Source organism: Alligator mississippiensis, chromosome 14, assembly GCF_030867095.1.
Source record: "Alligator mississippiensis isolate rAllMis1 chromosome 14, rAllMis1, whole genome shotgun sequence".
In the NCBI taxonomy this organism is placed as follows: domain Eukaryota; kingdom Metazoa; phylum Chordata; order Crocodylia; family Alligatoridae; genus Alligator; species Alligator mississippiensis.
In genome coordinates, this window is record NC_081837.1 from 34,552,759 (window position 1) to 34,692,742 (window position 139,984).

The 139,984-nt window shown below is 50.0% G+C and overlaps 4 protein-coding genes and 1 long non-coding RNA gene across 11 annotated transcripts in view; 4 read left to right on the forward strand and 1 right to left on the reverse strand.

Moving 5' to 3' along the window:
• CSF1 (colony stimulating factor 1) overlaps positions 1–3,140 on the forward strand; it is a 14,909-nt gene extending 11,769 nt beyond the window's left edge. Inside the window, exon 9 of the mRNA XM_014605465.3 lies at positions 1–3,140. This exon is cut by the window's left edge and continues 300 nt beyond it. The gene's annotated coding sequence lies outside the window, so the exon portion shown is untranslated.
• Positions 3,141–24,707: 21,567 nt separating this feature from the next.
• Positions 24,708–65,769, forward strand: AHCYL1 (adenosylhomocysteinase like 1). 5 transcript variants are annotated; one of them, XM_006259323.4, is made up of 17 exons: positions 24,709–24,958; positions 47,934–48,045; positions 49,608–49,739; positions 50,374–50,474; positions 50,826–50,928; positions 51,628–51,722; positions 53,186–53,292; positions 53,591–53,707; positions 53,962–54,025; positions 55,562–55,650; positions 56,761–56,831; positions 57,864–57,958; positions 58,158–58,256; positions 59,939–60,007; positions 61,198–61,276; positions 62,770–62,890; positions 63,254–65,769. In XM_006259323.4, exons 1-17 carry the CDS (start codon positions 24,851–24,853, stop codon positions 63,258–63,260), a joined length of 1,569 nt encoding a protein of 522 aa, XP_006259385.2. In that variant the 5' UTR covers positions 24,709–24,850; the 3' UTR covers positions 63,261–65,769. The 5 variants fall into 5 exon arrangements, with proteins under 5 accessions (XP_059573310.1, XP_006259385.2, XP_014460953.1 ...); XM_014605467.3 differs by having other exon boundaries at positions 47,937–48,045; positions 49,593–49,739; XM_019492512.2 differs by having other exon boundaries at positions 24,710–24,958; positions 49,593–49,739.
• A 3,326-nt stretch (positions 65,770–69,095) lies between these two features.
• Positions 69,096–86,543, forward strand: STRIP1 (striatin interacting protein 1). Of its 2 annotated transcripts, none has more exons than XM_059717326.1 (21): positions 69,096–69,336; positions 70,393–70,462; positions 71,078–71,152; positions 72,083–72,217; positions 74,123–74,243; positions 75,482–75,550; positions 76,648–76,754; positions 77,315–77,442; positions 79,097–79,279; positions 79,650–79,867; positions 80,415–80,480; positions 80,600–80,711; positions 81,264–81,335; positions 81,680–81,754; positions 82,213–82,310; positions 82,853–82,979; positions 83,091–83,191; positions 83,671–83,737; positions 84,185–84,289; positions 84,478–84,682; positions 85,322–86,543. In XM_059717326.1, the coding sequence occupies exons 1-21, from the start codon at positions 69,130–69,132 to the stop codon at positions 85,567–85,569; spliced, it is 2,589 nt and encodes an 862-aa protein (XP_059573309.1). In that variant the 5' UTR covers positions 69,096–69,129; the 3' UTR covers positions 85,570–86,543. The 2 variants fall into 2 exon arrangements, with proteins under 2 accessions (XP_059573309.1, XP_019348072.2); XM_019492527.2 differs by having other exon boundaries at positions 80,648–80,711.
• An 11,897-nt stretch (positions 86,544–98,440) lies between these two features.
• ALX3 (ALX homeobox 3) lies at positions 98,441–115,083 on the reverse strand. 2 transcript variants are annotated; one of them, XM_059717005.1, is made up of 4 exons: positions 114,833–115,083; positions 109,787–110,100; positions 106,377–106,439; positions 98,441–102,802 (listed from the first exon to the last, which is right to left on the reverse strand). In XM_059717005.1, the coding sequence occupies exons 1-4, from the start codon at positions 115,041–115,043 to the stop codon at positions 102,485–102,487; spliced, it is 906 nt and encodes a 301-aa protein (XP_059572988.1). In that variant the 5' UTR covers positions 115,044–115,083; the 3' UTR covers positions 98,441–102,484. The 2 variants fall into 2 exon arrangements, with proteins under 2 accessions (XP_059572988.1, XP_014460913.1); XM_014605427.3 differs by having other exon boundaries at positions 106,311–106,439.
• Positions 115,069–128,637, forward strand: LOC109284357 (uncharacterized). The gene is made up of 2 exons (XR_002091788.2): positions 115,069–115,671; positions 123,806–128,637. It is a non-coding gene; the product is annotated as an uncharacterized LOC109284357 (long non-coding RNA).
• The last annotated feature ends 11,347 nt before the right edge of the window (positions 128,638–139,984 follow it).

Genomic DNA, 139,984 nt, shown 5'->3' on the forward strand with positions numbered 1-139,984 from the left:
GGAGACATGGCCCCCGCAGACCTGCTTTGGGAAGGACAGTGGCTTGCTTCTGATGGGGCAGGCCTGGAATTGTGGTGCCGGCGCTCTCCACGGCACAGAGGGTCTGCTGACTCCAGAGGGACTTTCTCACCACGTAGGATAGCCTAGCAGTCGCTGGCTCGGTCCAGGCTTGGCGGTGCCATGGAAGGCTCTGTGATGAGGCATGCCCGGGCAGAAAGGGAGGACTGCACTGCGTCTGCCTGCTCCCAGTCTGCTCCTTGCCAGTGACTCTGGATCCCAGGCGGATGCTGCAGATGGGAGGGACCAGAGGGCAGTAATCTGGGGTCTCCTTGTCCTTCCTAGATTGGCTCCCTGGTGTGGGTGAGGAGGGGGATTAGCTGCTTCTTGCTAGGGCTGCTCCTGCCCTGCCACCTGTCTATGAGCTAAGCCTGTCTGTCTCCTGACCCTTTGCTCTTGCTGCCCCAGCGTGCTGCAATTTGGGATGATCTCCCCCCCCCACCTTCGGATGACCATCAACTGCCTGTTGGCCAGATCACCCCCTTCAGGATGCCATTAGCTACATGCACCGGCCAGTACATCCCCACCTGCTTGTCCCCTTTTTGCCCCAGAGCTGCCACACCTGGGAGCTTGGCTCTAGCTGTGACAGGCAGTGTTTGCCTCATTCCTTCCTTCACGCCCTGGGCTGGAGGCCTTAGGGGGCAGCATGGTGTGTTTGGCTTCCTACTTGCTGAGGCTCCCATGCATGGGGCTGGAACGCAGCAGTGTGGTGCATTGCACCCCTTCCTTCATCTGCCCTGACCCCCACGTTGGGGGCCTGGCAGAGAGGAGAGGGGACCTGCACCCCATGGTCCTTGCTTCCACTTCCCTCTTCCATTCCCAAGAGGTGCTGGAGACCTGGCACTGGGAGAGCAAACTGGCTGATTGAGCTTCCAGTTCCCAACCCCAAGGAGAAGCCAAACCTCTGCACTGTGAATACGCACTGCTTTGCCTGTGTTTCTGCCCTGTGGGCACGTGTGCAGGACATGCCAGAGGTAAGCAACTGCAGGTGGCCTGGCTCAGTGCCCCTGTCCCGTGCACTGGGCCCCTCCCTCTTCCTTCTGGATCCTGTGCCTCTAATTCCATCCTTCTGCCTGTCCCTGGCCAAGGGAAACCTGTTCCTGGTACTCTGCAGCCAGTTAGTTAAGGACCCCGAGCTGGCCTCGGGCTGGGAGAACTGCCTTAATCACGTTTATGCTTTAATGTATTGGATAAATTTTATCCTGTAAAGTATTTTATTGGAGGGCGCAAGCGTGGCCAGCCATGGGTGCGGCGGGTCAGGCCCTGCGTGTGGAGCTATAGGCATGAGCTGGTCTCATGTCATGGACCGGATTTTCATGACTGTGCTTTAATGTACTGAATATGTCTTTATTTTCTAAAGGACTTTTTATCCAGTAACGTGGGTGCAGCAGGCACAGCCCCAGGCTGGCATTTGAGCTCGCGTGTGTATCTCACTAGGGTCACGTGGGACTTGTACGCTGCCAGGGTATCAATGCACCTTGTGGATGTGGCAAACCTGTGGTATGTGATAGTGATCTGTGCAGCTCGGGATGCAAGCAGATGTCATCCTGATCTGAGCCAGGCTTTATTCCTGTGTATAGCCCCCTCCCAGCTCTGCTGTTCTGATGATCAGGAGCTTTTCTAGTGGCTGGGGGTCTCTGCCATCTCCATTGCATAGCTGGAAGAGGTTAAGGCACCTGGCCCACATTGCACAGTAAATCAATAAGTCAGAACCAGGATTGGATCCCAGGACTCCTTTCTGCTAGACCAAGTGCAGTAGGCCACTGGTCTCCCATTGCACTGTTGAAATATCCCCATCCCTAAATCCTGGTTATTCAGTCTGTGGAGGCTGCTTCTGTCAATGATGCTCCCAAGAGTGGGATTCTGGTGTCCTACCTGCACTGATTTCTGGTCCCCCTCTCCACTCCATTCAGAGCCCTCTCATGGCCTCTCCAAGTAGGAGGGCTGCCCCTGCTGGACTTTGCAAGCTGGCCACCTTCATGCCAACCTCATCTCTTCTTCAGCACCCTCCACCAATCCATGTCGACTTGTAGAAAGGGCCAGGGCCTCAGGGGGTGCAAATCAGCCTAACTGCAGAACTGTGCTGATTTACTCCACTGAAGATCTGGCCCCAAATCGGAAGCTGGGGCCATGTGTCATAGCCCGTGTGTTTTATGCTACTCAAAGATGGAAGGGTATCTTATTTAAGCCAACTTTTTATTATTCATAGTATTAGTATTTTAAGCATATTTATTAACTCCAAAGGTACAAGCCATTCCAAAAGAGCAATGTGGCACGTGACTGGAATGAGATACACACGCAGCTCAGGTATCCATGGCACATAGGGTGTTTTTATGTGTGCTGCGGGGGCGGGGGGCGTTTTAATTAGAGTGGCTCAGAGAGCACCTGCAGCATCTCACATACCAGCGTCCCGCACTTCAAAATGGTGATGGGGGTGCTTTAAAGTTTGTTAAACGAGCTCTCTTTAAAGTGCCCCCAGCACCATTTTGAAGCGCAGAGATGCTGATACATGAGATGCGGAGGCTGGCATGCTAATTAACACGCTTCAGCAGACTCGATTAAACGAGTTTGCTCCGAAGTGCTGTAATTACAGGGCATCGGAGCAGCCTCGCGGCACGTCTACAAGCAGCCACAAGAGTCTAATCTTACATGCTCAGGTTAATTCAGAGATCAATCCACTGACCTCAGTGGAGCAATACTGTTGTAAGCAAGATGAGACTTGCACCAGTTAATACCGCTTTCTCACTGGTGGGCTGGATCCTCACGAGGCCTAAGTCAATGGATGTGGCAGTAGATGGCTCACGCCAGCTGAGAATCAGGCCCAAGCTGCCTAAGCTGTGGCTGCTGCACTGAAGCTAGGCACCCCGTCATGTTTTCACTCATGTATTAGCCGATCAGAGAGTAGCTTCTGATTTTGGGGGAGTTACTGTTTGGTTCAAACTGTTGTTCTTTTTTTTTTTTTTTTTATACATTGAAATGGTGAATTATTTTATATGAAGTCATTAAAAAATAATGTTTATTTAAAAATAGAGAATGGCTTGTATATTTAATAATAATAAACACAGATGTGTAGCACTTTTTAACCTCTGCGTGGAGACTTGTGTTTTTTCCCATTGCTAAGGGCCCGCTTGGCTCGGTAGACAAGGAACACGGGTTATGTTGTGAATGGGACCAGCTGAGGTGCATTTACATCAGGAGTTCCCTGGGGCAGGGACTGTCCTGTTCTAATGCCGTGGCTTTCAACCTTTTTAGACTCAAAGTATCTCTTAATAGGCTTGAGGCCCCCCTCGGAAAATGCCAGCTCTTCGTTTTCACTCATTTTTTGGCTACAGAAAAGTACCGGTAATGGTTTTAATGCTATAGATTCCTTTTTGTGATCTCTGGGTTTATCATGTGAACTGTGTTTGCACACCTAACAGTACTAAAGTGCATCCTATGGCACCCTTGAAAGGATCTCAAGGCACCCCAGGGTGCTATAACCTTCTGGCCTCATGCAACAGACTGCTGGTGCATGGCCAGGCTCTTGACTACCCCAGTGCAAACAGTGATCATAACTGACGTGGTCAAGGCATTTGTTCATCAGGGCATAAGACAGTCTCTACCTATTCCCGGTCTGGTTGAACTGAAACGAAGGCAGATTATCTGGGGAGGGGCTTCTTCTGAAGCATCTGTGCTGATGACTCTCCAAAATAGGAGACTGGATAGAAAATCATTGGGGCTGATCTGGTATATCAACTTCTGTGGTCCTAAAGGGGCTTAGATGCCTGGATGACAGACGAATACAGACAGAGGAGTGTGGTGGTGGTGGGGGGAGCTGACCAAAGAACATAGTGCACGGAGGGACTGATTAGACAGAGCCTGCTAGAAGATGCCAGAGAGGTAGACAGATGTACAGAGATATGGAGACAAGGCTGGCACAATACCTGCTTCCTAGATAGTTCAGTACAGGGAGCCCTGGAAGCCCCTCTGCAGGCACTGGCCTTACCTCCCATGCAGCCTGTCCCCTTTCCCCTTGGCCTTTCCAGCACGGGCAGACATCAGAACTGTCCTAACGGCTTGAGCTCCAGGAACCAGCCTGCTCCCACCCAGGGTAATCCATGTAGAAATGAAAAACAGCAGGCCAGACCAGAGTGGTGGATCTGAGGCCAGACTGACTGACCCAGGCAGGCACTGCAGTGGCAGCTACATGGGACACCAGAGCTTCTGCCTTTGATTAAGTGCTTTAACAGCCCCATTAGGAGTGGGGCCAGTGGGTCTCTGCTGACTTTGACCTCTTCCTGTTGACATGTCCCCATGCTCAACAAACCACGGATGGGAGTTAAGATTAGCATCCTCCATTCAGGCCACTGGGTTATCGAGTCCTGTTTCCTTCTGCTGACAGAGGCCTGCATGTGATGTTGCAGGGAAGATGAGCCTTGAACCTCCCATCCTGCCTCTGGGGGGCTTGATCCTGCACCCACAGTATTCAAAGAGAGCTGGACTGGGCTTGCAGATTATCTGGGCAAAGCTGTGCAAAGGGAGGTATGGGGATGACACCACTCCTGAATTCGGCAGGCAATTCTTGTGCGTGGGCCTGGGGTCCCCTGGGGTACCTCAGCATCCAGAACTACTGGGCACATTCTGAAAGAGTCAGGAACAAGCCTCTTAAACCAAAAGTAAAAATATTCACTCACAGTAATTGCCTTAATGACTTCCTGTAACCACAAGTTCAAGCACAATGTGAAGAGCTGTTTCCTTATATCAGGACTAAAATTTGCAAGGACTGAATTCTGCCGTGTAATCGCTTGTTCCCCATATGTGGGATAAAGCAAAAGGGAGCCACTTAGCTACCATCGTTTTTCATACTTAGGATAAAGTTTCCTTTGTGACAGGCGAGTTGGGAAGAGAGAGATTTTTATCCTGCCTTGAAGCCTTAGAGTTTGAATCCAGATCAGCACTCCCAGAGCTCAAGGGTGTTATGAACTGGGGCTTTGGTTTGTAGCTCTCTGTGATGGAGCACTATTTAGAAAGCAAAGGGTTAACCTCAGCTCAGTTTTCACCTACATTTGCACAGGATTTTGGGGAAGAACTATGTAGGATCCTTTTCAACGGTTTGTGAACCCTCCAGGAATGCTCACAATGCTGTGCATCTGTCTGGCTCCTTCCCTGCTTTTGCTGGCTTATTCTGATAAACAGGATCCCTTGAGGATCATCTGCTGAGTCATCTGTGCTTCCTTCCCACTTCTAAGAGTCAGAGCGTTGAAGACCGTGATCCTCACAGATATTTATATGGGTCTGGATCCATTCACTGCCTTTTCAGGAGCTGGGACCCAGTCCTTATGTGGCTAGTCTTCCATAGAGGTTGCAACATAATTGTGGGGTAGAACTGAAATTTTAATGTTAGACTTGAAACTGGGATTATGTTCTTCAAGCCAGAGCCTGAGCATAACTGAAGCAGAGACATCTGCCTGAATATACAGACAACCTGAGACAAAAGCCCCGTGCTTGTAGGGAGGCAGTTAGACGGGCCAAAGCTACCATGGAGCTGAGGATGGCACCCCAAGTAAAGGATAACAAGAAATTGTTTTTTAGATATATAGGGAGTAAAAGGAAGGCCCAGGGAGGAATAGGACCCCTGCTAAATGGACAGAAGCAATTGGTGACGGACAGGGGGGACAAGGCTGAACTCCTCGATGAGTTCTTTATCTCTGTGTTCCTAAGCGAGGGGCACGACAAGTCTCTCACTGGGGTTGTAGAGAGGCAGCAGCAGGGTGCCAGACTACCATGTTTAGACCCTGAGGTGGTGCAGAGTCACTTGGAAGAACTGGATGCCTTTAAGTCAGCAGGCCCGGATGAGCTCCATCCGAGGGTGCTGAAGGCACTGGCCGACGTCATTGCAGAGCCACTGGCGGGAATATTTGAAAGCTCGTGGCGCACGGGCCAAGTCCCGGAGGACTGGAAAAGGGCCAATGTGGTCCCCATTTTCAAGAAGGGGAGGAAGGAGGACCCAGGCAACTATAGGCCAGTCAGTCTCACCTCTATTCTTGGCAAAGTCTTTGAAAAAATTATCAAGGCTTACATTTGCGAGAGCCCAGCAGGACAAATAATGCTGAGGGGAAACCAGCACAGGTTCGTAGCAGGCAGATCGTGCCTGACTAATCTAGTCCCTTTTTATGACCAGGTTACGAAACGCCTGGACACAGGAGGAGGGGTGGATGTTGTATACTTAGACTTCAGGAAAGCCTTCGATACGGTATCCCACCCCATACTGGTGAACAAGTTAAGAGGCTGTGACTTGGATGACTACACAGTCCGGTGGGTGGCGAATTGGCTAGAGGGTCGCACCCAGAGAGTCGTGGTGGATGGGTCGGCTTCGACCTGGAAGGGTGTGGGCAGTGGGGTCCTGCAGGGCTCGGTCCCTGGCCCGATACTCTTTAATGTCTTCATCAGCGACTTGGACGAGGGAGTGAAGTGTACTCTGTCCAAGTTTGCGGAAGACACAAAACTGTGGGGAGAAGTGGACACGCCGGAGGGCAGGGAACAGCTGCAGGCAGACCTGGATAGGTTGGACAAGTGGGCAGAAAACAACAGGATGCAGTTCAACAAGGAGAAATGCAAAGTGCTGCACCTAGGGAGGAAAAATGTCCAGCATACCTACTGCCTAGGGAATGACCTGCTGAGTGGCACAGAAGTGGAAAGGGATCTTGGAGTCCTAGTGGACAAAGCCGTCAGAAAAGCTAATGGCACTTTATCGTGCATCAGCAGATGCATGACGAACAGATCCAAGGAGGTGATACTTCCCCTCTATCGGGCGCTGGTCAGACCGCAGTTGGAGTACTGCGTGCAATTCTGGGCACCACACTTCAAGAGGGATGAGGATAACCTGGAGAGGGTCCAGAGAAGGGCCACTCATATGGTTAAGGGCTCGCAGGCCAAGCCCTATGAGGAGAGACTAGAGAACCTGGACCTTTTCAGCCTCCACAAGAGAAGGTTGAGAGGTGACCTTGTGGCTGCCTATAAGTTCATCACAGGGGCTCAGAAGGGAATTGGTGAGGTTTTATTCACGAAGGCACCCCTGGGGGTTATAAGAAATAATGGCCACAAGCTAGCAGAGAGCAGATTTAGACTGGACATTAGGAAGAACTTCTTCACAGTTCGAGTGGCCAAGGTCTGGTGGTGGTGGGAGGTGGTGCTCTCCCCTACCCTGGGGGTCTTCAAGAGGAGGTTGGATATGCATCTAGCTGGGGTCATCTAGACCCAGCACTCTTTTCTGCCTATGCAGGGGGTCAGACTCGATGATCTATTGAGGTCCCTTCATACCTTAACATCTATGAATCTATGACTCTATGAATCTGTGAATTGTGGCTTCCCATTCATTATAATAATAAAATGTTGCCCCTGAAAACTAACCCAAGCATTAACTATTCACCTATGAATGCTTTAGTGGAAATACTAAGTTAAGATGCTGCCATGGATTGTGGAAGATGTTGAAGCAGGATACTGTGAGCAGCACCCTGATGTCACGGCTACTTGGGTGGTATGTGTGAAAGCTGAAGAACACCAATCCCCATCTGGTCCCAGATGAAAGTCACCCCCATACCATTCTCAGTGATAAACAGGAGATGAGTCCCCAACCAAGGTACGCAATTAGAAACCTTAGTGCTTCCTGGTAACTGAAACCACTTCCCCAAGTGCTCTTTGGCTGCAAAAATCTTGTCTATCTCACATACAGCTGGAAGGACTTACATGTTTCCTCCACCTTGACCTTCTCCTTTGACCTAACTTCAAGGAACAGTAGAAAAAAAATCAGTGGGACATTGAAAACTTGTGGATAGAGTGGTGGAAACCAGTCTATCTCCACTGAAGAAATGCAGCTTCAGAGACATTCAGTGCTAGAAGAACCCCAGTCTGGTCTGACCTTTTACAGAGTGTGGGCAGAGCATTTCAGCCAGTGATTCCTGATTTACAGCAGCTGAAGAACTGCCTCTTTGTATCTCACAACGAGTTAAAGCAATGTCGCAAAAGGTACTGGATGGAGAAGACTGAAGGGAGTGGGGAGGTTGACGAGACAGTTTTGCACAGTTGCCTGGTACCTTCCAGGACTTTGGGTACTGTAGATTCCTATGCTAGAAGGAGCTGTTGTGACCATTTAGCCTGAGCTGTGTGCAACACACTCCAGAGAACCTCACCCAGTGATGTCTGCATCAAGTCCATAACTTCTGGCTGAATTAGAGCAGATTTTTTGGAGAAAGGCAGCCAGGCTCAGGTGATAGATTCCAGATAACAGTGAGCCCTGCACATCCCATTGGCAAGTTGATCCAAGATCAATTACCCTCCCCCCCCCCAACTATTTCATGAAAGAGCATTTTCTGTCTTAGGCAGGTCACTGAGTTAAGGATCCACAGAGAAAGTCTCCCTGCGGATGGTAGGCAGTGCTATACGTAGAGAGGTTAGCTGCCTACTGCATTGCACAAGCTTGTGACCAACTGGCTCATCAGGTTTTTCAGTATGAATTCCCAGAATTTGCTTTCACTGATCATTTTTGGGAAATGATACTAAGTGCATCTTATTTTCCCGGAGGGCTGGGATGTGTGGGGACCAGAGCTCTAATAGGACAATATCCAGCTGTCTGGTTCTTGGAGAAGCTGGTATGAGAGCCTGATCCAGACCCACTGAGTCAGTAAGGAACCACCTCCTGACTGTCTGGTTTTGGACCATAAGTTGACTAAGGTTAATGGTGTCTGGGTTTCGGGTTGGGACAAAAATCATTCCTTCCTGGTAATATAAATAGGTGCTTACTGTTGGCCAGTCCTTCATTAACTTTATTAATTAAGCTGTAAACTTAGATCAAAGGATGACATTTAAAGGGAACGTGAGCCTCAAGCTTCAGGTCATTTGTGATTCATCATAATTGCTTCCATAATGGAAACAGCCCTTTACATTTCCAGAGGGCTTTACCCATTTGGAAGTGCCATTCGAAGGCAATGATGCCAGACTAGGCAGAGCTCTGATTTAGTCCAGGGCAGCCATTCTTTGAAAAGGGAAGAGCAGGGATACAATGGGAAAGACAATGTCCTCTACCCTTGGTAGGACTGCCTTAGAGGAGAGTGATGGGGGGAAAAAAATCCTCGCTGATGTTACACACTCTCTATACACATTTTTAGTGAGCTGCCAAGTCTGTTTGGAAGGTGCTCCTTCTTTGTCTTCTTTGATGCTGACATCTGTCTCTGCAGGACAGGAGTGAGGTGGGTTAGTAGCACTGAGCCAAGCCAACACAGTGTGCTTGACCTAAGCGCTCTATCACTGACATGGAATTGTTCCCAACAAAAGGCTGGTCCCTACTCAAGCAAACTGGTTGATCAGGAAAGTGGTCATCTAGCAGTGAGGTGCCTGGGCAGAGAGGCCTGGATCATCACCTGTTGCAGCTGAGCAGGAGGTCTCATGGCACAGAGGATTGAGAGGTTACAGGAAGGTGGGAGCTCCTCCACTCAGAGAAGCCAAGATAAGGAGAACAGTTCTGGGGGCCTGATGACATGGGAATCCCTTTCCTGAGCAATGACGTGGGAACCCCCGTTTTCCTGAGCGTGCACGGGCCCTAAAGGAAGGGCCAGGGAGAGGGACAGGACTTATGCTTGGAATATTTGTTGTGTGCTACGTGCTAGATTTGCTTGTAGTGGGGCAGGCTTGGCCTCTGCTCAGGCTGCAGCCTCACTTGGGAACTGAGACAGCGAGCAGAAAGTACTTGGCTGTCTCCGTAGCGAAGACAGCAAGGGCTACTGCTGAGGCCAGGCTGAGAGCTCAGTTCACTGCAATGGCCCTACACTCAAATTAAACAGAGAGGGAAAATCCAGCCCTAAGCAGCAGCCTCCAGAGCGACTCTAGCCCTGCTTGACAGCTACACCAGTGGGCCCAGATAGAGCTTGCACTTGGGATGTTTGCTGGAGTGAATACTTTTGCACAGGGAGAGCAGGTGAAGGGGAGGTCAGGGGTGAAATTTCCCCAGTACCTGGGAACCCAGCAAAAAAAAGAGAACAGCTAGAGCTTCAGGCACTGGGTGTGGAGAGAGCAGAGCCAGCTCTTGAGCATTAAAAGGGAAGGCTACAATAAAGAGATGGAAGTTGACAATTGCCTGTGATTACAGGGGAAGGGTGGAGAGCAATTAACACTAATCTTTGGTTGTTGGAAACACCTTAAAGGAAGCCTCAAATCAAGGGAGCTGCTGTATTCAGGGCTGTGGCTGCTATGACCTATACTGCGGAGGTTTCTGTGAGACAGGAGCACGGGCCTTACAGAGACAGCAGAGATGTAACTATAGAAAACCTTGCTGTCTTCTGCAAGGTTTGGCCGCAGCAGTGTAAGGATGGTTGATGTGAGGTGCCAGTGAAGGCTGAAGCCGTGCCCACAGAGCTTGGGAATCTCGGCTTCCTCCCAAAATCAGATGGAGTCTGGACTTGTCTGTGGAGTGTCTGCACCTGAAGCTGACTAGCTGGCATTCCCCTGCATTGTGCTGCTATTTGTTCTAATTTTCTTTGAATGCAGGTAGGGGGGTAATTGCAGACTTGCTTAGAAGAGAGGTCCCTTGTCTCAACGAAAGGCCTAGTGCAGCGGTTCCCAAATGGTGGGCTGTGCGTGACCCCAAATGAGGTTGCAACACCAGTGGGTGGGGGAGTGAGGGGCCATGCTGAGGAAATGAGGCTATAAATGGAGTCACGCTGAGTAAAAGTTTGGATAGCACTAGCCTAGTGTCCCTGAATCTGAAACCCCAGCTCTGTAGCCCCACAACCCTCCAGGCTCTGCTGCTCCCATGGCATGCTTGTGAAATCAAAAGCCAGCAAGTGCCCTGGGGTGGAGGGGGAGTCACTTGGTTGGGCTGGATTCCCTTCTCTCACCTGGAGGTGAACTTACAAGCACTTCAGCTGAGCCTGATCATCTACTCACTCTCCCCAGAATAAAGCCACTGGGCCTGACTCCTCTTTCAACCACCCAGGTGTAAATTAGGTTGTAAATCAGGAGTGGTTCAATTGGGCATGAGTTCCCTCCCACTTACCCAGGTGTAATTCGGGATCGGCTGAGCCTGACTGCCCTGTGTATAAATCAGAAGCGTCTCCATCAAAGTTGGTAGCTCTATGCTATTCTGAGTCCAAGGTAAGGCAACAGGCAGGATCTGCCATGTGGAGTCAGACCTGGGATCTGATGTTTTGTGGGGAGTGTTGTGGTCTGGGTTTTCTATTGTGAGGCAGAAGAGGAAGGGAAGTGTATGGGACAGGCTGGAGGGAGATGGGATGCAGAAGGAATGAAAGGAACGGGAAAAAAGAGTGGGAGGAAGAGACGGGAACAGAGAGGGGGTGGGAGAAGAAGGCAGTGGAAGGGATCTGCAACAGGCGCTGCCCTGACACCAGTGGAATTCAGCTCTGCCCCCATCCCCTCCTACGGGCGGATTCTCCTCTTTCCCACCGGCTGCTTGTTAGAGGATGTCCTTGTGCAGCTGCATGCTGGCTTAGGACTGGGGAGGGCTGGGGCTGTCCCCACGAGGTCTGATTGTAATTAGGCCTGGCGGACAAAGGCAGCTGACCTCTGGTTTTCCATTTCCTCTGCGTGCAGCCTGCCGCTCTTGGGCCTGATGGCTGCTGGAGAGACAAACCTCCTTGCATGGGACAGGTCAGAGGGTGAAGCTTGCAGACACAACAGTGCTTCAAGCATGGTGAAAGAGGGGATTGGGTGACTTGGAGCCTGCTGGGGGGACTAGAAGCTGCCGCATATTTGGTGAGCTCTCTAGGAGGTGCACCTCTACCTTACCTTCTGTCTAACAAACTGGTGCCTCTCGATCTAGTGCCTAAGGGTTGGGCTTGCCTGGCATGAGACAAGGAAGCTGTATGCTACTCTTCTGAGCCAGCAAAGAGCAGAAGCAGCAGCATCCTTCCTCGGACTACAGATAGAGATGGCATGTTTCTAGCCCCATTCCTGGCTGTGTTCAGCCCAACCTCTGCATTGTGGACATGTGAGCACATGTGTATAGACTGACAATGCATGGCCAGCTATCCACTAACCAAGTCTGTATGCAGCTACTCAAGTGTGTACCTGAACAAGCATGAGTCCAAAAGAAAGCTGGTATGGAGGGGAGGAGAACCTCAGCAGCTGGCTGGTTGGGACACTTCTCTAGGAAGTAGGAGACCTGGGTTAGAGCCCCCTTTACCCAGAACAGGGTAGTGTAACAAGTAGCAGGGGCTTCCTGATAGTGCTGCCCATGATGCAGAGCCTGTTGACAGCTTTCAGGCCTCTGACCCAACAGCTCTGTGTCTGTCTAGCACAATCCTCTGACCACTACGTTGCAAGGTTAGATTCTGGAGGGGGAAGCTGCACAGATGAGAAGCACTGGTGAGGCCACAGCTGGAGTACTGTGTCCAGTTCTGGGCACCGCACTTCAGAAAGGATGTGGATAAGCTTGAGAGAGTACAAAGAAGGGCCACCCTTTCTTTAAAAATGATTAGGAGCCTGGAGGATAGGCCCTATGAAGAGAGACTCCAGGACCTGGGTCTGTTCAGTCTGAGTAAGAGAAGACTGAGAGGTGACTTGATAGCTACCTACAGGTACATAAGGGGTGAGCATCAAGATCTAGGGGAGCAACTCTTCAGGGAGGCACCTCAAGGCACAAGCTAATAGAGGGGAAAATTTAGGCTGGACATAAGAAAAAACTTTTTTCTGTAAGGGTTACCAGAATCTGGAACACGTTCCCAGCAGAGGTGGTACAGTTGCCATCCTTGGAGGTGTTCAAGATGAGGCTGCATAAGAACCTTATTGAGCTTGTTTGAGCCCAATAACTTCCTGCCCATGGCAGGGGACCAGACTTTATCTTGCAGGTCCCTTCCGGTCCTATGATTCTGCCCCAGTGGGATCAAGTAGGCAGACTAGAAGCCAGGCCCTACAACTGCCAGGGTTGAGGCCAGCTCCCTGGGCCACAGTCCCTCCAGCATGTTCCTTCCAACCTGATCTCATATATTCTCCCTCTCTAAGTCATTTGGGGACTGGCTCAGTAGGAAAGCTGGTGAGGGCAGCTGGGTAATGTGGCCTGGTGATGAAAGCCCCGTGCCAGGAAGTTGGAGAACTGTAGATTCAAAGATGCTCTAGGGGTGGTGGTGGTGGTGGTGGGGGGGGGGGGCTAGAACCTGATGAAGCTGAAGGCAGACAGAAGTGACCACTTGCACCTGATCTGGCTCCTGAAACTGCTTTATAGCTATGAGCAAACAGAAGTACATGGCTGCAGAGCACTTTAAAAGGGCCCAAACCCATGAAAATCTGAAGCTGCCCTCAGTAATTTGTGTGCACCACCTCCCAGCCCTAGTGCTGTTTTCAGAATGGGGGGAAGGGAGCGGAGGAAGCTCCATCTGGGTTTTTTTTCAGTCTGTATGGGAGGGTGGATGGGAGCCCCCCTCTCATTCTGAAAACAGCCCCAGGACTGGGAGGGTCATTGCTAAGGGAGACTGGTTGCAGGCGCAGTGGCCAGCAGCTGGATTCCCCAACCCTTGAGGACCCAACAGCAAATGTCTGGTGGGTCCAAGAGATCACTGTAACTCATAGCACTTCCTGTAAAGCGCCATGAGTTACAACAGGAAGCTGTTCTTCTATTTGTACCTTGTGTTTCTTGCTTCCTGGATGCTCTAACCCAGTGGTTTTCAACCTTTCTTTTTTTTTTTTTTTTTTTTGTTTGTGGACCCCCCGGGGAAACTTCAAATGGAGGTGCAGACCCCTTTGAACTGTAAGTGTGGGTATTCACATAATTTTGATCACAATCATCTTTTGTGGACCCCTTGGACATAATCTGTAGACCCCAGGGGTCTGCCGGCCACAGGCTGAAAACCACTGCCCTAGCCACTCAGTTACTGGGGCTACAGCATGAGAACCTCCCTGCCTCCTTTGGTGTCTATTGCCCAGTGGTCAAGGGTTTCTGTTGAGCTGCATGCTCAGCCTGAACACAAGCTTGTGGGTTCACAATACAGGGGTAAGAGAATCACAACCTGTATATGTGCCAAAAAGGCCTCTTGTATGGTATTTAGATACACAAAGGTGTGTAGGATTCCATCCTATGCGACTGCCCCAAAGCCACATGGTGTCAATAGTAAAGATGGGAATCAAACCCAGCCCCCCTGAGTCCTGTGGAGTTCTTCACCCACAAATCAAGACATTCCTATTTGTAGCATGCAGACCTATGGATGCCTAGCAGGTGTGTGCAATGCATTTCAGTAGTACTTGGCCATGTCTTTGGACTGGGAAGCCCACTCCACAGAGCAGGTGCTTCTCCTTGAACTGAAACAGAAAAGCTCCTTGTGAGCAAAACAGCTCAGATGAGCTGCTGCAAGGGGTCTGGACAAGACCGCTACCTAAGACACAGCTGCAAAAATTGTGAGTGCAATGGGAAGATTGAGTTAGTAAGGGCTATGTCTAGTGTAGTAATTGGAGATGGTTGGGGTATTTGCACATGTAATGAAGAGAAGGAGCTGATGCTGGCAAGCCACAGTCAAAGAGTGTCTTTGGGACTTGGAGAGTACTAAAGGAGCACTTCTAGGGGTGAGGGGGGCTTTGGAGAGATCTCCCACCTCTGGCTCAGCTCTGCTCTGGTCGGGTGCCTGTTCCTGTGGACCCTGCTTGCATTCCCTAACCAAGAGGTTTGGACCTCCCAGGATGAAGGACCCTTCCTGCTGATATGGCCGTGAGAGCAGATTGAGTTAAAACCCCAGCTCCTTATAAAGGACCCACTTCACTGCGTTCCCCACGGAGTGGGAAATGGAGCTCAGATTAGACAGACCCGGTTTATCCTGGGAAACCTCTGCTCTAAGCTCTTCTATAAACACACCACAAACCCAGCCAAAATGCTGATGGGGCAAAATCCTCCCGGAAAAGGTCCAGGAGTGGATATTTTTTCACTAACCAGAGACTTATACTTTCTCACTTCTGTTCCAGCACTGTTGGTTCAGATCTGGCCAAGATCATCAGTGGCTCTTTGGAGGCCCGTGTGAAATGATTTGGTGGTTTGAGGCCAGGTTTTGACTGGTCACAAGCTGGCATCATAACCTACTGAAGAAGCGATGCTATCTGGGAATTAGAATCAAGGGTCAAGGTAGCAGAGTTGGCCAAACTTGTTTTTCTGAATGAAAACTGGGCTGTTTGAACATGCTGCAGACTTTAATCCTGGACGAGAAGTTTAGCTGTTTAAATAAAAAAGGGACTTTGTCAGGACACATTTCTCTGCCTCCCTGCCCCCCTCCCCCCCAACACACACTTTTTTTGGTTAAAAAAAAAAAAAATTCCTTGAAAATAAATATTATTTAATGTTTCAGTGTGTTTCTTTAAACAATTAAAAAATAGTAATGGGAAATTTTAAGAAGAAAAGCTCTGAAATTTCCTGTGGAAGGATAATTGGTATTTTTCAAGCCAGCCCATTTTCCCTGGATGGCACTGACTCCAGTGTGTTAGTATGTCACCATTTCCTGGCATGTGAGATGATCTCCCTGCTTTTACCTGTGGCAGGCTAGGGTGTTTGTCTTTCAGTTGTCATGGTTGACTGTAGTTTTGCTAATAGGCTAGGTAAGGGATTTGTGTAGGATGGTTTGGATAGGGGTGATCCTGTGTCTGGCAGGGGGTTGGACTAGATAACCTCTGGAGGTGCTTTCTGGTTGACTTCTCTGATTCTGTGGTGGTCTGGGTGGATGATGGCATGAGCTGCACCTATGAGGGAGGATACAGCCCTGCAGACCCTCTACTGATCCTAGCCAGGAGGCCGATGCTTCAGCAGCCCCCTCTCTTACCCTGATCTGAGGTGCGACCTTGGCATCTCCTGTTCTTTTGCTCTAGTGTTGGAAGTCCGGCTCCTCCCAGCTGCCCAGCTCTGAAGGAAGGCCTGCCTCCAGCTCAGACTCCACTCCCATCCAGCAGCCAGGTACTCACGCAGCCCTATTAGTAGTGGATCCAGGAATGGGGTAATGAAGGGATGTGGCTCACCCGTGCTGGTTGTGCCACCTGAGTGTAGTGAGCTCTGAGCCCAGTACCTGGTCAGGGCGGGCTCTGAGTTCCCCAGGAGCTCTCCAGCTCACCAGGGTGGGGTCTGGCTGGAGCCCCTGCTTTTGCATGGCTCTAGGGTGAACATGTGCTGTTCATCCTTCCCTCTGCCGGGGAGGGGAAGGAGGGGAGGAGCAGCACTTACCCCCTAGGCTCCAAAGCTGTATGAAAGCAAAGGCTCTGGGCAGACCCAGTGTTGCCAACTCTCATGATTTTTAGTGCTGTTCTTAAAGTTTGTGCTTCAGAAATGTGAAAAAACTTAGCTCTCTCTCTTGAAAGTTTTTCACATTCCTGAAGCACAGACTTTAAGAACAATGTCAAAAAATCATGAGAGTTGGCAATACTGTGAGACCCATGGCATTGGGCCAACGGATACTAGGAACTGGCTGCATTTCCTCATCGACCCCAGGTGAAATATGGCTTTGGCTTAGCAGCACACCTGCTGCTAAGGGCAGGACTGAGAGGCAGGGCTCGGTGCAGGGTTCTTGCAGCTTTTTTCTGGCTGCCTCCTTACCTTGGCTGTCCTGGCTGAAGATTCCCGATCAAAGGCCCTTTTGAGCAGAAGGGGCCCTGTCGTGTCTGCCACTAACCAGAACAAACACAGCCTGCACCATCCTTCCTTCTGTGTGTTGCTGAAGAACAATAACCAGTTGCAGCAGCAGTATCCCTGCCTGCTGGAAGCCTTATCAGCCTCCCTGGAGAGCTGTGGCATTAATAACTCCTAGGAGATTATTAACTAGGGCATTCCTGGCTGTAATCTCAGGGCATTCACATCTCTGCAAAGAGAGCTGAACACTTCCCAGCAGCATTCTGCTCTTGCCAGTAGGCTGATTCGCCACCTTTATGGTTCAAATGATCCTGTCACAATGGCATGCCCCCTAATGTGACACAGAGCACAGTGCCACTGTCATGCTGCAGCATGTGACATCAAGTCTTGATGTGACATCATCACATTGCAATGCAGTGATGTCACGACAAAGTATTACATCCCCATGATGCAGGATGGGAGGTGGTCACATGACAACTCACCATCACAACACGGCTGTGAAACGAAACAAAACACAACATCTCCAGGTCAAGAGAACAACTTTATGAACCCTATTAAAATAACCATACCCTTCAGACTTGCCTAGCTTTGATATTTGTACAGGCTTGGAAAGCAATTATGCCATAGCATGAGGGCCAGAGGTGTTGTTATACATTGCTGGATTGATCATTAGCTAGATTCTACAGCACGAAACAAACTACTGTTTTTAATCTATTTGGTTATTGAATCTGGATGTATCTGATATAATTTAACAGCCACCAAACAGGACACAGTGACTTGCTAGCACTTCCTCCCTCAAAGGTGGTTAGCAGTTCGCAATGATTGCTACATCAGAACTGCAGTTTGCGGATAGGCACAACTCTCAGTGCAGGGTGTAAGGCTGAATTGTCAGAAGAGCTCAGTATAAGGGGTTCACATTGGCTACTGAACACTAAAGGAAAGTTGCCTCTTCAGGTGCTTTATATACAGTTTTTGTCCCAGTATAACCACAGATCTGGGCAGATGCAATGCTGACACTAGTGTAATTGCACTGGGGTTGCAACATCCTGAACTTTGCTTAATCTGCTGGAGAATTAGCTCTGAAAGATTCAGGGGTAAAGGCATTACTGGGTTAAGTCACACTTGTAGGTGTTGTCTGTCTATATTCCTCCTGCAGTAGCTGCAAAAGTAGTGGTTCAGTGGAAGGGTTATGGGGTAGAACGGTGTCCAAGGGAGCAATCGGAGAAGGCTGGTGGGCTAAAGGCATAAACCTGCTCCCATGTTGCCTATCTTTGAAGTTCAATAATAGCTACAAGCTACTGGGATAGTAGCATATCTGTCCATTCCTGTTGCTGAGACAACTTGTGTTATTATACAAAACCTGTGCCATATACACAGTTGTCTGCATACGTCTGTCTGTACCCTGTGTCATTTAAGGATACGTTGTGGTTAATTTTTTGGATCGTGCTGGTACAAGTGCTAGTGTGAGTACAGTCAGAGTCCTAGAATCATTGAAAACTCGGGCTGAAAGGGACCTCTGCAGGCCATCTAGTCCAGCCCTCTACTCGAGGTAGGATCATCTCTATCCAAACCACAGTAGGCAAGTGTTTGTCTAACTGTTCTTCTAAACTTTGCAAACGCCCCTTTCTAACACCTACCAGCCACAGTGCCCCAAAACACCAGCTATACCCTAATGGGCCACAGATAAAGCAAAGGGCATTAAAGTGCAATGACCTTCCAGTGGGAAGCAAGCTCTTTAACATCCTGCTGCATCCCTGGCCTCACACATCTGCCTGGGAGCTCTTTCATCTTCTGTTCTGCATGAGGTCAAGTGTGATGAATGTGACAGTCCCTTAAGAAAATGCAGGCGTGTCAAACTCCCTTAGTCCCCGAGGCTGGATCCAGACAGAGGAGTTCCTTGCAGGCTGGATCTGGAAAGTGAGGTGCCTTGTGGTATGGATCTGGATCTACCTCCAGGGTGGAGTGAGCAATGATGATGTTAATCACCAAGGATTCCTAGATCACATCCACCATTCTCCCCTCTGCTGCCAGTATGCATCCCCAGTGGGACTTTGGACTCTGGGATTTGGTTACTACCCCCACCCCCAAATTCCTGGTTGTTCCAAGAGCCCTGTGGGCTGGATGACATGGCTCTGTGAGCTAGATCCAGCCCACAGGCTGTATCTGACATCCCTAAGGTATAGCCATGGTTTTCAACCTTTTTTCATTTGCAGACCCCTAAACATTTTTGAGTGGAGGTACAGCCCACTTTGGAAATTTCAAATGGAGGTGCAGACCCCTGTGAATTGTAAGTGTGGGTAGTCGCATACTTTTCATTGATCCTAGTCATCTTATGCAGACCTCTTAGACACAATCTATGGCCCCCCAGGGGTCCGTGAACACAAGTTGAAAACCGCTGGTATAGCGAGTCATCAAAGGTGGTCATACAAGGAAGCTCACAGCTCAGGCACCAAGCCATTTCCATAGCTGAGGAAGAAATGGTTTGTAAGGAACAATTTTCCCACTTCTAGCCTGATTTTCTCTTTGCTTCTCTAATGCTGGGTGGACTCTGCAGGGGTTAAACACCTTACCATCTTCCTTTGCTTCCCTTACCGGCCTTGCAGGGTTGGGATCCTTGTCCTTGGTTGAGCTCCTCCTAAATTTGCCTTTCTGTTGTATCCAGACTGCAGTCAAGCTCAGGCTCTACCAGCGGCGCTCTCACTTTCCTTTCACTGGCTCTAGTGTTCTTGTATGGGTGCTGTAGTTTCACCCTGCTCTGTTCAGACCTTCAAGTCAAGCATATTGGTGAATGGTGGTAAAATGCTATAAGGAGGCCAGCTCAGGTGCTAGAAATAATGCCTGACAGGGGGCTAGGAGAGGGATGGGGGTGGATCAGGAGGGTCTGACCAAGGAATATCTGGCATGACGTTGCCATATGGGACAAAAGTACCGTGCAATAGGAGTCTGGCCTGCCCAGCATCCTGTTTTGGACTCTGCTCCATGTCCTTGTATGTCTCCCGTGGTGCCTCCTGCAGGGAGAGGCAGCAGGGAGTCCCTGTGAGTACCTACCCCAGTTCCTGTACTGGGAGGCATGGGACAGTATGGTGGATCCTCTGGGTGCTCCTGCAGCCCAGGCTTTTGCATGGGAATTTCCTATCTTGGCTGGGCCTGTGGATGCATAACAAAGCCAGGGACACTTGGAAGGACTGTGTGATACATCTGGGGTGAGAGCACAGCTTCTGTGGTTTGTGCTTGAGCCAATCGTATGGAGGTTATATAACGTCAAGTCCTGCTCCATGACATGCCTTGGAAGGGACGCAGCCACCAGCCCTTTGGCTGTCGGGCATGGGGTTGGGATCAGTAGCTAGAGCTGGGGGAGCTCAGTCTGGGTGTCCAGCTGGGCCTGCCCAGTGACACTTATCTTAAAACGGGAGCTTCTCCCACTGTGAGTCTGACCTGCCCCTGTGATGTGCAGGCACTCTGCCCCAAAGCAGTTCCAGTTTTTTGTGCAGCAAGAGCTCTGGCCCCTGCAAACGTAAAGGGCATGCGTGCATGGTGGGTGCAGGGGACCAGGCTTTGGAGCTGAGGTAGGGAAGCCTCTGTAAAGCAACTGCCACTGCTCAGCCAGCTGCCCCTTCCCCACAGCCTGCTCACTCCCATCCAGTCTCTTTTCAGAATCCCACCCACCTGCTCAGCCCCGTTGTCCCGTCCCCCCACAAGGGCTCCAGCCACGGGAAGAGCTGCACAACAACACCTAAGAGGTGCCTGGGATTTGAGGAGGGTCTGGCTGCCTGTCACTCCCCCAGCTGGGGTAGATCCAGCTCCCCGGCTGGATTTGCAGCACTTCTGTGCCTGCCGAAAGCAGGACTGTACCTCCTGGTTTCTCGACTCAGCCACTCTTTGCCAGGAATATTTGGAAGACCTCGGCAGCCCCTCCCAGCTCCAGCCAACAAAAGGGATTCAGGCAGCTGCACTTCTGCCAGTTCCCTGCTGGTGCCTCGCAACCAGGGTGTGAACCAGGCCTGATGGCATTAACCCCATTTGTCATGGCAGCTCTCACGCCCGTGGCATGGCTGAAGCCGGTGTGCCCTGACCCTCATGGTTATTGCTCTGTGCCTTTTCCCATCGCCCCCAGAGTTTTGATGTTCTCCCTCTCTCCAGTTCACCTGCTTGCTCTCTCTCTGCTTCCCCCCCACCCCTTCTCCAGACCACTCCGTCTTGCTTTCACTCCTGAAAAAGGGAGAAAGAGAAGTGGGCTAAGGGATGGCAGCACCTGTAAAGGCAGGGATCACTTTACTGTGCACCACTTGTAGGGGCCCTGTGCATCCCTTTCCATTACCTCTTGGGCTGGGCTCTAGAGGTAGCTCTGTTGGCTTTAGTAGGGAGTCGGGAAATAGCTTCCACTGCTGGTTACTCCACCAACTGACTGCCAAGGGGGGTTCTTGCCCCTTCATCTGAAGCAGCAGCCACTTGAAGGAGGAGGGAGAGTTAGATGGACCACAGCTCTGGTGACTCCTGTGCACTTACATTTGGTAGAGTGCTGCTCTCTCTCCCCCCAAGAAGAGACCAGGAGAGAGGCCTTTTGTTTCAGCTGCAAAAGGGACTTTCCATTGAGCAGTGTTTCCAGCTGCAAATGTGCACCAGTGGTGAGTCAGCCTTCCTCTCCCCTTCCCCCTCTAAACAAACAGAAAATCATGGGATTGGCTGAAAATTCACGACGGTTTTAAACAAGAGACTGGGGACTCTTTTCATGGGTTTTCTGATTTCTGAGCATTGAGGGTCCTATTGTGCGACCCTTCTCTGCAAGCAAAAAGCGAGTAAGTTCCTAAAAAACAATAAAATATCATCCCATGACTCCAGGAGCTGGAGCTTTAATGAAAACTCCAGAGAGTGTGTCACTCATCAGAGTTGGCTATACCAATATTGTGAGGATCCTGTAAGACCCTGGAGATGCAGGGGAACAGGGCAGGCTGGGCAGAAAGCCTGATGCAAAGGATAACCCAGAAGAGAGGGAGCTGTCTGTGACGAGCTGTACGCGCCTTCCTGCCAAAGTTCCTGCGATAGCTATCTAGGTAGTCTGTGGTGCACTGGTTCTGAGAACAGAGCTCAGCAAACTTCCTTTGAAGTACCCCTGCGGCTTCACACAGGCTTATGTAGATGGAGATAAGAAGACAGGTGGTTTTTAAAGGAGGGTGGTATAGACACACAATGATTATTGGAAAGAGTACAGGGAGCCTGTGTGTGTGAGGGGTGGAGATGTGGTGTGCATGCGCCCATGCATGACTGGGATTGGGTCTGCTAGAGGTGTCCATGTAACACAGCTCACCAACACTTAACTGCAGACTTATTGATGGATGATGAAGGACTGAGCATGCTCCTGGCACTCACTTCCTTTATTTGCCCTGCATGTGTGCTTGCACATATGATAATGCGCGTGTGTGTATCTATGTAGAGTAAGTGTGTTTGATGACACATGTATTTGCAGTGTCTATTGCATGTGTGCACGTCAGTGGGCACTTAGGGCACATGTGGGGAGGCTGTAGTTGTGCAAGATGCATTTGTGTGTGTATGTGGGGGAGGGTTTGGATGTGTAAAGGGTTTTGTGCATGTGTATGCACAAGATGCGTGCCAGTGTTTGTCCCTGTCTGCAGTGCATGTGGGGAGGCATGTGTGTGCGTATGTGTATATGCACAAGATTTTTGTGAGGATGTGTAATATGTGGAGGGTGGGTTGTGTGTGGGGTGTGCATGTGTCCATGTACAAGACGCATCTGGGCACTTGTGTCTGTTACATTCCTACTTCTTCTGGGAGATCTGCATGCTCGTTTGCAGGCATTAACCCTCACACCTTTCTCTGGGGGGACCGTCCAGCTCTTTACCCCTGCTGCACAGGTGATGAAGCAGACTTATCATAACAGCCCTCTCATTCCACCACCCAAAGCAAAAACAACTCCTTTACAGAAAGTTCTGCATCTCTGGGGCCCCAAGTGAGTATCCAAGAAGACACTGCTCCCTCTACTAAGGGTCCTACTTACGTGTGTCTGGGTGGAGCGGCTTGGGAGGAAGAGCTTAGCGAGGGTGGTGGGGGAACTCAAGGCAAAATGGAGTGGAATTAAAAGGGAAGATGGAGTTTACCAAACCAGATCAGCCCCATCATATGCATTGACTGGTTTTTCTTTCCTCTGGAGCTGTTCATCAGCCTCAAATCCTTCCAGAATCCTGCTTTCAGTGACGAGCCAGCCCCAATCTCCCCTAGTGACCTGGTGAATTGCAGGCTACATTTCCTACTGCCCTAAAGAGCCCAGCAGCGCCAGCCTATTCTTCTCTGCAGCCTCGGGCCTCTCTCCCCCTGCAACACCCAGAGGTTTGGCTTCTGCTTGAAGCCCTTTAGGTCCCCTATCGCCCAGCACTGAAGACCTTTCACACTGCACCGTAGGAGCTCTGAGTAGTGTTTTTGCTTTTGCAGAACTGAAACCTGACTGATGAAGTTTTTCCAAAACCACCCCCAACCCCAGCACCTGACCCAGGTCCCAGAGCAACGCTGAGGGCTGCTGCAACTGAGGGGTAGCAACAGCAGCACTGCAAGGGAAGCTGAGGGCCAAAGGGACTGTGAATCTCAGCAGCCTGCCGTAGGTCTGGAGGAGGAGAGCCACTGACACCGGGCTGAGCGCTCAGCTCAGAAGCAAGATCACATGGATGCAAGACCCTGGGGGGAGAAGCCCACATCCCAGCACAAGGATGGCCAGGGCTGGGGCTGCCCTTGTCCCCAGGCTGCAGCACAGGGGTGTCTGAGCTGCAGCCGACCTGAGCACCCAGGTCTAACCCTGGGGGCCGCGCTCCCCCTGGTGCCTGGCTGGCACTGCATGACAGCTGGACAGCGAGGAGTGACAGTGCCACCTGGGGGCTGCTTGGGAAGTGCGCCCTTGCCAGCACTGGCATCGCACCCACCCACCACGCCTTATCCCAAGCTGGATGCCATGGGGGCAGGCCTGTTAATCACATAGGGATGGCGAGTGCAAGCCCTTTGTAAACTATACGCCCTCTCAGTCAAAGGGAGGCCACAAGGCCTGATCACTGGGGACAACACGTGGAATTGCTGGGCTGGGAGCGAAGACCAAAGGTGGATCCCAATGGGGACGCAGAGCAGAGGCACGGCCCAGCACCCAGTGCCCCGAACAAGTCCAAGGAGCCTGCAGATGCCACCCATCTTTTAAAAAATTAATATATATATATATATATATATACACACACACACACACACACACACACACATTTAGGTATGTATACACATCCTCTATCATAGACTTCCACTGCACCTTTTCTTTTTAAAACTACCTTAAGAAACCCATGCACCTGTTACAAAAACTACACCCGCTTCCCTGTGCACCCACCCTCTGCCCTGCCCTAACCCAAGCACAGTCCCTTAGTCCCGGCCCCGATTTGGGGTTCCCTTTCTCAGTTCATTTCCCATCCTTGTCACTGTTAATGTCGCTTCTACTGCTGCTGATCCTGTTGTTGTCCTCCTCGCCTTCTTTAGGTCCAATTGCATCGCTGTCCCCTTCGTTCTTCCTGTCCACTAACTTTCCCAGGGGGGACTTTGAACAGCCGGTGCCATGTGTCCCTTTTCCAGATGGAGTTGGATGCATCCTCTCCGTCCTCTCCCACCGCTTTCCTGCAGATGCCACCCTGAAGCGGGGCGGGAGGATGCTGGGCACGGGCCTTTGCTGGGTTTATCTGCAACCTGCACATCTAGACTGGCATCTCTGGGGGCACGGGGACCATCCCACGCCACGAAGGTACACCACGCTCCTGGCACATAGTTGCCCAGTCTGACACACTCAGCAGTGTGGGCTCCCAGCCCCAGCATGCCCCTGAATGTCCAGTGCCCACCAGCGCTGCCCCTTCTGCACACAGTTTGCTGCACGCCCCACTCCTCCCCTCCAGGGGTCGCACCCAGCCAGCCGGGCTCCGCACCACCTCCCCTTGCCAGCACTTCCCCCTCGCGTCCCTTGCCCGGCCCATGCGTGCCAACGCTAAGCCGGCCCGTGCGTGCTGACGTATGCCCGCCTAGCCCCGCCCCCTCCCGCGGCGTGCGGCGGCCGCAGTCCGCCTGCAGAGGTCCGGCCGGGTGGGCACGAGTTCTGCGCTGCCCCCCCCCACCCAGCCCCGCGACTCCGCGGGTTCGAGTCCCCGCGCCCGGCTCCGCTCGGCTCGGCTCGGCCCGGCTTGCAGCACCAGGATGTCGATGCCGGACGCGGCAGGCGGGGACGAAATGAAGCAGGCCAAGGAGATCGAGGACGCCGAGAAGTTCAACTTCATGGCCACGGTCACCAAGGCGCCCAAAAAGGTACCCCTGTGGGGGGGTGGTCTGCCCTCCCCTCCCCTCCCCTCCCCTGTGTGGGGCTATCCCGGGATTAACCCCTGCTGCCCTCTCCTCCCCCACCAAGGGGGCAGCAAGGGTTTACTCCAGGATAGAGGTGTGGGTGTCTGCCCACCTTGCCCCGGGACGGCGTGGGTTATCCCGGGATAACGGCTCGGTCTGTTTGCAACAGGGGGGCAGCTGGTTAAGCCAGCGCCCGCGGGGTTGGGGTTGACTTGGGGGGACCGGGGCTGTGCCAGCCTCGTGCTTCGCCCGCTCGCCTTTCGGGCGTCTCCCGGCGCCCGGGGCGCTTGCTTAACCTGCCTCCGGTTGCTGGGGATTGAGGAGCCGGGGGCTCCCCCAGCGCGGGCGGCGTTGGCTCGGGCCTGGGCGAAGGAGCCCTGCCTGCCGTTCCAGAGGTGCAGCCACAGCTGGAGCGCGGGAGCCAGACTCCTTCCAGCTGTTCCAGTTTCACCGGAGAGCTGTGAAACCAATGGGAAACCGATGTCGGCACTGCCCGAGGGATACCTGGCGCTTAGCATCCCCCGGCAGGTGGTGGTAGCGTGGAGAAGGCTCTTTAGACCCGTGCTGGGGATGCTCCTCCGTCAGGCCGAGGGGTCGGTGAGCCCGTAGAGGTATTCGCTTGACGTTGCGGGTGTAGGTAGAGGCTGTTTTGCAGCCCAGGCAGGGGGTTGGACTCGATGATCTGTCGAGGGCTCTTCTGACCCTCGCATCTATGAATCTGTGCTTGGGTCGTGCTGCTGACTTGATCTCGCTGTAATACTGCCCCGAGCATTGGAGGGCATGCAATGAGATGAGCTTTGAGGCTGATAACGTAACGAGCGCCAGCCCTGAAGGATGAATGCTCCAGGCCCATCTGGCGATTGTGAAGAGCAGAGGCACTGGCAACCTCGAAAGCAGCGGTTCTCAACCTTTTCTGTACCAGGACCCGTTTGTAAACCTCGATGGCCAGTCCCAAACCACTGCCCCCAGCCCCTCAGTGTGTGGGGCAGTGGGTGGGTGTGAGGCAAGGGGGTCCCAAGCAGCCCCTCGCAGGCTGGACCTCTGCCAGCCTGCAAGGGAAAAGCCACAGTTGCCCATGTTTTTCTCCTTTCTTTTCAAAGTGTGTTGATCCATTTTTAAAGTTTGTTCGCGACCCTTTCGTATATTCTTGTGACTCACTTTTGGGTCGCGACTCACCGGTTGAGAAACGCTGCTCTGAAGCATCCAGTGCTGAGGGTCTGCGGCTTGTCTCGGAGCTCGAGGCATCTTCAGATTGCTTTGTATCAAAATCATAATCGGAAAAAGGCCTTATTACTTTTTGCGACCCTTCTTTATTTTTAATGCAAGGCAGAGTGTCTTGTGCGTCTCCTTTGTGAGCTTCGAAGCTCATCGCCTTTATCTAGAAATTCCAGGAAAATAGCTGAGAGCTTCCTGCTATGGTTTCATCAGAGGAGTGAGGTCCCTAGCAGGTATGGTATTAAAAATGCTGAAATAAACCAAACTTGGCAGGGAAGTTATCAAATCCTTGCCCTGATTGACATCCTCTGGGCAAATGATTCTTTAAGGGGCAGGGTGCATTGAAGATCAGATGGGGGAAGCTGGGAATATCCCCGGGGCATTGGTATGGGTGCTTTCTCTTTTGTACTAACTCTTACTGAATAGCTTTTCAAAGGGGAGGCTTATGCTTATGCTTGCTGTGAGCACCAGTGTGCAGTGAAAGTGCTGATAGGAGTGAACATCCCTCCATGTTCATGCAGACAGGTTGCTAGTGTGTTCAGTTTCCCAGGCAAAGCGCCCAAAGGTGGGGACCATTAATGAGGAGGTTCTCGGACAGGAGCTAGACTGAGAGAAGAGCTGGTCATGGAAGAAGCAAGCATGCTCCTCGAAACAACCAACTGTGGCAGCCTGAGCGATCCAGCTGGTAGGATCTATATTAGTTCTGCAAACCAGCCTTGAGGATCTCCTGATATATTTTTTTTCTTCTTGTCTTTAACTTGGAAAAAGGTTAAAAAGGGAAACAGCAGGAAGTAAGCGATTAAAAGCTTAAACATGGTAGACTCTGCCTTTAAGTAGAAGCCGGAGAAGCTGAGGTGAAGCGAGATTTTGGCCCTCCATAGCAGTGCGTGGTTGTCTTTGAGACGGGGAAGGGGGCTTAGCTGAGATGCCTGCTTCACTGCAACCTAGCGGAAATCTTGTCTTGTTGAGCCGAAGGACACCAGTTTTCTTCCCAGTGAAACTGCCACGTTGCAACGTGCAGCTGCATTGTCCAGTTGTCCCTACTGCTATCCTTGGATGTTACGTTGGGTGCTTTAGAAACACGGGTGGATCTCCCTACAGCCGTGAAATAGTGAGGAATCCACATGTCCAGGGCAACTGTTCCTGTGACGGCTCAGGAATCGTCCTGTGTTCTCAAAGGACTGAAATAATCCTCCCTCCCCATCCTATACCCAACAGGGTGTTTGGTGTCGGTGGTTTGAGCTATTTTCCTTGGGGAATACCAGTGTCCTCATGTCTTAATTGCCCTTTTTACATTCAGTGAACAGGGCTCTTGGGTGCTTTTGTTTATGGAAGATTTTGGTAATGGAGCCATTTTATTTTGAGGTGAGGGTGGTACCTGCTCTTTGATCTGAGTGGGGAAGCGCTCTAAGTGGAGAAGATAAAATGCCCTGAGATGATAAAGTTGGCCAAGGAAGACTTCTTGCTTGGAGAGCCCGTGTGATCCCTAACTGCAATGCATACTATATCCTTAGAGTTTCTGGAGTTGATTGTAACAGCAGCATACTACTGCAGTGTCCGCCGATACCACCACCATGATGCTTCATGGCCCCCTTGATCTACCTGGTCAGGTGGGGACTACTTTTTTCATCAGGCCAACCAGCAGCTGTTTATTCTTATTCATGCAACAGAGTGGAGGTGCGAGATGGGCTAAATTCTGTCTCGTGCTTGCTGTTTCAGCCGGCGACTGGAGCTTTGTAGCACATGCCCAAGGTTTTTACTTCCTTGGTTTGAGCGGCAGATAAATGCGATGTTCCCTCCCCCCCTTCCCATGGATTCAGCTGCACTGGCTCTGTGGGCTTTGTTGCTTGTGAACCTGCGTAAGATGGCATCAGTGGAATCCCACTGAGGCTGTGTGCTGGAGGTGCCAAGGAGAATACTAATGCACTGCTGCAGCTTTGCTGTGGTACAGAGTCAAAGCTACTGTGTATATGACAGGGGGAGAATGCAGAGAGAGGAAAATGTGGGTGGGGGGTGGGCAAGGGGACACTGGCAGGAATGAAGTTGGAAGGGGTGAGGACTGGCTTAGGATCCGGTTCTCATATGAAGTGGATTGCACTAGAGCAGTGGTTTTTAACCTCTTTTCATTCGCTGGACCCCTTTGGAAATTTCAAATGGAGGTGCTGACTGTAAGTGTGGGTATTCGCATACTTTTGATTAATCATAGTCCATTTTTCATTGACCCCTTCGATGTAGCCTGAGGACCTCCAGGTGTCCACAGACCACAGGTTGAAAACCGCTGCTCTAGACTGTACTCCATGCCGTCCCCAGAGCCTGGTGTCTGCTTCTGATTTTTGAGGTCACTCTCACGAGCTGCTGTCATGCTTCCATGGCGCTGGCTGTAGCCTTGGTGTTGAGTCTGCTCACTCCCAGTGTGTTAGGTCTCCAGTGGAAGGAGCTTAGTTATGTGCCCTTCTTAGGACAGGCTTGCCACATGCTACACAGTCGTTTTACCCAAGCGCAAGAGGACTGCATGCAGTGGTTCTCAGTGGTTCCAGTGACTCAGGATTATTCCCTCCAGTATTGGATAAAAACCCTAAAACATGTGCCAGTCTCAATATGAATGTGCCGAGTAATGGGGTTTCAGCCATTGTCCCGTTAGGCTGTCACAATCTATCCTACTAGGCCATCTTATCAAAGAGCTTGTCTGAACTCATTCCGACTTCCCTTTCTTAGTGTGTTCCCAATTCAATCTCCTGGCATCCCCCGTAAATCCTCCCTTGCTTTTGCATACTTGGAGATGATTACCGTGTCTCCCACCTCCTCACTTCCTCACTCCCTGCTCAGCCAAATCCTGTGCCTTTAACTGTCATTTTCCTTCCTTATGTAATTCTCTGCAGCCTCCTGGCTCTCTCTGCTGACCTCTCTGGCTCTTGTTTGCCTGGTGACAAGGAGCCTGGGACTCAATGCTGAATTTTAGATGCTCTCTCCCCTTATAGCCAAAGAGGGGAGACTTTATCACCTTCATGTCTGTCCTGAGATGCTTCTCTTGTACAAGGCCAGGAATTACGCTGGCCTTTCTTACTGGTACCTTGCACGGCAGATTCACGTTTTGTTGCCATCCACCCTTAAGTCTCTTTTGCTGTTGTGGCTTTCCAGGTTTCTATATTTATTGTAGTTCTGTATTTTTGGATTATGTTTTACCATGTGCATTAACTGCACTCTTCTAAATTAAATCTCATTCTCTTAACTTCCTTCTATGTTTGACCTCACAAGGACTCTCTGTTCCTACCAACCGGTATTCACCATCCTTTGGGGTTTAGTATTGCCTAAATGTCATTAAACCTCTTCTTCCAAGTTACCAACAAATAAATCTAAATTGGTCAGGATCTCACTGGTCTCCCGGTACTCCACTCTCAGCTCTGTTTGTTCCCAGGATGCTGTGCAGAGCCTTCTACCTATCTTGAGGGGGTGTACAGTTACGTGGGCATGGTAACAGCCTTTGATCCTTTGTAAGGGAGACTTATCCCTGTGCTCTAGTAAGAATACAAGAGGAAGAAGTGATGTCGTCAGCCTGTCTGGTCTGCAAAGATCATGAGAGTACTCTCTAGCTGTGGGTGAGAGGGCTCTTGGCCAACGTGGAGAACCAGAATGATGAGGACCTCCGGCATCTGAGTGACACGTGTTCTTTGGAGTGAGAGGCCATGTATTAAAACCACCGATTGTGTCTGCACGGACTCCTGTGGTCAGAGTTTCCAGCTTGAGGGTGCCTCACCTTCAGGTCCTTGAAGGGCGTTAAAATTCTCCATCGGCTTCCTGGTTCCTAGGACCTGCTCTTGCAGACTTCGTTGGAGTTGTGTTTTTTCACAGCCAGTTCCAGATGAGTAGGATCCTGCAGTTACAATGCCTCTGAAAGGTGCAGGTGTGCCTGTCTGTCCCATCCTTGTTACCTGCAAGGCCCCTTAGAGGCTCCTAGGCTGTTCCTGATGGGAAACTGGTTTAAAAGAAGGTTAAAGAAACACATGTGGTGTTTGTTCCCAAGTATAGGAGATCCACTGATAGCAAGGTTGGTTTATTTAAGAAGGCTGTGTTGCAGAATGGAGCAGGCTAGAACAATTTCTTCATGATCCTGACAGTTCTCTCTTCCCCCATTGCACACGCTGGAGTCCAGTGGCTGAGTCTACTGTTTCCAAACTGCTCGCAGTTGTTCCTCAATGTGTCATTTGGAATCTGCTGTCCAGAGCCAGATGCGATCTGACTACTTCAGACAAGCTGTTGAAGTTTATAGATGTGCATTGTCTGTATGTTCTTGCAGATAGCGGATCCTGGTTGATGCAGCCCCCCTCAATGGATTTATGAATCATTTTTGTTAAGCAAAGGTGAGCAGAACTATGTATGGCCTGATTGCAAGTCTCAGAACATTTAATAAAGGACTTGTAAATGGCTCACGATGTAATAGTATATTTACAAAGTTTTCTGTGCATAAGATGTTACGCTTTTACGTTAGGGTTGTTGAGCTTCTTTTAAGCTCTTTGATCAGTTGAGCATCTGTAGAGTCAAAGATGCAATGGCCTGAAGAGAGCAGAGGAGATCATCTAGAAATGCATGATTGTTGCTTTCTAAACCAGGGGTCTAGGGGTAGCATGGGCAACCTGCCAGCAGACCGGGGAGGGCACTGGCAGTACAGCAGCAGATATGGCAGGAAGCAGAAAGAGCAGCAAATTGAGCAGGGAGCAGAAGGCACAGCAGCAGATCAGACAGAGGAAGGTGACTGGAGTGGCACTTGAGGCGTATGCGGAGCTAATTGGCTGCCAGAAAGGCTGGCCTTCCTGGTCTAAACTGTCCCAGCTAGATGTCTCTCTAACTTGCCCTTAACATTTTCCAGTGCTAGAGGTTTTGCAGCCTCTGGGGCGTCTGTTCCAGTGCTTCCCAGCTGCATTGTTAGTTCTTCCTAATGTCTAACCTGCATCTCTCTTGCTGCACTTCAAGCCTATTACTACTTGTCCTGTCCCCTATAGATGCGCAAGGAGAAATTGTTAGAAAACAGGACAGCGATCAACACTTCTTGTATTCAAAGAGTACTCCATGATGGAGCGCAGAAAACCCTTAAAAACCTGTCCCAGAGCAGAGGGGTGACCCTGAGTAATTTGGATGGTGAGAAAGTATTAGCTTCATATTTGAAGCTAGTACTTCAAATACCAGCATTGGGCTGGTCTGAACTATGCTAACATTATAGGTTCAGTGGCTCCTCTCAGTCTGTAAACTGTACCCTCATAAGCAAGGCTGTGCTTCATGGAGGTTTGCCTATTATCAGCCCATATTTAGTGAAACTTTGGTTAAATGTTGTGAGAGGTGCCCTTTTCCTAAATGTAGCCCAGTATGCCAGAGCTCAGCATTGCTGCTGCGCTGGCGTTGGCGTGTGCTAGTTGAGGAAGTTGAAAGCGCTGCGAGGAACCCAAGCCAAACAGAAAAGTGATTTGGGACCTGTCAGGCCGTGGGTGGGGGATTGGAGCAGGACTTGGACTGTCATCACAAATTCCCCTTGAAATGAAGGATGCTTGTGCGCCGGGAACGCAGCTTCTGCCGCTCTGGAGTCTGGTGGGAATTGGCTTGGAGAAAGCAGGACACGGATGTTGCAGCTATTCACGCCGCTCGGGGGCCACCCAGCAGCCCCGTCACATCAGGTCAGTTGAACTGTGCATTTTAATTACCCTTTCTGATCAATACTGTGGCCTTGGTAACGGGCTCATTGCTGCTGCAGAATCTGTTTACTTCAGGTTGGTAACAGCGAGGACTTAGCTGGCCAAGGACACAATGTTCTGATTAGTCAAATAGGCAGTATTGTAAGGCAGGCCGAGTCCTGCGGCTGCCGGGGAGGTGGACAGTGCCCGAGCGCTGCCTGCCAGTCACCTCAAACAACCAGGCAGGTCTCACGGCCCTCCTGGCTTGTAGCAAGGTGATTGTTTAATTCATAAATGCCGGAGGAAGGCTGCAGCTGCGCAGGTCCCTGCCTGTGAATACGGGGGATTTGGCGCTCTCCCAGCCTTTTGGGATGGGGGAAATGATTAGGCTGCCTGAGGGCGTCCTCTACAGCATCTCAAAGCTGACATTAGCTTTTTCCTTTTCTCAAGAGACTAGGACCTGGGTGCTGTGGAAGTGGTGCTACCTGCGTCTGCTTTGAGCAGTTTCCAGCAACGCCCCCCCCACATCAAAACTCAGGATCAAAGCAGCGCACATTCTTCTCCGGCACCACAGGGAGAGGATTAATTCCAGGCCGGGCATGTCTGGAATGAGAGCATCTTGCCAGTTCCTATTGGACTTGGAGCTGGTGCCTGTATACATAAAGCGTGGCCTCAGCGTGGCCTCCTCTTGGTGCACTTATAGGGCCGATGTCTTTTGTCCTACCAGCAATGGGGAGAGGATAAAATGGACACCTGACAACTCCTTCCTCTCCTATTGAAGGGGCCTAACTGACTGAATCATCCCAGCTTGCTGTTTCCAGCAGGTGGGAAATTGCAACACATGGCTGACAGTATGCGGAGGCAAGTCGCTGTATAGGCAGGTTTAGAAGGAGGTGACGTGATGCTCTGTAAGTCTGTAATGGTGTCTTAGTAATAGTCCTAGTCAAATGGCAGCGAACAGACTGGTGGTACTAGAGCTGCTTAAATGAACTACCGGACATCATGACTAATGGCATATGCCTCAAAGGTCTAGCTGCTGACGTGGTTGGACAAATAACTTGATGGCCTGCTACAAGTAGCCTTATGCGTGACTCATAAACTGAGATTGAGTTGCACATAAAGCTCCTCCCCATCCTGAGCAGTTGTGGTTGGAAGAGCGTGTATCAAAAGAAGTCTGCCCAGCACTAAAAGCAGCTCTAGACCAGTTACAGGGACCTAATTATTTGTGACGTGGTGCCCTTCCACGTACCAGGTTGAATGTTAATGGCCACAAGTGCCAGCCTACACCCTTTCAATCAGGATGGCCATTTCAGATGACTCGGAGAACAGCTGCACATGGCAACATAGGGTGCCCACTGTTTTTTACTTTTGATGTTCTGAACACACTAAGGAGTCAAAACTAATGGCAGAGGTGATGTCTTTTATTAAACCAACTAGATGTCTGCAGAAAAGTTTATCTGCAAGCTTATGGACACAGGCACCCTTCATTAGGCATAGGAGATTGCAAAGATTGTAAAAATTTTCCTAGGTGGCAATGAAAATTCATATTTCACGTTTCGATTTTCATTTCTACCTGGGAGAACTTTTACAATCTTTGCAATCTCTTATGCCTGATGAAGGGTGCCTGTGCCTGAAAGCGTGCAAATAAAGACTTTTTTTTTTTTTTTTGCAAATATCTGGTTGGTCTAATAACTCGTGGCAGAGGTGATTTTTTTTTGATTCCCTTTGCCTCTAGACCAGTATGGCTACAACCTGGATACCTGAACATGCTAAGACATTTGATAGCAATGTGTGGGAGGTCTCAGAAACCACTTGTTCTTCCTTGAGCTCTCAATGTTCAAAGTGCTGTCCCAAAGTTTAAGGCACTGATGTAGGAGCAGTGTTTTGGGCAGGATGTGAGGGTCCTGAACTCCATCTAGGACCAAGACTTACTCTGGACTTTTTTCACTGGTTTGTTTCTTAAAGGCTCTTCTCTAATAGCTCAGGTATCCTTCCCGTGGTGTTGATGTAGTGTCAGTTGATTTGACCACAGGGGTTGGTTGGTTCCATTACTCAGTTCACCCCAATGAAGCCATAAAGGGAGCAAATTCAATTTGATCCGCAGTTGGGCTTGTTTTCACTTGGTGATAGGGGAAAGGCTCTGGCTGCTATTCAAAGACATGGTGACACTTCTGGAAATTGCCCTGGGTGGATTACATGGTTACCCCACTGGAAACTGGTATAGATGGTGTACAGTACAGTATTTCCTTGAAAGCAGAATCCAGACCAGAACAAGTAGCTGCTTTATATGGCCAGTTTATGTCTGTGGCACCAAGGAGCATTGTCCTTGCTGAAATTCCCTCTTGTCTAGTATAACCCACTGATCGACTTAGAGGCACAAGAGCAGGTGTGATGAATCACTGGACACTTGCTGCTCTGAATTAAATGGGTAAATATATTGATTTGTTCCTATAAAATGTGGTTGCTGCTTTGAGAGGGAAAGCCTAGGCTTTGTTCCAGATTCAGCAGCCTGAATGCTGGGGAAACCCACACCAGATCCCAAGGACTAAGCAAGACGGACTCAAATCCCCCTCGGGAGAAAAACAGGTTTGACTTCATGGTTGGTATTGGATGGTGGAGGGAGTGTCTAGGAAGCTAGTGTTCCTGCCATAATGCAGCCATGGTTTGAAGTTGTCTGGGGTAGCTCTGCAGAGTCGGTCAGGCGCACGCATCTGGAATTAAATGCCACCCTCTCGCCCTGTGAAGCTTATGGTTGGATGAGTACTGTGCACTGGAGAAGAGCCTTTGCTTGAACTTTGTGCTGATGGCCTACCAGCTGGGGAGCAGCCTCAGCTTTCACCAGAGCAGCACTAAGCGTCTTAGGGCGAAGTGGCTCTTCTCTTTGGGGACCACTTTGGCTGAGGCTTTGAGCTTATTGTGCTGTGACAGGCTTCTGTGAAAGATGCTTTGCATATGAATGAATAGTGCCTTGATACTAGTACCATTGGGCGCTTATACACATGCTCCAAGAGCCACTCTAATTAAAGCGCCCATAGCGTCTCGTGTATCGGCGACCCTGCACTGAACGTGGCGGTAGCAGCACTTTAAAGCTCATCAAACGAGCTTTAAAGTGCCCCACCACCATTTTTCAGCACGGGAACGCTAATACACATGATGCTGGAGCCTGCTGGAGTGCGGTAATTACCACAATAACTCAATTAATTGAGTTTGCTCTGAAATGCTGCAATTATAGTACAGGTGTGCATTAAGAGGTAAATACCTAAAGCCAAGTCAGTTGTGTGTAGGGCCTTTGTCTTGTTTCCCTTTCAGGTGCAGATCTTTGTTCTCTTGTTGATCATGGGATAGGAGATAATACTGGAGTATTATTGCAAGTATCCGCTTATTGATCCCCCTGCCATTTAGGTCCTACAGGATAAGTGCTCATTTCAGGCTGTCACAAAGGTTTTTTTGTGGGTTTTTTTTTTGGTAGTGCTCTGTCTCTCAGAGGTGATTTCTGCTTTGTAATGTATGAGAAAATGATTTCAGGTGAGGACTTCTTCTTAGTTCTCCTGTGTTTGTACAGCACCTAGCGCAATTAAGTCATGGTCCATAACTGCAATTTCTGGGACTACTGCAGTGCAAATAATAAGCCTGAAAAGTTAAAGCATAATTTTCTACGCATGTCTTCCATTTAAGTTTTTTTTTTCCCCCTCATAAGACTTTATATGATCTACTTTAGAGAGGAAATGACTTTTATTCACGGTATTCCTGTCTAAGTTCTGGTGCCTAGTATCACTTGGGAGAAAAGTTCTTTGTGTTAAAGATTCAGTCGCCCAGGCATTTCCATTAAACCTTCAACCATATCTCTGATTCTTTTAAGGGGAATCCTTCAACATAACCAGGGAAGCCCAGACTCAATATGCTAAATCTCCAAGCAGAAAAAAGCTTTGAAAACCAACCGAAAAATGGTAACCTGGTAGCCAGAAAGGACCTCGACTAATTTTTAATCTCCTCTAGCAGTGACCTTTAAGGACACTCCCTACTTAGGTGCTGATCTGCAGTATTCTGGGCTCCTTCCAAACTGCCATCACCATCCAGCCTGAATAAAAATCATAGTAAACGTGGTGCAGCGGGTTTGGCAGCCTTAGGCAAATGATCGTCAAAGCTGTCCTAAATGAAATACTTAAAATTGCATTAATGCTACTTTCATAAAATTTGCTGCCCAGAGGTCAGCGTTCAGTAACTGTTGCAACAGCTAACCTAACTCAGTCTCTTTTGAGTAACTGCAGGGCTGTGTATTGAGGCAAGGGGCTGGGATTTGGGAGTCCTGACTAGCGGTGTGACTTTGAGTAAGTCTCTTAAGCTTGTTGCAACTGTTTCCCTAATCTGGAAGGTGCGCTGATGCAACCCAATACATGCGTGGTGCAGTGGAAATGGCTGGGGAAAATACCTCCCTTTGGTAGAGAGCAAGCATGACCTCTCCAGCTCGGATACAAAAAGACCTCAGCCCCCCATCACTAATGCTTGGAGCACACTTTCTTGGCCCCCTCTGTCTTGGAAGTAGCTCTGAAGCATAAAATCAGTGGGGAACAGGAATAAAACTTCTGTGGCTTGTTTGGCATCAGAGCAGCAACTTAAATCCTTTAAGTCCCTTACTTGACATTATTTTACTATCAGCATTAGTGCATAATAGCCGATACTTTCGAATGTGGGTTTCTAAAGAAAGGCACCTAAATAGTTCACATGTGTTGGGGTGCTGAAATCGCTTCTTCCCCTGGTTTCAGTGGTACATGTTTCTTTGAGAGCAGGCTGTTTTGGTTAGGCCTGGGATCTTGAAAAGATCCAAAGGGAGTAAAGTGTTCAACTCCCACTGAAATCCAACTCCCTCCGGCCTTTGACTATGGACTCGTGTACCTTAGTGGAAAATCCAGCTTAGTTAAAGAGAATGCACTCAGAGCCTGTCTTAAATCAGATGAGGAATAGCCCCAGGCTTGCGCTTATTTAACTAAACCACTTTAAAGGATTGCTGTTAGCTAACCCCTTTCTTTGAATGTAGACAGGGGCTTAGTCTCCTGTGAATATCTCAGCCTGGGAGTCTAACTTTGGGGGCCCAAGCCTTAAAAATATTAGGTGCCTCTACCTGCTAGAAGGTGCAGTCTCCTGCTTTAAAATCTGGCCCGCAGGCCAGAGGCTGGGTGTGTGCTCTCGCCAAAGCTTTGCCCTTGTGCTCCTTGGGAGGGAGTTGCCACCTTTGACCCCATGGTATTTATGTGGCTGTAGTTATTGTTCCCAGTTACTATTTAACAGCCAGACCCATAACATTGCATTTATTTTATTTAATGTTGTGTTCTGTTTGTTTTTCCCTTAACCAGCACTTCATGGGATCCTTGCACAACAACTACTAACCAGAGGCTTTTTCTATCCCATTAACCTTTGTCACCTGCCTGCTCCTTTCAAAAGGCTGCTGCTTTGCTGCATTCAGTTTCTTGTGAATGTCCTTGCCCTCATTGTGAAGCCAGCAAGGACTTTCATGCTTTTACCAGTTCCCTCTTACCTTGAGGAATCCAGATACGCTTTAGCATTTGATCAGGTTTGTTATCAGGATATTAAAGCCTTTTATTTCCTGGTTGGGAATTGTATTAAGATCTCAGCGAAGTTCTAACAACGTGCCTGAATTCCTGCCCTGGATCCAGTGCCCCGTGTCTTGCAGACAGTAATGAAGGTCTTCGTTTTGGCTACAACAATAATTAGTAGCCTCAAAGAAAGGAGACCTTGAGCTAAACATCTGGATCTCACAAATAGCTGCAATAGCACTTGCACCTTGGGGCTAGCACTTCTGCTGCTCTTGTGTAGGGCAACTAGACCCTTGATTGCAAACCCTGCTGCCCAAAGTCGTTGACTTTGGCTACAACGCTTGTGTTTGAGCAGAGCATTCCCAGACACCGAAAAAGACTGGCCAGCTTCTCCCTTTCGGAAAACGGGAGCAACTAACCCCACCAGCAGAAGTAGGGCAGAGTTGGTCTCAGGTCACACGCAAGCAGCCTAAAGCTTTCTAACAAACTGGAGCCCTCCTGAGAGATTTGGAGGGGAGGGAAAGGGGGACAGTGAAGCAGTACTGGAGACAGGGTTGGTAAGGAACAGCCCTGGCACAGCAAAGCAAAGCAACATCTCATGTACTTGCTGTTCTTTCACTAAACCACCTTTGGATGCTAAATAGAGTTGCCATCCATTCACATCTCCCACCAGCAGGGACAAAAGGAGGGTCAGCTGGAGTTCCTGTTCCTGATGCCAGTTGTCCTTCTGGAAGAGCTTGAAGTTGAACTTAAATTGGTGCCATGGCAGGCACCAATGTTGAGGCATTGGTTTAGGATGTTGCAGCTGTGCAAAGTTACTGGTCCCTTTTGTGGCCTGTACGTGATGAGTTATAATAGGCAGATACTTATGAGGACTGGGAAAGATGCAGGGGGGTCACCTGTTTCCCTCTGCTTTGCAGTGGGCCCTGTTCTTTAATGAATTGCTTTGGACATGAGAGTGGTTCTCTGGCATGGGTAGGCCTTAGCGAGGAACAGCTATAGCCTGAGCTGCTGAGTCTTGCCTGGCATAGAGGAGGACATGCCAGGACTTTCATAAAGTGCCAGTTTAAATGGGCCATCGTTAGACATGGAGTTAGGGTGGTTTCAGATCTGCAGTTTGACTAATAGTCACTCTGGTGTACAGGCAGTCCTTGCCTTACAACGTTTCGAGTTGCAACGTTTTGCACTTAACAACGTTTATAAATTGACACCGGTTTCGACTTTCTGACATCAGTTCCAACTTGACAGCGCTTGGTCCGATGCTACGCCATGCCAGCGAACAAGTTTGCTGCATTGCCCATCTCCCTGGAGAACATCTGTCCAAATTTTCTTGGACACTTTCTTTAAGAAAGCAGACAAGACTCCAGAAAAACCTGCAGCCAAGACTCCTGAGAAGACTCCAGCCAAGAACCCTTCAAAAAGTCCAGCAAAGTCACCTCAAAGAAGTCCTTCCAAATCAATATGATTGCTATTTACAATATAAATACATTAATGTAGCTATATTACTCATCTATAATTGATCGAGTACAAAATGCTGGGGTATTTTTGGTGAAAATAGGGTATCAGACCTTGGTTCAGGAGCTAATCCCCCATTTATAACATTGTTTCTTATGAGAAAATTGGTTCCTAGCTACAGCATTTCGACTTAAGACAGGGTTTTCAGGAACTGATTGTGTTGGAAGTCCGAGGACTGCCTGTATTGACCCATCTCCCTGGGTGGAGGGAACTGGCCGTGAATTAACCTGCTAGGCAGCTCCTGATTTTGACCTAGAAAAAAGCTGCCCGCTGATCTCAGCCTGTCAGAGAAATCTTCAGGAGCCTGAATGTTTCTTCCATCCCTGCTTGCAGCTACGTTTAATAAACACGATGACTGGCTTCCAAAAATAAGTGAATTAAAACAACTGTGGTTTAAAAATGCCTGAGCTCACAAGCGTGGCGGGAGCCGGCTGCTTACGAGAAAACAATTCCAGCCTCCCAGGAGGAAGTCCTGCTGGGGAAGCTGTCTTTTTTTGGTGGAATAATTGATCACTGACGGTAGCAGTAGTTTTTCATGACTGATTCTCCAGGCCTGCGAGAATCGGTGCTCATAAATATGAATTGCAGCATCGCACCTGCATTTTTCTAATCTCATGGCTGGACTTGGTGTCACCAAAGAAGACAAATGCAGTTTTGGGTTTTTTTTAGTCTGTCACAAGTCCCGTTTTGGAGTGAGAAAGCACCAAGTTTTAAAGGAACAGGTTGCATCTTTGAAGGAGAAGGGTAGTCACTATGGATGTGACCAGAAGAGCAGAGTGTTACCGAGAGCCCCTAGAGCCATAGAGTTATTGTAAGGGAGAGGAGACTAAATGAAGGGAACAGGTTGCTCGGAGCAGGTCTAATTTCCCCTCTGCCTGGTTTCTGCCATCTCTAGAGGATCAGGCTTGCACTCTTGGTTACTTCTTTTTCCTCTGTTGGGACAGGAGGTCATGGAGTTGTATGTTCAAAAGGTTGCGTTGCTTCCTCGCAGTGAAGTGCCTGGTTTTCAGATGGTGAGAGAGCTCTCTTGGGAAGGTGTGCTCCGTTTTTGGTGGGGACGCTGGAAATCTTCCTGCTCTCAGTATACAGCGCGCTCCTGTTGTAACTACAGTCTGACAAGTGGTTCGGTAAGGCATCTTTGAAGTTCCACGTTTGCATGTGAATCGCATGAGCTCTGTTCCCAAGTCGAAAAGGAGTTGTGTCTAGTTCTTATTCCAGGATCTAACCGCTAAATTGGTCTGTGTAGAATTGCCACTGACAAAGATTTTAGTTGCCAGATTCGGTCCATAAACTTTGCCCTCATCAGGAAGCATAAAGCTTTTATTACATGGTAAAATCCCTTGGCTTTTTAGTTTTTTTCGTGTTAACATTTTGAAGGAAACCTTTCTTTCCCAGTTGGTGCTTATCTGGGTCACCCAGCGTGCAACCAAAAAAAAAAAATCTTCTTGTGCATTGTGGGGTGGTACTCCATATTGGTTGTTTAAAAAGCATCTTTTTGTGGTATGGCTGCACACTGGCTAATGGAGGGCAGGGCACTATTTAAAATGTTGAAGATTAGATAGCCATTTTGAAAGCATGCGAGTCAAACGAATCCAAGGCCCTGGAGGGCTAATGAGTGAGAAGCAGGGGACTTTTTCTTGCTGCATTGAGCAGGAACACCTCACCACCCCAGGGCAAAGCTTGAGTAGGGAGGCATTAGTTTTACACTTCCTGCTTTCATCTGTTGTGGGTTTGAGCCTGCTGGGATTGCTGTTCTGGTTTGTTAACTGCAAAGGAGCTGGGTTGGTTGGGGAGCGCATGGAAGAAATGCACTCCAGACTGCATGGCAGTAGTTTTTTGTTCAGCTACTAATACAGCCCAGCATGATGCAGTTTGTTTTGTGCATAGGAAGTAGGTATTAAAGGATGTTCCCTGCTCAAAGACTAGCCCCGTCATCCCCTCTTGCACCCCCCCCCCCCATTTCCTGCCAACTCTCCTCTTAGAAATTTCCAAAAGTACTTGCTAACATGGTGCTGGACACAGGCCAGGTGTTTTCCCCTACAATGAGGTCATCCAGCAATTTGTCTCCCTTATGAACTGAAACCGCTGGTTATTAGGCACTAAGAACTGAAGACTGGTTTTTGCTTAAATTGGTGCTTTCAAGGACATGTTTGGATTTTTTCTCAAGTTCCAGTGTATTCGGGGGCCATGGGCAACCCGGGTGCCCCCTGCCATTCCTAAGCACTACAAACAGCAGCTCAAGTGAGGGCCATCTCTTTCCTGAATCCCCTTAATATCCTTCATATCCTCAGGGAAATGTCAAACCCAGCTGTGAACTGGGAACAAAATCCAGATGCCTTTGTATCCCATGCAAGCTTTTACTCTAGATCAGTGGTTCTTAGCCTGTGGGTCACAGCCCAAAAGTGGGTTGCAAGAATATTTTAAAGGGTCATGAGCAAGTGCCAGAAAAATGTGTGAAAGTTTGGGTTCCCCCTTGCTGGCTGGAAAGGTTGTGGGAGCAGCCCCAGCAATTGGATAAAGGTAAGTGTATGGGGGGCAGAGGTTGGAGGGTCAGGGCTTGGGGGCTGTCAGGGTGCTGGGAGTAGTGTGTGTGTGTGTGTGTGTGTGTGTGTGTGTGTGTGTGTGTGTGTGTGTGTGTGTGTGTGTGTGTGTGTAGGGGATGGGGGACGGGACAGGTGCCTGCTGGCACTGGGGGAGGGTGACCGGATGACCGGGCACTGAGCCTGCAGCAGGGCAGGGGCAGGGCACTGTGGGTTGGGCACTGGCCATTGATCTTTGCAAATGGGTCCTGGTACGAAAAAGGTTGAGAACCGCTGCTCTAGATTGTGTTGCTGGAAGAATGGGTTCTGTATGTGGCATGAGTCACTGTTCAATTAGTGCAGTCATGTGAAACTGCTAGGGGAGCTTACCAGTCCAGGTATAGAAGTTACTTGCATTGCCTTTGCCATATTAATTAAAGACTAATGACATATTACTCACTATGGGTGTGTTACCGATTGCAGTGCTGGGTGAGTGACCCCCAGGCTGTGGGCCATCCATGCAGGGGAAGCTATGTATTCAGTGTGCTTTTGAGCTGGCTCTATATGAGACCTAGAGCACAGCTGAATTGGATTTTCTTTAATGGCTGGGTGGGTCATCCTGACATTGCAGTCCTTCTTAGGATACAGTTCTGCATCAGCAGAGGTCACAGTGTCTTTGACTTCTCTCCTACCACTGCATGAGCAAGCTAAATGCCACACACGTTGTTTGACTTACAAGTAGGTAGCTGTTACTGGGAAGCAGTGGGACTGCTTGAAATTACAGTGGGGTCACACTAATTCTCTCGGAGATTATGTCCCATTCATTTGACAAGCATAACTGAAGTGAAAGGCCCGCTTCTGCATTTGAATCTGCCTGTGGTGGTTGTGGGCCCAGGAACGCTGGACTCCTGAATGCCTCGTGGGAACCAGGGTTAGTACAGCACAAAGTCCTAAGTACACCTTGTTTCAACTTCACCCATTCCTAACACCACCAGAAATAATGACCCAGTGAGGGTATTACCCAGTGGGCTACACAACTGGACTGTAATTGGAAGTGTAGGTGCTAGTTCTGATTCTGCCACTGACTCGTTGAGGAACTTCTCCTCTCCCTGCCTCAGTTTCTCTCTTGTAATGTGAAGGCAACCCAAACCTTCTTTTGTCAAGAGCTGTCTGGGCCCTCCTTGTAGGAAGGTCTGTGCAAAAGCGAGGTATTGTGCTTCTTTGCCTACTTATGCATCGAAGCGCTGGGATCAAAAATATTTTTCTTTGCTATGAAATGATATGCTCCACCCAAGTGGAAAAGCCACTTCCAGCAGGGTGAAGTTTTTAGCTCCCAGTAAAACATGACTTTTTAATGATTGCTTTTGGCCTTGGATTTTCAGCGCTGCTCACCTAGTGATAAGATGAATGGCTCTTGTTCCCAACCTTTCCTGGAAAAAGCTAGACTAGCTGGCTGTGAGCTGTATTAGTTAACCTAGCCCATCCAAGGGAAACTGTCTGGGTGGTTGCATTCCACAGCCGTGCAGGGCAGGGAGGGACCCTGCAGTCAGTATGTAATTGGAGTTTGAGGGATTACAACAAGGATTTTCCCCTTAATGCCAGCTAGAGAGCCCAGCACATCAACAAAGTTGAATGGATGGTATTAAGTGGAGGACATCACTGAGCATGCAGTTAGATTGGTCCCTTGCCCTGGTTTGGGTAAACTGTTTTTCCCCTCCCTTCTTAGCTAGTCTAGATATCCTGTTAGTTTGTTGCAGGCTGGGTTTGAAGGAGGTTTAATGCTGGAATCATTCATTTGATTAGTAAGCTGCTTGCAGGGTTTGATAATATTTTTAGACAGGGCAGATTTTGCTAAGCTGCAGAGTTCAGATGAGCTGCGTTAAAGCTGGCGCGGGGATTACTGTGGTTAATTCAGCACTTGGTTTCTTTAGCAACCAATTTTGCCTGGATCCAAACTCCCCTTTATAGAACTGAAAAAATTCTTGATGCAAGTGTCACATTTATTCTCCAAGGGGTTTGTGTCTTGGCATTTGCTCAGGACTCAGCTGAAAGAGCTGCCGGTGAGGGCAGTGCAAAGAATGACCAGAGGGTCATCATCACCCAGGTAATGGTGGCATTGAGAAGGATTTGGGTGAGTTAGTGAGAGTCCATCTCCTGCCACCAGTTGAGTCCAGAGCAAGTTTTTCTCAAGAGACCGTTCGTTCAGAAGAAGGTTTGATTTAAGATAGTCTTGGAGTAGGAGGTTTTGCCCTGGCTGCGTGTGTTCCCATGCTGGAGTTCAGTGAGCTCAGAGGATATTTGGGCAAACACTTTGGGACACCATGATCGAGGACCAGCTAGGTCTTAACCAGTGAAATAAAGCAGTTGCCTATCCTTTCCACAGAGTTCATGTTTTTAGTTTCGCCTCCATGTTTCCAGCCCTGAAAGCCTCCCCCACCTTTAACTTGCTCTAAGATAATTCCTAAGCTAACATTTGAAATTTGTTTTAATAGCAGAGGCTGTTTTTTTGGGTGCCATGCACACACCCTCTTCCTTTGAACATGGGAGGAAGTGGGGGTCTGGAATTTCTAAAGCCGCTAATCTCTTCTCGAGAAGATATGTCAACAGTACTTTACGTGAATACCACTCCGGTCACCTGCCAATCTTCCTTGAAGAAAGCGTGGGGTTTTCTTGAGGTGATTGGAGGAAGATTGTTACAGGCAACGGGCCATGAACAGAGTCCAGAAATTGTTCTTGGGCTGGAGATTGAGTGTATGCATCAACATCTGATTGTCAGTGTGCCAGCGGGCCTGACCTGGACCCGGAGTAAACTGATTCTGCCTGCTCGTTATCTTTCAGTAACCATATACTACAGGACTTTGTAGTTTGCCATAGCCTCTTGATGGTTTTTCCACCTAAAACAGTGTAAAACGGTTGCAAAACCATACCTGTGAATTGTATGTAACCACTCGAGTAAACCAGATTCATCTTGCTGCAATACAAATCACATGGTGTACCGGGAAATCTATTCTGGAAACCAGATACCAAGCTGTAACAAAGCTGATAAGAGCAGACAGAAGAGAAAGCTACTTCTGCAACCACAGCTTTAAAGCAGGCTCAGTTGGATGGTTGGCCCTGGCACTTCAAGTAGACATGTACTTCACGTGAACATAAGCCCTGTCCACCAACACTGAAGCTGGGACTATGTTAGGAAAAACAATTACTGTGCTTAATATGCTTGTGTTTGTCACAGCTCCTGAGTGCATGTGTGCAGTGTAGGTTAAAAACTTGCAGGGACATCTGTAAACCTGATGATTAGGGGGGTGGCAGAAGTGGCAGATCAGATGTGCTAATTTTTTCTGCACGACTGACCTTGGAGATTGATCTAGATTAAGGCACTTATGTGGTTACCCTTAGTATAATGTATGTAAACTTACTGGTACTTGGTCTTTTGTGTCTTTTTCTTGTTTTTAAATTGGGGGCGGTAGCACATCCCAGTTGCACATGGGTTGTGGGACAAACTGATTGAAAACTGGTGTTTATACACTGTGGTCATGGGAACCAGGGATGGTGCACACTTCTGACCTGTGTTCATGACAGGTAAGGAAGGGCATTATCAGTGCTGTACAGATAAGGGCTTTGAGACAAGGCTGAAGGTCCCATCTCAAGGTCATTCAAGTGACAGAGACCAGAGACATAGGCCAGGTTTCCCAAGTTTCAGGTTAGTCCATAACTGCTGGAAACATCTTCCTTCTCTTGGACAGTAGGTTCCAGCTTTCAAATTGCCTTTAGGGGCAATGGAGAGGATTAGTCACAAATGACCTAGAGAGTATTTCAGCCATTTGGATCACATTGGGGTTCTCAGCAGCCCTTGATACCACCCAGCGATGGGTCATTGCTTCAGTGAATGAGGCATGTTGTTAATGTCTGTGGAAAACCTCCAGTCATGCCTGCAGTACAGGAGCTGGTTGGCTTGAAACAGTTGTCGTCACTGAGGGATTTGAAACTCAACCTCCCTCAGAGGGCAATTCTGTCTTGCTGGAGATATGAGGCCTCTTAAAGCCGTTCTCTCTTGAGTGTCAGCGATATGTGCCAGGTGCTTTGTTGCCAGCTTTGTGGACCTCAGCAACTTTGGTCTTTTGTTTCAAGAGCCAGCTTGGGTGGTATTACCAGCAAATGTATCAGAAGATCTGGATCTGCCTTTCTCTGAAGCTGGGAAGAACAAACCTTGGTGGGGGATTTCATCCTCACTATGGTAGTCCTACTTGTAAAAGGGACCCACATGGCCACGATGCCCCTGGAGCCCCTTCAGTCCTTGTCAACTTCACTTTTTGGGGCAATCCCCCGTCTTCTTGCCTGCCATGCCTTGATGTATTTATCATTTAGAAAAAGGGAGTCTGCCCCAAACCTGATCGCTCACTCCTGAGCTCAGGTGCCTCCACTCTCTGCCTTAAGAGCTAATTGTGTGGGTTCCATCCTCCTCAGTCTCCACACCCATGCCCTGCAGATGTCACACATACTAATCAACTCATAACTACAGCAATGGACTCCAGGCTCTGTTCCTCCTATACCAGCTCCTCTCTGGGCTATGGGCACTCTGGCCCCCTTGGTCGTTAGCAGTGGCCCTCCTGGCCTTCAGTCCTTAGACCCTGGACCCACACCTAGGCCAGCTGAGGCTCTTGGGCTCTCCAGCCCCACCAGTCTCCGGCTGTGGCCCTTCTTGGCCTTTGGCCCTTCCTGAGCTCTAGCTCCACTCTTAGGCCAGTGAGACCTATGTGCACCCTGGCCCTACCTGTTCCTTGGGCCCTCTGTTCTCTCTCTGGGCCTTCTGGCCCCTTGCTCCCTGGGCCAGTTGGGACCTCTTTACCTCCCCTTAGTCCCTTCCGCAAACCACGAGAGTTGCTTACCACAGCTCACATGTTAATCAGGAGCCCTGCTGAATCACTTATCCACAAACCTTTCAACAGCAGCATGCACCATTGCTGCTATCGTCAGTAGTTTCTGGGCTCTTGATATTCTTATGCCATGCACATCATGGGGATATCTGAAGTCTTGAGATGTCTTTCTGCCATCCCAGGCTAAGATGGTTGTAAACTCAGTTTAGCAGTATTTCCTGGGAATTTTTCCACTGATGGCAGCAACGCAGCTGCCCACTAGCCTGGACAGCCATGATAGCATAATAGCCATCCAGCATGGGGACTCAGTGGTACACAGAGTTGTTTTGGGTTGAGTCACCTTGGATGAAGTACTCCTTCAACTTTTGATTTCTTCAGGACTCTCTCCTGACTGGACTCTGCCCTGGGTTGCTGGGCTCACATTTTAACTCTTAGTACTGGGGATCTTAAATGGCGCGACTAAATCCTGTGCTGCAAAGATGAAAACAAAACCAGAGCAGCTCTTTGCTGGTCGGGTGCTTTATCTTTTATGTGCAACTGCTTTGTAACATGTAGAAGCGGAAAATTGGCTTTAAAGTTGCAGTAAATACTAGCTTTATTTTCCGTTTTAAGATGGTTTTCAAACGCTTCCCCAAAGCTGCATTGGTTTCCATTTCACGCCTCTCGTGCTCTTTACACAGAGATGATAAGGGTGTTCTCCAGCTGATTATGCAGTAGGTCCATAAGAATGAAAAAGTTTGGGACTCTACCCCTGACGTTTCTCCCTTCAGCCTTACCCCTTGGATTTATAAAACTCCAGTGGTAAGCAATAGAGTCCTGAGCTGCATCTTGCTGCTAGGTGCAGTGGAAAGAGAGACTGGAGGAGAGAGCTTGTGTTACAGGTGAAACAGCTGCAGTAGCAGAAGGGACTGAAAACGAGCACAGCAGCAACCGCGTTTTGATGAGACACTTTGTTTTCCACCTCCTGCTTTCATGACAAGGTCCTCCCTAGAAATAATTTTTAGCTCCCAGGGGACTTCGCTGCTGGGGTGAAGGCTTTTCTGAGGCATGAACGATACTATTCCACGTGGTGTTGTCTTTTCACCTGCATCTGGTTTGCTTTCACACCTTCACTTGTTACCCAACCAAGGCAAATCAGCTCACAGGGTGAAGTTTGTTTCCATGACCAGCTTCCTTGAGTGTCACTCCTGCTGCCTTTGTCACCATGTGGCTTGGCTTTAGGGGTGATTGCCCAGAGTCCCATGTTTTAAGGGTTGCTCCAAGATTCCTCCTGAGAACAGCTGGGGAGGTGGGGTAGGATTAAAGATGTTGCATGGGAGCAGGCTGAGGGCTTGTTCACCACTTGCCATCCCATGTTAAACCTGCATTCATCTTATTGAAGAAATAACCAAAGGGAAAAGAATCATTGAGCAAAGGAGCAGGGGGTGGAATTGTAACTCTGGCTCCTTGTGAAGCCTGGTGGTAAGTCCCATTAACCAACTAGCAGGGGACTGGTCAGTAATGTAACTCCCGGTACTACAGCAGGGGCCCGTGATGGAGCAGAAGGGGTGATGGTGTTTCCAGTGAATCTGTGCCGGTAACTCTTCTTGCTTTGTATCTTTCAGCAGATCCAGTTTGCAGATGACATGCAGGAATTCACCAAGTTCCCAACCAAGTCTGGCCGCAGGTCCCTGTCCCGCTCCATCTCTCAGTCTTCCACAGACAGCTACAGCTCTGGTACGGGTGGTGGGGCTCCTCTCCTCCGAATCCCTACTTGGTCTCTTGTTAATCATTTGTGAATTGTTCCTCTGATTAATCAGTTTCTCAGCTGATGGGAAGATAGAGGTTTTACTTGATTTCTTCTTCATCACCCTTAAATACACCCTGGGGAATTATGTAGAAAAAAATTCAAAATTACGCACAGAAAAATTCAAAATTATGGAAAATTAATTACTTTTATTATTATCATTATTATTATTATTATTATTATTATTATTATTTTTACCTTTAGTCTTATAGCCTTAATATCTGTGCGAAAAAACCCATCTGGGTGGGTGTGGGGTTTGTGGGTGGGTGTGTGTCCCCTCGCCACACATCCGTCCATCCGTCCCCCATGGTACACAGCCCCCACTGCTGGTGTCAGCAGCATCAGGCAGTGTCTCTTAGGATACTCATGGCTGCAGCAGGCAGAGCTCCCCCGGCAGTGCGTGGCTGTGGCCGAGTCCCAGGAGTTGCATGTGGAGGCATGGAGCCGGCCTGGGATAACCTGTTGGCGCGTACCTTCAAACCAGACTGGGCTGGCTCCATGCCAGCCCATGAGGCTCCTGGCACTGTAGGAGGGAGCCATACGCCATCAGGTGAGGCAGGCTGCATGCCTCCACATGTGGCTTCCCACTGGAGTGCTGGAAGCTCCATGTGGAGGCATGGAGCTGGCTGGCCCAGCCCGATGGCACATGACTCCTGCCTGTAGTGCCGTGAGCCCCATGTGCTGGCACAGAGTCAGTCCAGTTCAGCTCGAAGGCCTGTGTCAGTGGGCTGGGCCAGGCAGGTTTCATGCACCATGTGCAGCCTCTGGGACTCAGCTGGAGTCACCTGCTGCTGCTGCTGGCAGTGGGAGCAGGGTCTGTGCACCATGGGGGGTGGGGGGAGATGGTGTGGCAGGGGGGCCCCGACACACCCCACCCACAAAACCCATGCCCATCCTCACCTCCTGCAGGCAGGAGCTCCCCTCCCCACTCACCAGCCGTCCAGTTGTGCGCCACGCACTCGGTGCCTCCACATGGGACTCCTGGCTGGAGTGCTGGGAGCCCTGCGGAGGTGGAGGTGTAAAGCCTGCTCGGGTTAAAGTATGCAGAATTATGCGTGGTCATACATTTTATGTGCAAAATTGCACAGGCACATAATTGCATAATTCCTCGGGGTATACTTAAATACCTCCTCCAACATTACTATGACCAACTGCAGATATATGTGACATTTCTAGCTAAAAGCCTTCACTTCCAGAGGAATTTATGATGTGATGAAACCTAAACTGCCTTGGCCATGCTGGCATTTATTTGAATTTTGTAAAGTTATCTGTTGACTTGTTTTTTAATTGCTAACTTGTTAACTCAAGTTTAACAATATCTCTGGATATTGGCTTTCCCTTGCACATTTTCACTTTAAACTGTCCAGCCCCATGCCGGGTAGAAAGTAAAACAAACTAGAAATACAGCTGCAAAGAGGCAATTGATCTGTTGGTCCTTTGAGGCCCTCATGCCTTTTGCCTGCTATTTCTCATTTAGCTGCATCTTACACAGACAGCTCTGATGATGAAGAAGGCACCCCACGGGAGAAGCATCAGACCAACTCCAAGGGCAGCAGCAACTTCTGCGTGAAGAACATCAAGCAAGCGGAGTTTGGACGCCGGGAGATTGAGATTGCTGAGCAAGGTAAAGGAAGGAAGGGTCTGCTGAGTCATCCAGGCCTCCTGGGTGGAGTGTGTTCCCTTGTGGTACCATAAACCTAACAAGGTCACTTTCTGGTCAGCAAATACCTTGGAAATCCTTTTCAGGAATCAGGAAGGACCAAACTCCAGCAGACAGTATGGTAATGGTGCACGGTGCGTGGCTTTAGGGATCTGGCCACAGCTACTATGAAGCCCTTAATGTTTTAACAGACTTCCCTACGAATGTTCAGTACTTGAAGCTTTTAGAACAGTATTTGGAGCGTAGCCCCGGCAACTCCCTTTTATTTAGAGCTTATAAAATCTGTGGCATTCATTTTAAATTGAGATTTGTTGGGGATTGGCTGGTAAAGGACTCTGCCTTCAGATTCCACCCACGCGCTAACCAAGCCATGGAGGATGGAGCCGATCTAGCAGGGTCTCTGCAGGGCACACACCACAGTGAACTCTTTGCTTTGAAATGCCATTCCCGGGTGTATGTTGTGCAGGGAGTTGGTGCAGTGCAAATGCAGCGGAGCAAGGAGCTGACTGACTGTTCCCTGGCAAGGAGACCTTTGTGGGGCATACCACCAGGTGGGTGGCATACAGACATTGTTAAAATCCCTCTGTTCCTTTCACAGACATGTCTGCTCTGATTTCACTCAGGAAACGGGCCCAGGGGGAGAAGCCTTTGGCAGGAGCTAAAATAGTGGGCTGTACACACATTACAGCACAGACTGCGGTGAGTACTCCCTGACTCAGGGCTCTGTGGGGCAGGGGAAGAGACTTTTCCTTCTCGCCATTATTTGCAGTCACCTCAGGAACTTTCTCAGCAGTGGGGAATAAGAGGATGTGCCTCCATACATAATTACTCCACATCAGATTATCCCCATTCATTCTTGCATTTCCTAGCTTGGTTTTCTGCATGTGTTCTTCCCGGTGTGACTGCTCCCAGATTCATGTCAGTGGGTGTGTCCATTGCAGATTTGCCTATGACTGAGTCACTGTGAGTTACCTTTCTGTGCTGGAAATCCCTGCACTCAGATTGCCATTACTGCTTCCTCCTGGCTGACTGCCTTTTCTCTGTCCTTAGGTGTTAATTGAGACACTGTGTGCACTGGGAGCTCAGTGCCGCTGGTCTGCTTGTAACATCTACTCCACTCAGAATGAGGTGGCTGCCGCCTTGGCTGAGGCTGGTGAGTAATGTGTAGCCCCCCAGAAACCCAGCAGGAGGAGTGGGGAGATGGTAAACAACAGGCGGCCTCCTAGGGAGTCTGAACACGCTGTTCTCACCCATGCCCATCTGCTGCTTCCCAGCCACTTCTGCAGGAACGTTTCAGGAAGTCTCAGTCCCTCCAGGCCAGCATCAGTGATACCTGATTACCTTTAAATGAACTATGAGCTTCAGTAACTTAGCTCCTGAATACTCCGCAGCAGGGGAGAGCTAGCAAGGCAGCTGAAGACAGCTGTGGCAACTTCATGCTACAGTCATGCAGCACCTTTAGAAGGACTTCAAACCCCTCTGCAGAGTCAGCATCCACCAAACCACTCATAGAGTCCGTATCCACCACATCCCTATGCTCCGTTCTAGGAGAGGTGCCTGTGGCATTCAAGACCACACTGTAGCAGGAGTTGGAGAGGGGCTGATCATAACTATTATGGCATGTAGGGAACCATCCTGGTAGCCCAGAGGAGACCCATTCCAAGCCTGGAGCACAGGCTCCTGGAAACAAAGCTCTGGTTCAGCAGCGGGTGATTGCCATGGTGGGCCCAAAGGGATTGGGGAACAGTTGTGGATCTGTATTAAGTCCAGGCCTCATTTCCTGCTGGGAGTGTGCTGTTGGCCTTCAGGTCCCTCTGATCAGAGCAGTAGCTAGGTTTTTCTTCCTCCCTAGGTGTTGCCGTGTTTTCCTGGAAGGGAGAGTCGGAGGATGACTTCTGGTGGTGTATTGACCGTTGTGTTAATATGGATGGCTGGCAGCCCAACATGGTAATGGAGCCATTTCCATGCCTCTCCTCCCATGCGCAGCAGTTCTTTTTTCTGTTCCTAGTGCCACTTGGGTCTCCTAGAATTGTTAGTAAATGGAAAACCTCTTGGGTTATACTGTGGCTCTTGTTCGCAGTTGGGTTGTCCTCTTGTACAACAAGGCTTTTTCTGGAGGTTATCCTTCTGCTCTGAATGGAGCTGAATGGCAATTGTGAGCTGTGTAGTTCTTGTGCTGCGTTTAGTCTCTGAGACAAGACAGCTAGTCTCTCTGGGACACCAGCCTCTCACACCTGGATTGGCTTCAGTAGAGAACTCCTTCACCAGTAGTTCTGTTTCTAACCAAAACTGTGTGTCTAAGCCAACCCTCATTACCTCTGGGTTGTTTTTCCTTCTGATCTTGGCACAGGCTTCTTGACTGTCAGTAGCAGTTGGATGCTGACGCTTTTAGTAGCGTTTCTCTGGCAGAAAATTTGAAGCAGTAGACAAACAGCCCCCCTTGTCATCACCATAAAGTAGAAGAAGTATCATCCCTGTTTTATAGAAGGGGAAAGTGAGTCACAAGTTGGGTACCTCACCAGTCTGCCTAGGGAAGTGTGGACTCTCCATCACTGGAGGTGTTCAAGAGGTTGGACAACCACTGGTCTAGGATGATCTGGGCATAGCTATGCCTATGTTCTACTCTGGGTAATTCCTATGCTTCTGGGCTTTATTGGTTGTCCCCTTCCTCTACTTACTGCTACGCATCAAGGGTGTTTTTAAACCTTCCTCAGAGGCGCATTGGGTGTCGGCTGCAGCTAAGCCTGGGGATTTTGTCTGAGGTGCGCCAGTGCTCCTACTGGGATTTATAGCTGGAGGTTCTTGCCTTAGAGGTCTTGCCTCTCTGCTCAGGGTCAGACTGATCACCAGATTTGGGGTCAAGAAGAAATTTTACCCCATGGTCAGATTGGTATGGACTGTAGGGTTTTTACCTTCCTCTGTGGGGAGGGGGCGCAGCCTTTTACTTGGCATCTCTTGCGTGTATAACAATCTTTTATAGAAGCAGGACATTGGCTGCCATGATTTCCCTGCTTTACCTGTGGCAGTTTAGGTGTTATGACTTGTGATGCATCAGGGCGGGCGGTAATTTTGCAAAGAGTTTAGATTATGGATTGGATAGGGATGATCCTGTCTCAGGCAGGAGGTTGGACTAGATAACCTCTGGAGATCCCTTCCAGCCTAATCTCTCTATGATTCTATGAACCACTGTATAATGGACAGCTAGGCTTAGAATCCAGAAGTCCCTATGCAAGTACAAACTGCTCCCATGTGAATAAGAAGCCAAACAGTGGAAGAATCCCTCTGATCACTTTCTTTTTAATGGAAGATTACTACAATTAGCTGTGACCAAGTTTTCTGGCAGTGGAAAGGAGACTGACTGCTTTCCCCCCCTCCCCCTCCCCCCCTTTTCTTCTCTTCGTGTTCTCTAGATCCTGGATGATGGTGGAGATTTGACCCATTGGGTTTATAAGAAGTACCCCAATGTGTTCAAGAAGATCAGAGGTATCGTAGAGGAGAGCGTGACTGGCGTGCACAGGTAATGAATCCAGGAGCTGCTGTAGCTCTAGTCTCTTTAGGGCAGTCAGCTTCTGCTGTTGGTTTCCCATTGTCTCTTGCATGGAGTCCAGAAGAGACTGCCCATCAGTATGCTTTGTTTTGGTATGTAAGGATGGTCCATTCAGATTCCCCTAGACTCACTGGTGCTCAGCCAGGGGGTCTGGTGGTCCTGTCTTATTCGTTGGCTTTTTTTAACCATGTTTGCTTTGTTGCCTGCAGATCTCTCTTTAGTTTGTCCAAAGGAGATGGTGGCTGAGACCTCTTTTCTTTCCCTGCAGGTTGTACCAGCTCTCCAAGGCTGGGAAGTTGTGTGTCCCAGCCATGAATGTCAACGACTCAGTCACCAAACAGAAATTTGATAACCTGTACTGTTGCCGAGAATCCATCTTGGATGGGTGAGCCTGACCTCTCAGGACACTGTGGGTCTTGTTCGTGGGACATATGGCTGTTGAGAGATGGATCCTTAATGCTGTGGATGTTGCACACCTCCTCTAGCTTTCACTAATAGATCCGTGTGTACTTTGTCATCATTGAATGTTGCAGTCTCTGGGCACGTGATCTGTCATGTTGGAGCATTGTCCTATGCAGGCAGCTCTGTCCAGAACACTTTGTGACTGATCCCAACACAGGTTTCTTTTCTATCCTGTAGCTTAAAGAGGACCACGGATGTGATGTTTGGAGGGAAGCAGGTGGTGGTGTGCGGCTATGGTGAGGTAAGGTAGATGGATGTGTGTGGCAGCAGAGCTGGGATTCAGCATCTCTGAGGCAGAAGGAAGGCCTGTGCCTTCCCTTCAAGCTGTTCATTTACCACCTATTAGCAGTAGCCACTTGTCCTTGCTAATAAGGGAACATGAAGAAATAAAACATAACAAGGAAGTGCTGGATCTCTAGACAGTGTCCCATATGGGGGTTGGACTCGATGATCTATTGAGGTCCCTTCCGACCCTAACATCTATGAATCTATGAAAATCTATGAATATGTGACTGGCTAGATAGCTGAGCTGGGAGGGAGTTGAGTCTTCAAAGCATGAGAAGATGGACCCTTTCCACTGTGTGCTATTGCAGTAAAACTTTGCCAGAACTTAGTGAGATGCTACCTACAGCATCTCTTTCCCAGCTGGCCAGCAGGTTTGCTTTAGGAATTGCCATTCAGCTCAGGTGTTGCTGCTCTGGATTGCCATATGGGGTCCTACATGGGCAGGGGCAGTGAGACTGGAGACTTATCAGTGCTGAATGTAGGCTGATTGCATCCGGCACTGCTTTCTGAAGGAGGCCAGTTAACGGAGGACTCTCAAGTCCTTTGGAGCTCTCTATTTAACAGACCCCCTGGATTATGCTGGGTGGGGTTGTGGGGAATGGGGATTTGTGCATCTTTCTTCTGAGTCATTGGAGAAGAGATACCACAAAAGAGGCAGCTGACACCTTGCCCTGAACATGTGATATCTGTGTGTGTGTTTGTTTTAAAGGCTGTGTCCAGCACAGTTGGGGCACTAGCAGTAGCCGTCGGTGCTCTTCTCCCCTGGAATATGCTTGTTAGTTTGTTTTTGCATCAAAGGAGCCCAAACTTTGCCTAACCAAGAAACCACGCTGGCAATCTGGCGACAGCCCACACGTTGCCTGTAATTTGTCTGTCTGCTCAGAACAAGCTGCCACATTGCATGCTGGGATCTGTAGTCTCATCAGCCTGTTTTTCCATATTAAACATGAGATACCAGAGGCTGGAGAGTGGAGTCATCCTGTCCACCCCATGTTCGTGCTGGAGAGTTGCAATTCACCGCTGCTATTTTATTTTATTTTATTTTATTTTTTAAGAAAGAACATTTGGAGGTTCACACAGATCCCGGTCTGAACGTATTTACTTTCAAAATAAAAGTGAGATGGGATCCCTGTGGCTTTAATGTCTGTTTTGACAGCTTAATGTGTTCCTTCTGGAACCCTTCTGTCTGGTGGATGTTATGCCAAAGGCAGGAACTCCAAGCAGGTGGTCTTGGAAAGACATTTAGATGAGGGGAAGATCTGGGTTCTAAAGAGCAAGTGCCTATTGGCAAGTATGTTGTAAAGCTGTTGTAGCATGTCTCTGCTCCTGAGCTGGAGTTTGAGCTGGTTCTTGGCAATTGGCAGGTATCTGATTAGAATCTTGCTCAGAGCACAGACACCTATAATTATAACACGAGTGTGTGTGTGGCCTGTCAGTGGGCATCTCGTAGTTCTTGTGTTTTGAGGCTTTTTCACTGTGGTTTGTGTTGCAGGTTGGAAAGGGTTGCTGTGCAGCTCTGAAGGCCCTAGGAGCCATAGTCTACATCACTGAGATTGACCCTATCTGTGCTCTCCAAGCCTGGTAAGAGGTGAAGTGTTAAATGCTGCTGAGTGAGAATCTCTCACTGTTTGTCTGGCCTCTTAGGCTTTGTCTCCACTTCTTAAAGTTGAACCTGAAATCCATTTTCTTAGCCCAAGATGCACGAGGTGCCTCTGCATTACCTCATAGGGAGATCACTGCAAAACCACAGGAGGAGGGCAGACTCAGAGGGAACAATAGTGAGCACACTGATTCTTAGAAGGACTGTACACAAGGAAGCTTCCTCTTCCTCAAATTAAGCTTTTCTGAGAATCAGTTGGCTGATTGCGTGTTTCAGCTTTTGTGCTTGGCTCTAATTACAGGCATTTGAGAGAGCCAGCAGTGTACACGGGGCTGGAAGACGGGTACAGGGAGTTGTGGGATCACTGCTGACAGCTTTCCTCAGCCTTGCCCTGTACTGCTTGGGCAGATTCTGAACACACTGCGTGGGTGGAGCAGACCAGGGGAAGCTTGACCTTGGGCTCTGATGCTCAGGATTGCATCTGGGGGTGAGCTAAAGGGGCTTTTAATGTGGGTTTGGTCTCAAGAGATCAGTCTTAAGTGCAAGACTGGGTAGTCACTGAGACCTCCTTAGAGCTTGATCAAAGGGCTGAAGTGAAGCTAGCTTGCTCAGGAAGATTCCTTCTCCACCCAGAGCCTCATAACCCATGGGTTAGTCTTCTAGGAGGGTGTAAATCTTGTGGTAGACTTCCGTAGCCTTTGAGTTCCTGTATCCTTGGCTCAGATTAATCAGCAGGGTCTAGATAAAATGATTGCTAGGTGCCTTCAAGCTGGCCAAGTGAGAAGGATGGCTTGAGAATCCATTGCTTTCCGATATTCCAACCTGGATGTGAACATCACAGACTTCTTTAGTTGCTCCATGACATCTGTAACTGTGGGTTTTACAAAGGATCCTTTCTACAGAGTTCACCATGCAATAATGTACTCTGGTTATGTTCTTGCCTTCCCAAAAGGGCATGGATGGAAAGCCTGCAACAGTTGTGTAACCGGAGCAGACTTTGCAATGCTGTTTTGTTCCTTCTTGGCTTCAGCTTTCCAGGGAAGTGGAGAGCATCATTTTTTCTTCTCACTCTGCCCCTTTCCTTTTGCCAGCATGGACGGCTTCCGGGTGGTGAAACTCAATGAAGTCATCCGTCAGATGGATGTTGTTATAACCTGCACAGGTAGGACATGTGGGAGGAAAGGTGGTGGCTGATGCTTGCTTCAGGTAAAAGAAACTTCTGAGGATTTGTTTTGCATCCATGTACAAGGTGATGATTATCTCTACTAGTATCTGGAAGGATCCCCATGTGCTCATTCTTCTGATGTGTTACAAATGCAGCCTTCCTTTCTTTTTCATATCCTAGCAACAAGGTATTTAGCAGAATTTGCAGATCCATTGGCACTTGATAGGCCAGGCCATGAATGCTTCTGCTGTGGCCTTGAACTTGTGACCTCTGGGCTGTCAACCATGCGTGTTAGCACCTGTTCCACCTCAGCTCTCATATGCAGCCTGAGGAGTAGCAATTGTGACTCCCCAAATCACCTGCCTCTGGGTGCTGAGCTGCAGAACCAGCTTCACTAGTTTAGCTGCTAGCAGGAGCTCACCAAACTAGTCCAGGTCTCCCATGGCAGTTAGTACAAGGCAGGGTGAGGGAAAAGTTGGGTCCATTGCTGTGTCCTGGTGTAAAAAATGTGAGCTATGTTTGCTATGGGGCAGGGTGCATCAGGGGGACTCTTGGGTTCACTGGGAAGAAACAGAGGTCATCCCTGAGCATATGTATTTCGCCTGTTGTTTGGGGGTCATTATTGCCTGGGGAACTTTACCATCCAGAGCCACCAGTGTGAATTTATCCCTAAAAAAAATCTCTCAGTGCCACAGCCAGCTAAGTTGGCAGAGGTCACACCTATGCTTACGTTAATCAGCAGGAAGTAACCCCAAGATCAGTCTTCATCTGGGGCTGCTGCTGCTGCTCCTCCCTCTCCCCCTTGTTTCTTTCCCTTCCCATTTTTCTAGTGGCATGTGTCAGCCAGCCTGCCCTGCTAGACTGTTAGGATGATCACCCTGGCCAGACTGTTCACTTGTTCTGTTTGAGGCTTGCAATGTTCGTGAGACTTGAGGCTGCAATCTTCAGCCTATCAAATGGAGGGAGGTGTTGGTAGATGTCCTTGTAGTCACTTTGGGTTTACATTAGCTGCTGCTTTTTTCCCTGCAGGAAACAAGAATGTGGTGACCAGGGAACATCTGGATCGAATGAAGAACAGCTGCATTGTGTGTAACATGGGCCATTCCAACACAGAAATTGATGTGGTGAGTAGCTGCAGCACCTGTCTCGGTTGGTCCTTGAGCCACAGCTTCATTGCTGAGTTCAGACCAACCCATTGGTGATGATCCCCTGCCTTCCTACCTCCTCACTTCAGGGAGCTGGCTTCTGTCCCTTTCCACAGTGATCCAAGGAAGGCAGTCAATAAGTGATAACTCTGGCTTGTTTCTCTCTCTTCCTGTGCAGACTAGTCTCCGTACCCCAGAGCTGACTTGGGAGCGTGTACGCTCACAGGTGGATCACATCATCTGGCCAGATGGCAAGCGGGTGGTGCTGCTGGCTGAGGTATGTCCTTGAAGACGGGCTATGGATGCTGCAGCAATGTCAGTGCTGAAGCATTGCATTGTATGGAGACCCTGTATGTCCTGTCAGGCAGGAGAAAGTTGTAGGCAGATTTGGAGTTGGAAATTGGTTAGATACCAAGCTATGGTATAATAACCAAGACCAATATCTGTGGCTGGAAGTGTCTTCGCTTGTGAGGCAGAAGATTATGGCCATAGAACTAGTGTAGTCACAAGGTTTCTTGGCTTGAGTTTTCTCGAAGGGGTAGGCAGGACCTGCGTTTCACCTATGGTGTCTTGCTAGCCAGTTACCTGCAGGCTCATTCTTAACAGCCAGGGTTTATGCCTACCAATTAAATCAATGCAGACTAGATCTTGATTTAGGAAGGACCAATAAGCTATCAAATGGGTCATGTTTTTCCTTTCTGTTCAATCAATCACTCTTAATTCTCTGGGCCTAGCACAGGTTTGCTGCTGGAATTGTAGGCACCAAGTTTTATTTTTGCTGGGGGAGGTGCGGGGGGGGGGAAGGGGGAGCTAAGATGATGGACCTGTGGCCCCAGCTCCCCAGTGTGTGGGCAAGGGCATTGTGGGCACAGGTAACGCATGGGGGGTAGGAGGGGGGCACAGGCGATCCTGGGGGTGGGGGAGCACTTGCCCCCCAAGATTCTTGCTCCCACAGTGGGGTGTGGGGCTGCGGCTGGGCTGGATCAGCTTTGGGCAGGAGCCATGGCCCAGCGGGCAGGACCCAGCATGGGAGGGAGCACCGCCCTGCACTGCCATGGCCACCAAAATGAGATACCCCCTGCCTGCACAGCAACAGCAGGGGCACAACTCCATGTTGCCACACCTCATTTTGGTGGCTGTGATGGCATGCTGCTCTTGCCTATGCCAGGTCCCACCAGGTGAGCTGTGGAGGTGGCTGCTGCCCAGATCTGATCTGGCCTGGCTGCAGCTCTGCACCCCTCTGTGGGTGCAGAAATCTTACACCCACCCCCAGCCCCCGCTGCCCAACGTGTCGCCTGTGCCCCTTTCCCTCCTCCTTAGATTTACTTGGAGGGAGCTGCTCTCCGCTGCTGCTTGACTGCCACATGCTTGTGCACACACTTGTGCATGCACACATGCACCGATCCAGGTGCTGCCCCCCTGCCTCCAGTCACCCTTCCCACTCCCCCCAGCCCCAGGCAGCCCCCTTGCAGGGTGAAACTCTGCTGGTCTGCAAGGGGAAAACTGCAGTTTCCTGCATTTTTGTCCGTTAAAGGAGAAAATCCACATTTTTCCACAGTGAATGGAAAACTCAGATCCCTGGCCTTAGTCATTTTTCTTAAGACATATTACTTGTTTTTTCTCAGGTTTGGGCCCCAAAAACCCTCTTCCCAAGGGAAGCACCTATGGCCAGAGTGATTGTCCCTTCATGACAATGATTTGTCTCTGTCTTTAAGCGAAGAGCAGGAGTTTGGGTGGGATCTGGGCCGCTAGGCTAGTAGCCTGCCATCCCTACTCAACTGGGACAACAGGACCTGCCTTCAAGGAAGGAATCCAAATGGGGAACGTGAGCGAGTCTGGGCTGATTGATGCCACGGACTGGCAGCTTTAATAAGAGTGAAGAATTGTGGCTGAGAGGGCAGTGGGGATTCTGAGCTTCCAGTGCACTGAAGTTGGCCTTCATCCTGTTGTCCTTTTCAGGGTCGTCTTCTCAACCTGAGCTGTTCGACGGTTCCCACCTTTGTTTTGTCCATCACCGCTACCACTCAGGTTTGTTCAAGAAACATTTCATCGCCTGCCATGCCCAGGGCTCCCTTTCCACATGGGGGAGTTAGCAGTCCATGGCCTCCTGTGGTCTTGGGGTTGAGAGAGAGCCCTTGGGCAGCAAGCGCTTTCACTGACTTGCAAGGTTTCAGCTGTTTGTGTTTTTTAGAACTATTACTTGGAACTGGGCTTGGATGAAATAGTGTTCAAGTGGCTTTTGGCTTTGAGAGCAGCAGTGTCACCTCAGATGGGTGCCCATCACCGTGGCCACTTGTATTTTTCATTATGGGTCCAACTTTATAAGCTCCACTCTTGCCAATTTGATGGAGAGCTGACTGTACTTGGCCTTGTGCAACAGGCAGCCAAGATTATCTCAACCCTGGTGTAAGCCAGAGAAACGGGCACAATGGGAAATCCAGTTGTAGCAAATGGACAAACTTCATCTAAAGTAAAGCTCACTGAGCACAGCAGAAGGGAGTTGTAGGGGAATTGTTATGTGAATTGCTGTTTCTGACAGCCGTAGAATTTTTAAGAGAATGTTATCATTGGTTTACTTCTCTACCATATCTGCAGTTCACTTATACCAAGCAAACAGGTTGAACCAGTGGTGCTCAACCTTTCAGCACTATGGGCCAAATGAGGAGTATGGGACTGACCAAGCTGGATAAAACTCTGTGCCAGGATTGGGCCCTGCACTGCCCCTGTCCATTAGGATTGGGCTCCAAGGGCCCCATGCTGTCCCCATTCAATCCTGTGTGTGGGGACCAGGCTCTAGTGGCCCCATGCCACCCCACATGCCCAACCTGGCGTGCAGGGTCATGCCCTGCAAGCCTCCCTATGGACTCATAAGGAGTCCTGCAGGCTGGGTGACACAGTGACAGGGGCTGGGGATTGAGCAGCCCTGGTTTGGACAATTAAAAGGGGCTGCTCACTTTCCCTCTCCAGTTCTAAAGCAGCAGCACTTGAAATGCAGGTCCAAGGAAAGAAATCTTTCCCATCAATCGGAACCATTTAATTGCTGATGGGTTTTGTCGGAGGCAGAACTGTGGACCAAAATTGATTTCACACTGTCCTTCTAAATCACAGCTGATGAATCGTTCTTGTGTCTGCATGGCAGAAACCATGGGTAGCTCTTCTTTAGTTAATGCCGTTGCACTCCGTTTCCATGACTGACCGACTCTGTATGATCCCTGTAGGCTCTGGCTTTGATCGAGCTCTACAATGCTCCTGAGGGACGTTACAAACAAGATGTGTATCTGCTGCCTAAGAAAATGGGTGAGTAAAGGGAACTGCTTGATCTTGAATGGCATTAAAGGGGGTCTGTAGAGTCCTGTAGACTTTGATCAGAACCCTGCTAGGTTGTTAGCAGTCACAATCTTGTCATGCTTTTCAGTGCTGTCTGGTCCATTTCTTGCTCCTTATAGGAGAGGGAACCTGTCGTCCAAAGGGACAGCACAAGATTGTTCAGCAGAGGTTGCCAAAGCGTATGGGGGTTGAGGGGGCCTTGCTGTTTGTGGTGACAATGTGTGTGTACCTTTAGTGAGCCGGCACTCGCTGCCGACCAGCTGGGTTGGATTTGTCTTTGTTCTCCAATGCTTCCTCTGCCTTCCCAAAGAGGGAAAGGGGCTTATTCTGCCTGACAGGGCTCTAAGCCACAGTTTTCTTCCCTGTCCAGTTTGCATCAGTTTGCTCTTCTCTCTATGCTGGGAGATCAGGAAGATTATTTTAAATATTAAGACTAAGGTTTGAAGCGGAAATATGTAGCTGGTTTGAAGGCCAAGTTACCATTAGTGGTAGCTTTTGTGGCGGCTAAGAGGAGTGGCAGCTCAGCTTCAAATACAGTATGTTGGGAGCTGTAGCCTAACTTAGTTTGAGTGAGTGCAGTCAGTCAACATCAGCGTTAACCATGTTTACATGAAATCTAGGAAAGTGGGTTGAAAGCAGTTATCTTTTGCAGCAGGCCTCTGCACACTGCTGCTTGTTGCATTGGTGCTTTTTGATCTTAACAGGGGGTGCTTCTCACACAATGGAAAGCCTAGAGGTGACTCTTGATAAAGCACCGCACCTCTGAGCATGTAGCCTTACCTTGCACTTTACACATCTGAACTTTGGCCAATCTCATTGCTTATCTAACAACAGCCTGGAAGCGCCCCGATCAACCGTCTAAATATCTGCTTATGCCATTAGCACATACTAATGCTGGGTGGTGACAAGGCTTTTTAGAGCTGTTAACATGCAGCACTTCAAGCACATAGGGCTTGCTCTTTTGGAACACACCGATCAATCTGCTTTGACACATCGGAGAAAGATGAGTCCTATAACTGCAAGGCCATCCCATGGGTTGGTTTCTTCCTGACTTTACACTGGCAATCCTTCTGCCCTGAAACATGAAGCTTGGGCATCTTTGTAACTCCCAGCTCATTCAGCCTGTAAGCTTGTATCCCTTTTCAGTGCCCTTCCTCCACCTAATCTATGCAGTTTTTCCTAGCCCGAGACCTACAATGGAAAATGTTCTTCTGTGGTAAATTGGATCCAGTCTATCAATTTCTCAACACACAACTTTTTATTGGGTTTATCTGGAACTCTGATCCTATCCACTGTATTCTGAATAAGTTCATCTACTGCACTTATCCAAAAAGTGTGGGTGCCATAGAGTAGTATGTTAGCACGAGTCTGCCATTCATCACACTGTCAGTCCTGTAGAGTGTGCTTAGAAGGGTAAGTCCACCTAACGTAATTTCCTCTGGTTTCATCTTTACTCTGCCCAGATGAATATGTTGCCAGCTTGCACCTGCCTTCTTTTGATGCTCATCTGACGGAGCTAACAGACGATCAAGCAAAATATATGGGACTCAACAAAAATGGGCCTTTCAAACCCAACTATTACAGGTAACTTTGTGTTTGGGGGGATTAAGGAATCTGTCTGATATCTTCTGATGCCCCTTTTCAGTGGTAGGATCATGGATTGAGCCTCTCTTGTGAGCCAACAAGGGTTGGGTTATTTTCTCTTAGTGCTGTCTAGCTGACCGGGCATGGACCAGCATCCTCCTAGCTCTGGAGAGATTTGGAGAATTAGCTAAGATGAAGGTGTGGAGCTGATGCTTGGGTGGGTTGGGAAATTGCATTGGAGGGGACAAGAACTCTGACACATGGAGGGGAAACAGTTCTTCGCAGTTGCAAGGTTTTGCTTTGATGTTGGTCCCCAGACAGTACTCAATGCCTGACTGGTCTCCCCCTTTCCTTCCATTACAGATACTGATGGACCATAATGGTGAAGGACCAGACCACACGAGACAATTTAGAGATTATTTTTAAAGATCATTTTATTTTGTTTTACTCCTTTTCTTTTCTTTTTTTAAGCTGTTTTTATTTTTCTTTTATCAGCGTGATTTTAATGTCACTTTTTTGTTTGACTTTTTCATGTGATCGCATCTTTCTCTGTCTGATCCTGGCAGAAAACCTGGGATTTGCTTTACTGCTCCATGGCCAAAACCAGCATGGTTTCAGGCTTTCACTCATGGAAAGATTTCCTTTCCTGATCATGAAGAGTGATTAATTCCTGCAGTGGTTTTTACCTTTTCCAGTGCACCTTAGCTGGGATACCTGAAAATACTGATATACTGTACTATATGTTTTTTTTTTTCTGTGCAGGATTATCTGCAACTTCTAAATTGCCTTAATGAGCCCAGTTTTTAGCTGCTAGTTCAGTGCATTGGAGCAGAGCGGCACCTAATGGCCAGCTAGGGAATTGGTGAATAACCCCAGACCAAATTTCCTACGTGGAGGTGGTTTGGAGCCTGGTAAGGGTAAGCCTCAGTGGGTGTTATCTATTCTGTTTCAGGGTGCTAATCTGAATTTGAATGGGGATTGGTAACCAGCATAATCCTCATTTTCCTAGGTATTTTTTTTTTTAGCCAAATTGCACCTTATTTGAGTTTTAAAAAATCATTTTTTTTCCTTTTATTTTTGAGCCTAAAAAGTTTTAATGGAGGTGTTTCCGAGTGGAAACACTGTGGGTCTGTCGGGGGCAGCTAAGAACATGCTGCCGCCCGTCCAGCTAAGGGCAGTTCTTGTTGGAGGGCTCCAGTGTGCGTTGGAGCCTCCTGTGAACTCCCTGGGCTTCTAAGCAGAAGTGAGTTTAGACACAGAGATGGCCCTTCCTGCTCCTGTCCCCTGCTTAACATGGGAGACATTTGATGATGTAGCACCTTTTTCTGTCAGCTTTTCTAGCAGCGTAGCTCTCATGCTGAAGTCTAAATCCTGCGGGTGATGGACCGTTCTGCAAAGCACTTAGCTCCATCTTCAGGCTCTGTTCATAGCAACTGAACGTTGGAGGCAGAATCTTTGGCCAACTGCTCTGCTGTCTTCTAAAGCCTTTCAGCTGCTTTAATCAGCTCTTCCCTCCCTAGCCCCTTAGGTGGCAGGTTGTCCTATTTTACTTGGTTCAACATATTCCAGCTCCGTGCAGAAGGGCCAAAATGCCTCTGTGGTTTTTCAGCCCTTGGCTCCAAACTTAATGTGACAAAAATCACAGCACAAAATGTACAGCCTTGATTTCAATTCATTGCTCAGTGAATGTACAAATGAAAGAGCTCCAGGGACCCAGCTCACAAAGGGATTTCTGCTGAGCATGTGGCATTGGTCCAGGTACTTCCAATTCTGCTAGAATCTGCTGGTACAAAGACAATCAAGGTGCTACAGTGGACCGCAGCCATCGCCTCTTGTGCTCCCTTGCTATCAGAGGTCACTTTCTGGCCAATCTTGCCCACATATGGAGGATACATTCCTAGTGCTCTCTTTAAGAAACCTACTTCTGCTTGTTTGTGGGTGATGCTGGCTGCTTGCTCTGTCTAGGAGATAAAAGCTCTTAGTTGATCAGAACAGAGGCTAAGTTAAGATTAAAAGGGGTAGCTCACCTTCCCAAAACCATGCAGTGTCTCCAGTGGCTAGTCTCTTATTTCCCCACTCTCTTCTTTACAGTCCAGCACAGCTCCTTGGTCATCTTTTCTGCCCCTTCTCTGAGATGCACATAGCTTCTTTGCTGACTCATTGCTGCCTTTGGCTGCCTCTGACTGCCAGACCCGCTTCCAAAGGACCATGCCTTGAGTGTAAGGATTGCTGTAGTCTGCCCTTGTACCCCTTCCTCTGCAGCCTGGATTTCCACTGAACCAACAAGTCTGTGATCTCTTATGGGCGGGGGGCTGGAGGTCTTGGTCTCCTTGTCTCTCGCCCAGTGAAGAGGATATGGCTGGGAACATGGGGAAGCTCTCTTAATTGTTGATGCAATCCAGAGGGTTTGCCATGCACCAGGACTCTGGCTTGCGCTTTCCCTTCTCGCTTTGTACGTGCATAGGAAGCTCTTGTAATTGCAGCCCTGGATCTCAGAGCAGACTTGGTCTCCCACTCAACCAAGCAGAGCCCACATATGTTCCTAAATGTTTGCCCTTGTGACTGTTGGGGGGGTGGGATCCTGGGCAGTTCCAGAGTCCAGACCCCCTCTGTTCCATTTGTCTGTCTCAGTGTTAGTGTCAAAAGGAATCTTAGCTTAAGGGCTTCATCTCTGTATAAGCCATGTAACAAAAGGACACAATGGAACAAATGGTCCCACGTCTAGGGAAACCTTGATTCTGTCAGAGGGAGCATGTCCTCATCGACCTGGGAGGGATAGGTTTATTTTGTATATGAATGATTTTTAATGAATGCAATATTAATCCTTGCAGATGAGCAATAAATCATTAAAGTCTAATTAAAAACGATTAGAAAAACGACATCTCTTGCGCGGGAAACTTCTTTTAAAGACATAGCCTGGCACCTTCTCATCAGCAGGTCAGCTGTTGCCATTTTGGGCATGGGAACAGAGCTGTTGTTTGCCCCTTTTAATCAGGACCTGCTCAGACAAACACATGGTGGCGCACACTTCATCCTCAGCAGCTTAACAGTGGGTGGTGGGGAGAGGGGCGTACAAAAGTAGCCGTTGCCGCAGTGGAGGTTGATCATGCCAACAGTGTGCGACTGCTCTAGGTATAGAGTTGCACTGCTATCCCTCTGTTCATCCTCCTGATGAGGTGGTCAGACCTTTAATTGATGGGCTGTGTAACCTGGTAGGCTTCTTATGGATACAAAGCAATGACCTGGAGACACAAGTCTTTCTTCTGCATTTACTAGATTCATTCAGACACTGGAATCCTTCTGTACAGCCCCCTGACAAGGGCTCTGCTACTGAGCTGTGTTATACTGGCGTAGGATACCGATGCATCAGGCTCCTGTTATGACCAGCAAATTCTGAAGCAAATTGCTAAAGGAATCTGCTCTCTATCTGCCTGTTGATACAGATGTCACCTAGTGTTTGTGTTTGTTTAACTAGTGTCCCTTCAAGGTCCCTTTACAAGCCTGCTGATGTTCAACACAGTCCTGTGGATGAAGTTTTAGAGCGGCAGTTCCCAACCTTTTTAGACAGTGGACCGGGAAACTGTGGGCCAGTATACTGCAGTCTGGAAGTGACGGGCATACTGCAGACCGGCAGCCAACCCTTTTTTATATACTCAGTATAAAAAAGGGTTGGCTGCCAGTCTGCGGTATGCCCATCACTTCTGGTCCAGCAGCCAAGCCTTCGTGGACATGGCCCCGGGGATGGGATCCTCTGTTTTGGAGGATGGAAACTGTTTGTCAATAAAACACTTGATGACCACCTACTCTGATTTTTTTTTTCCCCCTTCAGTCCTTGCTGCTCCCTGGAGGTGCAGTGCAGATATATTTGATGACAAGGTGCTTAGCCCCACATGGGGGCTCCCTGAAGAAATCAGGTTTAAAATTGAACACCCTTCCTCTTAGGCCTAGGATGTCTAAAATGGTTCAAATTCCAATGTAACCAGTTTGCCAGCCTCATTACTACTGACTTAGCATGTCCAGGGCTAGCGTCTGCCAGGGGTTCACTGAGTGGGGAAATCCAGAGATGTGGATCCTATTTGTGGCTTCAATTTCTTCACGTAAATGCTAGTGCTGATCTTTGGGTGAAGCACCGATGCCTCTGAGTGAAAAGCACCAGGGAAGCAAGAAGATGAAACTTAACCAGACTTGGACGGAAGTTCCTTCCCTTAGTTATTTTTTTACATTTTTCTTTATCACTGAGCTCTGCTGAGGTGCATGACTGCAGTTTGAAGTCAGCTGAGCAACCCTTATAGAGCTTTGTTGCAGACAAGCGCCGGCGCCATGTTTCCCTGCCATCTGCCCGCTCTATTTTGCGTTTCCGGGGTTGGTAACAAAATCCTGCTCAGTCAGTAGTGTGGGGAGGAGGAACTTTGCCAGTGCCGACATGCCTACTTCTCTGAGCAAAGCTGCTTGGGGCCACCGTGGCCTTTTGGAGCCTGTGTACTGGGAGCTGTTAGGACTCCAGGGTCTCTTATTAGCTTGGTTGCTGGTATTTTAATAACCACTTTATAGCAAGAGAATGGGAACACCTTAAGCCACTTTTAAAACAGGGCAGTGGGCATAGACCCTCGGAGGTAGCCTCACTTGAGCTTGGACCCTCATAATGAAGCTAAACAGGAGCTGGTCACATTTGAGCAACCTCCTACCGCCCATCTGCTCTAGAGCCTGCTGTGAGCTGCCTGCCACCTTATGCAAAAGCTGCTTGCATGGATGAGCGTGCATGCCCTGAGCAAGCAATGCAAAGACGGGCGTGTTGCCATTTCTGCCCCCGGCACCCCCAGGACTTCCACCTGTCGGCTTGCAGCTTACAAGGCTACCCGGCTCCAAGCAGGCATTGTGGCACTTGCCGTACTACCAGGCCAAACCCTGGTGCTGTCCCATCCCCTTCTTTTCAGAGCCCGGCTGAAAACACCAAACGGGTGACTGGGCTCTTCCCATGAAGCTGCACGTAGCCCATGCTCCAGAGAGCCAAGCAAATAGCAGAGACCACTGCTGCTGCCGGACTCGGGATAGGTTTGTGCTTTTTTTGGAAAATTTTTCATGTCCCAAGTCAAATTGGCCAAATCCATTCCGAATTTGTGAGTCTTTCAAGAACCAGATGTGGCCCTGCTACCGGCAAGCATCCTCCACCCCACATGGGGCTTCAGAGGTTTGCGATGTCTTTGGTGGGCATCCTACGTGCAGGCCCAAGCCCAGAGGCTTGGGGTTCGGATGCCCCCGAGTTTTGCTTGCCCTCGGCCATATGGCCGCAAGAGCAAGCTAGGGAGGAGTCCCCTATTTCCATAAAGTTGGCGTGTATCTGAGATCTTCCCACTGGAAGTGAAAGTGGGAGGCCAGTGGGAAAGCCACTTCATAGTCATGGTGTTTCCCCTGCTGAGACAGGTCCTTAATGCTACCAGAGCCCCTCGCGAATACAAGAATACAGACCTGTTGGTTCAGAAATGATACCTTTTATTAGCCCAACTAAGAAACCGCAAAAAAAATTCTCTTTTTTCTGCAAGTGTTCGGGCTCAAAGGCCTGTCCCCATCTTGAATTTGCCCAGAGCCTGATGAGATGTTTGCATTTCTTTTTGTCTCAGACCATTACGACTACCAAATACGTTCCTGAACCATTAATACAGGGGCTTTTTTTTTCCCCCTGGTGGAAGCAATTGCAGGGGCTAGAGGTACCCTGGGGAAGCTGTTTGGAGGCTTTGGCACTAGCTGGGGCCTGGGGACAAAAGGGGTGCTTTCCTCTGCCACTTGTTTCCTGTTCAGCCTTGGGTGTATCACTTCCTCCACTTGTGCCTCGTTTTCCCCGGCGTTAATGACGGTGCTTTGGCAGCTGGGACCAGGCCATGACGCCTTCAGGCCTCAACTGGGCTCCGGGATGAGTTTAAATCGCTTTCTGTGCTCTAGCTTGAGATGGCCACACCTAATATGGCCGCCCGGGCGGGGAAGAAGCTCCTTGATGGCCACACCCAGCATGGCCGCGCAGGGCGGGGCCCATCAGCGGCGGTCACATCCAGCATGGCCGCTGGGGGGGCGGAGCTATGTTCCATTGGTAGCCACACCCGGCATGGTGGCGGGGGGCGGGGCTTGGCGAGGCATCGAGCATGGCGGCGGCTCCTCGGCTCTTCCTGCAGTTCTCGCGAGAGCAGCCGGTGAGAGCTCGCGAGATGTGGGCTCGGAGTGGGGGGCGGGGGTGAGGCGGTGCCAAGATGGAGCCTGGCGGCTTCGTGGGGCCGGGGCCGCTGGCGGCCAACAACAAGCCGCGCAGCGGCCCGGCACCGGCACCGGGGCCGGGGCCGGGGCCTGGTCCGGGTCCAGGCCCAGGTCCAGGTCCAGGCCCAGGCCCAGCGCAGGGCCCGGGCCTGGCAGGCGGGAAGGGCCGCGAGTTCAACCGCAACCAGCGCAAGGACTCGGAGGTCAGCGGAGGGGTTGGGGTCGGGGCTAGACGGGCATGGAGGGGGTTGTGCCCCCACGTCTCGCGTGTGTTGACACCCCCTACGGTGCCCGTCCCTGTGGCAGGCAGGGGGTTGGTCGGGTGGGGCCCCGATGGGTGGTGCAGGGGGCCCGGCCGGGGCTGGACGCCATGTCCCCTCCCAGCCCCGCAGGCAGGTCGTTTCCGAGTCGCATCTGCTGTGCTGCTTGGGACACGGATCACCGTCTTTCAAAGAAGAAAATGCCGCCTCCTTCCCAGGAGCTGATGGAGACGGAGGAGCTCCCAGCGGGGGTGGGGGGGGGGGTTGTGACGGGTCACAAAGGCTCTCAAAGCCGGAGGCTTGCCTTAGGGCCGGCCGAAGAGCCTCTTCTCAGGAGATTAAGGCTGTGTCTTGAGGAAGTCCCGAGGAAGAGCTTTCTCTTTCCCCTTGGAAAGGCGCGGGATGATCCTTTCTTCTTGTGACAGGTGGTTTAAAGCAACTCCGGCGTCTCGCTGGCTTGTTATTCTCCCCCCCTGCACTCGGGCACTTTCCCCGTGTTCTTGGACTTCTTGTTTTTGTCTGTTTCTTACTTGGCGTGGAGGGCCCTCCTGCACGTGACATCCCAGCGATGCATTTCTGCAGGGGTTCGTGCTGTCCGACATCAATGCGGTCTCTGAGGCCCCTGTGGTCAAGACCTTTAATGCTAGGATTAAACGAGAGGTTCTGTCTGTTTTACACAGTGATTTTCACTTGAGGAGATCCCCACCCCCCAAGTTGTCTTGAGGCCAGTTGTGTGTAGAGATCACGTATGGCTGCGCGCAGCAGCGCAGAGCAAGGTTACACAAGAGAGCGATCAGTATTACATCAGCCCAGAAGACGGGGGATACACAGCAGGTTGCCTCAGAAACATTTAAGATCTGCTGATAAATGCCGGGTGTTCGGCTGAAGATGCAGCATGAGCCTGCAGCAGGGGGTTAACTTTTATTGTTCTGACTGATTTACTGATGCTTTTTAATGAAACGTGCTTTGTTTAAAAGTGAATTTTCCTTCTGTCACCAGGGCTATTCCGAATCCCCAGACTTGGAGTTTGAATATGCAGATACCGATAAATGGGCTGCGGAGTTATCTGGTAAGGGAATTTAATCCCTCTTGATCTCTAAAGAAAAGTTGTATTTTGCTATGCACTCATCTTTAGCTGCATCTTGGTGTTGTGTATAGTAAAGCTAATGCTATTTTGAACCATAGTTTTTGCCATATGCTGTGTTTTATTTGTCTTGAGTCGGACAACAGAAACTGTTGGTTCCGTTTGAGTGCGTCTTTTTCTTTCTTTTTAATTGGGTTTTTGGTTGTCATCCTAACAGTTGCTTTGCTGTTTGGATTACAAGTACTTCTAGGCAAAAATATCTTATCTCTTAATTTAAAGACATCTTTAGTTTGGCAATAATAGTTTTAACCATCAAAAGTTTTCATGTTAAATTTCACTTGCATAATGCCCTGGGTTTTTTTATTGTATTAAACTCTTGATTATGTGAAATGTGAGTGATGGGGACCTTAAAAAAAAAAATTAAAAAAAAAAAAAAGAAAAGAAAAAAACACATCTGATTGTCAGGAGCTTTAGGATTGAGTTCTGTTCTGTGCCTGTTTGTTACGTGACTACCATAGGCAGTCTTTGAGAAGTACTTTTTGGGGGGGATGCTGAAAGAAAAGTGACAACAACCAGACACGGTTTATGGTATGTTGGCAGAACTGTACAGCTACACTGAAGGCCCAGAATTCCAGCTGAACCGAAAGTGCTTTGAGGAAGACTTTAGGGTCCATGGTAAGATAAGTTTATTCTTCCCTTCTTGTCCCCTGTTCATAGGTTTTAGGGTCACCTGTAGAACATTCATGAGGAGATGCAAGTACTGATGTGTTATCCCTGTGTCAGGGCAGGAACTGACTACAAACATCCCTTACTTGGTTTACAACTTATAGTATTTGCTGGCAAATATTGTCTCTATCCAAGGGACACCTTGCTAATGTACCTCACCGATGAGCACATTGTTTCTGGCTCATTCAGTAATTTATCTCTCTAAATGTGGTGGACAGTTAGTGCCAATTGTGGCTGTGGAAGGCACTATGAACAATCAACTTATTTTACCTATGCCTTTTGGTCTCAAACTGGGATACTTGTATCTCATAGGGCATGTGGCAAACTCCTAGAGGGCATGTGAAGGGAGGAATGGGCAAGCAGAGAAAGGAAAAGGGAAATATAAATAGGGAAAAAGGAAGAACAATTCTGCAGTTTCTCTTAAGTTGTTGGATAGCTGATGTTAAGGGCAGCAGTAATGACCTAGTATTAACTTTTATTATCCATGCTATGGTACAAGACCCAGACAGTTTGGGAAGCCTGACCTACTGTTGACCAGCTATTAGACTCTACTGATTTCTGGTTGTAGCTGATGTGTATTTCAAAGGATAAGTCTCATTAATCTGATCTTGCAGTAGCTGGCATTAGTGAGTCTCCTCAGTGTGACCTCTAGCAGATCAGATATGTTTATATTCTGTTCCAGGGTTGTGATGAACATCTTGCCCAGATTGACAGTCTATCTTAATGTCAGTACTGGATACCCTGAATTTTTGGCCATGTAATCTGCATCTTTACATAGGAAGAAGAGCTGCAACTGGTCCATGGTGTTGTGGCTTTTAGGGAGGTATAGAAATAGCTAGTCCTTCCATTTCACCAAAGTGATCGTTCTTGGTTTTTCAGTGCATGATAAAAAATGGACCGAGCTGGACAACAATCAGCACCGGACTCATGCCATGCGGCTCCTCGATGGGCTGGAGGTCACTGCCAGGGAGAAAAGGCTCAAGGTAGCCCGGGCCATCCTCTATGTTGCACAAGGTAGGGGACCATGTCAGCTAAGGGGATTTGACCCTCCTGAAATCACCCCGGCCCTTGCTTTTTCTGTGCTGAATCTGTAAGGGGTGTTAGTTTAAAAAACAAAGAGAGAGATTTGAAATCAGTTTCCTTTGTGTCCCTGCAGCTGTCTCAAGCTGCTTCAAAATGTTATTTCTGTAGTGCCACCGCCCTTAGGGGGTCTCTTCGCACCTGTTGCCCAACTGGTCCTGGCATGGGGCCGGCCAGTATGCCAGGCTCCTGGGCTACAAGTTCTAGAATGCTTAAAGGGGTTCTTGTAGCATTGGAACCGGGCACCCCAGGGTGCTGGGCTCCTGGTCTGCAAGTGTTCCAGGATGTTTAAAGGGCCAGGGAGCAGGCTGGGAGAGCAGAGAGCACCAGTTTTCCCACCTGGGCAGCCCATGCTGATAGCAGCCTTGTTCCTGTCTCTGCTCTGCAGCAATGGGATAGGGCAGCCTGCAAGTCTACCTGACAGATCACTCTGTGGTTTGTCTGCTAGCCAGCTGTCTGCTAGTCTGGTAGCTTTGGAGTGGGGGGAAGGAGAACAGAGCACTGTGGGACAGTGGGGGGGTCTATCTACCTGGCCAGATGTTAAATTTGTGTTGGCATTAAGTTCCTATTTAAACAGCAACTTCTTTGTCACAGATTAGCCACCTCTTTGCTGGGACAAATTCCATTGACGTCTGGCATGGTGTCATTTCTCGTGGGAAACTTGACCATTTCCTGTGACGTGTATGGCCTGGAGGAGACCTGAAATACCCTTCTTCCCTTCCCCTTCTTCCTGCCTCTTTACTAGTGTGTGTCGCTCAGTTTCCAGCAGTGAAACAGACAGACCATTCTCATCTCGAGTCCTAGCTGGGTTTGCATTTTGGGGCTGGGTTCCGAGGCCCAGGACACACAAGTGTTTGGAGCAAAGATGGTTTTGAGTGTCAGAGCTGTGCTTCTCAGAAGTGCTTCTGATAACATATTATTTAAGCTGTCTTTGGGCTCTCTGTTCTGCCTATACTGGCATCTGAGGAGGTTCCAGTGTAAGTTAGAGCTGTCTGGGGCCTTGCAGCAGCCTTCCTACCGCTGCCAGTAGAACACTCCATAGCACAGTGTGTGGTGCTAAATGCTCCAGCCACTCATATCAAGCCTGCTGTCTGTGCTGTGGGAAGCCTGGGGCTATGGAGAGAGGCCTTTCACAGATGCTGCACCCTCTGAATTTTCCCCTCTAGCTTCTGTGCCCTGTTTTTACAGTTGCCATCCCTGGGCCAGGGCTCAGGCAGGACACTGGTCTCTTTCTTGTGTGCTAACAAAATTCCAGGGCGACCTGTTAATTCTATCTTGGTGGTTCTCAGCCTTTTTGGACCCTTGGGTAGACTTGAGGTGCCCCTCAGAAAATGCCAGCTCTTACTTTTCACTCTTCTTGCTTATGGAAAAATAATAGTGTAGTTTTTTGGTTGCAGAGAACTTGGAAGGCTCAGAGCTGTGGATTTCTATTTGAAATCTCTGGGTTTATCTTATGACAGTGCTAATATTGTATGGTGCCTTGCACCACCCTTGACAGTACCACCCTTTCCTTGCACCACCCTTGACAGTACCCCAAGGTGCTATAACACCCTGGTTGAGAATCACTGCTCTAACTGAGTAAGTTGCAATTGGAATGATTTTATTCAACCCTGGAAAAAAATTCTGGTACAAGGTTTGATGGAATCAACCATTCCCATTAGTTGGACCAACCATGGGAGGCAAGTGACCTGCGTTTTGTCCATCTCTTTCACTAACACTAATGCAGCTCCACATCATCCAGAGGACAGACCCTTCCCCTGCCTGTAAATGTGCATCTGATGCCCCCAGGTGCTGCCAGGCTCACTATCTGTCAGTGAATCGGTAATCATGTTTTTCTAGGCACCTTTGGAGAGTGTGGCTCTGAAGCAGAGGTTCAGGCCTGGATGCGATACAATGTTTTCTTGCTGCTGGAAGTTGGTACCTTCAATGCTCTGGTGGAGCTTCTGAACATGGAAATTGAGTGAGTGCCATAGAGTTGAGGGGATGGGAGGAGGATGGAAAGCTGTGCCAGTAACAAGTTGATAACTGGATTGTGAACTGCTGTACCTGGATATCTTTCCAGCTTGTGAAAGGTACTCAGTTGTAAGCAGTTCTCTGCTGCCAACTGAGGTCCTGTGACATTGCTGGGCAGTCTCCTGTTAACTTCTGTGGGTTGGTTTGGGCCTCATGTCCAAAACTATGTATGACAGGCAAAAGCCTTTTCATATTGCCCTACCAATATGCTCCAAACTTGTTGTGGAAATACCAGCTCTCACTGTCCACTAGGTCCATTTGCTCCCTAATCCTCGTCCCGTGGACAAATGTGCTGTGTTTTTGTACTGCAGAGGTCTTAGTTTGTAGGACAAGCAGTTTTTACTAGCTGACAAGCAGTTGTCAAGGAAGTGGCAGCTGGGCTTGTTTCAGCTGGTGACTTGCAGTAGAAAATCTATCATATTTCCAGTCTCTTGAGACAAGCTTCCTGGCCATTGCAAAGCAGCTGGTCTCTTTTAATAACAAAGGGCATACTTGAGAAGTCATCTCCTGTGTTCTCACTTGATCACTCCCCTGCTGTGGGTAGAAAGATAGGAGATGTGCATGGAGCCAGACAGTTTTGGAGAATGTGATTCCTATTGGGAGTCCATCTGTGTAATCTGAGAGCGAGGCTGTCACCTCTCACTATCTGTCATGAGCAGATGCTTGGCTCGCTGTTAATGGGAACGCAGGGTGAAAAATCCATTGAGGAGAGGGCGCTTTATTTTTGGTGTCTCTCTTCATAGTGGAGAGCTTAACACTTGAGTGAAGGGTGGCATGACTAGATCTGAGAGCCAGTAACTCTTAAATGGTAATCACAGCTCTGACATCCTTGAAAGCTTGGGCAAGTCACTGAGTTTTTTTTTATCTGAGAAATGGGTTGAAGTACTGAGGTGATGGGGAAGGATCAGTGAGATGTTTGAGAAATCATCAGTTTCCCTGAGGAGAATGGAACTCCATCTAGATACCCCTAGTTTTGGCAAGCATGAAGGGTTCTGCGTTTGTTCCAGGTGTTGCATTATCCATTTGGAGGCTTCCAGTATTGCATTGCATCCCAGCCAGAGCAGCTGGCTCCTGTGTGTCAGTTGGTTACTTCTGCTGGTGTTAAAACTTCCCAGCTGTTTCTTTATAGGGAGAGGGAGATGCAAGCAACCTGATCTGAGCTGCTGATTCTGTTTCCTTCTTTAGCAACAGTGCAGCATGCAGCAGTGCAGTGAGGAAGCCTGCCATCTCCCTGGCTGATAGCACAGACTTGAGGTAAGAAGCCTTGTGAATAACCTTCTTAAGCTAATAAGGGATTGAACACTGGACATCAGGAGCTAAGCAAAAGGCCTTTGGGATTGAGGAAGGGCCTTGGGCCAGGTGCACTGTGGGATTTATTGCCTGCCTTTGGGAGGCTTGAATACTATTCCTAGTTCTAATGTTGGCCCTCACTGCCTTGGTTACACTTTCTGCAATGTGGGAACTGTTACAGACATGATAGGCAGCCTTGACATCTGAGGAATTGAGTACAGGCAACTCCTAGCTGCAAAATACTGGAGCTGATGAATCCAGTAGAGTTTTCCCATGCTGGATCAGACTGTTCCCTGTGAATTATTACAAATGGGTCAAAAGAGTGCTGAGGAGTTCAGGCCTGGCAGTTGTTTTTAGCCTGTTCAGCTTGGTGATCCCTCATTTGAAATAAATACAAATAAAACTTAGGATGAGTAAACTGGTCTCCACCAGTGCAAACCCTCTCTAATGTGCATGAACATTATCAAAGGTCAGTGGAGAATACTTGATCCTGAAGAATAAGCAGATGTGGAAAATGGGGGACTGAGATTTATATTCACTTTATATGGTGATCATACGTTTAATGCCTTATAACTGCTCCCTCCTCATTTATTTGTCTGACCTCCTTAAAGGTGACAACCCACTGGACCCACATACTGCAGCTAGAGGGTTTCTTGTACCCAACTCACCTGTGGGAGCCCTCCTCTCTTTGTTCATAGCCCCCTCCTTTTGTGGGAAGGAATTGAAGTGGACTGTAGTGCCTGCATCTCTGGGTAGCTGCTGTCATAGCTTTGCCAGCAGACCTGTGGTGTCACCAGAGAGCTTTTTCTGCCAGTTTGAATTCACCATTTCCTTGAATGACAGACCTTTTGCAGACAGAAGTTCTTTTGTGTTGGCTCAGCTGTATCCAGGCTGGTGGACATAGCTGTGTTGGCAAGGAGATAAGATGCTGCTGACCATACTGCAATGTAGACTAAGCCCCTGTCTGTTTAATTGAAGCCAACAGGTTCCAGGCAGTTGCTTTTTACTCTGTTCTCATCTTGTTCATTCTGTGGTGGGGTCTGATCCTCTGCTGTTTGTAGGGTGCTACTGAATATCATGTACCTGATTGTGGAGACCGTCCGGCAGGAGTGCGAGGGAGACAAGGTGGAGTGGAAAACTATGAGGCAGACCTTCCGTGCAGAGCTAGGTAGGTCCCTCTGCTGGAGTGTCACATGCCTGTGTGTAGATGGGTGAGGTGAGTTGGGACATGATGAGATAGGCAGGGGATGCACAGAAACTCCCTTGTGTTTTGGCTCTCAGCCAGGTTGGTGGTGCTGTGCTGCGGGAGAAATAAGGTACCAGTCTGATTCCCAGTTGATAGATGCCGCAGTACTCCCTGTAGGCTGTCTCTATAAAACAGTCAAGATCTGAATGGGATGAAAGACCCTTATTCTTAGCAGCAGCTGAGCTGGTTTGTAGTAGAGCTGGTTGAGCTAAGGAAGCCAACACTCCCATCACCTCTGCCTTACCTCACACATAGCAGAGCAGGAGTTTGGTCTCTGGAGTGCTCATTCCCCCAGTGCCAGAGTGAGAGAATAGATTCTGACTTCTGAAAGGGATAGAGCAGTTGGCTGGAGTGAATAGGAAAGGGGTATGGAAGTGTAAGTTGTTAGGACCCAGGGAAAGGGGCTGTTAGGGGAGTCTGTTTTGAGGAGGGTAGGGGTTTCTTCAGGGAAGCCCAACTAGCACTAGTGTGTTTGCTTACAGGTGCCCCGCTGTATAACAATGAGCCATTTTCCGTCATGCTTTTTGGCATGGTGACCAAATTCTGCAGTGGTCACGCCCCTCACTTCCCTATGAAGAAGGTCTTGCTGCTGCTCTGGAAGACTGTACTGGTAAGAGCCACTATTGCCTGGGTAAGAAAGCTTAAACAGGTGCTTTCTAAAGACTCTCTCCCTAGGACCTAATCTGGGGTGAACTTGGCTGGAAGCAAATGATACAGGGCTGTGACTGTCTTACCCTGAAGTGAGCACAGTGCAGCTGCCCTGAGATGTGCCTGAGCATCATAGACTTATGGACAGTAGGACTGGACCGCTCCTGGGACCAGCAGTATCTCCATCCCAGAGCAGTAACATCCCTATAAGGCCTTCTCGATAGATCAAATCCTAATGTTTTGCCCAAACTGCATCTTGGGTAGCTACTCCGTATCCATATTCCATTGTCCGTTTCGGTGCCCTGCAGTATTTTTCTTTTCCTGTCTTGAGTTGCATTGCTGAGTGCCACGAAACAAATCTGCTTATTTCAGTATGGATCCCTGTGTATTGACTTGTAGGACAAAGCCAGAATAGCATCTGTAGTGTGAAGTGCCTCTGGTTCATTTGATGTGCAGGGAGTTATAGAAACCTAGCAGCTTCTTACCTAAATGTGAATGAACTTCATGGCCACAGCAGTGTGGTAAGGGTTGGGATATGGGAACAGGATTGAGTTGCTTCCCTTTCATGCTGGGTTAACAATTCAGTGCTTCCTACTTAGGACAGAGGAAAACATGAGGTTGGTTTGTATCGCTGTAGTATTTAGCACAGGCATGTCTCCACTGTTCTAGGCACTGAAGAAACAACAAGGAAGTGACCCTTGCCCTGAACAGCTTGCAGTCTGAGTAGCTATGAGGACTGCTGCAATTTCTTGCTGGGACCAGGGTTCAGCCTCCTCGGATTTTTGTGTGCGCAGCCCATGCCCCTGGAGCTCTTTCTAGTGTGGGCTTCCTTCCCCATCACAGCTTCAAAGTGTTTGCTTCTTAGCACTTCCCAGAATAACTGCACCTCCTGCTCTCATGCAGCACAGTTCTGCTCAGTCCAAGGTGCTGAGTTGATGTGGGCAGCGCTCCCAACTTGCCTCAGTGCCTGGTGCTAGAAGCAAGGGCTCATCTTTCTGGGTGGCGTTCCAGGTGGTGTTATTTGCACTGAGGGCCTTAGGAGCTGGGCTGGTCTCTGGCTCACGCGGTGCTTTCTGCTGTGCTTCAGAAGCTGTTTTAAGGCAAGCGGCAGTGCTGCTAGAAGATGCCCTGCTTTTACTGCCTGGTAACCTGGTGCAGGGCATTATGGCATCACTTCTACATAGACACCTTGGAACAGGCCTAGCCACTGGATTAGCTAGACTTCTGCATCTGGCCTCGTCTGGCACGTCTTATGATCGTGAGCTGTTAGAGCCCGAGTGTGGGGCAGCTGGACTTACTCAGGTGCAAATCTCTGAACTAGCTGCTAAGAGCTACATGTTTAGTGGCCAAACCAACCTGGTTCTCCACAGCTGTCTTCAGACGGAGAGCTGCATTGTTTGATGTGCTAAGATACGGCCCAAACAAGACATCACCAGTCCCACATTTAAGACGTTACTGGCCAAGCTTGGTGCTTCTGGGATTGGTTTATACGGACTTTCTCCTGGTGGCACTGGAAGGGCTTGAGGCTTGGAGTTAGTGGAGGTGTTTGAGGCATAAGCCCTGTGTGCCATGGCATGCGGGAGTCTAAGTGGAGCTTTTGGGGGTTCCTGTTGCAGTGCACTCTAGGAGGCTTTGAGGAGCTACAAAGCATGAAGGCAGAGAAACGGGAGATGCTGGGCCTCCCACCACTTCCGGAGGACAGCATCAAAGTGATCCGCAACATGAGGGCTGCATCCCCACCAGCATCAGCCTCTGACCTCATTGAACAGCAGCAGAAGCGAGGGCGGAGGGAGCATAAGGTGAGGACGAGCATGGGATAGACTGAGGGCCTTGCTTCACCTGTAACGGGACAGTGGTTCATGGGGCAGACCAGTTTTCCCATAGGCATGAGTCCTGCAAGCAGTGAGAGAAGAGGGGCAGGGGACAGATGAGCCTGGGTAGGCCCTGCACAAATATTTTTTTCCCCTTAGCATCCACACTCTAAATCTGAGATACAGGGTATTAGTCTAGATAAACCTATGGTCTGACCCAGTATGATGCTGCTTTTGTTCGTGTGGGATACTGGTGTCATCTCAGGGTGACTTGTTTCCCTAAGTGAGATTCCCCATATCTCTGTCGACATGGCATTCACCTTGCCCCACACTTGGCTGACTTCTTGCTTGGTTCCAGGCCCTGATTAAGCAGGACAACCTAGATGCCTTCAATGAGCGGGACCCTTATAAAGCTGATGACTCCCGTGAGGAAGAAGAGGAAAATGATGATGATAACAGCCTTGAGGGCGAGACCTTCCCCCTTGAACGAGACGAAGTTATGCCTCCACCCATCCAGCACCCTCCGACTGACCGTATCACTTGCCCAAAGGGGCTGCCCTGGGCCCCCAAGGTCAGGTCAGTCCTCAGCACCATAAAGAACTTCTTGGGGTCAGAACAAGCTTACATTGCCTTTCTGGGGTGCTGGAGTGTTCAACTTCTCCCCTCAACCCTGTCCCAGGCACATAGGGTTGATGGTTAAGGTGAGAGATGAATTGTAGCTCCTTGGTTGTAGACAGTCATTGTATTATGTAATGACAACAGCCAGGCTCCTCTGGCAACTGTCCGGTGATGGCATTGTCAAGACCAACCATCCCACTAGCAGGGACATCAGCAGTGGAGGTGTTGGCAACATGTCATTGATGTGGTGGTTTATGTTGTGATTTTTTTTTTTTTTGAAGAACGTATCTTGGGTGTATCCCTGGGGACAAGATCTTTACAGCTTATCCTGGGAATGATATGCCTGGAGTGAGGTTTTGGGGCTTTATGGTAGCATCTTGCTTAGTTCAGGAAGTTCTGCTGCTCAAGATCACTTTTCCTATCTATGAGTGCTGGGGAGTATGGGAAATACTTAGATGTGAGGCATGATCAGATGGGATATGTTTTTTCCCCCCCCGTCCAACAGAGAGAAGGACATTGAGATGTTTCTGGAATCCAGTCGCAGCAAATTCATTGGTTACACCCTGGGGAGGTGAGTGAAAGCCAAGCCAGTTTACTGGCAGCACTCAATTAGAGGGGAGGGAGTGTTAGGCAGAGCCAGAGGGTGGGTCTGCTGTCTTGGAGAAGCTGCTCCCCTTTCCTTCTGAGCAGGAAGGGCGCTTGTCAGACTCGGCATGCAGTCTACCTCTCTCTCTTCAGTGACACAAACACCGTTGTAGGATTGCCTAGGCCCATCCATGAGAGCATTCGGACCCTGAAACAGGTGAGTGCCCCTCTTCAAGCTCTCGTCCTAGCTCCGTGTGTTGTCCAGGGGGCTCTGTCCCTGTAGTGGGTGGCCCCTCCTAGTGCAGTCATGGTTTGGGGCCAGCTGTCTTTGAGCTGCAGCCCTGCTGGCTGACAGTTCTGGAGCCTTCACCTCTCTTATTTTTGCACATCTGCCCTTTTAACTTCCTCCAGATTCCCTTGTCTGCCCTGCAGCTGGTCAGACTGGTTTGGGTAGCCCTTCCCCAGGTGTGGTGACTAGCCACTGCTGATTCAGCCTTAGTGGAGGAAGTATTCAAAGCAGCTGATATCTGCATTATTTGCTGTCTAGTTAGAGAGGGTTAAATCCAACAAGAGAGCAGAGAGGTGTTGCTCATTGCCATTACCTGTGCTCAGAAAGATGATCAAGGAGAAGGTAGCAATAAATGAAATACTACAGGCATCTTCCTAATGCCCCTCCTGATTTACCTTGTGTGCATGCAGCAGCTGTGGCAACTGTAGCATCAGGCTTCTGTCTCATAGTTTGACCTCCCATGGTCTTTTCTCTGCACAGCACAAGTACACATCGATTGCAGAAGTCCAGGTTCAGATGGAGGAGGAGTATCTTCGCTCCCCACTCTCTGGGGTGAGTGCCTCAGGGAGCACTCCCCTCTTGGAGTTGTGCATTGCAAGGGATGGAGTGAGACAGAGGGCAGAGGCCTGGCTATGGCGCAGCTCCTGTGGGGGTTTCTTCAGGATGATCTGTTCTCTGGGATCCTCACAAGGTGACCTCCTGCTGAGCCTGCAGTACTGGTTCCTGAGGTCACTGGAGAGATGTGGTCAGGGGTTGTGGGGGCACTTAGGTCTGGTTCTGTAGAGCCAGGGGGTGTCAGGCCTGCCCATGCACCTTAGTGCAAACCAGCCTTCTGCCACATGTCAGAGTCTGGAGGTGGCAACAGGCCTGGGCGTCTCACCCTCTTCCTGTCTTAGGGGGAAGAGGAAGTGGAGCAAGTCCCGGCAGAAATCCTGTACCAGGGGCTCCTCCCCAGCCTGCCCCAGTACATGGTGAGTTGTGTCCCCTCTGCTGATTCTGCCCCTGCTCCCTGAACTTCAGCCATTCTCTCCTTCCTGGAGGAGCACTGTTGGGCCCTGTCTTCCTTCATTCTTCACACTAAAATGGGTTTGCCTGATCACAGTGCTTTCACCTTCATCCTGCCACCTCTTGATGTGAGGAAAATCCTCCTCTGTTGGTTTGTTCCTGCCTGCGTCCTTTAATACTTCGGACCCATCCCTACCATTGTTTCTCCCTAGGGGTGGCCGTATTTCAGTGGCAAGGAGGAATGATGATGAGGAGGAATGATGATGAACCATGTCCAGTCACATGGCTTCAGGCCTCCCCAGTCCATTGACCTATCCAATGCCAATGTTATCCAGTAGCACATGGCCAAGGGAGAGCGGTTTGGGTCAGTAGAGTCAGTGCCTCCTGATACAGCCTGCCATCCTCACCCAGCTCTTCTCCACAGATTGCTCTGCTCAAGATCCTGCTGGCTGCAGCCCCCACCTCCAAGGCCAAGACAGATTCCATCAACATTCTGGCAGATGTCCTGCCTGAGGAGATGCCGTGAGTGCAGCTTGTGGGTGGGGTGAGGCCTGTGGTGGGTGGAAGCTGTCTCTGTCTCCCAGCCCCTAGCTTAGGGCTTAGCCAGGTTGTTCAGGCTAAAACGGCTGGGATCTGGCTGCTCATTGGATGGGAGACCTCTGGGGAATCTCAGAAGGGTGCAGACAGTGGTGGTTGGCATCCCAGCAGCAAGCACCTTCCCTCTGTTCTGGGAGGTGTCACCTGTCTTATGACATGCACGTTCCCTGTGGTTTCAGCCCAGAGCATCAGGCTAAGGCCAGTCTATTTGTGATTTCAGTCAAATGTGGGGGACTTTTGTTAGTCATGCTCCTGAACTGGGGCATGTTTCTAAGGCTTTTGGAGGCTTTGGGCTGAGATGTAGCTTGTTTATTGATGAAGTGGAATGTGAGGGGAGGAGATGCAGGAAGCAACCTGGAGAGGTCTAGGGGCTATTGCCCTGCTTTATCTTTTCATCTGGGTTATCTGGTGCTGTCTCCTGTGGGTTGCTCCTCACTCTGTGCTAAGATTGTGGCTTTGTCATCCAGAACCACGGTGCTGCAGAGTATGAAGCTGGGGGTGGATGTGAATCGCCACAAAGAGATCATTGTCAAGGCCATCTCTGCTGTCCTGCTGCTGCTCCTCAAGCACTTCAAATTGAATCACATCTACCAAGTGAGCTGGTGTGGGGACCTTCACTGGGCACAGCTTACCTGGGGAGCAGGCAGCACTGGGGGTAAGGGCAGGGGCTGCCTGCTCAGCTGCCTGCCTTGTCTTTGGTCTTAGTTTGAGTACATGGCCCAGCACCTGGTGTTTGCCAACTGCATCCCGCTCATCCTCAAGTTCTTCAATCAGAACATCATGTCCTACATCACTGCCAAGAACAGGTGACGGGGGGCTGGGAGCCTGGCACTTGCACAATTAGGGTCCCACACTGACCCTTTCACATCTATGGGCTGAGATCGCTGCGCACAGAGGGCCACTGTGGGTGTGGGGAAGGGTATCATCTTGGGGAAGGGTACCCTAGTGGGATCCCAGTCTCACTCTGCAGTGGGACACCCAAAACAGGTATAGGTCACCCACTCCCTCTCCCTGACGGAGCTTGCAGTATGGCCCTCAGGAAGGAAGCCACACTCTGATCTCACCCCAGACTCCCTTTCCTGTTGCCTGAATCAGCAACAGTGTCCCATCTCTATATGGGCTTGGGCAGTTGGGAGCCCCTTGGGGCAAAAGACTACAGTGACCATCTTCAGGATGCTGCACCATGGGGTTGCGGGTGGCAGGGAGTCCTGCAGATGAATCTCCTGTCCTCAACCCTGGGGTATTGATGAGCAGTGGAGACTGATGCCCTCTCTCCTCCTCACAGTATCTCTGTCTTGGATTACCCCTACTGCGTGGTGCATGAGCTCCCGGAGCTGACAGCAGAGAGTCTGGTAAGCTAGGACCCCCACACCGCTGTCCCTCATAGGCCACGACATTGCTGGGGAGGGTGGGGGGTGCACAGGGTTTCCTTGGCCGGGTGTTCTTCTGCAGTACAGAGGGGCTGGACAGAAAGGAACTGTCCAGTAACACATGCAGGGCAGGTGCTCTTCTGCCCCAGAGCAGGTAGCTATAGCTTGGGAGAGTAGGGGCTCTTTGCCTACTGGGACAGCCTCGGCCCTCCTCATTTGGCTTCACAGGGCTTGGGACTATCAGCAGCAGTTGGAAAGGCCCTGTGCATGCTTTCCGAGCAGAGCAGGCCTAGGCACCAAGGACCCAGCTGCTTCCCCTTGCCTCTGTGGGGCAGGTTACACCAGCTTTTCAGGCAGCTCCTCCCAGTAGCAGCACTGCATTACAGCTGGGCTGGGCCATTCACGCCCTCGGCTCTGTTCTTCCCACAGGAAGCAGGTGACAACAATCAGTTTTGCTGGCGGAACCTGTTCTCCTGCATCAACCTCCTGCGGATCCTGAATAAGCTGACAAAATGGAAACATTCCCGCACCATGGTGAGTAAGGAGCCCCTGGTAGCTGGGCTGAGCCAGTGCAAAGTGCTTAGGCCTAGGTGGGCATGTGGAGGGGTTGTGGACCCCTGCCCTGTGTCTTAGAAGCCCAGGCCTGTGGCCTGTAGCGCCTGCCTTTGGACTAGCCTTGTCTTGGTGCCAGGTCCAGGCTGACTTATGGGCATGTTTTGCAGATGCTGGTTGTGTTCAAGTCGGCTCCCATCCTGAAACGTGCCCTGAAGGTGAAACAGGCTATGATGCAGCTCTACGTCCTGAAGCTGCTCAAGGTGCAGACCAAGTACTTGGGGCGGCAGTGGAGGAAAAGTAATATGAAGACCATGTCTGCGATCTACCAGAAAGTGCGGCACCGCCTCAACGATGACTGGGCCTATGGAAACGGTACAGCCTCTCTTGTCCTCTCCCTTGCTGCCCCACAGATCTCTAATCTAGCCCAAAGGGTGCTACTGATTGGGCATGAGTGGAGTAGGGCTTTAACACCAGCTTGGGAGGACTCATTGCTTGCTGGTGCTGTACCTCCATATTGAAGATGGGCAGGGGTGGGGGAGCTGCTCCCACCATGATAGAGCCTCACATTTCAGGTGGAAACCTGCCTGGCTGCATCTCCAGTCCAAAGAGGACCCAGTGCATGTGATATAGCCGGTCCTGACACAACGTTGCATCTGCTATCAGGACCTCTGCTCCCCAGCATAGCTGAGCGACACGTTAAGGAGAGGGAGTTTCCACAGTGCTAATGGCTTGGTTCAGTGGGACAATATCTCCACTGTTGGCAGAGGCCATGTATTGTCAGGCAAAGCTGGAATTACTCCCCCAGCCTCTGAGTTCCCTGTGTTGTTCCCCCTGTGCCCAGCTGGTGATTGCTGATACCCTGAGGGGGCCCAAAGGAGGGTGCTCTTAAGCAGAGTAATGCTGATTAGGATTGACTGCTCCTTGGCAGCTCTCAGTCGGCATGGGTTGAGAAGGTAGGCTCTGTGCTCCCTTCTCACAAAGGCCTCATGCTCTGCCCTGCTTCATGCCTAGATCTGGATGCACGCCCCTGGGACTTCCAAGCCGAGGAGTGTGCTCTACGAGCCAGCATCGAGCGCTTCAACTCCCGGCGCTACGACCGGGCGCACAGCAACCCTGACTTCCTGCCTGTGGATAACTGTTTACAAAGTGTGCTGGGCCAGCGCGTGGAGCTGCCTGAGGACTTCCAGATGAACTATGATCTGTGGCTGGAAAGGGAAGTCTTCTCCAGACCCATCTCCTGGGAAGAACTGCTGCAGTGATGCCTTTTTGCCAGGCAGGGGTGCCAGCAGAGACCTGGTGCTGGGATGGACACGTTGAGGGGAAGTATGGTGCTCCAGTACTGCGGAGTCCCCTCATGAACAGGAGGCATCCTCCATGTGGCTGCATGCCTCCATCTGGCACGTGAGGGTGTAGCCCTGTTGTCACGAGCCTCTGCTGCTCCTGGTGAATCTTGGGCTCCGGGGGTGGCTTCGTCTCCACACAGACTCAGGAGGGGCCTGCGGCTAGGACAGTCCTCTCCCCTGCCGCCTGGCCCTGTCATCTCCAAGACACTAAAGTCTCAGAGTGGGAAGCATGTTCCTTTGCCCCTCTGCTCACCTCAGACAGCCCTGGGAGTAAGATGTGGGGGCTGTTCTAACCCCAAATGATGGCCTTGGCATGGTGCTCTGCTCTCCTCCCGCGCACCGGAGGTCATACCCTATTATAGGCTGTGAGCCTGGAACAGCTGTAGCTGCCTGGCCTATGCCTCTCACTCAAAGCACTTGAGGCTCCTGCTTTAGAACCAGGTTCAATCTTCCCCGATGGTGACTCACCCAAAGCAGAGCATTACATTAGCTGCCTGTCTTGTTAGACTGTCCATTCCTAACTGCGCCTTCCCCTGGCAGAGAAAACAGCAGCCTCTGCCTACCCCTGTAATAGGTGGGAGATCAGTAGGGGAGGGGACAAGAAGGTGCTGCTACATGGGAGGGGAGGTCGGGGGAGGCTTGGGGACCAGCTAGCCACCAAGTGCATGCCGGAGGCGGGTGCCATGGTGCTCTTGTCGTTGGGTTGGGGCTAACGTCAGCCTGACCTATGCCAGGACCTGGTATAACAGGCAGGATCTGTAGCAGCAAGGCCACTGCACGCAGAAGCAGCTGGGAGCTCTGGTACTAGGCTGCAGTCCCACCTCTCCCCTCTGGATGGTGCAAATGAGTTGTACATGCATATAAATACAGTAACCATTCCTCTTGTGTGATCCGCCAGGTTTTTAATGCCTTTGTGACTCTTTCCGTTAAATAACCTTGTGCTTGGACTCAGACGCAGCTTGGCATGGGGAATCGTCCTTCCTGCCCCCCCGCTTCCCAACTCTTGTGGCTACTCCTACCTCCTTGCTCCCAGCAGAGGCAGCCTAAAGTGTGGGTCTCGGTGGGCATCTGACCACCCATCCCTGTCTCGGGCGCCAGCACACACTTCTAGACGTGAATGGGGTTTCTTCTGGGCCGTGCACTGATAGGGGCAGCTTTCCAGCATAATGGCATCCCACAGGACTGCACTCCTCTCCCCAGGCCCTAGTATTGAGTTGTGAACTCAAGTCACACAGCAGGAAAGGCTCTTGACCTCCCTGGCTGTGGTGAGAACTGTGTTGTGGCTGAGAATCTTGGAGGCAGCCAGTCCTAGATAAAGCAGCTTCCTCTTCCTGGTGCCATCGGCATATAGTAACCATGTACCTCTGCCATTGTGGCTGGGTGTTGGCATGTGGTGGGGAGAGGGGGACTTGGTTGGGGCAATGGCGTGGGAGGAGCTGGGTGCTGGATAATGGTTGCTCAGAAATGCTGGGGCTGATCTCAGTGGCCCAAGAAGCCCCTTTCAGGCCAGGAGGTGAGTTAAGATTGGAGCGGCAGAAGCAGAACTTGCCCAGGAGGTGGGCAGGACTGTGGTGCAGGCAGGGGCAAGGGTATGTGCACCGATTGGCACAAACAGGAGAAGAAGGGAGGCCAGCGAGACCCTGGGAAGCTGCTTGTGTGTGGAACCTCTGAGCCCAGCAAGAGGCATCCCAATGCAGGACATTAAACCAGCACAGGTGATGCTCTGGGGCCCATGAGATGACAGGAGGAGGCCCAGCCTGCGTCCCCGCGCTTTCCTGGTGCTGCGCTGTGCTGGTGATGCAAGTTCAGTGCTATCTTGGCAGCCAAGTTCGTTGCATGCAGCTCGGATCCTACCCAATTGCAGTCTGCGTCCTCGTCTGTGCCCAGCTCTGCGGCTGGCAGCCGGGGCCTGGCATGACTGCCAAGCCTCTGCCCTGGCTCCTAGCCTACCTCTCTGTTGCAGCTGAGTCCTTTCCCCTGTCTTGCCTGAGGCAGGCTGGAAGCGTCAGGGACCCTGGAGCTGGGGCAGCTGCAGTATCAGAGTTAGCTGCTGGTGCTGTGAAGTTAGGGTCACAGGGTACTGGGCATAATGTCATGGCAGCTTGGTTGGCCCCACTTTCTGCCCTGCCATAATGCATCTCCTGACAAGCTCCAGTGGCTGTGGGGAGTGAGCTGGGGCCCTGCGTCTAGCTCCCCAGGGAGGTGTGGGCCAGCACTAGCTTCCCAAGCGCTTGCTGCTGGCAGCCACATTCCAAGCAGGCACATCCTGGCACGGCTTCCCCAGCCCGGCTTGCCCTGCCAGCTAGCGCGCCGAAACGCTGCCGCGCCTTCTGCCCCAGGCGTCTTGGACAGGAGAGGGGAGCTTTGTGGAAATTTTAACGGCAGGGGCCTCCTGGGTAAAGCAGAAGGGTGGAGTCGAGGCGCTGCATGAGAGAGGAAACCGCTGTCTGGTATCTCTTGCCACCTTGGCAGGGAGTTTGCTGCATAACTTGGCTTGTCCTGGGCTTGGCTGCCTCATCTGCTTTGTCTAATGCGGCAGTTCCTCCCAGGCTTGGAGCCCCTGTGCTAGGCGCTGTACGTGTCTGCAGAGAAAGATGACCCCTTCCCCAGCTGGCTGAGGGACCAAAAGACCAAGCCAAAGGAGAGATTACAGTAAACCCTGGTTTCCCCATGGCCCGGAAAGCAAAGGACTCATTCACGGTCCCTGGGAGACTGGCAGATGGCTCCTGAGCACCGTCTCCTTTAGCTCCTAAGCCTGTCCTTGTCTGGACCCAGCTTGTGACCTGCTGCAATAGCCTTCTGCTAGGGAAGCTCCCTTTGCTGGGGTTTATGCTCTACCCTACTAGTGATCTTATAACTGTGGTAAGCCTAGCCCATCCATGGAGCCATCAAACCAAGGCTAGACTTGTTTCCACAGCATCACCGGGAAGTGCCTGCATATCCTCCTTTTTGCAGAGGAGGAGGAAATGGGGGTGGTGAGGGAAGGGACCAGTCCATTATTTGGCTTCTGGGGTTTTATCACCCTCCTCTGAAGCATTGCCTGGTGGCCACAGCCAGCAGTAGGGCCATGGCTGGGGTGAGCTGGTGTCTCCCGCCATTGCACAGGGACCTCTGGAGGACCTGGATGCAGGGTGTTGCTCGTGCAGGTCTGACATCAGCCTTTCTTACTGATGTTCTCCATCATAGTCGCTTGCCTTGGAAGATGGGCCCTGCGTCTCCCTTCGTTCTGAACAGCTGTCAGCTGTAGCCACGAGGTGGCACCAGCCCAGCCAGAGCTGGAGGCTGAAGTAGGTCCTGCAGCTCCCCGTGCCCTTGTGCGCAGCCCTGCTCTCATCCACCTGCTCTGCTCAAGCTCTTAGCTCCAACCTTCTCCTGGGCCTCTGCCCCCATCCACGGTCACCTCTGCTCTCACGGGTGCAGCACTGCTTGGGGCCTGCAGTGCTGGGTTGGCTCAGGCGGGACAGGTTTACTTTGTCCCAGCTGCAGGCAGTGGAGCCTGTGACTCTCAGACTTGTGCTGTGTTGCAAGCAAAGGCAGGCTGGGATCTCCCAATTTGCCTGCCCTGGACTGGTAGGGGGAAGACCAGCTCTGGGTTGCAGCAGCTATCTTTATTCACCTGTGACTCTGTGGGCTAGGAGCTCCCTGAGTCCTGGACCTGCTGTGGTCGGGCTTCAGGGCTATATCTGCTTTTCACAGAATCCTAGAAAATGAGGGTTGGAAGGGTTCTCAGGAGGTCATCTAATCCAACCCTCTGCTCAAAGCAGGGCCATCGCCACCTAGATCATCCCAGCCAAAGCTTCGTCTAGCCAGGTCTTCAAAACCTCCAAGGATGGAGAGTCCACAACCTCTCTGTGTAGCCTGTTCCAGTGGTTCACCATCCTCTTCGATATTTTCCTAACCTAAACTTCCTTTGCTGCAACTTGAAACCATGGATCCTGTGGCACTCAGCGACAGAGGAGGAAGGGGGTGGTGCTGGCAAAGCCAAGGGTCATGCCACGAGCGTGAAGCAGGTGCTCCCAGCTGTAGGCTTTCCCCAGCACAGCCGTCAGTCATGATCCATAGCCACTGTTAGCCTAGTGTTGCTCCCCCATCTCTCCCTAGTGGCATCACTCTCCCCCCTTCTGCTTTGCCAGTAGACTGCCAGGGCACCGCGCTCCTGGCTGCCAGCGTGGTGGGGTGAAGGGAGCACAGGCCCATTTCCGGATCTGTGAATTGATGGTGCTGATAATGCCCTGCTGTACAAAGCGCCCTGCGAGTCAGGGGTGAAAGATGCCAGATGGGAGCTGGGAGTCACTCCAGCCTTGGCTTCAACTGGGATTACTGTAAGTTTGGGCACGTGCCTGGTGGGGACTCTTGAGACACCTGTACTTGTGGTCACTCTGGGGCACTACATAGGGCTGTTTGCAGATCTGCTCAGTAGCTGGTGGCATGGCATGGGCTTCCCTCTTGCTGAGCAGGGTTCCCCAGAGCTCTGGGACCACATATGGCCACAGGCCTGCCCCTGGGAGATGGCCCCGCAGGGATCTCTGCGTCAGCCCAGCATGGTTTTGAGAGCGCTCACATGTTGGGACACTGGTGTCGTGGCTGCCACAGGATGCAGCTCTGTGCTGCGATGGCCTGGCAGTGCGGAGGGAGCGTCCAGCAAGGCTGAGCCACGTGGACGATGCTCCAGAGCTGGCTTTCCAGCTCTGCGGTCTCTCCGGCTCCCCTCCAGGCAGGGAAGGGAGCGAAGGGGATTGGCTGGACAAGGAGCCAGGGAGAGGCTGGCTGGGGGGGTGACATTTTGGGGCTGCTGGAAAGGAATGACCTGTTCCTGCCAAGACAGCACCCACAGACTCTTGTGCTTCCTGCTCCCAGCCTGTCTGATTGGACACATGTGGTGCAGAGAGGTGGAAGCCCAGGCTTTGCCTGACAAGCCCCACTTGCTCCCACCCTGGCTGTGCTCCAACCCCTGGGGCAGGGAGGCCACTGCTGCTGCCTGCAGCCCCCTCCCAGATGTGCTGCCCCCTATGCAGCACATGTCCTTTCTGCAAGTAGAAGGTGTCCCCATGCCAGTGCTGCCCCATAGCACTCCTACCTTTGCTCTGGTCCTCTCAGGCCAAGCCCCGTTAGGGGGAATCAGACCTTTTCCCAGTCCCTTTGTTGCTCCTTGGCTCTCACTAGTGCCACTGGAAACTGCATGTCCCCTCTGGATCAGCCTTGTGATGCTGTCTGCTGCATGGTGGAGCTCCTGGCATCTGCCACCTCTTGCCTCATGACAGCAGGGTGTTGCCTTATGGTGATGATGCTATTGGGATGCGGCCTGTAAGGGATAAGCTGGGTCAGCTGATAAGGGCTGAGCAAGGAGAAAAAAGGCCCCTCCCACCATTAGCAAACAGCTGGGGGGTCTTAGGAGACAGGCCAGGACCAGACAAGCCTGGGAACCAAGCACTGCAAAGACTAATGTAGTTGAAGTGACTGCAGGATGAACAGGGCTCTGCTGCGAGCAATGATGGAGCCGAGGCTGCACACCATCACGGAGCCCTGTGGATGCCCTGGTGCCTTTGCTTGCAGGTAAGGCATGTGCCAGCACAGGCTGTGGAGGGAGGCTGGGGAGCTGTGCTGGCTCTAAGCGTCTATATGGTAATTCAGCATGATGGCTCAATGGCCAAGGGCTGGGGATCTAACAAGAAGCAGTCTGCTGCCTAATGACACCAAGCAGAGCAGGCCAGAGCACCCCTGGGATGGGCTGCAGGGATGCTGGGGAGAGCAGGAGCCCGGCAGCCAGGACAGGTCTTCTGAGCCTCTCTGCTCCCCTGGGGGAAGGCTTCCTTCTGGGCTGGGTGGGCAGGCTTTGGCTCTGGACCACCCAGCCTGGGACCGTTTGGATCCAGGTGCCATGTGTCAAAGCCCTGCGGTCAGAGGAGTGGTGCCAACCACCTCTAGTCACCAGCTCTGTCGCTGAGGGAAAGGGGGTGAGTGCTGACGGGTACTTGACACCTGTGATGAGATTCCCTGGGTTTCAGCCTCAAGCCTTTGGCTGACTCCCTCCTGCAGCTGTTTCTGGAGCTGGCAGGAAAGACAAGGGTGCAGGGTGAGCTGCAGAGCTAGGACCAGGGTTTTGAAGCACCTCCTAAAACAATCTCCAGGGACTATGCTGAATTGCCCAGCCCAGCCCTCTTTCTCCCTCCAGCCCTTGGATGGTGCAAGGGAGGGCTGGCATCTGTGCAAGCCCTGCCACGCTTGCTGACCAGGCCCAGGGGGCTGTAGACTCATGTCCCATGCTCTGCTGGGGGTGCCCGTCACCAGCTTGTGGGCAGAAGCATTGGCCTAAGCTGCTGCATTTGTGGTGTAGGGAAGCTCCAGGCAACCAGGGGAGAGGGGATGTGGTTGGGGGAGCCCTGTGTGCTGTCACGCTGGGCAGGAGCCTCAGATGCATGTTCAATACAAAGCCCCCGTCTTGCTGCCCTTGGAGTTTAGCTTCTGGCTTTCTTCACCCAGCAGTCACAGGGATTGCACGTCCCGGCCTGGGGCTCTCCATACTTGGGACACAGGTGCAAAGGGGCTCTTCTCTGGTGCACACGGGCATGCCCCACCATGGAGCAGAGAGGGGCTCTGGGGGCCCAGCTGTTCTTGCATGTGGGATTGGGGGGCACAGGATGGGGCTGTGGTGTCTAGGCTGTGCTGGCAAGTGGAAGCTATGCCACAGGCCAGGTCAGATGGGCAGGGTGAGTTATGGGGATGCCCTGAGGAGGCAGGGGCCTGTCAGGCTCTAGATAAGGCCTGGCAGCAGGCTCTGGGTTTTCCGTTCATATTCATTAAGTATAAAGGGGCAGCTGTAAAGCTCGCTGCTGGTTGAGCTGTCCTGCCGAGACAGATGAGCTGCTGCAGGGCCCTGCTGGATAATTGCCAGCAGCACAGTCTGGCCCCTCGCTCCTGAGAACAGGGTAGCAGGAGTTTCTGCTTATTCAGAGATGCTCAAAGTGGCTTTGCTATCTCTGCTTCTCTTCTCACTAGCAACAGGGCCTGGGCCTACCAGCTACATCCACCCTTCTCTCTATAGGACCCAGCTATATCAGCTTTTGCAGCAGGTGGCCCCGAGTGAAAGAGGCACCCTGCTCCAGGGCTGGTCTTCTGTTTTTTGTTTTTTTTTCAAAGTGGGGAAACTGAGGCACAAAGCATGTGTGACTGGTGACTCCTGAATCTGGGGGGGGGCACCCACAGAGGCTGCCGACAGCGGTGGCCCTGTCAGGCAGGGCACAAGCCCTACTGACAGCATCAGTGTCGGCCGTCGGGGGGGCACGTGCACCCTCGTGCATCCCCAGCAGTCACCTATGACACAGAGTGATTCAATGACTGGCTCAAAAGCCCCAAAGGAGCCTGGAGCAGAGCTGGGGCTTGGGCCTATGTCTTTGGAGTCCTTTCCTTGGCTGCAAAGTTGCCTTTCCACTGCCAAAGCCAGGCTGTGATCTGTATCCTGGGGGGGTTGCATCCTTGAGACCTGGATAACTCGTCACCCCAGGGCTGCAGTCACCGATGAACCCAGGGTCATGTGCAGCAGCCAGGTAAGGTGGGGAGGAGGCACGTATCCCTCCGCAATCACACTCTGGTTCCCCTTACACTGGCCTCACCCACCTGGCTGGTGTGTTTTCCACATGTTGGCTGTCGTGTCAGTGCCCTGTGAGGCCAACAGGAGGAGCAGCTTGTGGATGAGTCTGTCTATGTGTCCAGGCAGGGGTGTAAGCCAACAACCAGCCTGTAATGCGGGGCGTGAACTCACCAGTCATCTCCCTGTGCTGGCAGGGGGAACGCCAGAGGCACCCGCTCTCCTGCCCCTTTCCTGGAGCCAGCAGGACAGGCCACAGAGGGTCCCAGGGTGCAAGTCCCTGCACAGCTCTGCACTGGGCCGGATCTCAGCATGAGTGGAGGATGGGACGTGTTGGTCTTGAGCGCAGAAGGAGGTTTCCTCCTTGCTCCAGGTGTCTCTGGATGCTTCCACTGGCTGCCACAGCCTCCCAGCCACAGCTGCTTTGAGTTTCTGCAGCTTTCCAGGCAGGGCTTTGTGTGTCAGAGGCTGGGATGCATAAGTTGCTTTTAGGGAGACTGGAGATGATTCATTCCCTTATTACTGCTCGGAGTGGGGCTGGTGAACCCTCAACGTGTTTCTTGCTGAATTCCCCAGTGCACCCCTGCTCAAGATTACCCAGCCCCGAGCTGGATTGGGAGGGCCAGGTGCTGTCCATCTGGTACGGATCAGGAGGCTCCTTCCAAGGGGAGGAGAGGGACTCTGCCTTCCAGCTTGCAGATCCCCTGGATGAGGTACCGGCATCCTGCTAGGTGCTCAGCCCATCCCTGGCCCTGGAGTCATTCACAAACTGGGGAGGCTCCACTGATACCCATGTGGGCATTTAGGCCTACAGCTTGCTGAAGCTGATAGAAAGACCCCTTTTGGCTTGCAGGGGCCTGAGATTCAGCCTCTGGGTTGCATTACGAGGTGGGTACCTTGATGCTGGGGAGCTTTCCCCAGGGAGCCCATCCAAAAAAATAGCCTATTATAGGTCAGAAGCAGCTGCAGTGAGGAAGACGGCTCGCTGGGGAGGAGGGGACTTTTGGCAAGGGACTCATCACCCAGAACCGAAGGAGCATCTGGAAGGGCTTCTTTGGACCAGCATCTCTACTGAGACAGTGCACCCATGGGTGGGTTATTGCCAGCAGCATTGACCCTGGCCCCTCTGGGTCTCAAACACTGCAGTGCTGTTGCCTGAGCTAGGAGATCTTGCTGTATTAGCTGAGGCCACTGGGGCTCTGCTTCCATTACAGCAGCAGTTCTCAACATTTTGGGACTTGAGGCCCATCCACAATTTGTGAGCTGAGTGGCAGCCCATTTCAAAAGCTGATTTAAAAGTGGCCCGGAGGAGCCCCAAAATAGTGCTGGGGCACTCTCAGGACCCCACAAAACTGCCCGACTTGTGTAGCTGCAGTGGGGACACCATGGTTTGGAGGCTAATGATCCTTTCAGTGCAGAGACTATTACTTACTGCGTATATACAGCACCTAGCAGCATGTGGTCCCTGCTGGGTGCCATCATACTAGGAATAACCAGTGGCTAGTTTTTATTGGAAAGGAGAGGCTAGAATGGGAGCTGACAGACAGGACTCCCGGGTTCCTCTCCTGGCACCACCTAACTGCCTGGCTGCTGCGTGTGTGCGATTTCCCTGCTCTGTGCCTCAGTTTCCTCATCCATGAGATGGGGCATGCTGTGTCCCCACAGGGCTTGGGGAGGACTCGGGTAATTAGTGCTTTTGATGTGCAAAGACTAGTGGGATTTGTTGCCTTGTTTCCCCTAGTTGCACATGGTGGCTTGCCAGGCCTGCGCTAATGGAATTGGAAGGAATTTGGTTTCTCGAGTGTCCTGGTGTTTCCAAGGCTGACGGCTTGGGAGGGGGGTGCTGGGGGATGTTGATCTTTGTGCAGAAATGTGGTTGTGTTTATTGGGAATGGGAGGCCTGTGCAGCTTGAATTTATTCCCCTTGTAAAGCCCGCCGGGGTCCTGGAGAGATAAGGCAGGATTGAATGGTTAATGCTTCAGAAACCACAAGAAAGAGCCCTGGCTTTCGTCTCTGCCCAGGGACTCAAGTAGCTGCAAGGGGGAGCAGACAGGCTACCGGGGCTGTCTGTGAGCAGAAATCTGGTGGGGATTTGCCCTGGAGCCCCTCAGCTGCAAGCCGCAACTCCTTCTTCTCCAGGCTGTGCTGTAGTCACTGGGGTTTTCCCAGCGGCTCCTGCCAGACTCACTTTGCCAACCTAAACTCCTGGCCCTGCTCTGGTTGACGGCAAACCCTGAGGTCCTGTGTATGGAGGGAAACCAGCAAAAGGGAAATGCAGTCTGTGTAATTTTTACCTCTCGGCCCTGCCTGGGGGTGCTACAGAGGAAGTGAAGTGCTGTCCTGGCTGCAAGCCTGCTGCTCGCATCACTTGTCGATGCTGCCTCCTACACCCATAAATAGAACCCAGGAGTCCTGAAATTATCCTAGTGCCTTAGGTGGAGGACAGAGCTCCCAAATCTATAAAGCCCAGTGGTCCTGAATCCACCTCTGACCGCTCAAGCACGTTCAGGGCTCCTGGATTCTTTCTGAACTATGCTGCAGACTTTATCATTGGGCAAGTCAGCTTCCCTGCTCTGGCAGGGAGGCTTCCCCATCCATCCAAAGAGGATAATGATGCTGCCATCCCCTCCAGTGGGTGGGAGGCATGAGCAAATTAATGTTTGGACTCTCCTTCCTGAAGCAGTCTGAGATCCATAAAGGAGGAAGGGGAAGAAGTAGCTCTTAAGCTGGCGACTGCAGACTGAGAGTAATGGGAGGCTGCTCTCATGATGAATGCAGTGGGCTGGGAGGTGGAAGATCTGGGTCTGGTTCTTGGTTCGGAGACTTTCTGCATGCTCCTGGACAACTTGCTTTGTCTCTTAAAGTGCAGGAAGAGAAAGTCATGAGGGTGCTACTGAGAGGCATTGTACCATCTTCCTCCAGAGAAATACCACATTTCTCGCAACACTCCTACCTTTTATCTGTAATCAGCCCCCCAAAATTGAGGTGTGAGTATAAAGTGGGGAAGCTGACTTTCTGCCCTGAAGAGAAGCACCCTGCTTTGATTTCTGCTCCACAGTGCAGTAGCTGTTGCATTACTATGCAGGCAGCTTTTCAATTGACTTAATGGCTAATTGTTCTTCACTTGAGGGATGTTAACAATCACTTCTCCTTATTGGTCTTGACAATCCACCATCAGGGGTCCTAACAGCCAGCCCAGCCTGGGCTAACTGCCTGGTAGGCCACAGCTGGATGTGGCTTTGACTGGCTGCCCTAACTCAGCTAATGCCTCCATCTGGCTGCTGTCTGGGCCTTTCAACTGGCTTCTGGGAGAGCAACTTCTCCATTTATTTCCAGCTGTGGCAACAGTTCTGACTAAAGTCTGCTTTAGTAAGCCTCTGTTCTTGTCTTCCCTGGCTTTCCTGGTTCCTGACCCTGCCTGGCTCTGTTCCTGGACTCCAGTTTGTGGTAACTTGGCATCTAGTTCCCGGACCCTGCCCCTACCTATATTTTGCCCCTGGATTGCCCTCTGGATCTGTTAACTAGATCTCAGCCTCCTGAACCTTGACCCGGCCTGTGTTTTTGGACTCCGTCCCAGGGTTTCCCCTTTGGATCTGATAATAATATTGCTCTCAAACCCTGAGTTAGCCTGTGTTTTAGACTATGCCCCTGTCCCCACTGGCCAGACTGCCTGTAACCATTAGGTCTGCTAATCAAGTTAACCTTAGTGCAATTTAGCTGTCTGCTAGCTGCTCCTGGTTTGCTTCCTCTTATTTCAGCTTTCCTTAAGGAGGAAAGGGAGGGCGAGTCAGTGGAACATTAGCTTTGTCCCTTCTTTTCTTTTCTTCATTCTACCTTTTAAAAATAAGATGCATATTATATTCTGCGGCACATTGTATGCAAGAAAATATGGCACTTGCACAAGGGCTCACAAGAGAAATACTCACAGGGCAGCTTGCCTGCTATTTGAGAGTCAGCCAACTGGAAAGTAGATGGGATGTCATGTCACAGGAGCAATCGCACAGTCCAAACCCTTGTGTTAATGGTTGTGAATAAAAGGTGCATTGCAAGGAGCCTGTTGTCAAAGTCCTTGGGTCACCACAGCTATGTGAGGAGCAGCATGGATTTGGTAATAACTTTTATTGGGCCAACTATATAGTTTAGAGAGGTGTTAGACAAGTTTGACCTGAGCAAGGGCACTTTGTGCCAGAAGCTTGGATCGCCTCTCTCCCAAATGGAGAGTTGGCCCCGTAAAAGGGATTACCAAACACATCCTGCTTCTCACATTGTAAAGAGCAGCCTCAGTCGGTAGACAGCTTGCCAGCACAACGTGGGACTGAGCTCTAATGAAGAGCTGAATGGCTTAGGGTGAGAGGCCCCACAGTCACTTGGCATCATCCCTACGTGTGGGTGGGTGGGTGGGTGGAGGGCGGGGGGGGTGGTCTTGGTAAGGTGTTGCATCCTTCGACTTCTCAAATAACAGCCCTGTGAAGCGACTCCACCCAAAGCAGCCAGGACTGTTACTCATTGTGCTCAGGATGGAGCAATGACAATGGAGCGGGGCTGTGATGTGACAGACCTGCAGTATCACACCATACACACACTTTGGGATGAGGCTGGGCCTTGCAGTGGCATTGAGCAGCTAGACATGGCAAGGAAAAGGCATCGTGGAAGAACTGAAGGGGCCATGTTTGCTTGCCTGCAGAGAGGCCAGTGAGACTGGTTGCTGTATGCATACTGGGACCTACTGCATGCATTGAATCGTTCATGCTTGGTGTGGCACGCGATAGGAATAGTGCAAGTGGCCAAGTGTGTGTCCCATGAGAGGGACCCTGTCCCTGTATCTGCACTGGGTAACTTTCTGAAAGCACCTGTGTAGTTCCAACAGAAGTGGCTGTCATGTAGGCAGGCCTCTGGCATCTGTAATACTGCTGATACGTGCAAATGCTTGCAGCCCCTGTCTACACCTCTGTGCCCACCAATGGAGCAGCACCCACGGGTACTTGCAAGGCCTGTAGTTTAGCAAGTGAACAAGATGAGCGTGGCTGAGCACAGGCTTGCAAAGGGAAAAATGGAACTGTGGTGTCTCCGAGATGAGGTGTTGGGAGAGCCAAGCACTTAATCACGCCGCTGAAACCTTGCGCCCCGGCTCGCTCAGAAATGTTCCCCAGCTGTGGAGCAATTGAGAGCTGCTGCCTTCATAGCACTGGAAGAGCCATAAATAACTTATTAAAAATGTGTTTTATTGTTTATAAATGAATAGCAAAACCTTTTGCAGATGTATCGGCACAAACTGGGCCTGCAGCTGAGACTTGCGCCATGGGGCTTTGATTCCAGGACCCGCACCCACCCCTGTGGGGGGGTTGCTACCCAACATCCCAGCCAATGGAAGGGTGCTAGGATGAATTAGACTTGAGGTTAGCAAAGAGACACACTTCCTGTGGAGAGAGGAGATGGCTATGCTCGCTTTGGCGTTCTACGCTGAGCAATTTCCAATAAAATATGGGGTCTCCCCTATTGGGAGTTGGGTCATCTCCAGTGAGGTCTCCTGTATGGGACTTCCTTTATGGAGAGTAACTTGTCTTATGCAAACTATGGCTTTATTCATTGTGGGGTGTCCAATGTGAGGCCTCTTGTTGTAGTATATAGGAATATAAAGTCATATCCTTTTACATAGCTTGTGAGGTTTTTGAGTGCTGCTTGCTGTTTCCCATATTTGAGCACTCGCCAGGAAAGGCCCGGAGTAGCAGGGTATATGTAGGCATGCCTTTCTTGGATGTAGTTAGCTAGTAGGCAGAGCTTTGTGGGGCTGCATATGCCCTTTCGGTGCCCATGAGGGTTCTTCCTATTATTTTTGTCTTGTCAATTTGCATGACAAAAGTGTCTCTACAGGGCTTCATAAGGGCTTTTCTTTGCAGGATCTCTTGTATGCTTCTATATGGATTTCTAGTATTGAGCTTCAAATAGTTTCCTGTACAGCGTATGGCTATCTCCAGTCTAGAGTTTGCTGTACAGGACCACCTGTATGGGTTGCCAGTAGTGTGGATATGGCTAGTCCACTTCATTGCATGTCCTGTTAGAGGGCTCTGATTTAAAGAATATGACTGCCAGAGGGCAGTATATAGGGCGACCCACAACATCATCAGGAGCTGTCCCTCTGGGTGGTGTCCCAAGATCATTCTAAATGTGCAGCGTACATTTGTAATCTCTGGGAGACCCACGTCTCCAGCTGGAAGCGTGGCTCTGTGATCAGCACGCTGGTGCTGGCAGGGAGAAGTGATCATCGCCTAAGAACCTGTGGAGCGGAGTCCCCCCCCAAACCTCCCATGTTAGAAACCAGGAGCTCAGATCCATCACAGCCCTAATCCATCTCCATTTCTGGATTGGAGAACCAGTAGGATATGGAATAAAGAGGTAAACGCAGCAGACTAAGGAGCTTATTCCACAAGGGTGGTGGTTGTACTGTCAGATGGTTGCTGTATTTGGCTTGATTCAGGCAACCCCAGAGGGATGAGTTAGCTGGCAAACTAGTTTGGATGAAGTGATATTAGGCACTTATATGGATTGACAGATTAAATGTCCCAGCCCTCTGGTGAGGTAGGATGTTGCCATGAGCCACCTTTGTACAAGTGAGTAAACCAGGGGACCGAAGTGCTGCAGTCCCACAGCAGGACAGGACACAGGCTTCCCGGCTCCCATTCTCACCCTCTGGATGCAGACCCGTGCTTGTTCTACAAACATCTGTCAGGCCCCTGTGCTTGGTAACTATTGAGATCAGATGTTCTCCCAAGGTCTTTTTTAGTGGTTTCTGGTTTGTGATGGGCTAGAAGTGCGGTAAGAAGAAATTCTCTTAAGGTATTTCAACGCTCTCGGACTTGGTAAAGCACGTCTTGCGTTTAGAACTTGTCTAACTCTATCCCAACTATGCAATTGGTCCTATAAAAGACATCACCCTAAGAAATGCTCTCGTGGTTAGCACACTGAGTTGGGATTTAGCTGGGCTGGGTTTAATGTACAGCTCTGTTATAGACTCCCTGCATGCCCTTGGGATTGTTTCTTATTGTTGCTGGCTACAGCGCCCAGCATAATGAAACCCTGGTCTCATCCAGAGTGTTAGGTGCTACTGGAATATAAATGATTAATAATAATGATTTAATATTAAGTAAACTTTGTGGCACCAAGCTGGGGGGGGGGGGGGGGCGGGGCGGAGAATCCCAATATTTAAGATCTTCCTTCTACATCACAAATTAAGGAAAAAACCTATTCTGGAGACCAGTTTCAAGTGCTTTGCCAAGATGACACAACGAGTGCCTGGCAGAATGCATGTCTAATGCTGGAGATCAGATTAAGTGGTCTAATGGCCCCTTTGACCTTGAACTATGGGAAAAAGTTGGACCCCAGACCTCCCAGTGGTATTCTAGGACCTCCCACCTGATGGTCTTTCTCTCTGCATGAAGTCCCTGAACTTTCATGAACTGCTGCAGGAAAGGTCTGAGGCTTGGTGGCTTTTCTCTGAACAGTTCATCCATCCTTCCCCAGGGATGTTTGCTGCCATTGGAGACTAGCAATTCAGGATTGGCTTCTGGACATGGATTCATTCCCTTCTGAGGCTCAGAACTGCAGATGGCCCCAGATGGGGGAAATGGGGAGGGATCTGGGATCATTCGCTGCTCTGGTAACCTAGGCAAGTGTCCCCGGGAGGGTGAATCTCACTGGCCCTGCATGAACCCCTTACAATACACCCCCAAATTGACAATGCACCATCTTTGCATTTTCTCTGCCCTTGGATGGATTACCTTGTCTACTGCACTTCTGTTGCAGTGACAGGCATGAGTTTGGATCTGTGTGTAATCCCAGACCTTGCTGAAGCCGACGGGTGTGCTAGTCACCTCTCATCTAGACTGAATGAGGGAGCAATTCAATATCATTAAGAAAGGGGCACCAGAAACAGGAGAAGCCACCATCCGTGGTGCAAGTAGCCATGTTAAAGCCTGAGAAGAAGCTGAGCCATATGATGTGGGTGGTTTCCCTGGAAGCTGTCTGCCTATGTGGGGTATGCATGACTGCAACATGAAAGCAGGAGGCATGCTGGAAAGAGCAAGATGGCTCAGGCACTCTGAGCAAAGCAACGGTCTCCTGTCATTTCTTCCTATTGTCTTTGGGGACATTCTTTATAAATAAACAAGATTGCACAAAATACTGCCTCCCTGACGTTAATGGAGGAGTCCAGGAAGGCCCTAGACAACTGGCTAATCACCAAGGCCAAGGGGTGACTTTGGAACAGGAAATTTCTACCTAAACGTAGCTAATGCATCCCTTGACTTCTGGCTCCAGGACTTCCCTCCTTCTGGTTCTGCATGTTTTTTGAGGAGGTAGGTTTTCTCGGGGCCCCATCTCCTCGGCTTCTCCTTTCCCTGATGCCAGGTGCAGGTTGTGGGCTGTTCTTACAAGGTAGATTAGAAATTACTCCCCCTGGGCCCCAAGTCTCTGCTCTTGATTCTCAGCCTCCCCTACCCACCCAGAGGTTCTGTCTACACGTGGGAGCAGCCTTCGGGATGTTAAAGGAGCACCATGGGGCAAGGGACCAACATCTGTGATGGCCTCTCTCAGAATCTGTCAGGAGAAGGAGAGGCTGAGTTGGTGAGCAGCAACCTGGAAGAGCTGGCTGTGCCATTCATGGTCTTTTACCCCCTAGGGATGGCCGTATATGCATGAAGCTGTGTCTACACTAGACTGCTCCCCCAACACTCTTCCTAGTAATGGGAGCTTCAGTGTCCCTGGCCCTTTGCTCCTTAGGAAATCTCACACTTGCAGTATGGGGTGTACACATTAGGGCTCTGGCAATTGTCATGCCTGGTTGTCACCTCCAACATGAGCCACAATGATGGGAAAGTTGAAGCAAAGGAACCCTTGAGTGGGCTATGCCTGGGGAATGCAGAAAATGGGGTTAGAATAGGAGCTTTTTTGTTGCCTCTGAAACCTGTTCATCACCAAGTGTTTCTTGGGGGTGTCTATGACACTCAAGTACCTGAGGTATGAGGAGACATGCAGGGTGGAGGCTGCCATGTTCCTCAGCTCATGCCAACCCTGGCCTCCTAGTCATCTCTGAGGTGCCAGCTGCTGGGCTTGGAGTGCAGGGAGGTTGAAGAGAAGAGGGAACCACATGCGAAGGGCTTGCTCTCTCTCCTTTGTGGGGAACCAGCCTTGAGAGTGGCCTAGATCCCAGTGGGTGAACTGTGTCCGCAGCCTGGGCTCTCTCAGGGAGATCATGTGGTCCAGTTAAGCAGGCTGGCTGGCTCTTTGGACTTCATTCTCAGTGTAACCAGGCTGGGGGATTTGTAGTCGTTGTCTGATGCTGATTCGAAGCTGTGGTTGCTGAGCGAAGCGGGGAAACCATGGATGGAGTACAGGCTGTTGATACCAGGATGGTGGTTGGGAGAACCAGGGATGCCCATGAATCCGGCGACATTCCCATGGGAATGCGGGTATGGAGACATGCAGGGGGATGGGATACCCTCAGGGGACATTATGCAGGGTCCTGCAGGGTTCCCTGGTGCAGGACTTGGCCATAGGTTATTCTGCAGCTGGAGCAAGGCAAAATGAAAAACAAGGCTTGATTAGTGTAGGACTGAGGGACACATTCATAAAATCATAGAAAATGAGGGTTGGCAGGGATGATCTAGTCCAACCCCCTGCTCAAAGCAGGACCAGCCCCAACTAGATCATCCCAGCCAGGGTTTTGTCTAGCTGGGTGTTAAAAGCCTCTAAGTGGGTGTGTCTACATGAGACGCTTACTGCGCAGTAGCCTAATAACACTGAGTAGTAGTGTGGCAGTCAAAAACCGTGCTAATACACTACTGCGCAGTGTTATTAGGCTACTGCACAGTAAGCATAACAAAAAAACTGCGCTGGTGCGCTGTAGTTACTGTGCATATAATTAGTACTTTGTTAGGTGAGTACTAAACTAAATGCACAGTAACTACTATGCATTAATGAACATTTAGATGCAGCCAGTGCAGAGATTCCACAACCTCTCTGGGTAGCTTGTTTCACTGTTTTATTTCCCTCCTAGTGAGAGAGTTTGTTCCTAATATATAACCCTAAACTTCCCTTGCTGTAGCTTGAGACCACTGCTCCTTTTTCTGTTATCTGCCCCCACCTAGGACAGTCCAGCTCCATCCTCTTTGAAACCCTGTTTCAGGTAGTTGAAGGCTACTATTAAATCCCCCCCGTCTTCATTTCTGCAGACTAAATAAGCCTAGTTCCCTCAGTCTCTCCTTAGAAGCCATCCCCCAACCCCATAATCATTTTCATTGCCCTCCACTGGACTCTCTCCAATTTGTTCACATCCTTCCTGTAGTGGGGGGTCCAAAACTGGACACAGTGCTCCAGATGTGGCCTCACCAGTGCCAAATAGAGGGGAAGAATCGCATTTTCTTGCCCTTCCTGTATTCTTTCTGATGTGGATGGCACGGGGCTAGGGGAGAACTAGAATATACATCCCCTGGGTAATTCTCATATATGGCAACATTATTTTTAATAAAAATAAATTAATAGCCAGATCCTGGCAAACAAAAATTTTTTTGTATTTAGAAATCTGAACATGCTGAGTCAGCTCAGCACCGACTAGCACTTCCCTGTGGGGAACTAGTACAGATTGGGTGACCCCAGTCCCTTCCTAGGGGCTTGGCGCTCTGCCCAACCTCCTGCTCCTTGACACTCGGTCCACAGGGAACCTGGTCTGTGGATGAGAACAGAGGATATTGGGTCTCCCATCACCTCATGGGAGATGTAGTTTGGTCACAGTAAGGAAGTGCAGTTCAATGCTGAGTTGACCTAAAATGAAATGTTCAACTTCCATTTTTCTAATTGAAAACAGCTGACAGAAAACACTTCCTATGGAAAATGTCCACGTGGTGGAAAATGCAAGTGCAAAACTGGTCTTGTGCTGATTTAAATTTCCACCCTGTTCTGTATTTCCAATGCCCAATGTTCAGGAGTGTGTTTAGAAACAGAAACGTGGATCCATGCATTAACAATCAAGGGGGGTACTCAAGAAATTCACAGAGATTGGGGGTTTGGGTTTCACCTGACTTTGCAATCATGGGCTGGGTCCGTCTCTAATCAAAGGTTTGGGACATTGGCCAGGTCGAATGGGGCTTATTGCGGATGTTGAGATAAAAGCTCTTGAGTCTGGCAGCATTTGACTGGAAATCTTGCAAGGACAGGCTTTCCAGCAGGATCTCGTGCACTCCAAATATACCCTGATGCAGGATCCCTAGGACTCTGCTTTTTGGCCTGGGAAATAATCTGGGATCCTGGTTTTCTCAGATTAAAAAAAAAAAAAATCCCAAATGTTCTGATTTGAAAAAGTCACATTTTTTCTGTGACTATAATGAAGTATGTATGTATGTAGCTTCATTTTAATCATGGGAAAATGTGATTTGGGGTTACTTTTTAAAATCAGAAAATTTGGAATTTTATTTTTTTTTGTCCAGAGAAAGCCAGGATCCCTGCAAATAATTAAACACATTCAAATACCTTTGTGAGGCTTCAGAGAACAATTGGTCTCGGTTTGGTCCAAGATGTAGACAGAGGCTTGGATTTAATCCATGTGCAACTCGCTGAGTGTGTTGCATCCAGTCCTTTCTGTGTCTGAATCATGTGAGGATGACTCACTTACAACTCTGAGCGACAGCTCAAACTGGAGAGACTCCTGCTTTCAGCTCTGGAGGTTCACTGGCACCTAAGCACTGGTGTTAAGAAATGGTGGAGACTCCGCAGCCTTTGGGGATGAGCTGCATCTGAGGGGCATTTATCTGAACATACGGAGCTTTGTAGGTTTGGCTGAAACCGGACTTGAATCTGTAGCAATCCCGGCTGCTCGTTTTACCAAACCAGAATGTCACTGGAATTCTCTCCCGATCTCTCCAGCTGAACCCGTTTCTAACTATACTGTCCTGCCAGTCATCGTAAAACAGGGAGCTGCCAGAGAGGAGCCAGCTTCTGTGGCCAGTCTCGCTGGAAATGGTTCCTGGGAACTCCTTGTATTTAACTGGGTCTATCTGGGCTTGCAGGGATCCGAACCTTAAATTTTCAGGGAGGATCTAAAAGACTAATCCCTCTAGCTGGCAGCAGTGGAAGACTCCTGGGCCCTCATTATCTTCTACATGAAAGCCTCTTAATGCTCCCTGATGCTTCCTTACAGTGGTGGGAAGGGGCTTTACCCATAAATGATGGGTTTTTCCTTATGTGAACTGGTCCTTTTGAAGGGGAAAAGGAGTGCTAACTAACTACCACTGGGGTGAGCCTTGACATTGCTTTTGCTCTGGACATGCTACAGCCTAGAAATGAGTGGAGCTGGTTTAGCACAGCCCTAGCTAGCATGGGACCAGAGCGGTCCCAGGCACTCAAGGCTGCTTTAAGGCAATGCTCTTGGTTCGTTTCTGGGCTTTGGTGTGGAGTGGAGTGAGTAGGAGGGCATGCTTCATGGGGGTGCTATCAGGCTTCCCATGCAGATGGGGTAGACCTGAAACTTCTCACCCCCTGGCAACATTGGCTGCAAAAGCTCAGAGGCTTTTCTGTAAGCTTCGAGCTCTACTGATCATCTCTATGCAGTGTAGGGTTCTGGAGACAAGGGGCTGCTCCCTCCAAGTCCTGCTCCCTCACAGATGAGGCTCTGCTAACTCTGGCCAGCGACCTGCAAGTTGGGGGGATGTCCTCAGGGCATTAGAAATACAACTGGTGAATGTGAGGGCAGCAGCCACTGAGACCCCAAATTATGCTGGTGACATGTGAAGTGAGCAAAGACCTGGGAATGGGGCATAATGTGCTGCGGTTTAGTGGCTGCCTCTCTCTTCTTCCACCAGGGAGTCTGGGGCCAGGCTGTCCTCTCGTTTACACTAATACCGCTTGGAAATAACTGCAATACCTTGAGTGGAGCAAATCCAGACTTATGCCAGTGTAAGCGAGAACATAACTTAACTGGAGACACGATGATGGTGTGTGTGTGTGTGTGTGTGTGTGCATGCATGTGGGGTGGGGGGACAGGACACACCAATGTGCCTGATTTTTTTTTTTTTGTCCCAGTACCTGAGGGTAGTTTTCAGCCCTGGGCAGGACAGAGATGTCGTAGGTGGCCGCGAAGGGGTTTCTCACCTCCTGGATCTTCCCATAACGTTCTCGTTTCCGCCACTTGGCTCTTCTGTTCTGGAACCAGACCTGTGGGATGGTGCAAAATGAGTGAGCAAAGGCGCCCCTTTAGCAAAGAGAAACACTGAAACAGAAGAGGGTAAGACACATCCCAGACCTACTGAGCATATGGGGCTCATAGTGGCAAGTGGCTGGAGGTTAAGGGGCCCTGTGGTACCCTGGAGCATCCTTTGGGCATGTAGGTGTAGCACAGAGGACCTTGCCACTCTACTAGCACCCAGCTGATTGTAGCTTTAAATGGTTTAAGCAACGTGATAATGGAGTGTGCAATACTCGCATCTGGTTACTTCCATTGTTGTAGTGGAGTTTGTGATCTTAATGAGGGACTGAGGTATTGACCAGAGACAAAGGTGCGGAGGGTGGGCATGGGCAAGTGTCACCCACATGCGGGCATCTCAAGGCTTGTATTCTGTGTTGACACTGTGGGCTTGTTTCTTCTCGCATCAGGGATCAGCATGAGTCCCAAGCGTGTTTCCAGTCACGGCACAAGTAAAGGATGGAGCCGTTGTCTCCACCTGAAAGGATGAAACTGCTCATGCCCAGAAAGTCGCCTGTTCCTTTTAAAAGCATGTTCTCAGATCAGCCGACCGACAACAACCGATCCATTATATCTGATCCTCTGAAGTGGATGGTGACTGAAAGGCTGCCTAGTTGGCAGGTGTCCACAGCACAAATTTAATCCCATCGCAGGCAGAAATAACTGGCTTCCTTGTTGGCTTAGGATGGAAGGGACCACAAACTCAAATCCCCACCCTGTAGCATGGCTAGTGTCTCCAGGGCAAGCCTGATATTCATCTGTTGGGTGGCATATGACACATTTATCTTGCAATTTCCCATGCTGCACCAGCTCTAGAACCAAGAGACTTCAGTCTCCAAGGGCTCTCTGTCTTTTAACTAGTCAATAGAAAGGAGAAAAGGTGTCTTGCCTCTCCATGAATGTACAGAGTACAGGGTGCTGGCCTGACCACTATAACCAGGCAGTAAATAGTTTCTTAGATGCTGTGTCTGAATGGCTGCAGCCTTCGGGCACTTACCGTACATGCAATTTCTATTTGCAGCTTCCCAGGTCTCACATTTCACTGAGTGTCTTTTGTGATGATACACCTTGGTACATGACAGTGAGTACTGTCCTGAGATCCATGCTCTGTACAGGGGAATAACCTGTGGATGTCCATCTGTTACAGCAGGCTGTGCAGTCTTGGGATGCAGCGATGGAGCTGCCACACGGTGATGGCTGTGGTGTGGGGCTATCCAGAAAACAGTAGCAGCATTCTCTCTGGAGAGGCTGAGGATGAGGCGCTATGTCTGGTGGTTCCTGCTCTGGGTTGCTAACAGTCTTATTACTTCTTGGGCAGGAACTTCCTGAGATACCATTGCAAGGTGCTTCAAGAGAATGCAGAGGGGTGTTTAGCTGTGTCAGGCCAAAGTCAGGCAAGAGTGACACCTTGGAGACTGTCTGGGTCAGAGAGGCATGAGCTTTCATAGGCAACAGCCTACTTTGTCAGACCCTAGGGATGGACTGTGCTTGGTTGCAGCCAGCCTTTTCAGCCGGTGGAATAGCTCCAAGGTGCCACCCTGCCTTACCTTCCGCGAGAGACGGTGGCTGCTGTGCCCTGGCCTTCCTGTTGGAGTGATGTCAACACAGGCCCGTGTTCCCGTCTCCCAAGCTGAGGTTCCCTAGAGCTGGGTTTCACGTTTCAGCCCCTCCTCTCCCTGAGCTCTGGCACTGACTCGTCTCTAACAGGCTCCATCACTGTTCTTCAAGGCAGAGGCCACTGATAGGGAATGATCCCTGCTCCTGATGAGTGCTGGGCTGGGCACTGGATTGCACGCTGCCTGGAATTTGGAATTACCCCAGACTGAGGCCTCTCCTTGGCTGGCCCCCTCCTGTCTTTCTGCTTAGATCACCAGCCACAGCACAGACTGTCAGAGGTGGGCCCAAACCCCAGCCTGCAATCCAGATGTGTCTGCACCATTCAGATCCTGGGGAGAAATTTATGACCAGCCCCTAACTGTGTAACCAGCTGAACTAGAAACCCCTGGATCCAAGTTCGGGGCACTTTGAATCTGCTGTCTTGGTTCCTTCCTGAAATGCCCATTCCTTTGAGCTCTGCATATTTGTTCTTGTCCGTGCTGTGGCTTTTTTCCCCTCCCACAAAAACTTTCTGTCCTTTCCATCACCCTGGTGATTTAACACTGGCTCCAGCCCTATCTCTTGCTTTCCCCGCAGTCTCACCTCCAGGGAATCGGAGTAGATTCTAACCTCCAGACAGCCTCAGATGGGGCTTCCCTGCCAAGCTCAGTGCACCGCTGGCTGGGTGACAGATTGGCATGGTGTGCCCCCTCCCAAGTGTGCTTGCTGGCTCAGGCCAAGGAATGTTCCTCCTGTCTCCTTGTCCCACATGGGGGCAGGATGCTGTCTCCATCTTTGAGCTGAAGGGATAGTCTTCCTTGCCCAGAATTACATTTGGAGGCTGGCTTGTCCTCTGCAGTGATATTTAATAGCCAGTGACTGAGTGGGTGGATTGCTATCCAGATGTGCTTTGCAAGTCCTGGGAGCCAATTTCCCACCGTTGCCTTTGCTCATCACTCTCACTCACTCTGGTATCTGCACTCTTGTGTGCCCCTGAAAGCAAGTCCTCTGGCTTTTCCAACACAAGACTGAAACAGCACAAAGCTGCCTCTGGAAGAAGCTCAGCCTGCTTGATGCAAAGGTGGTGCCAGTACAGAAATGGGTCCTGCTCTCTGCCAGGATCGTCCTGGGTGTCACCTCTCCATCTATTAGAGGGATGAGTAATCCACTCCAACCTAACCCCTAGCACAGCAAGGGGTGCCAGCCATGGGAACCTGCCAGCTAGATTGGATGCTGCTCTAGAAATGCAGTAGGATGTTAGTAAAGGATGTCAGTGAATGAGAATGCCAGGCTGAAACGAAGCTGAGAGAAACTAGGGCTGCCTCTAAAATGCAGCTGCACCTGGGGTGGTTCTTGGCAGGTTTCTAACAGTACAAAGTGCTTTGCATCAGGGATACCAGGCAAGGAGGGATACATTAGTCAGCTGTAAACTGATGAAGGGCTTAGGGAGGCAGAACTTGTGCACTGGCCTTCTAGTGACACCTTGTCTTGCACCTAGTGAGGGGAGCGGGTCATTACCTGAAAGAGCATCATCTTCCATGTCATCAGTAACACATAAGAAGTGCTTCCTCGTCTCTCATCCACGTACAAACTAGACCTGACCCTGCTTGACTTGTATAATCCAAGTGTAGCTGGAACTACTGCAAAGGCAACCTCATGCCTTTATCTTTGGGGCAATGAGCAGGGGCCCTTGCAGACATACCCCCTACCCTCTTCCCATTACCTGCACCCTGGCTTCTGTTAAGTCTGTCCGTAGTGCCAGCTGCTCCCGAGCGTACACGTCAGGGTAGTGAGTTTTCTGGAAGACCTTCTCCAGCTCTTCCAGCTGGAAAGTGCTGAAGGTTGTCCTGTTCCTCCTCTTCTTGTTCTTGTTCTTGGACAGCTCCATGGAGTCCGTGAGTTCAGGGGAGATGTGCTCCCTTAGGTTGCCCAGAGAAGCCACCGGGGAACATCTGAGATCAGGGGCATCTTCCAGCGGGCCTTGGCAGTTGGTAGGCACTGGGTGGTACGCCTGGCCTTTGGAGCACTTCTCTGCAGCTGCAATGGGAACACACAGAGAGCGGCGGGGGAATGAATCACAAAGCGATGCCTCTCCCTACAGACCCCCCACGGCACCGCTCTCTTGTTGATGTTCTCTACTGTTTCGTGCCAGGCATTTTGGCGGTGGGGGAGAGGGGGGTTACCAGTGTATTAATGCATCGCACATTTTTCCAGTTTCCCTACCAAACACAAAATCTGCCAAGAGGGCACAGGGTGGGGACAGAGATGAAGGCCTGTCATCCTGGCAGGCCCTCTGCTCTGCTCCATCAGGAGCAAACCAAGCATGGGCAGGCTCTCTGTTCCTGGCAGTGGCTCATTTGCTTGGGCCTGGGGGTAGGGCAGGCTGGGAGAGTGGGATTTGAGGGTGAAACGCTGAACAGAAGAAAGCCACACAAAGGCAAATTGTGAACCGTCACCCAGCTCCGCCATTAGAACTCACTGTGCACAGAGGGGAAAGCTTACCTGTCCGCAGGGGAGGATGGAGGGGAGTGGGTTGTTTCAAACTGGGATTTCCTTGGCTTTACCACTTGCTTGGCTCCAGTGCTCAGAACTTTAGGCTGATAATGAAGACACCTGGGTTTAATGCCCTCCTCTGCCACAGGTTCCCCATGACCTTGGGCAAGTCATTTCTCTTGGGCACAGTGGGGATGGTGTTGCCAAGAAAAGTCTGCTGAAGATTGTGACACTGCAGCAATTAGGGGAGTGAATGGCCGAGGGCTCTATTCCTGTACAGAGCACATTGTGGGGGTATCTCTGCTCAACTTTAAAGAGGGCATTATCACAGTTACCAAAGGCAGTAAGATCTCCTTTCCTTGAATTTTCCTTGATGCCCTGCCCTTGCTTGAGGTTAAGATCTGGTGGGAACTGAGGGCGCACACACAGTGCTAAGGTCACTCATTCAAGGCCCTGTCAGCCAGAAGTCTCCATCCAGGTCCCAGTGGGAGGTGTGAAGTCTCAAGCCATTGGAATAGTTCAGTGTGAGACCTGGAGCAGTAGACTCTTAGTGGCAAGAAATGAGGAGTAAGAATGGGAGTGAAATGAGGAATGAGGGGAGGGGAGACGAATGAGCTGAGTTAGGTGGAGTGAACTTGGAAGTCTCAAGTGCTGGCTTCAGCAGCACTTCTCAGCTGCCTGGATGAGGCTGGGTATAGTCTCAGCACCACTTGCTAAACTCATCCACACTGTCCCTTTCCCTTCCAGCATCAAGGGGGTGGGAGAGACTTACTCCCTTCTGACAAATGCTACAGTATCTTGCCTGGCCTAGTGAGGAACAGACACCCTACACATCCTAGGCACAGAGTCGATTGAATTCTTATTTGTAGCCTGCTACTGAAATCCTTTTTGCAAGCGTGCCGGAGGCCAGGAGCTACCCCTGCAGCTATAACTCCTTCTCAGGAAACCATTTGGAAGAACTCCTTCAAAAAATATCCTGGTGCCTTTGAACATCCCAGTCGAGAAAGGGCCAATTTCCCACCCTGCCTCAACTGCTTGAGAAACTGCCATATAGAAAATTGCCCCTGTGGGTTTAGAGCAATAAATTTGCGCTATGATTTTCTTCCTCTCCATCTCTGGAATTTATAATGAAATGTATTGGAGGAAATAAATCACAGCGTCGACCTGAAAAAGGGGGCTCAGCCTGCCTTTGTCAGCAGCAGGGTTTGTGACGGCACACCCAGCTGTAAAGATAACAAACAAAATGCGAGAGGAAGCTGCCCAAATTGCAAAGAGGTGCACGGGGGCAGCTGGTGCTAATGGGCTTTGCCGATGCCAGTGGAGTGAAGCTGATCGGAGCTGAAGCAGCAGCCGCCCTCCCCTCCCAACAAAACTGCACACAGCACAAAGAGGGAATGTGCAGTGGGGCCAAGGACCAGGCCAGCTGGTCCCAGGGGCAGGAGGCGGCATGCAGGGGCCAAGCCTGGAATGTCCTGGGCACCGCACTTTGATGTGCTGTCCTTGCCTTGTCCTTGCTTCCCCACTTCACAGTGACTTCTCTGTTGTGCCCACCCGGCGGAGGCGCCACAAGGGCATTTATTCCACAAGCTTCTGGGCCTGGCAGGGCTTTATGGTGCCAGCTCCTGTGTGTTTTACCCTATTGTCAATGCCTTGAGGGGAAGGGCCTTGCTAGAAAGCTGCTGGCCTCCCCACCATTGTCCTCACACCTGGTTTAAATTACCTGTGATTGCTTCAGCAGGTGAATGAGGTAGGGGCCTGGGGGAAGGAAATGAAAAGGGAAGTGGGGGTTGGCCCTGAACAGCCTGGGGTGAGGGCTAAGAAGCAGGAAGGTGCTTTGTTGTCCTGGGGCTTGAGCATTGCCCCTGTGCAGTCCTAGGAGTGTTGTCAGCCCTTGACTGGACCCAGCCTTTCCTTGAGGCCTGCTGGGGTTGCCTTCCTTGCCCAGGTCTCTTCTTGCTGCAGGAAGGCACTGGGGCTCTGCCGCCTGCGACTGGCCCTGATCCAGCTCCGTGAAGCACAGCGGGGAGTTTGTTTCTGGGCACCCACAGTGCTGGGATCCAGCTCCTGTCTGACCTTGCCCACCTGGTGCTTGCTCCTGGGGTGACCCTGCGCTGGCAGCTGCGGGGAGGCAGGATCCAGTGCACCAGGGGCAGCCACAGGGCTGGGAGTCCTTCTTTTGCTCCATCCCCGATGAATCCTCCTCCGTTCTCTGGGCTTAACAGCAACTCCGGCCCGGGCGGGGATGGGGACCCTCTCTCCGTGTTGCCGATTGTGGGCTTGGATTAAATAAACCTCCTAGCTCGGGCCTGCAGGAGCTCTCTGCTCCAAGCGGCACTTGCCCGGCGTCCAGCATACACACTAAGCCGGGGGGGGGAGCTCTCTTCTCCCCAGTTCCTATAGCTCCCATCCCCTCCCGGGGCAACTGGCGCTGCCGCTGGGTTTAAAACTGGGGATGCTGGAGCCGTCCTGGCTTGGCCAGGCGCAGGCTTTAGGCCTCAGTGATGAAGGAAGTAATAGGGGCCGATGCGACCCAGGCAGTGGATCTGCTCTGCGGCGCGGCGTGGCGCAGACAGACGTTCTCTCCCTGTCACGCAGCAGCTCTTCCCCGCGGCACCACCGCATCCCAAACCCAGACTCGGACTAGCCCGGCCCGGATTAAGCTGGGGGTCCGTCTGGAGAAAGGTGAGGAGGAGGGGAAAAGGCACCAAAACCAGGGACAAAAGGGCGAGAAGTGGGGAAGGGCGTGCAGGGGGAGGCAGCTGCCGAGCAGCTGCACAAGTCTTGGTTGCACCGGGAAGGGACGAGGCTCCGACGCCTGTAGAAGAGCCGGGGCAAGAAAGCGGCCCGCGCCCTTCCTAATCCGGTTGGGAAACGCGCCCGAGCGAGACCCGACGGGGGAGAGGCGCTGGCTCCGCTCCCCTCTCCCTGCCTCCCGCTCGGGCTCCTGCTGCAGCCGCTCCCGGGGCCCGGCTCTTCCCCGCGGCTGCCTCTCGCCCAGCCGCGTTTGCTCCCGGGAAGGCGGGCTAGTGCGGGGCCAGCGCTCGGCCCCGCTGCCCCCGGGCCACAGCCAGGCTCGTCCCGGAGGGAGCGGGGCAGTGACACCCCCTCGGGGCCGATCCGGCCGTGCGGGCGCGCACGTTTCCCCGCAGGCACGGGGAGAGCACCGCCGCTTCCCCCCGCTGGGGCAGGAGCCGAGGGGGCAGCCCCGCGGGGCGGGGGCGCTGGAGGGGCCCGGGGCAGCGGGGATCCCGGGCGGGACGGAGCCCGGGGGTTTCTTCCTTCCCAGCTCTGCCGCGGGGCTGTGCCGGGTGCCCCGGGCGGGAGCGCCGCAGGGCCGGGATCGCGGCTCCGCTCCGGCCGCGGGATGCTGCAGCCCTGGCCTCGCCCCGCCGCATGAGCCGGCCCATCATCGCCATCGCCCGCTCGTCGCGCCCGGGAAGGGCCCCGCGGAGCGGACGCGGATCCTGGCAGCCCGGCTGCCCCGACGCCCCTCGGCTCTGGGATCACGTCCCTGCCAGGCCGGGCCGGGCCGGGCCTGCCCCCCGGGGGCCAGGGATGCTGAGGTCTCCCCGGCGAGCCCTCCCCGGGCATTGTGGGGGAGGCCCCAGTGCCCGGGGCGGCCCCAGGAGACGTTTTTGGGGGGCAGAAATGTTATCATCATCCTTCTTAAGCAATACCAATAACCCGCGATTATTGCTCTGGCCCCCGGGCCCATTTCTCCCGCGATGCGGACACGGGGGTTTGCTATTAGACGCAGTCGCCGCTGCTCGGATCGAGGGAGGCTGATCCCGGCGGTCCTTCTGCCGCCCGAGCTGTCCCTCGAGGAGGGGAGCCTGCCTCTTGCCCTCCTCCCTACGGGTCGCTGATGATGACCTGCCCCGTCCTGATCCTACCGGGGCTCCGGCCCGGGAGGAAGGTGCCCCGAGCCTGCCCTGCCCTGCCGGCAGCTGCTGCCCGATCCTGGTGCAGTGGCCGCGGGGTGGGAAGGAGTCCCAGCCCGACGGCTCCGACACCCGGGCGCTGGGCTGGGCCGGGCCGGGCCGGGGGCCCGCACGGCCGGGGCCGGGGCAGGAGCCGCTCTCACGGGAAGCGCCACCCGTGCCACGAGTTTGCGGGGACTCCTCGGGGGGGTCCTCGGCCTTGCAGCTCCTCCATCAGCCCGGGAAGGTCCCCAGCCTGTGTCCAGGGGGTCCACCCTCGCTGCCCCGAGCCCCGCGGGACCCGATGCCGGGGCCGGAGCCCGGCGGGGATGCGCCCCCCACCCCCGGCGCGGTACCTGGGGCGGCGGCCGGGTAGAAAGGCTTGGCGGGGCCCGGCGGGGCGCGCTGGCCGGGGCTGGGCGGCTCCAGGTAGGCAGCAGGGTCGCGGTAGCGGGGCAGGCGCTGCCCCGGGGGCTCCAGCTTCTCGCCGCCCGGGAAGGTGCCGCAGCCCCGGGGGCGCGGGGCCGGCGCGGCGGGGCAGAAGGCCGGGCAGCCCGGCGGCTCCATGCTCCCCCGGGCGGCGGCGGGGGCGCTCCGCGGAGGCGCAGATTTTGTGCTCCGAGGGGGGAGGTCTCTCCCCTACCCCACCCCACCCCACCCCACCGGGCCCGGCCCGGCCCGGCTCAGCCCGGCTGCACAGCCAGTCACGTGCGGCTCCCGCCGCTTTGATTAACCCTCTCGGCCCGGCCCGGCCTGGCTCCCCCGGGACTCGGCGCCGCCCACCCGTGCCATGAGTTTGCGGGAACTCAGAGCTGCGCGGGGCCGGGGCCGGGGCCGGGGCCGGGGCGCGGCCGCCTCCCCGGGGGGATCGGTGGCCTTGCGGCTCCTCCGCGGCTCTCCCGGGCGTGGAGCAGCGCCGGGAGAGCGGGGGCTGGGATCCCCGACGGCCAGAGCTCCCCCGAGGCAGCTCTGCCCTGGGAGCCCTGCTTCATTGACGCGGATCCCGGGAAGCTCCTTGCACCGCGGAGGGAAGGAGCCGCTGAGCTGAGCCGAGCCCGAGGGAAGGAGCAGGACCGGGAGCGCCCTCTCCTCTCCCGGCCGCGGAGAAGCTGCCGTGGGGAAAGGCAGGACGGGGACCGACGGCTGCGATCGTCGCTGAAGGCACCTCGGAGCATGAAAAGCACCGGATCGCCAGGTATTTGCGAGGATCTCATCCTCCGGGTGGGAGGCAGCCGATGCTGGGGCTGTGGATCTCTTGGAAAGCAACATTTCCCCAGGACATTGGGAGAAAGGGTAACATTGGAGCTGCATGGAGACAGTTTAGACGAGACGCTTGAGGAGAGCAAGAGAAGGGCTTACCATATGGCGAAGAGAAAGTCAATAGGGATTTATTATTGACTCTTTCTCTCCCCAGGCAAGAATCTCCATAGAGGTTTTTAAGACCCGGGTAGACAAAGCCTTGGCTGGGATGATCTAGTTGGGGCTGGTCCTGCTTTGAGCAGGGGGTTGGACTAGATGTGACCCGCTGAGGTCCCTGCCAACTCTCATTTTCTGGGGTTCTCTCCTTCTAGGAACTAGGGTTCACAGCATGAAACCAGCAGGTGGTAGATTTAACACAAGGCAGCTCTTTCACCCAGGTGTCATGAAAGGGTGAGACTCGTGGCCACCAGACCCGGTGGAAGCTAGATTGCAGAGCCGAGGCAGCGTGGCCAGGTTCACAAAGGGACTGGACACACGCCTGCAGGAAAGGGGCATCAGTTGCTCTTGAGCAAGGGAATCAGAGCTTCCTGGCCCTTCAATGCTAGGCTGCAAGTGAGAGATGAACAGGCGGAAACAAAAGAAGCAGCCGCTCTCTGCCCCTGTGTGACACAAGAGACTGGGCAAAGATGGTCTGAGCCACTCAGTGGCAATTCTTATGTTTTATGATGCCTTTGTCTAAGAGCCGCAGTAGCACTGTGCTCTCTCCTCCCTTGGCCCCGTCCTGGCACAACGAATTTGGACAATCATTAAAAATACTACCAGTCTGTACATGCATACAAACAATCAACATTTTCTTTTTCTCTTTCCCCAAAGACTAAAGCAAAACGCCAGAATAATAAAGGGAAAGTCTCATGACAGGAACTTTAACAGAAAAAAAAAATTATACCTCTCCCACAACATGCTGAATTGCTATTTTTCCCCTCCGCTTTATTAATATCAGGTTAACAAAAGCAAGAAGGCACAGGCTTGTTTTAACGAACAGCAGCGGGCATTTTTTTCCTGGGTAAGAGATGCTTTAAACTGATCTTTAGGAGGGAGGGTGAAAGATTATCCTGGCCCGAGTCTGGATCGTGTGTGACTCTGGATGTTGCTGTTTTTTAGTCCCTTTTTTTTGTATCCCTGGTTTTAGTGAGGGGGAAAAGTGCAAGCTGTTGATGTCAGTGTATTTGGTTCTTGGAAAGCTGGTAGGACTCAGGTAGGAGATGAGAGGTTACTGACTAGTTAATACACAGGCTGGGAGTGTACCAGGGAAGTAGTCGCCTGGCTTAATTGCAATAAATGTCTCCTGTTAATGATCCCTGCAGGGAAGGTTTTCTTTGCCGCTGAGAACCCTGTGCAGGCAATTATAAGAAGCGCATGTGGTTGCGGGGAGAAATGTGTTCTGCTTCTGCTGTCCACGGCTCTGATCCAAAGTCCAATGAAGTCAACAAAAAGTCCTTCCACTGACTTCAAAAATCTTCTGCTCAGAGCCTGTATTGGAAATACAGGCCTGAGACCTATAGGATATTGATCTGAGAAGCCCTGTGAAAAAGGAACCACAGGAGTAGTTAGTAGGTGGATTAGACAGCCCTAGTAAAAGATGGAGGAATTAGTGGATCACAGAACATAATGCATTGTAATAGAATCAAATAGTTATTTATTATCTGTACTGTGGTATTAGTGCCAGGCATTATACGAGTATAGAACAAATGGACAGCAATTCTTGCTCCAAACTATAATATAATATAATATAATATAATATAATATAATATAATATAATATAATATTCAGAATCTTCATAAACATTACAGGATTAATAGAATAGTTAAGATCATTAAAAAGAGTAGCTAACAATATAATAAAACTATAGCATAGAAGATGTAGTACAGACAGATAAAATAAGTGCCTGGATTTGGAATATATCATAATAAAATCAATGCTTAAATTATTTAAGGAAATGTTATTTGTTAAAGGCAGAACTAGAATTAAAGCCTGCCAATCTTACACACGTGAATAACCTTTACATAGGCGAGTGGACACACATTAGCTTAGGGTGAGTGAAGATATATAGGCTTGGCATTAGAGAAGTAAAGCACTTTGGCTGAAGTTCAAGGATGTTTTTAATGGCTTTACTGAATTGGGGCCTGGGTCAGAGAGCCTCAGTGAGTGAGAAGGGGAAAAGAGAGACTTTGTGAGGTGTTAGTTACTTGGAATAGCATATCTATCTATCTATCTATCTATCTATCTATCTATCTATCTATCTATCTATCTATCTATCTATCTATCTATCTTCCAGTAATAACTAGCAAATTTAGGAAGGGGTTTTAATACAATTTTTCCTTGAGAAATGTTTAACTCTCCAAGCAATTTTTCTGTTTATTCTGATATTATCCACTTAACTTTCCAAGCTGGATTCTTTCACAGCAGCTGGAGTTTCAGGGATTTTCCCTAGTCAGGGACTGTCGGCAGCCTGCTGTGCATTATAAATCATTGCTAAATAGGAACTTTAAGACCCCTGGCACACAACAAGTCATTAAGTATTATTAAATGTAGCAGAACTCCCATAAAGCCTTATTGGTTGAAACATACGTTCCAGAGTTTGAAAATACCCTTAATGTGTTTAAAGCCCCTTAATAATGGGGAGCTAGTCTACTCATACGTGTGCCTTTGGCATTGATAATCTGTATCCCAGAGATAACTGTAATCAGATGGCTCGAATGGAGACTGGCTTCCAGTAGAAATGTGTGTGCACGCAAGGGGTGTATGCCGAAGGGGGGAGTTTGAACTGGACTGGAACCTCTAAGCTAGAAGACTTTTTTTGATATCCTTCTGGGGAAGGCAGACAGTTTGGCTTTCATTTGAGTCTCGCAATGTGTGGGGTTTTCTGTCTCGTGACAGTCTGCAAGAATGAGCAGGGGCCAGGAGTGCCAGGGCGTTCTTCCTGGATCCGCCACTGACCAGCTGGCCTCAGATGATTTGCTTCCACTTTCTGGGTCTTTGTTTTCATGTGTATATAAGAGAAATAGTGACCCTTCACCTGTCTGTTGGGGAGCATTTAATGAATGGATATTTGTGAAGCGCATAGAAGCGATCAGATGAATGGGGCTGCTGTATGGAAATGCAAAGCACTCTTGTTGTCTTCTCTTTTTTTTCCTCTCTCTTGCTGTGCATGTGCTAGTAAAACCTCAGGGATATATTCTGAACTCTACTATCCTCCTTAATTCTGCTCTCTGCAAGAGACTGTCCAAGCTGGAAGCGGAGTGGAATGGAAAGGTCAAAATGGGACCCACTTCCCATCAGAGCTGCTTGGGAATTTTTTGACAAAATGGTTCTTCCCTGGAAAATGCTGGTTTGTCAAAACCAAACCGGTTTCCAGGCATGGGTCATTTGGCCTGAATGTATAAGTTTAAAAAGTGTTGAAAAGAAACCTTTGCTGTGGCCAACTGTAAAATGTTTACATTTCAGAAATGAAAAAATCCCACTTTCATTTTTTTGGTGAGGTACAAACATTGTTGAATTTTCTCCCTGCCGGAGAAGGGAGAAAACATACTGAAATTCCAAAATTTTCTGGCGATGGCAAATCTCTCTCCCACCCAGGATGAGCTCTCACTTACTGCAACCACATCAAAGGCCTGCTCCTGTTCCCACTGCTAGCAGCCTGTAGAGCTTATGGTCATAAGATATCACCGATATCAAGGATTTAGCAGATTTCTCCAGAGGAGCAGACATTTATGTGCTAATAACTATCCAAAGTAAGAACAGCAAAAATTTGAAAACTAACCCTGAGTTTGGCCAGGACTATGAAGGCTCCTATTGTATGACAGGAGTGAACCTCTAACTGAAAGAATCAGAGGCTAGAAACAGACATTACATTTATCCATGGATAAATGATGCCCACATTTATTCCAGAACAAAAATATCCTGGGATTGACACATACACATATTGCCCCTCTAATCAGGGTTTAGGGAGCAGCGAATGCACTGCTGCTTTTCTGGAATAAATGTACAGGTATATTTTGCTATATCCTGGGATAAACTGTAACTATCTTTTATCCAAGAATTTTTTTAGGCCTTATCCCAGGATAAAGGGCATGAACATCTGCATGCTTGCACTTTGTCCTGGGATAAAAATGGTTTATCCTGGAATAAATACAATGTCTATTTGCAGCCAGAGATATTTATCCTCGAGGAACAGATTATACCAGCTCAGTGCTGTCCTCTGAACAGTTGATGCCGGCTGCTGCAGAAGATAAATTACTGGACTAGACGGACCAGTGGCGTGATTCTGTCTGACATGTCCTATGTCCTACATCAGTAGCAAAATCCTAATTAGCAGCAGCAGTCTGCAGCACGGGCATGCCAGTGTGAGTCTACGTGCAAAATATTCTCTCCACAAACTGAAGACATTCTCTATTTTCTGTCCTTCTGATATGCCCTTGCTCCCTACTTCTAATGTAATAATGTTATACTGTAGTAATGTACACTGTTATAACTCTTAGAGGGCAACCGGAAAGACTCGTGCAGTTCACAGCAGGTCCAGGGGATAAGATTCAGCAGATGGGCCTTTTCTCAAGCAATTGTCAATTTTACTGTAGCATCACAAACTCGAAATGAAATTGCATTCCTTTGGAACCCACCGAGAACAAAGCTATAGCCTCTTCCTGGTGCTGGGGGAGTTTGGCGTCATGGCTGGAAAATGTGGAGCTGGATTGGTTTGAAGTGGCCTTGCCACAATTAATTTAAAGTCAAGGCAGAATGGGAGAGTCCTCGTATCAGCCCTCCTGCTGTTAGCTGCCCTTGAGTCAGCTTATGTCCCTGCTGTCAATGGAGCCTGATTGCATCAGAGAGAAGTTCAGGAGGCTCCAGCTCTAAACTTTCCTAATGTTTGGGACCGTTTGGATCCAGATTTTTCATTTGACCCATATCAAGCTAGAGAGAAATTTCCACAAACATTGGCCTGGCTCTGTTCCAGTTTAAAGCACCAGTACAATTCCCACTGGCTTCAATGGGAACAGTTTGACCACCACTGTGTGCTTTGGGTACCTCCACCCACGGGTTCCTGATGTGAAATTGAGGCCTCATCCAGATGTAAACTTCTTCCCAAACTCAGGGGCATTTAGGTTCAACTTCAGGCCCTGTGGAGTAAGTTCCTTGAGGAAGGGACTATCTCTGTTCTACACCTAGGTTAATGACTGGGGCTTTTAGGCACCATCGTACATGCAAATAAATGGATCAGCACCAACCCCTACAAATGGAATAAAAAATAGGGGTAATAAAAGGTTATAGGTGCCTCTGGGACTCTGTCCAAGGCCTTGTAGAGACACTTTGATGACTTGGACCTTTTGATTAGCTTCCAGAGTTTCTGAAAGCCTGTTATTTTGAAGACACTTTCCATGCTGTGACAGCATTTTGACCTCTAAGGTTCTGGCTAATTCCAGGCTCAGGATAAAAGTTTGCCAATTTTCAGTGACAACTGCCTCGTTATAAGATCGGTGGTGGTGATGCTGCTGCTGGTGATAGGGCTTTGCTGCCATCAGATCTAGATCCAGACAGAGCTCAACTTCTTCCAAACTGAGAGATGTTTAGGTTGAAGGTTTGGGCTTTTCTAGATGAACACATCTCAGCTGGCCTCGGTATATTTGACTGCAGTACTTGAGTTTTCTGTTCCTGCTTAGGGTAGGAAGAGATGGGTGAGAACTGCCTTATTAGGGAAGGTTTCCCTTCAGCCTTTTGTATAACGTTGTGAGGCCCTTTGAACAAAAAGGGTTTCTTTGGATATACTCTGGAACTGTCATCCAGGGCAAGATCAATGGACATCAGAAAAGTAGGATATTTTGGGAACAAAGCGGGAGAACGCACAGTGCTTCCATACTCTGAGAGGTTGATGGACTAGCCATAACTGAAATGATGGTCTCTATTTAGTCCCAAATATTTATGATGACATTGGCAGTCAAAATAATGTATAAGCCTCCTACCTAATAAAATACTGAATAAATTTAGCATTCCTGTTACACTGAGTAGCGTGAGCATTTTTTTTTAAACCAGTGAAAGAGCAGTTGTACCCTAGGCACAAGGATTGATTGCCCTTATTTTAGCCTATTGCTCTGTGTATAAGGGTCCAGTCCTCAGCGTAAATCAGCACAGCTCTGCTGAAATCAAGCTGAATCAAGGGATTTGGCCTTTATAAATCCTTTATAAATAAGGCAGAAAAGTATCCAGCTAGGATAAAATGACATGGACTGGCACTCCAAATGTGTCAAACATTGGTCCATAAATGTTTAAAGCATTGGTTCCCAAGTGGTGGCCAGCGGGCTACAGGCTGCCTCCAAGACCCTCTGATACTGTTTACAGCCATAGGAAATTTTACTGTCTAGAGATCCATGTTTTTCAAGCAAACAGGGATGGATGAGACTACTTTCAGGGTTATTGTAGGCCAGCAAAGGCTGGGGGTCAATGGTGTATATTAGTTTTTGGAACCCTTTAAAACTATTTCCCTGACTGATAAGTGAGACAGGGTCTTTTGTAACTTGTAATTGTATATTGTCTGCTAGTATCCAGCAGCAATGAATTCTAGTAGTCAGTTATCTATAGGGAGGATCCAGCATAACTCGGTTAAACTTATTTTAAGGTTGTTGCCTTTTCGTTTCGTAAAGTTCCTTCCTGTTATAGGTTAAGTTTTATGAAAGAGGCTTTAGTTTTCTCTGTTGGAAACATTATTTTATAGACCTCTAACATGTTCTCTCTCATTTTTCACCTGCCCAGACTAAAGAGACCCGGTCTCCTTAATCCCATGCTCTTTTCTGATTCCACAAGCACACAATTTAGTTTCATAAAGCTGCAGTAGAAGAAAACTTGGAAAGGTGAGAAAATGTGCTTACAGCCTGGCTCTGCAGAGAGACAGTTGCCTCTTCTATTTGAACTAAGTTCTCGTGGAAGCATTAGTTATATCTTGGGGCAATATCTCAGCTGAAGAAAATGAAAATTATTTCCTTGGCACCTCTGTGGCATTTGAGAACCCCTTTGCAACTGAAAAGCCCTGACGAGTATCCAAGGAGAGTCTGTTGTTTCTCCGAGCCTGGTCTCAATGTTTCTTTGCAAATCCTGAGCTCTTAATATAGCACAATCTCGTCCAGGAACACATGGGTTGATGGCAGGAAAAGAACTTTATTAACACACCCAGGGAGATTTTTCTTGCTGATCATTTGTCAAAATGTTTCACATCACGTTGTGCCTAGGAGATGGAGCCCCTTCAGCAGGAAATCCATTGGTTCCACAAAGCCGAGCCCAGATTTGTTGTTTTACAAAGCTGGCAAAATATATAATTATCACATTTTCAAGTCTTGCAAAGGGAGCACAAACACAAATACGCATACAGGCATTATAATCGCACACAAATGCATAATATAGCATGATACCCATTAACTCCCCTGCACATACAGATACAAGCATGCACAGGCACACAAACACTGCGTACTGTAATCACAAACAGATCTGCACCTATGTTATAACCATATATACAGAGGAAAAAGAGGCATATGACTAAGAATACACACATACCCAACCACATACAGATAGCCTAGTTATACAGGCAATAATTACATTCATATGTATAGACTCATGTGACGATCACATCTTCCTTGTAGGTACTATAAACATATGCTGTAAGCATGTGTGTGTACATGCAGACACACAGTCTCATCATAACGCACACAAATGCACGCACACAAAGAGGTGTGTGAAGTTCCTTGATTTATTTGCTGTAAATGCAGCTTCAGGACAACCTGAACTATTTGCTAACTTGTGTTGAAAAAAATTTGAAAGAAGTCAAAATGCAGCATGTTGATATTTTAAAAAAAAATGCTGGATTTCGATTTCAGAGCAACAGTTCAATGAGAAATGTTATTAAGTTTGATGAGGAGGAGGAGGGAAAAAACTCCCAAAACATTTTGTTTCGGTGAGAATGAAATGTTTTGGTAGAAATGGGTTTGGGTTTGGTGTTTTCTTGGGAAAACTGAAAAAAAAAATATTTTGAGTTGACTCAACATAACATTTCAGGGGTTTTTTTAATTGTTAAAATTGTTTTGATTCAGGCGCCAAACTGGAAAATCAGTTACTTACGCAGTCAACTTGTGACAGCCAACCCTTCCAGAGGGACTACGCTGATCTACACCAGCTGAGGACTTGGCCCGATCATTGCGGACAATGGAACTAAGCTGATTTATGCTAGTTCAGAATCTGACTCAGTCATCGAAAGCAGTGGGACAACACTGATTTACTCCCACTACGGTGCCGGCCCAGCCTCATGTCTAGTTGCATAATTTGGGCCGATACACTGCACTTTATGTTTTGAGACTGAATTCAACTGGACACTTTGTGGTTTGTTGGCTGTGCATTGCCTCCTCAAACCTGAAAGGATTCCTCCCTCTCCCTGTCTTAATATAAACTGTATTCAGCATGTTTCCAATATTGCGAGTTTAACTCATACAAAGCAGCAGTGTTTCCCTGGCTGTTTTACACTTTAATAGGGAAAAATTTGTACTTTGTACATGAAACATGTGGGAGATTTTTTCTGTGTGCTTCGGAAAGTGTTTTGCGGTGCCAAGTTTGGCCTCTTCAATTTCTTTTTCCTTAGAGTTGCTCCAAAGTGAAAGAGAAAAAAAAAAAAAGAAAGAGTCAAAATGAAGTTTTAAATCACTGACGATGAAAATGGTAAGTCACACAAATGGCGTCCGGAGGCTTAGAGCCAAAACCAGCCGGAGGAGAAAAGGATTAATTTTCTTCGGAGGACTCAGGATGAAACTTACTTCATTGATATCACTGAAGCTATTCCAGATTTACACCTGTGTCATTGGGTTCAGAAGCTGCCTCCTCACCCCAAATTCTGTTCCCACTTGCCCTAATAGAAATCTGGAGCCATTGAGCTGGATGGAATTATTGCAGGTTTACACCAATGTGGAACAGGCCACATAGTTTACACCACCATGGGCCCAATCCTCAGATGATGCTAATTTGAAGTTAACAGCTCCAAAATTAAAACCAAGCATATGGCTTGTGGTGTGCACATTACACACTGGACTCCCACAGTGGTGTAAATCTGGAGCAATTCAAATCTAGCTATAGAATGATTTTACATTTAGAGCAGTGGAATTGGGTGCAGAATCTGGGTGCCGGCCCCCACATTCTGGCGCCATTTAATGAATGTAAATCAGGAGCAAGTCCAGTGATTTAAGGGGAGTTATTTCATATTTACACCAGTGCAACGGCCTGTCATGTAACACATGGCATCATGCAGATCAGATACTTGGCAAATGCTGCTTCTGTAGCTCTCTGGCTTTAGTGGAGATAGTACAACAGACACCAAGTGAGAATCTGCCCTGCCGGAGGTTATGCACGGAGGTTGAAGTTTGTTCTGAGCTGGTGAACATCTAGAAAAGCCCCACTGCTATCGGTGGGGTTGTTCCAGATTTACTTTGCTGTGGCCAAAAACAAACTTTAGCTTCCGATTGCAAAATGATCAACCATTGGCTTAAGCACTTGGAAGTGGCAAAGTACTGTGACTTGTGTTGGCATTGGGTGCATGTGTTGAGTGGGTCAAACTCGGTTGTGGTATAAGCAGGGCAAAGTGATGCCAATGGAGTTAGACCTAGGGTGGATTGGCCCAATGAGCATAACTTGTATACTTGGAGAGGGGTGATTGCAGTGAAGGAGAACAAGTAACCAGGGGCAGCGGGGCGAGGTGGGGTAAAAGAGCTCCTAGATCTTTAAATGTAATAATGGATATGGAACTCTTCTCTTATCCTTGTATAAATTAGGATTAAGTCCAGGGAAGTCAATGAGGTGTAAACCAGCACGGGCAAGTAGAATTGAGGTTTCTGAGAGCCATGTTTGGTCTGAATCTCCTCTCGGGTACACTGGGGTTGCTGTGTTAATGATCTCAACCCCGGATCTCCTGCTAGTTACACCATTTGAGGATCGAGCCTGTGGACTTCAGTGTGCTCACTCCTGATTTACACCAGGGGCAAGTGAGGTCAGAATCTTGACCATTAGCTCTGTAACTACAGTGTTTCTTACAGAGCCCGGTTGTTTTAAGGCTCCCTCTGATGCCACTCGCCATGCACCCTTCGCGCCATGTTCTGAATGAGCTTCCCCTGAGCACCCCATTTACACATCACCTACAGCCCACTGGTTTTGAGCCAGGACCGTAGCTGGTGGCACTGTCCCAATTTACAGTAGCGGAGAACTTGGATTATTTTCTAGCGACTGCCAAAGGAGGAGACATGTTGTGCTGGATTTGGGAGCTGCATGCGGCTACTGAGCTGGTTTGGAAGAGGCTCATTCCTCTGTTGGGGATGGACAGATTTATTCTCCTCAACTCTAACGAGACATTTCCAGAGCCCAGTAAATTATATGCCCCAAGACAGAAGAAATCTTGCCTCATAAATCAGAGCTGTGGCTGACAAGTGCTGCAAGCATCTTTATCCTGGTGAGTGGGTTTTTTCAGGTCCCAGGTACGGCAGCCTCCACCGCAAATCCCTAATAAATCTGGGAGCAATCATTTTTCACAGAGAGCCAAAAAAGCGCCGGAAAACATTTTCTTCCCTTAAAATGTAAGTGGGAAATTTATTGTGGAGAGGCTGGGAAGAGCCTTTCCCAGGATGCCACAACAAACTGCGCTATATCCAGGACCCCGAGGGGCCTTATATGGAGGAGACAGGGGAACTGGCGGGGTGCAAATCAGGAGAAGTCCCTTTGAAACCAATGGGGGATAGAGGTGTCAGGGATGGGAGAATCAGGCCCAGTGGTTTTCGCTGCCACACCAAAACCAATAAAGGGGCTAAGTGAGATTGAAATGGCAGAACTTGCTGCCTTCTGTTTTGTGTTTAGTCCTTGAAAAACTCTCCCTTCAAAAGGGTGGTTGGGGGGGGGGATTTATTTTATTAACTAGCCAACACCTGAAAGTAATTGGGTCTGTCTTGGTGGCTGGGAGTGGAGGAGGGGTATTGTTCTAGAGGCGTCTCTGGGGGGTGGGGTACAGGGATATTATATCCCCTGGGCTACTATTTCGCTTAGGTTTTTCTTTCTTCCACTCTGCTCTGAGGATCATTAGCTGTGGACCATGCAAGCTAAGACAGAAGTCCCCACAAATGTAAGCCCAAGCTCTGTCCTGGGGACTCGATTATACCCCCACTGAAATAAGTGACAAAATCCTCACTGAATTCGGTAAGGATTGCTTTCCGAAGATCTGCCAACGCCAATGGTCTGGGTAAAAATTCAACCAAGTCTATTGTCCTCAATGATCAGGTGTATGGGAATCATCAGGTGTCTGGGAATCATCTCTTGGCTTTGGATCCCAACACAGACAATGTTTGCTGAGCATTGGTACTGGAGACATGTCTCTGTGACTGTCCCTTCACAGACAGTCGTGTTACTGCTTAGGTCATTTTGCCCAGATCAAGTCTCCTCTCTGCACTTGCTGGGATGTAATGCCTCCTTTTGGTTTTCAAGTCCACGTTTCATAACATCTCGCTGCCCCACCACGTCCAGAATAACTTTCTTCCCTACGCCCTGCAGCTGACAAAATTCCTTGATGTCTTCTTCAGCCATCCAAGACCCAGAAATACTTTGTTAGCTTCTTGGGCCAGGGACCAACCTTCTGTTCCTGTAGAAATATAGAAAAGCAGGGCTGGGAGGGAATTCCTGAAGTCATCTAGTCCAACCCTGGGCTCAAGGCAGGATCAGCCCTATCCATCCTATCCCGTCCCGTCCCGTCCCATCCCGTCCCATCCAAGTGCTTGTTTGACATGTTCCTAAAACTGTACAAATCTGCCGAACAGCTATGAAGCACATTGCTCCAAAACACCAAGAACAACCTAACCTGCCACAGGTAAAATGTGTGTGTGTGTATGGGGTGAGAGGGCGCCAGTGGGACACACACAGGGGCACTGTCAGTGTCCTGCTGCTGCCAGGTTGTGCTTGTACAGCAGGAAGCACAATGAAATCCTGATCCATGGTCATAATCAGTATGTGGTAAAAAAGGGTGAGGCTTTACTGCATGCCATCTGCTCATGTGCCTGTTCTTATGCTGCAGTGAATAGAAACTAAGCTGGCATAGCTGAGCTCTGCACAGAAAAAAAGTGTAGGTGATCACGGTTTACCCGTCACTTGCCATGGGCAAGAGCAGGCACCCACACAGGTACTGCAGAGCTCCTAATGCATAGTATAAGGAGGTGCAGCCTTCCGGGGCTGAAACTGCAGCTGCAGGTAGACAGCAGTTAATAGTCTGTCTGGTGGGAAGGCTGGGAGACAGCTGCAGCTGATGATGATGGTAAACGAGGGTGGACCTGCAAAGAGGATTGAAAATCTCCAGGAGCAGAGGGGAGATGGATGTACATGGAGCTTGGGATGTCTCTCTTGAGGCCTGATGGCAAGTTTTGATTTTGTTTGCAATCTTGCTTGTTTTAGCATGTGTTTTGTTTGCTGTGGGGACAAGGCTAACCTGTGTAAAATAAATTGGCTGGACCCTGAATCCAGAGCTGACTGGCCTTGGTATGGAAGCTGGACAAGAGATTTGCTTACACATAGTCAATCCCTGTTCTTTTTGGCTCCTTGGTTAATTTTTTGGGGGTCCATTTGGTGAGATTGGGCCTTGTAGGTGCTATTGCAATGTAAGTGTATCAAAATATTGCAAAAAAACAAAAGGAAAAGGGTTTGCAGGAGAAGCACTATGCAAAATAGGAGGGAACAATGGGGCAAATAAGTGTTCACATACTTCTTTTTTTGTGAAAACTGTCTCTATTTCCCCCTAAGTTTTCTCCTTGTGTCTTTTTTTTTTTTGTTTTGTTTTTTAAAGAATGCATCACTCCTTTAAAAATTGTTTTTAACCTTTCATTAAATAAAACCAAAACAAAATTGGAAAAAAAAATGTTCCAGTTTCTTTTCCCTTTGCTCTGCTGGTAAAACATGCTTCTCTACCTGTTTCCTTACCCCTCACCCCCTCCAAGAGAAGGGACAGAAGAGGGAAAACTAAAAAAAGGGGGCGGGTGCCCCCAGTTCTAAAACTTTCAGGTTTTGAAACCTCTACAATGGGTTTTTTCCTCTTGTTGTTTTTTGTTTGTTTTTCTTCTTGGTCAACCCCCCCCCCCCAAAATACTTTTCACTGGGCACCTAAAGAAGCCAAAGAAAAAAACACTTGAAAAATGCCTGCAAGCGAACGGCTATCCTTTCCAGTGATGTCCCATCTCCTTTACATTGGTGTAGCTTCATGAAAGCCAACTGAACCATGCTGGTTCACCCCAGCTCAGCCTGATCCAAACATGATTCTGCATTTAGCTAGCTCACTGTATTTGTAGATCCTCCAACTCCTTACAAAGTTGGGTAAGCAGTTTACATGTGGGGGGAAATGTGGCCCTGAGGAGACAAATGATTGAGGTCATAAGCAGATCAGTGGCAGATCCCGGCATGAATTTGGTGGCCTGTCTGCTATTTAGCCTAAGGCCTATCTCCAGCCCTGCTCAGGGAGTTGCCTTAGTGCTGTAAGGACTCTGCCAGCTCTTTATTTGGCTCAAGAGAAGAGAGAGTGGGCCACTAGAGTGCAAAGCATGAGGAATGCTCTCTGCTTTCCAGGGCTAGCAGAAGACCATGAGAAACCAAGTGCAAGTGAGAAAAGCTTCTTTATGGTACCAGAATATGGAGAGCAGACAGGTGGTTCAAAGTCACAATTGTCCCGTCCCTGCCCCGCACGTGGGAAAGGAGTAGGTAAGAATCGGGTATTTATTCCCAGTCTCTTTGCTCCCCACAGAGATCTCCCAGCAGCTTCTGTCCAGCAGGTTTCAAGAGGACTTGGGTGGGTTTTTTTTTTCATGTATGATAATTGACGGATCTGGGAATTCAACCACTTTAAGCAATCAGGCTATTAAAGACCTCTGTACCTGTCAGAATGAATGGAACATGACAACACAAAGATCATTAAAGGCCATGATAAAACCATATGGTCTGTCAGGGGCTGTTGCTCCAGACCCAAGATGTACAAATCAGTTCCTGCTTCCCTGCCTTGGAAACATCCAGTGACTCGGTGCAGGTCCGAGTCATGATGCAGCAGATATGTGCAGTGTATATGGGCTGAGAGCTTAGGGCACGTGCAATTTGGAAAGGGTTCATGCTCAGCCAGCTGATAACAAAACAGCCATGGAGATGGTGGTGGGAATCAGGCTCTCATTCATATTTCTATAGTGTTAGAGCCATGATTTGTCAGATCTCTTGAGCGTGTGTGTAGCTTTGATGGGTGGGCTGAAGGACCCTATTGTGCGACTGGCTTAGGGAAATGAAGTTCCTAAAGCAGATCAAGCAGGTACTGCACCGATGGCTGGAGGGATAGCTAGACCAAGGGAGAGACTTCTGGTCTGGATTAAGGTTAGTGTTGGAGGCTGAGGCTGGATAAGGGCTATGGGCGGGCACTGGGTTGCTGTTCTCCAAGACGCTACCCCCAAACCTTCTGTGTTTTCAACCCAGGCCAATTGCTCACCTGAAGGCATGTGCTAGAATTTGGGATCTGTTTTCGCTCAGGCAGGTCGCCGGGTCTCCTTGCAGTGAGGAAGCAGGAAAAATCATTCCAGGGCAGACGTTGCTCCAGTCCCTCCTCATAATTGCCCATCTGCCCAGGAGCCCAGACCATACTCCCACAACTTGCAGGGAAAGAGTCCTAGAATGGCTTGGCTTCCTAGCAGATGCACATCTGTTGGGTATACCCACAGAAGTCCTAGCAACGTATACAGGGGCCATAGCACCAGTGTGGACATGCAGTAACTTAGTCAGGGCTTTGCAGTGTGCTGCTCACACCTAGGCTAGGCTAGTATGGGTGCTTAGATCTGGGTGCTGATCACCCAGGCTTCTCTGCAGTTCAGGTACTACGGCATCTTGGTGGCTGCTCTAGTTTCCACCTTGGTGGAGCTAAGCTTCATCAGCCCCTGGTGACCCAAGAATTGGGGACCCACAGAGCTGTTCCCATCTCTGAGATGCAGTAGGTCCAGCAGAGCCAGTCTCCAGGATGGGGTCCAAAGCATTTTACAGAGGGCAATAAGGCAACTGTGACCAGAAGGAATGAGGTGTTCCCAGCTGCAGCTTGAAATAAGGGGAGAGAATGGCTCTGGCCCAGGTAAATGGGTTGTTCTAAGGGTAGGATAAAGTTTTGATAACCAGAACTTTGTCCTTTGTGGGCCATCTCCATTGTTGCCGTAACCCCATTGACTTTGGCAGCTGTACATTAGGGATCAGCCTAGCTTACTGTCCTGCACTTCACTTGATAGTGTCTTGGTCTTTGCATACAGTGAGTTGGACCCTGGAGCTGAGCTGGCTGCTCCTGCTGGCATGATGGGAAAGGTCTGGTTTCACTCTGCGGCCTGGGATCTTGGCTGTAGGTCCGGAGATGGGACAGCTAGTGACTCCCTGAATACTTCCTGTCTCCTGTTTTTTTTTCCCCATCTTATCCCATCCGATCCTCATCTCCGCATTGCCATTGCCCTATTGCACTGTCCCCGAGTTGACCTCTCTCAGCCTGACCCATATGCTAAAGGTTTCCCTTTCCCTTGGCCCGTCCTGATAAGGAGACCAGAAACAGCTTTGACCTTTCAACTGCAAATATCTCTGCCGTGAACTTTAAGTGGGTTCATGCCTCACTGTTCCCTTGATCGCTAAGAAATAAAACTGTTTCACTGAACCTCTAAGCAACTGGGCACTGAAAATCTAGGGCACCGGAAGCTGCTTTTGTGGGTGCAGTAATACTTCTGTAGTCATTGGCAAATATGCAGCTGCTGGAGCTGCAAGAAGGGGACTGAGACATGTTCCCCATTCACACTTCCAGCCTCACTGGAAGTTTTACCTGGATGGTGGCTGCCCAAGATAAGCTCAGATCCAAGTGAGCAGGGGCCAGTTCCTCAGATGGGGAAAATTGGTGTAGCTCCATTCATGAGACAGTGGATCCAGCTTACTCCAGCTGGGGTTTGGCTCAGTGCTCGTAACTCATGTAACTGCCATCCTCAGATAATTCAGTAAAGGAGCGTAAAATGAGTAAAAAAGCGTTCCAAAGACTAAGGGGAGCCAGAGCTGAAATTTCCTCGGTCTCAGAATCAGATGGTGCCTAATTCCCCTCTCCCTCTCTCTGGTGTAAATACAGAGTAGCTCCATTGGAGGATGCTCATGTCAATGGTGCTGGTGTTTGTTATCTGGGCAAAGTTACTGTCTGGTTGATGCATGTGAAAGGAGAACTGGGCATGTGAGCATAACCCCCTGAATGGAGATGGGTTCTGGCCAAAGCCCTGATAATCTTGTAGGCAGCTGGGAGGAAATCTCACTCCTGATAATGCCTTGGGGCTTTGCTCATCGACTTCAATGGCATCAGGACTCAAGGTCCCAGATTCTGCCCTCGGCAGCAAGAACCCCCTGCGCTGCTGGACCCGCGGTGGCAAGGCAGAATGAAGCCCAGAGGGGCTTGTTTGGTCAAACGCAGATGGGAAAGGGATGGTTTATTTTAGGAAAAGCTTTCTTCTTAAGTGGAAGCACATTGAGGAGTGCCCTTGAGGCGAAGTGCTCCTTGCACAAAGAACAGGAAGAGCCAACTTGTTCAACCCAGTGGCCTGCTCTCTGCTGAGCTTGGGCCCCTCCAAACCTTTTATGTTGCACTTTACACTGGGGTGAGAGCTAAACACAAGCAAGGAGTGGTAAGGTGCAAACTGATCCATGGAAGTGATTGGGGCTGTAGCCATCTGCACCGGTTAAGATCCAGCCTGAGGTCTTGTCTACTTTACAGAAACCAACTTGTGGTTTTTCTCATTAGCACAAAGGTCTGTTTTCCCGTTGCAGCCATTTCTTCTCCCCCCATGTCTGCTACTACATTTTTGCTTGGCCAGTTGGCTCTTCCCATCCTAGGAAGGCTGTAGGAATACTCTTTGTAATGCAATACTACTTTGTGTCCAAGGATCATCGCACACAAAGGAAGAAGTTCAGTGCTTGGATCTCCATTGTACAAGCGGGGGGAATCTTATGCACAGAGTGGGAAGGGAAGTGACTTAACTAAGGACAGATAGCAAGTCATGTGCAGAGCTGGGCTTGGACCCAGGAGTCCTGATACACACTTCTGTACCTTAAGCACCACACTGGACAAGTTAGGTCTGTGTGTAGGCAGTTTTACATAAACTAATCTCACATCTCAACTTCTAAATCACAGCGATCCAGATACATGGGCAGGTGGACACTTGAAAAGAAATATGAGTTTTCCTCTCAAAAACGGTGTCAAAAGGATTTAAGCTGGGTTTAATACCAAGCACATTAATGAGTGCAATTTGTAACTCCATAGCTAATTTCTGTTCCTGTTATTACAACACTGGCGTGGGTTATTTGCAAACGAACAGGGCATTTGCAGACAGTTGTATTGCTCACTCTGCTGCTGCATCATATGCTTTCTCCTTGACCTTAGGTTATATCTACGTTGCAGCTGGAGGTGTGATTATAGCTTTCATCTAACAGAGGTACAAAAAGCAATGAAGCTGGGGTAGCATGGACTTCAGTGCTAGTTAGTAACTGGAATATGTACTCAAGGTTTCAGGCAGGCTTATAACCCATACTGAATTCCCTACCTCCATGTCTTTACTGCTATTGCTTCCCCGGCTGAGTACAATGCAGCTAGGCAAAGAACAGGTGTTGCATTTCTCCCTTGACCAGTTGTGCTTGTGTTTGTCCTGGAACAGAAATATTACAGGATTGGCATGTACACACATGACCCCCCCAATCAGGGTTCAGTGCTACTTTCCTGTCATTGATTCAATGATGCAACCCCAGGACAACTGTTCAGATGTCCTTCACAATGTCCTGGGACAAACTATTAGCACTTCGTATCCCCTGAACCTCATAAGGGTTTGTCTCAAGACAACGGACATGTATGTCCGAACAATTGCACTTTGTTCCAGGATAAAATGGTTTCTCCCAGGCCAAATGCTTGTAGCCCTAGTTATGGCTAGGTCTGCATGGGTTGCAGGCACACCTCCTTGATTGCTGTGTAGACATAGGGTTAAATCCTATTTCACTTCACGTGGGTAAATGGCCCATGTGCAGCCACAAAACTGCAGTGCTTGGTACTTGCAGGATCTGCAATTCAGCTCAGGGCTTGCAGTCATGCATGTGCTCTGACTGAGCAGATGCATGCAAAATATGCACACCTGTAAGGCTGGGTAAGTCCTGAGGATCAGTTAAAGAAAACCTGGAGCTGGACGCAGGAGATGGGCCTCCTACATTTTAGCCTAGTGGTTAGGGCATTTGCCCAGAGAGCAGAAACCCAGTTCTAGACCTGGGTTCCAGATCTTTTAGCTATGGGGCCAGGTCCTCAGCTGACATCAAGTGACATAGCTGTGTTTGAAGCAAAAGAAGGTGTTTGGATTCATGCCATCTGAAACCTTGACCTCTGTGAATCTGATTTCACTTGGACTAATGGGTATCAGGAGTGTCTCTATTGCAGTTAGGGAGGTAGCATGGTATCTATGCTGATGCACTGCTCTTAGCTTGGATACCAGACAGTTCATGTGCCAAACTTCAAGCACGTCAGTAACTCCATCAGCTTCAGTTTAAGTACCTCGCTGAATTGGAGTCCAATGAGATCGGTTTCAGGCCTTATATATTTCCCCTGATATTAAACCTAAATTTTCCCTGCTGCAGGTTAAGCCCATTAATGGTGTTTGAGCTGGTTCAAAGCTTTCAGAGCAGCAGGGGGCAAGCTCAGAGTAATAAGCATAGACGACCTTTGACAAGTTGGAGTAAAAAATGTCTTCCTTTCTGTACTGTATAACCCACAGCATTTTCTGATTAAGCCTCTGCGGCAGGAGCAGGGAAGGCGAGGGAAACCTGAAGCATCACCTTCTTCCATGCAGAATAGGGGAAGTGCCATTTCTTTACATATTAGTGTAATGTAATGACTCCCTAAATCAGGGAGCAGATGTTATGAGTGATATGGCAGAGCGTGATGGACTAGGTCCGTGTGAGGTTTCTGAGGACACTAGAGGCAGGGTTTCAAAGGCTGAGGGCTGTGAAGTCTTGCCACGGGAAGCATAGCTGGCAGAAGCACTGCAAATTGTGACGAAATGTATGATTTAATTTTTGACCAAATGGGAAGAATTTGATAACATTTGGCAAATTCCACACCCTCCCTCATTTACTGAAATTTCAGCCTTTTTCATAAATAGAGGGGACTTTATTTTTTTATTTTTAAAGAAAATTTCACCCCTTTTGACCAGCTCACACCAGAAGTTTCTTGACTGGTTGCTGCTTTCCCTGCTGGAGTGGGGGTGATGGAGAGAAACCAAAGGTGAAGGTCTCCAAAGCTCAATCTCAGGAGGACACCTGAAGGCAGAAAGCATGCACCATCACCAAGGAGCTCATTGCTCCACTTCCATTTTGCTGAAAGGGCATTGGATGCACCGCTGGTCAGCGTGGGTATCTTGGGGGCTGCTGCAAGTATCCGGAGGTGTTGGTGTCCTGAGAGCATGCAAGAGGGTGGATAATATGTACAGGGGACTGGATAGGTACTGGGAGATGGGCTGCTTGGGTTAAAAGTGGGTAGTGGTGGTGGTGGGGGTGTATTTTGGAGATAAGCAACATAGGGCAAATTGTAGCTTGTATGGATCCCCTGGGGACAGGGCAGATGGTAGGTCTGCCAGGGTGTAAGCTCCTTAGAGGAGGCACTTCTGAGCGGGTATACCAGGGCATCAGGGAATCTAGTGGCAGATGGGTGATCTCTGTGGTGATGTCTATGCTGCAGTCAGTGGTTGGAGCCTGTGCTGATGTATTTTACCTAGCATTAATCCACCCAGCTAGGAGTGCAGCTGTGGGAGCACGGAGCTAACAATGGGGGGCTGCTTGCCTGAGTAGTTACCTAGTTTCTTGGGGAGGGGAGGTGGCCTCCAGTCCTGAGCTCTGTGCTACCCCAGCTTCATTCCTAGCAGTACCTGAGATAGGTAGGTTAAATGTCTGGGTATGTCTATGTGAGCTGCAGTCACTGTGGAAGAATACACCAAGCAGGGGTGGAGACCTACCTAGGAGAGGGTATTAGCTGTGAGTGACTAGGGAGCTGCAGTACCCGGGAAGGCACTGGCTGATGGGCTGGTTTCCTGGGGGCTGTAATGTTCTGGTTGCCAACTCTGTATGCAGGAACTGTTTCTTCCTCTCTGCCTGGTAAGTACTCAGCACCTTTGGGTGCCTAAGAAACAGGGCTGGCCAGAAAATGGAAATCCCTTCCAGGGAAAATGTTCACATTGGGGTGGGGGGGGCAGGATATAGTGCAAGAAGCTGCAGATATGTAGATACAGAACAAGCAGATATCCAGCAAAGGCAATAACTAGGAACACCCAGAGTGGAAATGAAAAGTAAAAAATGTGTGGGTATTTTTTAGGGAAGTGGGGGGAGAGGGACAAGGGGCGACATCCAGGACATTTCCAATTTGGGAGACCTGAAACAGAACTCTTCAGCCTGCAGGGAGCTGAAGAGTTAGGGAGCTGAACACGTTGATTTTTTTTCCCCAAGAGAAAATCAAAACATTCTGGTAAAATTGGAATTTTCCTAACGAAGCATTTAAATTTTGATGGGAAATTTTCCAGGGGAAAATTCCTTCTCTGCTATGAAACAAATGCAGCAAAAGGGAAGTGGCAGGTGGTGGCTGTGGGTGAACCGGTATGGTGGGAGGTTGGTTTAATTGTGTCTGTCCATCTATATACCGCCCAGTTTTCTGTTGTGCCCTTCCTAGGAGGCTCAGTATTTTGGGAGGATGATGTTGGCAAACCTAATTTTTTATCTAATCATTAGGTTGACATCTAATGATTTTTGTGCATCTCCAGAGAAGGAAACGGCATGGCCTCTGGAATCCTGTTCTGGCCAGGAGGATTACAAAGAGGTGCCTTTTCTACCAGCCCAGGTTTCAATGAAATGTTTTTAGGACGAGAGGAAAAAGAATCTGCGTCTTTATTGTAAAAGCATGTTTACTGTGACCTAACAGATTGCACTCTTGCATCCAAAGGATGGTACTTAATGGGTCCCAGCTGTGGTACCATGCTGTATTGGTCTGGCAGAGCTGCTGGACTCAGCCTTGCTTACACTCTGAAATATTCCCCTGATGTTCTTCCCTTTAGGCTTTTAGATCATCTGGGTTCAGTCGGGGAAGTAAATTCAATAACTTCACAGAGGGCACGAGCTCCGCTTACTGGGGTGAGGCCTTCGTTAGCCTTAATCCCGCTCCCTCTGCTGCACAGAGGAGTCATGCTTATTAGTAAGGGCAGATGCTAGCAGCAAGAAGGCAAAGTATCCTAGTCTCTGCATCTGATCTAAGAAATTCAGGCCACATGCCCCAAGACACCATACGCAGAACAGAGGGGAACCTGACCCAGTTTCTCATGAATAATACACTCAAACCCTGGCTGAGTTTGGGAAATTGTGGGTTGGGATGAAGGACACGGATACAGTGCAAAAGGATATCTAGCAAGAAATGCTGGGATTGCTCTCTCCCTTCTATATCTGTCTGTCTATCAATTAGTATAATATCTGGACACCTTCCACATAAATTACTCCAGATTTCATCCAAGTATGAAATGCTCAGGCAAAGGTCCTGCAGCTCGCTATGGTCTAAAGCTTGCAGTCCTAATTCTCATTGACTTCAGTAGACCATCAAATGAGTAATGATGGCAGTATTTGTCTTTCAGGGAATGACTTTATCTGCTACTAAACTGCAGACACTTCTGGGTCAGAGCACCGTGGCACAGCAGTGTTTAGCATGGGAAGCGAAGAAGAATATTGTCTCCCATTCAGAGGATGTTCAGGGAAGCAGAATGTATTCGTGGACTTGGAATTTGGCCGGGAGGCGGATATTAGCTCTGGCAACAAAAAATGCATTGGGATTAGGATTGTCAGTTCCCTGAATGGTCAGTTTTATGGGGAAAAGCTGCTGAATGTGGCAAAATAATGGAAGGCTTCCTGGAGAAGGAATTAAAATAGGTGAGGGAGACCACTAGGGAACTGCAAGATGGAAGATCAAAGTGAGGGGTTTCAATGGTGGCTTTGGATATAGGGACCCTCTGCTTTTGAGATCTCAGCTTGAGAAACCTTAGGAGCAGTCGGCTCCTTGCAGCAGCCATCAGCCCCCAGCACATACTCACTTTTGATACCCGGGGCCTTGGGGCTGCCTTTTCACAAATGCTGAGCACTCCCACATCCAGCCGGTATCAGTGGGAGAGACCACTATTCAGTAGGAATGGAGATCATTGTCCATCCGCTGGCACTGAAGGAGTGAAGTCATTTGGTCATTCCTAATGAGGTCAAAAAAGGATTTTGTTTTCATTCATGGAGATGTTGATTGGATAATCTGGCTCTCTAACTAGGTAAGAAAGTTTTTCCCCAACCCCAGAGCCAATATAACATGGGCAATGCGATGAATACACTGCTGTTGTGTGATGCAGACCATGTTCCACCATACAGTGGAGCATGACACGTTGTTCTGTATGCAACCCTGAATGCCGCTGCAGAGCGGCATAGCACCATGCAACCCTGCATGCAACAGGGTGCTTGGCCATGCAACACGGTGCTTGGCACTGTGACAGACCTTTGCTCCCTGGCTGCAGTGTCCCCCAGTTGCACTTGGATGTTGCTGAGGTGCAGCCATCCAGTGCTTTGAGAGCACATCCCTGGGCCGGTGGAGCTGTTGGCAGGCTGTTGAGCCAGAGACATGAAACACAGCATTTCTTCCCTGGAGTGAACTCCCAAGGATGCTGGAAATGAGGGATTTGCTTTGAGAACAGCATCCTGTATGTAGCTCCCATGTTGCCCATCCCATACCCCTGCTGCTGCCCCTTCCTCCACCCAATCCCTTCCCATGTCTTTATTTATGCCCCTTGCTTCTCCCTCTGCTTCCTCCACCTCCCCTCCCTACCCTGGCTCTGACCTCCCCCAGCTGGGGAGCGACCACATTTAGATCAGAGCCAATATGCCGAGAAGGTCCTAAGCCAGGCCTGCTTTTCCCCACTTAGTCTCAGGGCAGGAGACTGGGCAGCCTCCACCTAGTGAGAGCTGGTGGGGGAGAGAGAACAGGGGACGTCCTGCATAGATCAGAGAAGCTCCCTGCTGGAGGAGCCTGATTCAGCTTTATTCAAGATGACAGTCTTCAAAGGAGATGGCTTGGGCCCTTGTCTATTTTTGGAAGCCGCTGCAGCTTTTCCGGGAGCCCCCTCTCTCTTGGCCCCCAAAGTACCCAGCAGCATCCTCCAGCCTTTTCTGGAGACTCAGGAATGCACAGGAGCACCTGGAGGCAAAGCCCATGTTTATTGTTCTAATAAATAAAGTGCAGAAGGCCCCCGGGGGAGCTTTCCGTGGGCATGAAGCAAGGAGGAGGGGAGGGCTGGGGGCAAGGACTGAAGGGAGGGGGAGAGCAGGGGAAAGCCAGGCAGTGGGGAGGGAGGGCCAGATCCTCAGCTGGTGTAAATCAATTTGGAGTTTGGTACTCAGGTGATTGACAGCAGCTGGGGATTCAGTCCCTTATTGTTAAAGATATTCCTTCCCTTCCACACCACTCACATTCGGGTCTCCAGCAGGCTTGGGGACTGCAAGCAGGGCTTGGGCTGAGCTCTGAGCACAGATGGGGATAGGAAGGCATTGGGGACGGGGAGAGGCAGGCCTGGATGGTTTTTAATCTAAGGCAGTTCAGGCTCAGACTGGAGGGAAGTGGATCCCTCTGAGTTTATGGTGTCTTCTGGGTTAGAGCAAACCAATCAGGGCTTGTGATTAGCTTCTAGCAGCATCTCGGAGCTGGTGCCATTGGGTCCCTAGTGCTTGCTTCCCTGTTCGCAGCTCTGCAGATCCACATTTTCACCTGCCACATGCTGGGCAAGAGAACAGCCTAACACCCATTCACGTGGACCTCATTTTTCCAAGTCAAAAAGTGCCCGTGATGCCAGTTCTAGCCAGGAGCTGAGACTAGCCAGGATCCTCATGTCCCAGGTGCCAACACGGCCAGTAAGAATTTTGCTATTGGACTTGGACTGATAATTGCTTTTGCTGAAGAAGAGCTGGTTCATTCTCCCGTAGCTGCATTCACTCTACAGGACTGGCAGCAAAGAGCAGCCCTTTCAGCATGTGGGGCAGACTCTGAAAGACCCAGAAAGCAGACTGATTAAGTAGGAAGGCAAGTGACTTTTTTTTTTTTACAGAGCTGTGTAACCTCTGCCAATGAGTCCCGCTTGCAAACTACTGGT

Bases quoted from the DNA above. Each gene is read 5' to 3' on its own strand.
- ALX3 (XM_014605427.3), bottom strand. From the start codon at position 115,043: ATGGAGCCGCCGGGCTGCCCGGCCTTCTGCCCCGCCGCGCCGGCCCCG. The intron at 110,101-114,832 runs GTACCGCGCCGG...TTCCCATTGCAG, and splicing joins CTACCCGGCCGCCGCCCCAG to CTGCAGAGAAGTGCTCCAAA. The intron at 102,803-106,310 runs GTACTGGGACAA...GCCTTGCTCCAG, and splicing joins GGGCTGAAAACTACCCTCAG to CTGCAGAATAACCTATGGCC.
- STRIP1 (XM_059717326.1), top strand. From the start codon at position 69,130: ATGGAGCCTGGCGGCTTCGTGGGGCCGGGGCCGCTGGCGGCCAACAAC. The intron at 69,337-70,392 runs GTCAGCGGAGGG...TTCTGTCACCAG, and splicing joins ACCAGCGCAAGGACTCGGAG to GGCTATTCCGAATCCCCAGA. The intron at 70,463-71,077 runs GTAAGGGAATTT...GTATGTTGGCAG, and splicing joins ATGGGCTGCGGAGTTATCTG to AACTGTACAGCTACACTGAA.
- AHCYL1 (XM_019492512.2), top strand. From the start codon at position 24,851: ATGTCGATGCCGGACGCGGCAGGCGGGGACGAAATGAAGCAGGCCAAG. The intron at 24,959-47,933 runs GTACCCCTGTGG...TGTATCTTTCAG, and splicing joins TCACCAAGGCGCCCAAAAAG to CAGATCCAGTTTGCAGATGA. The intron at 50,929-51,627 runs GTGAGTAATGTG...CTTCCTCCCTAG, and splicing joins TGCCGCCTTGGCTGAGGCTG to GTGTTGCCGTGTTTTCCTGG.